Genomic DNA, 144,179 nt, shown 5'->3' with positions numbered 1-144,179 from the left:
GGTGGATTAGCGTAAGGATATAGGGGTTAAGGTGAGCAGTGGACATGAGTCTGTTAGTTGAATTGAAGAGGATAATGGAGGGAGGGAAGAGTCTGGAAAGTGTCATTAGGGAGATTATAGTAGTAAAGTGAGGTTTGGGATGAGTCAAAGGATGGACACATGAGGTAAGAATTTAGAAAGGATTGTTTGGGAGATCATAGTAGTAAAGGAGGCTTGGGTGAGCCAGGAGGATAGAGCAGGGAAGAGTCTAGAAAGGGATATTTTGGAGACCATAGTAGTAGAATGAGGTTTGGGATGAGTTAGAGAGTTGAGTTAGAGGATATATTGAGAGAGGAATAGGGTCAGACACCAGTGCATTGAAGATTATGAACTTTTCCCCCCTTTTTTCTTTCATCTTCAGTAGGAGCAGAGTGATACATTTTTAGATACATGACTACACAGAAAGCGTATACAGGTATAAGGAAGATAATATGTTGATATTTAAAGTTGTATAAACTCATACTTTCAAGTTTTGCTGTACTTGAAGCTAATTTATTCTGTACTTTTTTATAACTCTTTTATTTTAGCTTTTTTAAATATTTCAATACCTCAGCACTTGTAGATAAAATAGTTATGATAATATATACATATGTACATAACACAGAGACCCATGAGCATCTAATCAAGTCACTTGAATCAAAACTATGCAGTGACCTATAAACATGTTGAGCATAACACAAAAAATATTATATAAATATATATATATATAGATATGAAGCAAAAAATCTTGGTCCGCACTGCTTCCAACGGGACTACCCAGGTGCGGACCACAGCACACAGAAGAAATGCGGCAACTCCAAAGCCTCTGTTTCAGGTGCAGCAATTTATTTCATAGCATAAAAACTCTAATATAGCTCAGGCATAGTGCCTGCCATGACGCATTTCGATCGCAAACTGCGATCTTGATCACATGACTAGCCACATGACAAATGCACTATCAGATGTTGAAAATAGCCCAAATGGTTTGTGAACAATAAAAAAGAATTGGTGTACGTGGGCAGCACTAAACATCCAGTCCACGTGCGCATTCTCCAGCACCTAAGGGCTATAGTACATTCAGATCAGTCTTACCCTGTGGCACGCCATTTTGAGACCACGCATAACAAGAACCTATCACATTTGAAATACTTCGTGATAGATGCGGTTACACAAACTAAGAGAGGTGGCGATATGGACAAGAGTCTCAGACAGTTAGAATCCAAATACATTATGACACTTAACAGCAAGGCACCTGGGGGCCTTAACATGGGTGAGGAGCTCCATAACTTTTTGTAAATGACACTCCAGGCTTGGAGTGTAGAATCATAGTATATGGTGATCCCTGCAAATTTTCCCACTATGAATTTGTAGCGCGCGCTGCATCGCATTTTGCGATGCAGTGGGCGCTACAATATTAGTTTTATTTATTAAATTGTTTACTTACCTGCAATTTTCCATATTCCGTTGTTTACCACCCCCCACCCTGCCCCTCCCCCGCACCGCCTCCCTGCCCCACCAAAATCCCTCCACGGGGCGCAGCTGGGGGGGTCTTCTGGCAATCAGTAACCAAAGTAGGGCCCTCGAGGCAGGGGAAATGTGGGCTTGTGGCTTTATGTGTAGGATTACTCTGGCAGCAGAGTTCTGAATCTGTTGTAGACTTTTTATAGTTGTTAAAGATGATCCGTGGTGGAGGCTATTGTCATAATCCAGTTTGGACAGTACAAGAGTGATAGTAGCTTGCACCTTGTGTGGAAATCCCAGGTGGAGGAAGGTGCGTCGCAAAGTGTTCATGGTGATGAAGCTTGATCTTGCTAATTTGTCCTCCTGGGCATTCATTGAAAGCTTGGAGTCCATGGTATTTCCAAGGTTTCTAACTTCCTTAGATTTTAGGAGGTGGTCCAAGATCATCAGGCCAGGTGGCAAGCGGGTCATAATTTGTCCAGTCGCCGCATGTGAGTATTTCAGTTTTGGAAGCATTTAATTCGAGATGTCTCCACGTCATCCACTGATCAACGGCTCTGAGGCAACTGAAGATTTTTGAGTTACCAATGTCTTTGGAGCTTTCCAGTTTAAGGAATATTTTTGTGTCATCTGCGTTGTTATAGCAGGTGAGCTGAAATTCATTGATCACTGCCGGTAATGACTTCATGTAGATATTAAAAAGCATGGGTGGGATGATAGAGCCTTGAGGGACCCCTGCTTTTGTGAAGTACGGTTTGGAAGAGAAAGGGGGAGTATGGATGAGGTTTTTTCTGTTTTGAAATTAGGATCTGATCCAGTCGAGAGCCGTCCCCTCTATGCCGGCTTCGTAGAGTCTTTGTATTAGTGTGTCATGGTCAACTGCGTCGAAGGCAGCTGAGAGGTCAAAGAAAAGTAGTGCAGCAACCCCGTTCTGGTCGACTGTGTTTTTAAGGTCATCCCAGATGGTGATGAGGGTAGATTCTGTGCCTCTTCTGGGCAGAATCCTGTTTGGAAGTCTGACAGTATTGAGTTATCTTCACTGAATTGTGACGTCTGGGTGAATACTGGTCTTTCTATCAGTTTGCCCGTGAAAGGTCCATTTGTAATTCGTCTGTAGTTGGGGTCATGCAGGTCCGGTTAGTTTTCTTTAATAATGGGCGCATGTATGCAGTTTTTAGGTCTTCTGGAAAGATTCCCATAGTTAAAGACTTATTGATGATTCTTCTTGCAGGTGTGGCAGCAGAGGTAGATAAAAGAATGTTCTAGAAAAATTGTGGTGGACAAAGGTCAGAAGGGCGGCCGGGAGGTCTGCTTGCTGTGACCAGATCCATAAATTCACTTTATGATACTTGTTCAAAAGAATGCAGAGGCTGGGTTAGCCTACTCATGTAGGGGGTGTTTGGAAATGGGTTCTGTTGGTGGTTTTCCTTTGTTTTAAGTAGGAGCCCAACATGTCTGCTTTGGTTGTGTAATGATTTGCCAGTTTGTCCATGAAAACTTGAGTAATGGGATGGATTCCTTCTGTGCATTTAGGTATACGGAATTCGGTGAGAATTTTACAAAATTCTTTATTTCCACATTTAGCATTTTTAATTCTGTCTGAATAGTACCTAGGGAGGGTCACTTAAGAGGATAGAGGGGCACAGAGGTAGAGAAAACACAGGGCATAGAAAACTCTGTCACTAGAGTTTAGAGAGGGTGACTTAAGAGCATAGAGAGGCACGGGGTTGAGATACCCCAGGATATAGAGAATACTACAGGAAGAGTCTAGGGAGGGTCATGTAAGAGATTAGACGGGCATGGAGCTATAGATACTGTATGGCGAAGAGAGAGCTGTATGTAGAGTATATGGCGGGTCATTTAAGAGGGTAGAGGGGCACTGAGTTATAGACATCACAGGGTGTAGAGAGCACTGCAGGTAGAGTCTACGGAGGGTTACTTAAGAGAGCAGAGGGACCCAGATTTAGAGACACTTTAGGCGAAAGAGAGCGCTGCATGTAGAGTCTAGGGAGGGCCTCTTAAGAGGTTAGAGGGGCACGGAGGTACAGATTCTGCATAGGGTAGAAAGCGCTGTAGGTAGATTCTGGGGATGGTCCTTTAGGAAGGTAGCGGGACATAGAAGTAGAGATACAGCAGGCGGTAGAGAACACTGCAGGTAGTGTCTAGGGAGTGTCTCTTAAGAGGGTAGAGGAACACAGAGGTAGAGATACTGCAGGGTAGAGAGAGCACTTTGGGTAGAGTCTAGGGAGGCCATTCAAGAGGGTAGAGGGGCACGGAGTTAGAGGTTTCTCAGGGCGTAGACCTCACTGCAGGTAGAATCTAGGGTGGGTCACTTAAGAGGGTAGAGGGGCACGGAGGTACAGATTCTGTGTGGGGTAGAAAGCGCTGTAGGTAGAGTCTGGGGATGGTCCTTTAGGAGGGTAGCGGGCATAGAAGTAGAGATACAGCAGGCGGTAGAGAACACTGCAAGTAGAGTCTAGGGAGGGTCCATTAAGAGGGTACAGCGGCTCGGAGGTAGAGATACTACGGGGCAGAGAGAGCACTTTGGGTAGAGTCTAGGGAGGCCATTCAAGAGGGTAGAGGGGCACGGAGTTAGAGGTTTCTCAGGGCGTAGACCTCACTGCAGGTAGAATCTAGGGTGGGTCACTTAAGAGGGTAGAGGGACACGGAGGTACAGATTCTGTGTGGGGTAGAAAGCGCTGTAGGTAGAGTCTGGGGATGGTCCTTTAGGAGGGTAGCGGGCATAGAAGTAGAGATACAGCAGGCGGTAGAGAACACTGCAAGTAGAGTCTAGGGAGGGTCTATTAAGAGGGTACAGCGGCTTGGAGGTAGAGATACTACGGGGCAGAGAGAGCACTTTGGGTAGAGTCTAGGGAGGCCATTCAAGAGGGTAGAGGGGCACGGAGTTAAAAGGTTTCTCAGGGCGTAGACCTCACTGCAGGTAGAATCTAGGGTGGGTCACTTAAGAGGGTAGAGGGGCACGGAGGTACAGATTCTGTGTGGGGTAGAAAGCGCTGTAGGTAGAGTCTGGGGATGGTCCTTTAGGAGGGTAGCGGGCATAGAAGTAGAGATACAGCAGGCGGTAGAGAACACTGCAAGTAGAGTCTAGGGAGGGTCTATTAAGAGGGTACAGCGGCTCGGAGGTAGAGATACTGCAGGGCAGAGAGAGCACTTTGGGTGGGGTCTAGGGAGGGCCATTCAAGAGGGTAGAGGGGCACGGAGTTAGAGGTTTCTCAGGGCGTAGACAGCACTGCAGGTAGAATCTAGGGTGGGTCACTTGAGAGGGCAGAGGGACATGAAGGTAGAGATATTGCATGACGTAAAGCAGGCGGAGCTGCAAGGAAGTAGTCAGGTGGGACACTGCAGAGCAGAAGGGACATGGAGCGCAGGGAGGGATCCTTATACTGTAAGGAGGTTGGACTGATATGCACTACAGCAGTGTCCACCAAACTGTGGATCGTGAACCACATTTTGGTGTGTCGCGAAAGTCCAAGTAATAAATATGTATTTATCTTTTCACATTTGCTGCACCTCAAAGACGGAGGTCAAAAGTCTGGCCATGACTTGTGACAAAGTGTGCTTGTGTTTTCTAACACAGGGATTGGTGTTTACAAATTCCTATCACTTTGTAGTCAGAGACAGAAAACTAAAATGAATTATGTGACAATCTTGCTGGGGTACAGGTAGTGCGAAAGGCAAGGCTGCAATTTTTGGTAACATGCACCGAAATGTAAATACCTGTATATGATCTGTACACATTCAGCAATTAGGAAAGCTAATATAAAGTATATTTTGCTGTAATTCTGAAGTGTGATAGAACTAAAGATATTACCAGGATCAAAACATTTCAAGCCATTTTACTTGGTGATGCACAAATGATACATGTTTAATGGAACACGATTTCCACAATTTATCATATGAGTGCAATATAGCTTTATCAGTAAAACTGTGTCTGTGCAAAGGTAGTGGCCATGTCAATGATACATGAGCTGCCTGTAAATGACAGTGCACTGCCACACCATACTTTAGTTAAATAAAAAAACAGCTCACCATGTGTCCGTTAAAGCTAGGTGGGTCATGAACGTTTATTGTTCCAGAAATTGGGTCTTGGTTCTAAAACTTTTGGGAAGCACTGTACGGGAGGGATTAGCCATGCGCTGCAGGGAGGTGTTAAAGGGACATGCACTGCAGAGGGTTGGTGAGGGATTAGCCATGCGCTGTAGGGAGGTGTTAAAGGGACATGCACTGCAGAGGGTTGGTGTGGGATTAGCCATACACTGCAGGGAGGTGTTAAAGGGACACGCACTGCAGAGAGTTGGTGTGGGATTAGCCATGCGCTGCAGGGAGGTGTTAAAAGGGACATGAACTGCAGAGAGTTGGTGTGGGATTAGCCATACACCGCAGGGAGGTGTTGAAGGGACAGGCACTGCAGAGAGTTGGTGTGGGATTAGCCATGCGCTGCAGGGAGGTGTTAAAAGGGACATGAACTGCAGAGAGTTGGTTTGGAATTAGCCATGCACTGCAGCGAGGTGTTAAAGGGACATGCACTGTAGAGAGTTGGTGTGAGATTAGCCATGCACTGTAGGGAGGTGTTAAAGGGACATGCACTGCAGAGGGTTGATGTGGGATTAGCCATGCACTGTAGGGAGGTGTTAAACGGGACATGCACTGCAGAGGGTTCGGGAGGGATTAGCCATGCACTGTAGGGAGGTGTTAAAAGGGACATGCACTGCAGAGAGTTGGTGTGGGATTAGCCATGCACTGTAGGGAGGTGTTAAAGGGACCTGCACGGCAGAGAGTTGGTGTGCGATTAGCCATGCACTGTAGGGAGGTGTTAAAGGGACATGCACTGCAGAGGGTTGATGTGGGATTAGCCATGCGCTGCAGGGAGGTGTTAAACGGGACATGCACTGCAGAGGGTTGGTGAGGGATTAGCCATGCACTGTAGGGAGGTGTTAAAAGGAACATTCACTGCAGAGAGTTGGTGTGAGCTTAGCCATGCACTGCAGGGAGGTGTTAAACGGGACATGCACTGCAGAGGGTTGGTGAGGGATTAGCCATGCACTGTAGGGAGGTGTTAAAAGGGACATTCACTGCAGAGAGTTGGTTTGGAATTAGCCATGCACTGTAGGGAGGTGTTAAAGGGACATGCACTGCAGAGAGTTGGTGTGGCATTAGCCATGCACTGTAGGGAGGTGTTAAAAGGGACATTCACTGCAGAGAGTTGGTGTGAGCTTAGCCATGCACTGCAGGGAGGTGTTAAAATGGACATGCACTGCTGAGAGTTGGTTTGGAATTAGCCATGCACTGTAGGGAGGTGTTAAAAGGGACATGCACTGCAGAGAGTTGGTGTGAGATTAGCCATGCACTGTAGGGAGGTGTTAAAAGCGACATGCACTGCAGAGGGTCGGTGTGGGATTAGCCATGCACTGTAGGGAGGTGTTAAAAGGGACATGCACTGCAGAGAGTTGGTGTGAGATTAGCCATGCACTGTAGGGAGGTGTTGAAGGGACATGCACTGCAGAGAGTTGGTGTGGGATTAGCCATGCACTGTAGGGAGGTGCTAAAAGGGACATGTACTGCAGAGAGTTGGTGTGGGATTAGCCATGCAATGTAGGGAGGTGTTAAAAGGGACATGCACTGCAGAGAGTTGGTGTGGGATTAGCCATGCACTGCAGGGAGGTGTTAAAAGGGACATGCACTGCAGAGAGTTGGTGTGGGATTAGCCATGCACTGCAGGGAGGTGTTAAAAGGGACATGCACTGCAGAGAGTTGGTGTGGGATTGATTAGCCATGCACTGTAGGGAGGTGTTAAAGGGACATGCACTGCAGAGAGTTGGCGTGGGATTAGCCATGCACTGCAGGGAGGTGTTAAAATGGACATGCACTGCTGAGAGTTGGTTTGGAATTAGCCATGCACTGTAGGGAGGTGTTAAAATGGACATGCACTGCAGAGAGTTGGTGTTGCATTAGCCATGCACTGTAGGGAGGTGTTAAAAGGGACATGCACTGCAGAGAGTTGGTGTTGCATTAGCCATGCACTGTAGGGAGGTGTTAAAAGGGACATGCACTGCAGTGTTGGTGTGGGATTAGCCATGCTCTGCAGGGAGGTGTTAAAAGGGACATGCACTGCAGAGAGTTGGTGTGAGATTAGCCATGCACTGCAGGGAGGTGTTAAAATTGACATGCACTGCAGTGTTGGTGTGGGATTAACCATGCACTGTAGGGAGGTGTTAAAGGGACATGCACTGCAGAGAGTTGGTGTGGGATTAGCCATGCACTGCAGGGAGGTGTTAAAAGGGACATGCACTGCAGAGAGTTGGTGTGGGCTTAGCCATGCACTGCAGGGAGGTGTTAAAAGGGACATGCACTGCAGAGAGTTGGTGTGGGATTAAGCATGCACTGCAGGGAGGTGTTGAAAGGGACATGCACTGCAGAGAGTTGGTGTGGGATAAGCCATGCACTGCAGGGAGGTGTTAAAAGGGACATGCACTGCAGAGAGTTGGTGTGGGATTAGCCATGCACTGCAGGGAGGTGTTAAAAGAGACATGCACTGCAGAGAGTTGGTGTGGGATTAGCCATGCACTGCAGGGAGGTGTTAAAAGGGACATGAACTGCAGAGAGTTGGTGTGGAATTAGCCATGCACTGTAGGGAGGTGTTAAAAGGGACATGCACTGCAGAGAGTTGGTGTGGGATTACCCATGCGCTGTAGGGAGGTGTTAAAGGGACATGCACTGCAGAGAGTTGGTGTGGGATAAGCCATGCACTGCAGGGAGGTGTTAAAAGGGACATGCACTGCAGAGAGTGGTGTGGGATTAGCCATGCACTGCAGGGAGGTGTTAAAAGGGACATGCACTGCAGAGAGTTGGTGTGGGATTAGCCATGCATTGCAGGGAGGTGTTAAAAGGGACATGAACTGCAGAGAGTTGGTGTGGGATTAGCCATGCTCTGTAGGGAGGTGTTAGAAGGGACATGCACTGCAGAGAGTTGGTGTGGGATTAGCCATGCACTGTAGGGAGGTGTTGAAGGGACATGCACTGCAGAGAGTTGGTGTGGGATTAGCCATGCACTGCAGGGAGGTGTTAAAAGGGACATGCACTGCAGAGAGTTGGTGTGGGATTAGCCATGCTCTGTAGTGAGGTGTTAGAAGGGACATGCACTGCAGAGAGTTGGTGTGGGATTAGCCATGCACTGTAGGGAGGTGTTGAAGGGACATGCACTGCAGAGAGTTGGTGTGGGATTAGCCATGCACTGCAGGGAGTTGTTAAAAGGGACATGCACTGCAGAGAGTTGGTGTGGGATTAGCCATGCACTGTAGGGAGGTGTTGAAGGGACATGCACTGCAGAGAGTTGGTGTGGGATTAGCCATGCACTGCAGGGAGGTGTTAAAGGGACATGCACTGCAGAGAGTTGGTGTGAGATTAGCCATGCACTGCAGGGAGGTGTTAAAAGGGACATGCACTGCTGAGAGTTGGTTTGGAATTAGCCATGCACTGTAGGGAGGTGTTGAAGGGACATGCACTGCAGAGAGTTGGTGTGGGATTAGCCATGCACTGTAGGGAGGTGTTAAAAGGGACATGCACTGCAGAGAGTTGGTGTTGCATTAGCCATGCACTGTAGGGAGGTGTTAAAAGGGACATGCACTGCAGTGTTGGTGTGGGATTAGCCATGCTCTGCAGGGAGGTGTTAAAAGGTGCATACCCTCAGAGAGTTGGTGTGGAATTAGCCATGCACTGTATGGAAATGTTAAAAGGGACATGCACTGCAGTGTTGGTGTGGGATTAACCATGCACTGTAGGGAGGTGTTAAAGGGACATGCACTGCAGAGAGTTGGTGTGGGATTAGCTATGCACTGCAGGGAGGTGTTAAAAGGGACATGAACTGCAGAGAGTTGGTGTGGGATTAACCATGCGCTGTAGGGAGGTGTTAAAAGGGACATGCACTGCAGAGAGTTGGTGTGGGATTAGCCATGCACTGCAGGGAGGTGTTAAAAGGGACATGCACTGCAGAGAGTTGGTGAGGGAGTAGCCATGCACTGCAGGGAGGAGTTAAAAGGGACATGCACTGCAGAGAGTTGGTGTGGGATTAAGCATGCACTGCAGGGAGGTGTTAAAAGGGACATGCACTGCAGAGAGTTGGTGTGGGATTAGCCATGCACTGCAGGGAGGTGTTAAAAGGGACATTCACTGCAGAGAGTTGGTGTGGGATTAGCCATGCACTGCAGGGAGGTGTTGAAGGGACATGCACTGCAGAGAGGTGGTGTGGGATTAGCCATGCACTGCAGGGAGGTGTTAAAAGGGACATGCACTGCAGAGAGTTGGTGTGGGATTAGCCATGCACCGTAGGGAGGTGTTAAAAGGGACATGCACTGCAGAGAGTTGGTGTGGGATTACCCATGCGCTGTAGGGAGGTGTTAAAGGGACATGCACTGCAGAGAGTTGGTGTGGGATTAGCCATGCACTGCAGGGAGGTGGTAAAAGGGACATGCACTGCAGAGAGTGGTGTGGGATTAGCCATGCACTGCAGGGAGGTGTTAAAAGGGACATGCACTGCAGAGAGTTGGTGTGGGATTAGCCATGCAGTGTAGGAAGGTGGTAAAAGGGACATGCACTGCAGAGAGTTGGTGTGGGATTAGCCATGCAGTGTAGGAAGGTGTTAAAAGGGACATGCACTGCAGAGAGTTGGTGTGAGATTAGCCATGCACTGCAGGGAGGTGTTAAAATGGACATGCACTGCTGAGAGTTGGTTTGGAATTAGCCATGCACTGTAGGGAGGTGTTAAAATGGACATGCACTGCAGAGAGTTGGTGTTGCATTAGCCATGCACTGTAGGGAGGTGTTAAAAGGGACATGCACTGCAGAGAGTTGGTGTTGCATTAGCCATGCACTGTAGGGAGGTGTTAAAAGGGACATGCACTGCAGTGTTGGTGTGGGATTAGCCATGCTCTGCAGGGAGGTGTTAAAAGGGACTTGCACTGCAGACAGTTGGTGTGAGATTAGCCATGCACTGCAGGGAGGTGTTAAAATTGACATGCACTGCAGTGTTGGTGTGGGATTAACCATGCACTGTAGGGAGGTGTTAAAGGGACATGCACTGCAGAGAGTTGGTGTGGGATTAGCCATGCACTGCAGGGAGGTGTTAAAAGGGACATGAACTGCAGAGAGTTGGTGTGGGATTAACCATGCGCTGTAGGGAGGTGTTAAAAGGGACATGCACTGCAGAGAGTTGGTGTGGGATTAGCCATGCACTGCAGGGAGGTGTTAAAAGGGACATGCACTGCAGAGAGTTGGTGTGGGCTTAGCCATGCACTGCAGGGAGGTGTTAAAAGGGACATGCACTGCAGAGAGTTGGTGTGAGATTAAGCATGCACTGCAGGGAGGTGTTGAAAGGGACATGCACTGCAGAGAGTTGGTGTGGGATAAGCCATGCACTGCAGGGAGGTGTTAAAAGGGACATGCACTGCAGAGAGTTGGTGTGGGATTAGCCATGCACTGCAGGGAGGTGTTAAAAGAGACATGCACTGCAGAGAGTTGGTGTGGGATTAGCCATGCACTGCAGGGAGGTGTTAAAAGGGACATGAACTGCAGAGAGTTGGTGTGGGATTAGCCATGCACTGCAGGGAGGTGTTAAAAGGGACATGCACTGCAGAGAGTTGGTGTGGGATTAGCCATGCGCTGCAGGGAGGTGTTAAAAGGGACATGCACTGCAGAGAGTTGGTGTGGGATTAGCCATGCGCTGTAGGGAGGTGTTAAAAGGGACATGCACTGCAGAGAGTTGGTGTGGGATTACCCATGCGCTGTAGGGAGGTGTTAAAGGGACATGCACTGCAGAGAGTTGGCGTGGGATAAGCCATGCACTGCAGGGAGGTGTTAAAAGGGACATGCACTGCAGAGAGTGGTGTGGGATTAGCAATGCACTGCAGGGAGGTGTTAAAAGGGACATGCACAGCAGAGAGTTGGTGTGGGATTAGCCATGCACTGCAGGGATGTGTTAAAAGGGACATGCACTGGAGAGAGTTGGTGTGGGATTAGCCATGCTCTGTAGGGAGGTGTTAGAAGGGACATGCACTGCAGAGAGTTGGTGTGGGATTAGCCATGCACTGTAGGGAGGTGTTGAAGGGACATGCACTGCAGAGAGTTGGTGTGGGATTAGCCATGCACTGCAGGGAGGTGTTAAAAGGGACATGCACTGCAGAGAGTTGGTGTGGGATTAGCCATGCTCTGTAGGGAGGTGTTAGAAGGGACATGCACTGCAGAGAGTTGGTGTGGGATTAGCCATGCACTGTAGGGAGGTGTTGAAGGGACATGCACTGCAGAGAGTTGGTGTGGGATTAGCCATGCACTGCAGGGAGGTGTTAAAAGGGACATGCACTGCAGAGAGTTGGTGTGGGATTAGCCATGCACTGTAGGGAGGTGTTGAAGGGACATGCACTGCAGAGAGTTGGTGTGGGATTAGCCATGCACTGCAGGGAGGTGTTAAAGGGACATGCACTGCAGAGAGTTGGTGTGAGATTAGCCATGCACTGCAGGGAGGTGTTAAAAGGGACATGCACTGCTGAGAGTTGGTTTGGAATTAGCCATGCACTGTAGGGAGGTGTTGAAGGGACATGCACTGCAGAGAGTTGGTGTGGGATTAGCCATGCACTGTAGGGAGGTGTTAAAAGGGACATGCACTGCAGAGAGTTGGTGTTGCATTAGCCATGCACTGTAGGGAGGTGTTAAAAGGGACATGCACTGCAGTGTTGGTGTGGGATTAGCCATGCTCTGCAGGGAGGTGTGAAAAGGTGCATACCCTCAGAGAGTTGGTGTGGAATTAGCCATGCACTGTATGGAAGTGTTAAAAGGGACATGCACTGCAGTGTTGGTGTGGGATTAACCATGCACTGTAGGGAGGTGTTAAAGGGACATGCACTGCAGAGAGTTGGTGTGGGATTAGCTATGCACTGCAGGGAGGTGTTAAAAGGGACATGAACTGCAGAGAGTTGGTGTGGGATTAACCATGCGCTGTAGGGAGGTGTTAAAAGGGACATGCACTGCAGAGAGTTGGTGTGGGATTAGCCATGCGCTGCAGGGAGGTGTTAAAAGGGACATGCACTGCAGAGAGTTGGTGTGGGATTAGCCATGCACTGCAGGGAGGTGTTGAAGGGACATGCACTGCAGAGAGTTGGTGTGGGATTAGCCATGCACTGCAGGGAGGTGTTAAAAGGGACATGCACTGCAGAGAGTTGGTGTGGGATTAGCCATGCACCGTAGGGAGGTGTTAAAAGGGACATGCACTGCAGAGAGTTGGTGTGGGATTACCCATGCGCTGTAGGGAGGTGTTAAAGGGACATGCACTGCAGAGAGTTGGTGTGAGATTAGCCATGCACTGCAGGGAGGTGTTAAAAGGGACATGCACTGCTGAGAGTTGGTTTGGAATTAGCCATGCACTGTAGGGAGGTGTTGAAGGGACATGCACTGCAGAGAGTTGGTGTGGGATTAGCCATGCACTGTAGGGAGGTGTTAAAAGGGACATGCACTGCAGAGAGTTGGTGTTGCATTAGCCATGCACTGTAGGGAGGTGTTAAAAGGGACATGCACTGCAGTGTTGGTGTGGGATTAGCCATGCTCTGCAGGGAGGTGTGAAAAGGTGCATACCCTCAGAGAGTTGGTGTGGAATTAGCCATGCACTGTATGGAAGTGTTAAAAGGGACATGCACTGCAGTGTTGGTGTGGGATTAACCATGCACTGTAGGGAGGTGTTAAAGGGACATGCACTGCAGAGAGTTGGTGTGGGATTAGCTATGCACTGCAGGGAGGTGTTAAAAGGGACATGAACTGCAGAGAGTTGGTGTGGGATTAACCATGCGCTGTAGGGAGGTGTTAAAAGGGACATGCACTGCAGAGAGTTGGTGTGGGATTAGCCATGCGCTGCAGGGAGGTGTTAAAAGGGACATGCACTGCAGAGAGTTGGTGTGGGATTAGCCATGCACTGCAGGGAGGTGTTGAAGGGACATGCACTGCAGAGAGTTGGTGTGGGATTAGCCATGCACTGCAGGGAGGTGTTAAAAGGGACATGCACTGCAGAGAGTTGGTGTGGGATTAGCCATGCACCGTAGGGAGGTGTTAAAAGGGACATGCACTGCAGAGAGTTGGTGTGGGATTACCCATGCGCTGTAGGGAGGTGTTAAAGGGACATGCACTCCAGAGAGTTGGTGTGGGATTAGCCATGCACTGCAGGGAGGTGGTAAAAGGGACATGCACTGCAGAGAGTGGTGTGGGATTAGCCATGCACTGCAGGGAGGTGTTGAAAGGGACATGCACTGCAGAGAGTTGGTGTGGGATTAGCCATGCACTGCAGGGAGGTGTTAAAAGGGACATGCGCTGCAGAGAGTTGGTGTGGGATTAGCCATGCACTGCAGGGAGGTGTTAAAAGGGACATTCACTGCAGAGAGTTGGTGTGGGATTAGCCATGCACTGCAGGGAGGTGTTGAAGGGACATGCACTGCAGAGAGTGGGTGTGGGATTAGCCATGCACTGCAGGGAGGTGTTAAAAGGGACATGCGCTGCAGAGAGTTGGTGTGGGATTAGCCATGCACTGCAGGGAGGTGTTAAAAGGGACATGCACTGCAGAGAGGTGGTGTGGGATTAGCCATGCACTGCAGGGAGGTTGTAAAAGGGACATGCACTGCAGAGAGTGGTGTGGGATTAGCCATGCACTGCAGGGAGGTGTTGAAAGGGACATGCACTGCAGAGAGTTGTTGTGGGATTAGCCATGCACTGCAGGGAGGTGTTAAAAGGGACATGAACTGCAGAGAGTTGGTGTGGGATTAGCCATGCTCTGTAGGGAGGTGTTAAAGTGACATGCACTGCAGAGAGTTGCTGTGGGATTAGCCATGCACTGCAGAGAGGTGTTAAAAGGAACATGCAATGCAGAGAGTTGGTGTGGCATTAGCCATGCACTGCAGGGAGGTGTTAAAAGGGACACGCACTGCAGAGAGTTGGTGTGCGATTAGCCATGCACTGTAGGGAGGTGTTAAAAGGGACATGCACTGCAGAGAGTTGGTGTGGGATTAGCCATGAACTGCAGGGAGGTGTTAAAAAGGACATGTACTGCAGTGTTGGTGTGGGATTAGCCATGCACTGTACGGAGGTGTTAAAAAGGACATGTACTGCAGTGTTGGTGTGGGATTAGCCATGCACTGCAGGGAGGTGTTAAACGGGACATGCACTGCAGAGAGTTGGTGTGGCAGTCGCCATGCACTGCAGGGAGGTGTTAAAAGGAACATGCACTGCAGAGAGTTGGTGTGGGATTAGCCATGCACTGCAGGGAGGTGTTAAAAGGGACATGTACTGCAGTGTTGGTGTAGCTTTAGCCATGCACTGTACGGAGGTGTTAAAAGGGACATGTACTGCAGTGTTGGTGTGGGATTAGTCATGCACTGCAGGGAGGTGTTAAACTGGACATGCACTGCAGAGGGTTGGTGAGGTATTAGCCATGCACTGTAGGGAGGTGTTAAAAGGGACATGCACTGCAGAGTTTGTGTGGGATTAGCCATGCGCTGTAGGGAGGTGTTAAAAGGGACATGCACTGCAGAGAGTTGGTGTGGGATTAGCCATACACTGCAGGGAGGTGTTAAAGGGACACGCACTGCAGAGAGTTGGTGTGGGATTAGCCATGCACTGTAGGGAGGTGTTAAAGGGACATGCACTGCCGAGAGTTGGTGTGGGATTAGCCATACACTGCAGGGAGGTGTTAAAGGGACACGCACTGCAGAGAGTTGGTGTGGGATTAGCCATACACTGCAGGGAGGTGGTAAATGGACACGTACTGCAGAGAGTTGGTGTGGCATTAGCCATGCACTGTAGGGAGTTGTTAAAAGGGACATGCACTGCAGAGAGTTGGTGTGGGATTAGCCATACACTGCAGGGAGTTGTTAAAGGGACACGTACTGCAGAGAGTTGGTGTGGCATTAGTCATGTACTGTAGGGAGTTGTTAAAAGGGACATGCACTGCAGAGAGTTGGTGTGGGATTAGCCATACACTGCAGGGAGGTGTTAAAGGGACATGCACTGCAGAGAGTTGGTGTGGGATTAGCCATACACTGTAGGGAGGTGTTAAAAGGGACATGCACTGCAGAGAGTTGGTGTGGGATTAGCCATGCGCTGTAGGGAGGTGTTAAAGGGACATGCACTGCAGAGGGTTGGTGTGGGATTAGCCATGCACTGTAGGGAGGTGTTAAAAGGGACATGCACTGCAGAGAGTTTGTGTGGCATTAGCCATGCACTGCAGGGAGGCGTTAAAAGGGACATGCACTGCAGAGAGTTGGTGTGGGATTAGCCATGCACTGTAGGGAGGTGTTAAAAGGGACATGCACTGCAGAGTTGGTGTGGGATTAGCCATGCGCTGTAGGGAGGTGTTAAAAGGGACATGCACTGCAGAGAGTTGGTGTGGGATTAGCCATACACTGCAGGGAGGTGTTAAAGGGACACGCACTGCAGAGAGTTGGTGTGGGATTTGCCATGCACTGTAGGGAGGTGTTAAAGGGACATGCACTGCCGAGAGTTGGTGTGGGATTAGCCATACACTGCAGGGAGGTGTTAAAGGGACACGCACTGCAGAGAGTTGGTGTGGGATTAGCCATACACTGCAGGGAGGTGTTAAATGGACACGTACTGCAGAGAGTTGGTGTGGCATTAGCCATGCACTGTAGGGATTTGTTAAAAGGGACATGCACTGCAAAGAGTTGGTGTGGGATTAGCCATACACTGCAGGGAGGTGTTAAAGGGACACGTACTGCAGAGAGTTGGTGTGGCATTAGTCATGTACTGTAGGGAGTTGTTAAAAGGGACATGCACTGCAGAGAGTTGGTGTGGGATTAGCCATACACTGCACGGAGGTGTTAAAGGGACATGCACTGCAGAGAGTTGGTGTGGGATTAGCCATGCACTGTAGGGAGGTGTTTAAGGGACGTGCACTGCAAAGGGTTGGTGTGGGATTAGCCATGCACTGCTGGGAGGTGTTAAAAGGAACATGCACTGCAGAGAGTTGGTGTGCGATTAGCCATGCGCTGCAGGGAGGTGTTAAAGGGACATGCACTGCAGAGAGTTGGTGTGGGATAAACCATGCACTGCAGGGAGGTGTTAAAAGGGACATGCACTGCAGAGAGTGGTGTGGGATTACCCATGCGCTGTAGGGAGGTGTTAAAGGGACATGCACTGCAGAGAGTTGGTGTGGGATAAACCATGCACTGCAGGGAGGTGTTAAAAGGGACATGCACTGCAGAGAGTTGGTGTGGGATAAGCCATGCACTGCAGGGAGGTGTTAAAAGGGACATGCACTGCAGAGAGTTGGTGTGGGATTACCCATGCGCTGTAGGGAGGTGTTAAAGGGACATGCACTGCAGAGAGTTGGTGTGGGATAAGCCATGCACTGCAGGGAGGTGTTAAAAGGGACATGCACTGCAGAGAGTGGTGTGGGATTAGCCATAAACTGCAGGGAGGTGTTAAAAGGGACATGCACTGCAGAGAGTTGGTGTGGGATTAGCCATGCACTGCAGGGAGGTGTTAAAAGGGACATGCACTGCAGAGAGTTGGTGTGGGATTAGCCATGCACTGCAGGGAGGTGTTAAAAGGGACATGCACTGCAGAGAGTTGGTGTGGGATTAGCCATGCACTGTAGGTAGGTGTTGAAGGGAATTGCACTGCAGAGAGTTGGTTGGGATTAGCCATGCACTGCAGGGAGGTGTTAAAGGGACATGCACTGCAGAGAGTTGGTGTGGGATTAGCCATGCACTGTAGGGAGGTGTTGAAGGGACATGCACTGCAGAGAGTTGGTGTGGGATTAGCCATGCACTGCAGGGAGGTGTTAAAGGGACATGCACTGCAGAGAGTTGGTGTGGCATTAGCCATGCGCTGTAGGGAGGTGTTAAAGGGACATGCACTGCAGAGAGTTGGTGTGGGATTACCCATGCGCTGTAGGGAGGTGTTAAAGGGACATGCACTGCAGAGAGTTGGTGTGGGATAAGCCATGCACTGCAGGGAGGTGTTAAAAGGGACATGCACTGCAGAGAGTGGTGTGGGATTAGCCATAAACTGCAGGGAGGTGTTAAAAGGGACATGCACTGCAGAGAGTTGGTGTGGGATTAGCCATGCACTGCAGGGAGGTGTTAAAAGGGACATGCACTGCAGAGAGTTGGTGTGGGATTAGCCATGCACTGCAGGGAGGTGTTAAAAGGGACATGTACTGCAGAGTTGGTGTGGGATTAGCCATGCACTGCAGGGAGGTGTTAAAAGGGACATGCACTGCAGAGAGTTGGTGTTGCATTAGCCATGCACTGTAGGGAGGTGTTAAAAGGGACATGCACTGCTGAGAGTTGGTTTGGAATTAGCCATGCGCTGTAGGGAGGTGTTGAAGGGACATGCACTGCAGAGAGTCGGTGTGGGATTAACCATGCACTGCAGGGAGGTGTTAAAAGGGACATGCACTGCAGAGAGTTGGTGTGGGTTTAGCCATGCACTGCAGGAAGGTGTTAAAAGGGACATGTACTGCAGAGTTGGTGTGGGTTTAGCCATGCACTGCAGGAAGGTGTTAAAAGGGACATGTACTGCAGAGTTGGTGTGGGATTAGCCATGCACTGTAGGGAGGTGTTGAAGGGACATGCACTGCAGAGAGTTGGTGTGGGATTACCCATGCACTGTAGGGAGGTGTTAAAAGGGACATGCACTGCAGAGAGTTGGTGTGAGATTAGCCATGCACTGCAAGGAGGTGTTAAAAGGGACATGCGCTGCTGAGAGTTGGTGTGGGATTAGCCATGCACTGCAGGGAGGTGTTAAAAGGGACATGCACTGCAGAGAGTTGGTGTTGCATTAGCCATGCACTGTAGGGAGGTGTTAAAAGGGACATGCACTGCTGAGAGTTGGTGTGGGATTAGCCATGCACTTTAGGGAGGTGTTGAAGGGACATTCACTGCAGAGAGTTGGTGTGCGATTAGCCATGCACTGTAGTGAGGTGTTAAAAGGGACATGCACTGCAGAGAGTTGGTGTGCGATTAGCCATGCACTGCAGGGAGGTGTTAAAAGGGACATGCACTGCTGAGAGTTGGTGTGGGATTAGCCATGCACTTTAGGGAGGTGTTGAAGGGACATTCACTGCAGAGAGTTGGTGTGCGATTAGCCATGCACTCTAGTGAGGTGTTAAAAGGGACATGCACTGCAGAGAGTTGGTGTGGGATTAGCCATGCACTGTAGGGAGGTGTTAAAAGGGACATGCACTGCAGAGAGTTGGTGTGGCATTAGCCATGCACTGTAGGGAGGTGTTAAAAGGGACATGCACTGCAGAGAGTTGGTGTTGCATTAGCCATGCACTGCAGGGAGGTGTTAAAAGGGACATGTACTGCAGAGTTGGTGTGGGATTAGCCATGCACTGCAGGGAGGTGTTAAAAGGGACATGCACTGCAGAGAGTTGGTAAGGGATTAGCCATGCACTGCAGTGAGGTGTTAAAGGGACATGCACTGCAGAGAGTTGGTGTTGCATTAGCCATGCTCTGCAGGGAGGTGTTAAAAGGGACATGAAATGAAATGAAAAAATTATTTATAAAGCGCGATGGCTACCTAGGGGCGTCCCAGCGCTACAGAGGTTGGGCTAAAGCGGAGTACGCTGGATTTAGACAGAGTTTTCAAGATGGTTAATTAAAAGGATGATTTATTAAAAAGCCAGGTTTTAAGGAGTTTACGGAAGGTAAGTAGTTTAGGCTCAGATCTGATTGAGAGGGGGGGAGTGTTCCACTGCAGAGAGTTGGTAAGGGATTAACCATGCACTGTAGGGAGGTGTAAAAGGGACATGCACTGCGGGGAGTTGGTGTGAGATTAGCCATGCACTGCAGGGAGGTGTTAAAAGGGACATGCACTGCAGAGAGTTGGTGTGGGATTAACATGCTCTGCAGCGAGTTGTTAAAAGGGACATGCACTGCAGAGAGTTGGTGTGAGATTAGCCATGCACTGCAGGGAGGTGTTAAAAGGGACATGCACTGCATTGTTGGTGTGGGATTAGCCATGCACTGTACGGAGGTGTTAAAGGGACATGCACTGCATTGTTGGTGTGGGATTAGCCATGCACTGTACGGAGGTGTTAAAGGGACATGCACTGCGGGGAGTTGGTGTGAGATTAGCCATGCACTGTAGGGAGGTGGTAACAGGGACATGCACTGCTGAGAGTTGGTTTGGAATTAGCCATGCACTGTAGGGAGGTGTTGAAGGGACATGCACTGCAGAGAGTTGGTGTGGGATTAGCCATGCGCTGTAGGGAGGTGTTAAAAGGGACATGCGCTGCAGAGGGTTCGGGAGGGATTAGCCATGCACTGCAGGGAGGTGTTAAATGGACATGCACTGCAGAGAGTTGGTGTGGGATTAGCCATGCTCTGCAGCGAGGTGTTAAAAGGGACATGCACTGCAGAGAGTTGGTGTGGGATTAGCCATGCTCTGCAGCGAGGTGTTAAAAGGGACATGCGCTGCAGAGGGTTCGGGAGGGATTAGCCATGCACTGCAGGGAGGTGTTAAAAGGGACATGCGCTGCAGAGGGTTCGGGAGGGATTAGCCATGCACTGCAGGGAGGTGTTAAAAGGGACATGCGCTGCAGAGGGTTCGGGAGGGATTAGCCATGCTCTGCAGCGAGGTGTTAAAAGGGACATGCACTGCAGAGAGTTCATGTGGGATTAGCCATGCTCTGCAGCAAGGTTTTAAAGGGACTTGCACTGCAGAGAGTTGGTGTGGGATTAGCCATGCACTGTATGGAGGTGTTAAAGGGACACGCTCTGCAGAGAGTTGGTGTGAGATTAGCCATGCACTGCAACGAGGTGTTAAAAGGGACATGCACTACAGAGAGTTGCTTTGGAATTAGCCATGCGCTGCAGGGAGGTGTTGAAGGGACATGCACTGCTGAGAGTTGGTGTGGGATTAGCCATGCACTGCACGGAGGTGTTAAAGGGACATGCACTGCAGCGAGTTGGTTTGGAATTAGCCATGCACTGCACGGAGGTGTTAAAGGGACATGCACTGCAGAGAGTTGGTTTGGAATTAGCCATGCACTGCACGGAGGTGTTAAAGGGACATGCACTGCAGCGAGTTGGTTTGGAATTAGCCATGCACTGCACGGAGGTGTTAAAGGGACATGCACTGCAGAGAGTTGGTTTGGAATTAGCCATGCGCTGCAGGGAGGTGTTAAAGGGACATGCACTGCAGAGAGTTGGTGTGGCATTAGCCATGCACTGCAGGGAGGTGTTAAAAGGGACATGCACTGCAGAGAGTTGGTGTGGCATTAGCCAGGCACTGCAGGGAGGTGTTAAAAGGGACATGCACTGCTGAGAGTTGGTGTTGCATTAGCCATGCACTGTAGGGAAGTGTTAAAAGGGACATGCACTGCAGAGAGTTGGTGTGGGATTAGCCATGCGCTGCAGGAGGTGTTAAAGGGACATGCACTGCAGAGAGTTGGTGTGGCATTAGCCATGCACTGCAGGGAGCTGTTAAAGGGACATGCACTGCAGAGAGTTGGTGTTGCATTAGCCATGCACTGTAGGGAAGTGTTAAAAGGGACATGCACTGCTGAGAGTTGGTGTGGGATTATCCATGCACTGCAGGGAGGTGTTAAAAGGGACATGTACTGCAGTGTTGGTGTGGGATTAGCCATGCACTGTAGGGAGGTGTTAAACGGGACATGCACTGCAGAGAGTTGGTGTGGGATTAGCCATGCACTGCAGGGTGGGGTGAGTGATACATGCACTGCAGAGATTTGGTGTGGGATTAGCCATGCACTGCAGGGAGGTGTTAAAAGGGACATGTACTGCAGAGAGTTGGTGTGGGATTAGCCATGCTCAGCAGGGAGGTGTTAAAAGGGACATGCACTGCAGAGAGTTGGTGTGAGATTAGCCATGCACTGCAGGGTGGGGTGAGTGAAACATGCACTGCAGAGGGTTGGTATGGGATTAGCCATGCACTGTACGGAGGTGTTAAAGGGACATGCTCTGCAGAGAGTTGGTGTGGGATTAGCCATGCGCTGCAGGGAGGTGTTAAACGGGACATGCACTGCAGAGAGTTGGTGTGGGATTAGCCATGCACTGCAGGGTGGGGTGAGTGAAACATGCACTGCAGAGATTTGGTGTGGGATTAGCCATGCACTGCAGGGAGGTGTTAAAAGGGACATGTACTGCAGAGAGTTGGTGTGGGATTAGCCATGCTCTGCAGGGAGGTGTTAAAAGGGACATGCACTGCAGAGAGTTGGTGTGGGATTAGCCATGCACTGCAGGGTGGGGTGATTGAAACATGCACTGCAGAGAGTTGGTGTGGGATTAGCCATGCGCTGTAGGGAGGTGTTAAAGGGACATGCACTGCAGAGAGTTGGTGTAGGATTAGCCATGCGCTGCAGGGAGGTGTTAAACGGGACATGCACTGCAGAGAGCTGGTGTGGGATTAGCCACGCACTGCAGGGAGGTGTTAAAATGGACATGTACTGCAGAGAGTTGGTGAGAGATTAGACATGCACTGTAGGGAGGTGTTAAAGGGACATGCTCTGCAGAGAGTTGGTGTGGGATTAGCCATGCACTGCAGGGTGGGGTGAGTGAAACATGCACTGCAGAGAGTTGGTGTGGGATTAGCCATGCACTGCAGGGAGGTGTTAAAAGGGACATGCACTGCAGTGTTGGTGTGGGATTAGCCATGCACTGTACGGAGGTGTTAAAGGGACATGCACTGCGGGGAGTTGGTGTGAGATTAGCCATGCACTGCAGGGAGGTGTTAAAAGGGACATGCACTGCAGTGTTGGTGTGGGATTAGCCATGCACTGTAGGGAGGTGTTAAAGGGACATGCACTGCAGAGGGTTGGTGAGGGATTAGCCATGCACTGTAGGGAGGTGGTAACAGGGACATGCACTGCAGAGAGTTGGTGTGGGAGTAGCCATGCGCTGTAGGGAGGTGTTAAAAGGGACATGCGCTGCAGAGGGTTCGGGAGGGATTAGCCATGCACTGCAGGGAGGTGTTAAAGGGACATGCACTGCAGAGAGTTGGTGTGGGATTAGCCATGCACTGCAGGGAGGTGTTAAAGGGACATGCACTGCAGAGAGTTGGTGTGGGATTAGCCATGCTCTGCAGCGAGGTGTTAAAAGGGACATGCACTGCAGAGAGTTGGTGTGGGATTAGCCATGCTCTGCAGCGAGGTGTTAAAAGGGACATGAGCTGCAGAGGGTTCGGGAGGGATTAGCAATGCACTGCAGGGAGGTGTTAAAAGGGACATGCACTGCAGAGAGTTGGTGAGAGATTAGACATGCACTGTAGGGAGGTGTTAAAGGGACATGCACTGCAGAGAGTTCGTGTGGGATTAGCCATGCTCTGCAGCAAGGTTTTAAAGGGACTTGCACTGCAGAGAGTTGGTGTGGGATTAGCCATGCACTGTATGGAGGTGTTAAAGGGACACGCTCTGCAGAGAGTTGGTGTGAGATTAGCCATGCACTGCAACGAGGTGTTAAAAGGGACATGCACTGCAGAGAGTTGCTTTGGAATTAGCCATGCGCTGCAGGGAGGTATTAAAGGGACATGCACTGCTGAGAGTTGGTGTTGCATTAGCCATGCACTGTAGGGAGGTGTTAAAAGGGACATTCACTGCAAAGAGTTGGTGTGGGATTAGCCTTGCACTGCACGGAGGTGTTAAAGGGACATGCACTGCAGCGAGTTGGTTTGGAATTAGCCATGCACTGCACGGAGGTGTTAAAGGGACATGCACTGCAGAGAGTTGGTTTGGAATTAGCCATGCACTGCACGGAGGTGTTAAAGGGACATGCACTGCAGCGAGTTGGTTTGGAATTAACCATGCACTGCACGGAGGTGTTAAAGGGACATGCACTGCAGAGAGTTGGTTTGGAATTAGCCATGCGCTGCAGGGAGGTGTTAAAGGGACATGCACTGCAGAGAGTTGGTGTGGCATTAGCCATGCACTGCAGGGAGGTGTTAAAAGGGACATGCACTGCAGAGAGTTGGTGTGGCATTAGCCATGCACTGCAGGGAGGTGTTAAAAGGGACATGCACTGCTGAGAGTTGGTGTTGCATTAGCCATGCACTGTAGGGAGGTGTTAAAAGGGACATTCACTGCAAAGAGTTGGTTTGGAATTAGCCATGCGCTGCAGGGAGGTGTTAAAGGGACATGCACTGCAGAGAGTTGGTGTGGCATTAGCCATGCACTGCAGGGAGGTGTTAAAAGGGACATGTACTGCAGAGTTGGTGTGGGATTAGCCATGCACTGCAGGGAGGTGTTAAAATGGACATGCACTGCAGAGAGTTGGTGTTGCATTAGCCATGCACTGTAGGGAGGTGTTAAAAGGGACATGCACTGCTGAGAGTTGGTTTGGAATTAGCCATGCGCTGTAGGGAGGTGTTGAAGGGACATGCACTGCAGAGAGTCGGTGTGGGATTAACCATGCACTGCAGGGAGGTGTTAAAAGGGACATGCACTGCAGAGAGTTGGTGTGAGATTAGCCATGCACTGCAGGGAGGTGTTAAAAGGGTCATGCACTGCAGAGAGTTGGTGTGGGTTTAGCCATGCACTGCAGGAAGGTGTTAAAAGGGACATGTACTGCAGAGTTGGTATGGGATTAGCCATGCACTGTAGGGAGGTGTTGAAGGGACATGCACTGCAGAGAGTTGGTGTGGGATTACCCATGCACTGTAGGGAGGTGTTAAAAGGGACATGCACTGCAGAGAGTTGGTGTGAGATTAGCCATGCACTGCAAGGAGGTGTTAAAAGGGACATGCGCTGCTGAGAGTTGGTGTGGGATTAGCCATGCACTGCAGGGAGGTGTTAAAAGGGACATGCACTGCTGAGAGTTGGTGTGGGATTAGCCATGCACTTTAGGGAGGTGTTGAAGGGACATTCACTGCAGAGAGTTGGTGTGCGATTAGCCATGCACTGCAGGGAGGTGTTAAAAGGGACATGCACTGCTGAGAGTTGGTTTGGAATTAGCCATGCACTGTAGGGAGGTGTAAAACGGACACGCACTGCAGAGAGTTGGTGTGAGATTAGCCATGCACTGCAGCGAGGTGTTAAAAGGGACATGCACTGCAGAGAGTTGGTGTGCGATTAGCCATGCACTGCAGCGAGATGTTAAAAGGGACATGCACTGCAGAGAGTTGGTGTGGCATTAGCCATGCACTGTAGGGAGGTGTTAAAGGGACATGCACTGCAGAGAATTGGTGTGGGATTAGCCATGCACTGCAGGGAGGTGTTAAAGGGACATGCACTGCAGAGAATTGGTGTGGGATTAGCCATGCACTGTAGGGAGGTGTTAAAGGGACATGCACTGCAGAGAGTTGGTGTTGCATTAGCCATGCACTGCAGGGAGGTGTTAAAAGGGACATGTACTGCAGAGTTGGTGTGGGATTAGCCATGCACTGCAGGGAGGTGTTAAAAGGGACATGCACTGCAGAGAGTTGGTAAGGGATTAGCCATGCACTGTAGGGAGGTGTTAAAAGGGACATGCACTGCAGAGAGTTGGTGTGCGATTAGCCATGCACTGCAGTGAGGTGTTAAAGGGACATGCACTGCAGAGAGTTGGTGTTGCATTAGCCATGCTCTGCAGGGAGGTGTTAAAAGGGACATGAAATGAAATGAAAAAATTATTTATAAAGCGCGATGGCTACCCAGGGGCGTCCCAGCGCTACAGAGGTTGGGCTAAAGCGGAGTACGCTGGATTTAGACAGAGTTTTCAAGATGGTTAATTAAAAGGATGATTTATTAAAAAGCCAGGTTTTAAGGAGTTTACGGAAGGTAAGTAGTTTAGGCTCAGATCTGATTGAGAGGGGGGGAGTGTTTCACTGCAGAGAGTTGGTAAGGGATTAACCATGCACTGTAGGGAGGTGTAAAAGGGACATGCACTGCGGGGAGTTGGTGTGAGATTAGCCATGCACTGCAGGGAGGTGTTAAAAGGGACATGCACTGCAGAGAGTTGGTGTGGGATTAACATGCTCTGCAGCGAGTTGTTAAAAGGGACATGCACTGCAGAGAGTTGGTGTGAGATTAGCCATGCACTGCAGGGAGGTGTTAAAAGGGACATGCACTGCATTGTTGGTGTGGGATTAGCCATGCACTGTACGGAGGTGTTAAAGGGACATGCACTGCATTGTTGGTGTGGGATTAGCCATGCACTGTACGGAGGTGTTAAAGGGACATGCACTGCGGGGAGTTGGTGTGAGATTAGCCATGCACTGTAGGGAGGTGGTAACAGGGACATGCACTGCTGAGAGTTGGTTTGGAATTAGCCATGCACTGTAGGGAGGTGTTGAAGGGACATGCACTGCAGAGAGTTGGTGTGGGATTAGCCATGCGCTGTAGGGAGGTGTTAAAAGGGACATGCGCTGCAGAGGGTTCGGGAGGGATTAGCCATGCACTGCAGGGAGGTGTTAAATGGACATGCACTGCAGAGAGTTGGTGTGGGATTAGCCATGCTCTGCAGCGAGGTGTTAAAAGGGACATGCACTGCAGAGAGTTGGTGTGGGATTAGCCATGCTCTGCAGCGAGGTGTTAAAAGGGACATGCGCGGCAGAGGGTTCGGGAGGGATTAGCCATGCACTGCAGGGAGGTGTTAAAAGGGACATGCACTGCAGAGAGTTGGTGAGAGATTAGACATGCACTGTAGGGAGGTGTTAAAGGGACATGCACTGCAGAGAGTTCATGTGGGATTAGCCATGCTCTGCAGCAAGGTTTTAAAGGGACTCGCACTGCAGAGAGTTGGTGTGGGATTAGCCATGCACTGTATGGAGGTGTTAAAGGGACACGCTCTGCAGAGAGTTGGTGTGAGATTAGCCATGCACTGCAACGAGGTGTTAAAAGGGACATGCACTACAGAGAGTTGCTTTGGAATTAGCCATGCGCTGCAGGGAGGTGTTGAAGGGACATGCACTGCTGAGAGTTGGTGTGGGATTAGCCATGCACTGCACGGAGGTGTTAAAGGGACATGCACTGCAGCGAGTTGGTTTGGAATTAGCCATGCACTGCACGGAGGTGTTAAAGGGACATGCACTGCAGAGAGTTGGTTTGGAATTAGCCATGCACTGCACGGAGGTGTTAAAGGGACATGCACTGCAGCGAGTTGGTTTGGAATTAGCCATGCACTGCACGGAGGTGTTAAAGGGACATGCACTGCAGAGAGTTGGTTTGGAATTAGCCATGCGCTGCAGGGAGGTGTTAAAGGGACATGCACTGCAGAGAGTTGGTGTGGGATTAAGCATGCACTGCAGGGAGGTGTTAAAAGGGACATGCACTGCAGAGAGTTGGTGTGGCATTAGCCAGGCACTGCAGGGAGGTGTTAAAAGGGACATGCACTGCTGAGAGTTGGTGTTGCATTAGCCATGCACTGTAGGGAGGTGTTAAAAGGGGCATTCACTGCAAAGAGTTGGTTTGGAATTAGCCATGCGCTGCAGGGAGGTGTTAAAGGGACATGCACTGCAGAGAGTTGGTGTGGCATTAGCCATGCACTGCAGGGAGGTGTTAAAAGGGACATGCACTGCAGAGAGTTGGTGTTGCATTAGCATGCACTGTAGGGAAGTGTTAAAAGGGACATGCACTGCAGAGAGTTGGTGTGGGATTAGCCATGTGCTGCAGGGAGGTGTTAAAAGGGACATGCACTGCAGAGAGTTGGTGTTGCATTAGCATGCACTGTAGGGAAGTGTTAAAAGGGACATGCACTGCAGAGAGTTGGTGTGGGATTAGCCATGCGCTGCAGGGAGGTGTTAAAGGGACATGCACTGCAGAGAGTTGGTGTGGCATTAGCCATGCACTGCAGGGAGCTGTTAAAGGGACATGCACTGCAGAGAGTTGGTGTTGCATTAGCCATGCACTGTAGGGAAGTGTTAAAAGGGACATGCACTGCTGAGAGTTGGTGTGGGATTAGCCATGCGCTGCAGGGAGGTGTTAAAGGGACATGCACTGCAGAGAGTTGGTGTGGCATTAGCCATGCACTGCAGGGAGCTGTTAAAGGGACATGCACTGCAGAGAGTTGGTGTTGCATTAGCCATGCACTGTAGGGAAGTGTTAAAAGGGACATGCACTGCTGAGAGTTGGTGTGGGATTATCCATGCACTGCAGGGAGGTGTTAAAAGGGACATGTACTGCAGTGTTGGTGTGGGATTAGCCATGCACTGTACGGAGGTGTTAAAGGGACATGCTCTGCAGAGAGTTGGTGTGGGATTAGCCATGCGCTGCAGGGAGGTGTTAAACGGGACATGCACTGCAGAGAGTTGGTGTGGGATTAGCCATGCACTGCAGGGTGGGGTGAGTGAAACATGCACTGCAGAGATATGGTGTGGGATTAGCCATGCACTGCAGGGAGGTGTTAAAAGGGACATGTACTGCAGAGAGTTGGTGTGGGATTAGCCATGCTCTGCAGGGAGGTGTTAAAAGGGACATGCACTGCAGAGAGTTGGTGTGGGATTAGCCATGCACTGCAGGGTGGGGTGAGTGAAACATGCACTGCAGAGAGTTGGTGTGGGATTAGCCATGCGCTGTAGGGAGGTGTTAAAGGGACATGCACTGCAGAGAGTTGGTGTAGGATTAGCCATGCGCTGCAGGGAGGTGTTAAACGGGACATGCACTGCAGAGAGCTGGTGTGGGATTAGCCACGCACTGCAGGGAGGTGTTAAAATGGACATGTACTGCAGAGAGTTGGTGAGAGATTAGACATGCACTGTAGGGAGGTGTTAAAGGGACATGCTCTGCAGAGAGTTGGTGTGGGATTAGCCATGCACTGCAGGGTGGGGTGAGTGAAACATGCACTGCAGAGAGTTGGTGTGGGATTAGCCATGCACTGCAGGGAGGTGTTAAAAGGGACATGCACTGCAGTGTTGGTGTGGGATTAGCCATGCACTGTACGGAGGTGTTAAAGGGACATGCACTGCGGGGAGTTGGTGTGAGATTAGCCATGCACTGTAGGGAGGTGTTAAAGGGACATGCACTGCAGAGAGTTGGTTTGGAATTAACCATGCACTGCAGGGAGGTGTTAAAGGGACATGCACTGCAGAGAGTTGGTGTGAGATTAGCCATGCACTGTAGGGAGGTGTTAAAAGGGACATGCGCTGCAGAGGGTTCGGGAGGGATTAGCCATGCACTGCAGGGAGGTGTTAAAGGGACATGCACTGCAGAGAGTTGGTGTGGGATTAGCCATGCACTGCAGGGAGGTGTTAAAGGGACATGCACTGCAGAGAGTTGGTGTGGGATTAGCCATGCTCTGCAGCGAGGTGTTAAAAGGGACATGCACTGCAGAGAGTTGGTGTGGGATTATCCATGCTCTGCAGCGAGGTGTTAAAAGGGACATGAGCTGCAGAGGGTTCGGGAGGGATTAGCCATGCACTGCAGGGAGGTGTTAAAAGGGACATGCACTGCAGAGAGTTGGTGAGAGATTAGACATGCACTGTAGGGAGGTGTTAAAGGGACATGCACTGCAGAGAGTTCGTGTGGGATTAGCCATGCTCTGCAGCAAGGTTTTAAAGGGACTTGCACTGCAGAGAGTTCGTGTGGGATTAGCCATGCACTGTATGGAGGTGTTAAAGGGACACGCTCTGCAGAGAGTTGGTGTGAGATTAGCCATGCACTGCAACGAGGTGTTAAAAGGGACATGCACTGCAGAGAGTTGCTTTGGAATTAGCCATGCGCTGCAGGGAGGTGTTAAAGGGACATGCACTGCTGAGAGTTGGTGTTGCATTAGCCATGCACTGTAGGGAGGTGTTAAAAGGGACATTCACTGCAAAGAGTTGGTGTGGGATTAGCCTTGCACTGCACGGAGGTGTTAAAGGGACATGCACTGCAGCGAGTTGGTTTGGAATTAGCCATGCACTGCACGGAGGTGTTAAAGGGACATGCACTGCAGAGAGTTGGTTTGGAATTAGCCATGCACTGCACGGAGGTGTTAAAGGGACATGCACTGCAGCGAGTTGGTTTGGAATTAACCATGCACTGCACGGAGGTGTTAAAGGGACATGCACTGCAGAGAGTTGGTTTGGAATTAGCCATGCGCTGCAGGGAGGTGTTAAAGGGACATGCACTGCAGAGAGTTGGTGTGGCATTAGCCATGCACTGCAGGGAGGTGTTAAAAGGGACATGCACTGCAGAGAGTTGGTGTGGCATTAGCCATGCACTGCAGGGAGGTGTTAAAGGGACATGCACTGCAGAGAGTTGGTGTGGCATTAGCCATGCACTGCAGGGAGGTGTTAAAAGGGACATGCACTGCAGAGAGTTGGTGTTGCATTAGCCATGCACTGTAGGGAAGTGTTAAAAGGGACATGCACTGCAGAGAGTTGGTGTGGGATTAGCCATGCAGTGTAGGGAGGTGTTAAAAGGGACATGCGCTGCAGAGAGTTGGTGTGGGATTATCCATGCGCTGCAGGGAGGTGTTAAAGGGACATGCACTGCAGAGAGTTGGTGTGGCATTAGCCATGCACTGCAGGGAGCTGTTAAAGGGACATGCACTGCAGTGAGTTGGTGGTGCATTAGCCATGCACTGTAGGGAAGTGTTAAAAGGGACATGCACTGCTGAGTGTTGGTGTGGGATTATCCATGCACTACAGGGAGGTGTTAAAAGGGACATGTACTGCAGTGTTGGTGTGGGATTAGCCATGCACTGTAGGGAGGTGTTAAACGGGACATGCACTGCAGGGAGTTGGTGTGGGATTAGCCATGCACTGCAGGGTGGGGTGAGTGAAACATGCACTGCAGAGATTTGGTGTGGGATTAGCCATGCACTGCAGGGAGGTGTTAAAAGGGACCTGTACTGCAGAGAGTTGGTGTGGGATTAGCCATGCTCTGCAGGGAGCTGTTAAAAGGGACATGCACTGCAGAGAGTTGGTGTGGGATTAGCCATGCACTGCAGGGTGGGGAGAGTGAAACATGCACTGCAGAGGGTTGGTATGGGATTTGCCATGCACTGTACGGAGGTGTTAAAGGGACATGCTCTGCAGAGAGTTGGTGTGGGATTAGCCATGCGCTGCAGGGAGGTGTTAAACGGGACATGCACTGCAGAGAGTTGGTGTGGGATTAGCCATGCACTGCAGGGTGGGGTGAGTGAAACCTGCACTGCAGAGATTTGGTGTGGGATTAGCCATGCACTGCAGGGAGGTGTTAAAAGGGACATGTACTGCAGAGAGTTGGTGTGGGATTAGCCATGCTCTGCAGGGAGGTGTTAAAAGGGACATGCACTGCAGAGAGTTGGTGTGGGATTAGCCATGCACTGCAGGGTGGGGTGAGTGAAACATGCACTGCAGAGAGTTGGTGTGGGATTAGCCATGCGCTGTAGGGAGGTGTTAAAGGGACATGCACTGCAGAGAGTTGGTGTAGGATTAGCCATGCGCTGCAGGGAGGTGTTAAACGGGACATGCACTGCAGAGAGCTGGTGTGGGATTAGCCACGTACTGCAGGGAGGTGTTAAAATGGACATGCACTGCAGAGAGTTGGTGTGGGATTAGCCATGCACTGCAGGGTGGGGTGAGTGAAACATGCACTGCAGAGAGTTGGTGTGGGATTAGCCATGCACTGCAGGGAGGTGTTAAAAGGGACATGCACTGCAGTGTTGGTGTGGGATTAGCCATGCACTGTACGGAGGTGTTAAAGGGACATGCACTGCGGGGAGTTGGTGTGAGATTAGCCATGCACTGTAGGGAGGTGTTAAAGGGACATGCACTGCAGAGAGTTGGTGAGGGATTAGCCATGCACTGTAGGGAGGTGTTAAAGGGACATGCTCTGCAGAGAGTTGGTGTGGGATTAGCCATGCACTGCAGGGTGGGGTGAGTGAAACATGCACTGCAGAGAGTTGGTGTGGGATTAGCCATGCACTGCAGGGAGGTGTTAAAAGGGACATGCACTGCAGTGTTGGTGTGGGATTAGCCATGCACTGTACGGAGGTGTTAAAGGGACATGCACTGCGGGGAGTTGGTGTGAGATTAGCCATGCACTGTAGGGAGGTGTTAAAGGGACATGCACTGCAGAGAGTTGGTGAGGGATTAGCCATGCACTGTAGGGAGGTGGTAACAGGGACGTGCACTGCAGAGAGTTGGTGTGGGAGTAGCCATGCGCTGTAGGGAGGTGTTAAAAGGGACATGCGCTGCAGAGGGTTCGGGAGGGATTAGCCATGCACTGTAGGGAGGTGTTAAAGGGACATGCACTGCAGAGAGTTGGTGTGGGATTAGCCATGCACTGCAGGGAGGTGTTAAAGGGACATGCACTGCAGAGAGTTGGTGTGGGATTAGCCATGCTCTGCAGCGAGGTGTTAAAAGGGACATGCACTGCAGAGAGTTGGTGTGGGATTAGCCATGCTCTGCAGCAAGGTGTTAAAAGGGACATGCGCTGCAGAGGGTTCGGGAGGGATTAGCCATGCACTGCAGGGAGGTGTTAAAAGGGACATGCACTGCAGAGAGTTGGTGAGAGATTAGACATGCACTGTAGGGAGGTGTTAAAGGGACATGCACTGCAGAGAGTTCGTGTGGGATTAGCCATGCTCTGCAGCAAGGTTTTAAAGGGACTTGCACTGCAGAGAGTTGGTGTGGGATTAGCCATGCACTGTATGGAGGTGTTAAAGGGACACGCTCTGCAGAGAGTTGGTGTGAGATTAGCCATGCACTGCAACGAGGTGTTAAAAGGGACATGCACTGCAGAGAGTTGCTTTGGAATTAGCCGTGCGCTGCAGGGAGGTGTTAAAGGGACATGCACTGCTGAGAGTTGGTGTTGCATTAGCCATGCACTGTAGGGAGGTGTTAAAAGGGACATTCACTGCAAAGAGTTGGTGTGGGATTAGCCTTGCACTGCACGGAGGTGTTAAAGGGACATGCACTGCAGGGAGTTGGTTTGGAATTAGCCATGCACTGCACGGAGGTGTTAAAGGGACATGCACTGCAGAGAGTTGGTTTGGAATTAGCCATGCACTGCACGGAGGTGTTAAAGGGACATGCACTGCAGCGAGTTGGTTTGGAATTAGCCATGCACTGCACGTAAGTGTTAAAGGGACATGCACTGCAGAGAGTTGGTTTGGAATTAGCCATGCACTGCAGGGAGGTGTTAAAGGGACATGCACTGCAGAGAGTTGGTGTGGCATTAGCCATGCACTGCAGGGAGGTGTTAAAAGGGACATGCACTGCAGAGAGTTGGTGTGGCATTAGCCATGCACTGCAGGGAGGTGTTAAAAGGGACATGCACTGCTGAGAGTTGGTGTTGCATTAGCCATGCACTGTAGGGAGGTGTTAAAAGGGACATTCACTGCAAAGAGTTGGTTTGGAATTAGCCATGCGCTGCAGGGAGGTGTTAAAGGGACATGCACTGCAGAGAGTTGGTGTGGCATTAGCCATGCACTGCAGGGAGGTGTTAAAAGGGACATGCACTGCAGAGAGTTGGTGTTGCATTAGCCATGCACTGTAGGGAAGTGTTAAAAGGGACATGCACTGCAGAGAGTTGGTGTGGGATTAGCCATGCGCTGCAGGGAGGTGTTAAAGGGACATGCACTGCAGAGAGGTGGTGTGGCATTAGTCATGCACTGCAGGGAGGTGTTAAAGGGACATGCACTGCAGAGAGTTGGTGTGGCATTAGCCATGCACTGCAGGGAGGTGTTAAAAGGGACATGCACTGCAGAGAGTTGGTGTTGCATTAGCCATGCACTGTAGGGAAGTGTTAAAAGGGACATGCACTGCAGAGAGTTGGTGTGGGATTAGCCATGCGCTGCAGGGAGGTGTTAAAGGGACATGCACTGCAGAGAGTTGGTGTGGCATTAGTCATACACTGCAGGGAGCTGTTAAAGGGACATGCACTGCAGAGTGTTGGTGTTGCATTAGCCATGCACTGTAGGGAAGTGTTAAAAGGGACATGCGCTGCTGAGAGTTGGTGTGGGATTAGCCATGCACTGTAGGGAGGTGTTAAAAGGGACATGCGCTGCAGAGGGTTGGTATGGGATTAGCCATGCACTGTACGGAGGTGTTAAAGGGACATGCTCTGCAGAGAGTTGGTGTGGGATTAGCCATGCACTGCAGGGTGGGGTGAGTGAAACATGCACTGCAGAGAGTTGGTGTGGGATTAGCCATGCACGGCAGGGAGGTGTTAAAAGGGACATGCACTGCAGTGTTGGTGTGGGATTAGCCATGCACTGTACGGAGGTGTTAAAGGGACATGCACTGCGGGGAGTTGGTGTGAGATTAGCCATGCACTGTAGGGAGGTGTTAAAGGGACATGCACTGCAGAGAGTTGGTGAGGGATTAGCCATGCACTGTAGGGAGGTTGTAACAGGGACATGCACTGCAGAGAGTTGGTGTGGGATTAGCCATGCGCTGTAGGGAGGTGTTAAAAGGGACATGCGCTGCAGAGGGTTCGGGAGGGATTAGCCATGCACTGCAGGGAGGTGTTAAAAGGGACATGCACTGCAGAGAGTTGGTGTGGGATTAGCCATGCACTGCAGGGAGGTGTTAAAGGGACATGCACTGCAGAGAGTTGGTGTGGGATTAGCCATGCACTGCAGGGAGGTGTTAAAGGGACATGCACTGCAGAGAGTTGGTGTGGGATTAGCCATGCACTGCAGGGAGGTGTTAAAGGGACATGCACTGCAGAGAGTTGGTGTGGGATTAGCCATGCACTGCAGGGAGGTGTTAAAGGGACATGCACTGCAGAGAGTTGGTGTGGGATTAGCCATGCACTGCAGGGAGGTGTTAAAGGGACATGCACTGCAGAGAGTTGGTGTGGGATTAGCCACGCACTGCAGCGAGGTGTTAAAAGGGACATGCACTGCAGAGAGTTGGTGTGGGATTAGCCATGCTCTGCAGCGAGGTGTTAAAAGGGACATGCACTGGAGAGGGTTCGGGAGGGATTAGCCATGCACTGCAGGGAGGTGTTAAAAGGGACATGCACTGCAGAGAGTTGATGAGAGATTAGACATGCACTGTAGGGAGGTGTTAAAGGGACATGCACTGCAGAGAGTTCGTGTGGGATTAGCCATGCTCTGCAGCGAGGTGTTAAAAGGGACATGCACTGGAGAGGGTTCGGGAGGGATTAGCCATGCACTGCAGGGAGGTGTTAAAAGGGACATGCACTGCAGAGAGTTGATGAGAGATTAGACATGCACTGTAGGGAGGTGTTAAAGGGACATGCACTGCAGAGAGTTCGTGTGGGATTAGCCATGCTCTGCAGCAAGGTTTTAAAGGGACTTGCACTGCAGAGAGTTGGTGTGGGATTAGCCATGCACTGCAACGAGGTGTTAAAAGGGACATGCACTGCAGAGAGTTGCTTTGGAATTAGCCATGCGCTGCAGGGAGGTGTTAAAGGGACATGCACTGCTGAGAGTTGGTGTTGCATTAGCCATGCACTGTAGGGAGGTGTTAAAAGGGACATTCACTGCAAAGAGTTGGTGTGGGATTAGCCTTGCACTGCACGGAGGTGTTAAAGGGACATGCACTGCAGCGAGTTGGTTTGGAATTAGCCATGCACTGCACGGAGGTGTTAAAGGGACATGCACTGCAGAGAGTTGGTTTGGAATTAGCCATGCACTGCACGGAGGTGTTAAAGGGACATGCACTGCAGCGAGTTGGTTTGGAATTAGCCATGCACTGCAGGGAGGTGTTAAAGGGACATGCACTGCAGAGAGTTGGTGTGGCATTAGCCATGCACTGCAGGGAGGTGTTAAAAGGGACATGCACTGCAGAGAGTTGGTGTGGCATTAGCCATGCACTGCAGGGAGGTGTTAAAAGGGACATGCACTGCTGATAGTTGGTGTTGCATTAGCCATGCACTGTAGGGAGGTGTTAAAAGGGACATTCACTGCAAAGAGTTGGTTTGGAATTAGTCATGCGCTGCAGGGAGGTGTTAAAGGGACATGCACTGCAGAGAGTTGGTGTGGCATTAGCCATGCACTGCAGGGAGGTGCTAAAAGGGACATGCACTGCAGAGAGTTGGTGTTGCATTAGCCATGCACTGTAGGGAAGTGTTAAAAGGGACATGCACTGCAGAGAGTTGGTGTGGGATTAGCCATGCGCTGCAGGGAGGTGTTAAAGGGACATGCACTGCAGAGAGTTGGTGTGGGATTAGCCATACACTGCAGGGAGCTGTTAAAGGGACATGCACTGCAGAGAGTTGGTGTTGCATTAGCCATGCACTGTAGGGAAGTGTTAAAAGGGACATGCACTGCAGAGAGTTGGTGTGGGATTAGCCATGCACTGTAGGGAGGTGTTAAAGGGACATGCACTGCAGAGGGTTCGGGAGGGATTAGCCATGCACTGCAGGGAGGTGTTAAAGGGACATGCGCTGCTGAGAGTTGGTGTGGGATTATCCATGCACTGCAGGGAGGTGTTAAAAGGGACATGTACTGCAGTGTTGGTGTGGGATTAGCCATGCACTGTAGGGAGGTGTTAAAAGGGACATGCGCTGCAGAGGGTTGGTATGGGATTAGCCATGCACTGTACGGAGGTGTTAAAGGGACATGCTCTGCAGAGAGTTGGTGTGGGATTAGCCATGCACTGCAGGGTGGGGTGAGTGAAACATGCACTGCAGAGATTTGGTGTGGGATTAGCCATGCACTGCAGGGAGGTGTTAAAAGGGACATGTACTGCAGAGAGTTGGTGTGGGATTAGCCATGCTCTGCAGGGAGGTGTTAAAAGGGACATGCACTGCAGAGAGTTGGTGTGGGATTAGCCATGCACTGCAGGGTGGGGTGAGTGAAACATGCACTGCAGAGAGTTGGTGTGGGATTAGCCATGCGCTGTAGGGAGGTGTTAAAGGGACATGCACTGCAGAGAGTTGGTGTAGGATTAGCCATGCGCTGCAGGGAGGTGTTAAACGGGACATGCACTGCAGAGAGCTGGTGTGGGATTAGCCACGCACTGCAGGGAGGTGTTAAAATGGACATGTACTGCAGAGAGTTGGTGAGAGATTAGACATGCACTGTAGGGAGGTGTTAAAGGGACATGCTCTGCAGAGAGTTGGTGTGGGATTAGCCATGCGCTGTAGGGAGGTGTTAAAGGGACATGCACTGCAGAGAGTTGGTGTGGGATTACCCATGCGCTGTAGGGAGGTGTTAAAGGGACTTGCACTGCAGAGAGTTGGTGTGGGATTAGCCATGCACTGCAACGAGGTGTTAAAAGGGACATGCACTGCAGAGAGTTGCTTTGGAATTAGCCATGCGCTGCAGGGAGGTGTTAAAGGGACATGCACTGCTGAGAGTTGGTGTTGCATTAGCCATGCACTGTAGGGAGGTGTTAAAAGGGACATTCACTGCAAAGAGTTGGTGTGGGATTAGCCTTGCACTGCACGGAGGTGTTAAAGGGACATGCACTGCAGCGAGTTGGTTTGGAATTAGCCATGCACTGCACGGAGGTGTTAAAGGGACATGCACTGCAGAGAGTTGGTTTGGAATTAGCCATGCACTGCACGGAGGTGTTAAAGGGACATGCACTGCAGCGAGTTGGTTTGGAATTAGCCATGCACTGCAGGGAGGTGTTAAAGGGACATGCACTGCAGAGAGTTGGTGTGGCATTAGCCATGCACTGCAGGGAGGTGTTAAAAGGGACATGCACTGCAGAGAGTTGGTGTGGCATTAGCCATGCACTGCAGGGAGGTGTTAAAAGGGACATGCACTGCTGATAGTTGGTGTTGCATTAGCCATGCACTGTAGGGAGGTGTTAAAAGGGACATTCACTGCAAAGAGTTGGTTTGGAATTAGTCATGCGCTGCAGGGAGGTGTTAAAGGGACATGCACTGCAGAGAGTTGGTGTGGCATTAGCCATGCACTGCAGGGAGGTGCTAAAAGGGACATGCACTGCAGAGAGTTGGTGTTGCATTAGCCATGCACTGTAGGGAAGTGTTAAAAGGGACATGCACTGCAGAGAGTTGGTGTGGGATTAGCCATGCGCTGCAGGGAGGTGTTAAAGGGACATGCACTGCAGAGAGTTGGTGTGGGATTAGCCATACACTGCAGGGAGCTGTTAAAGGGACATGCACTGCAGAGAGTTGGTGTTGCATTAGCCATGCACTGTAGGGAAGTGTTAAAAGGGACATGCACTGCAGAGAGTTGGTGTGGGATTAGCCATGCACTGTAGGGAGGTGTTAAAGGGACATGCACTGCAGAGGGTTCGGGAGGGATTAGCCATGCACTGCAGGGAGGTGTTAAAGGGACATGCGCTGCTGAGAGTTGGTGTGGGATTATCCATGCACTGCAGGGAGGTGTTAAAAGGGACATGTACTGCAGTGTTGGTGTGGGATTAGCCATGCACTGTAGGGAGGTGTTAAAAGGGACATGCGCTGCAGAGGGTTGGTATGGGATTAGCCATGCACTGTACGGAGGTGTTAAAGGGACATGCTCTGCAGAGAGTTGGTGTGGGATTAGCCATGCACTGCAGGGTGGGGTGAGTGAAACATGCACTGCAGAGATTTGGTGTGGGATTAGCCATGCACTGCAGGGAGGTGTTAAAAGGGACATGTACTGCAGAGAGTTGGTGTGGGATTAGCCATGCTCTGCAGGGAGGTGTTAAAAGGGACATGCACTGCAGAGAGTTGGTGTGGGATTAGCCATGCACTGCAGGGTGGGGTGAGTGAAACATGCACTGCAGAGAGTTGGTGTGGGATTAGCCATGCGCTGTAGGGAGGTGTTAAAGGGACATGCACTGCAGAGAGTTGGTGTAGGATTAGCCATGCGCTGCAGGGAGGTGTTAAACGGGACATGCACTGCAGAGAGCTGGTGTGGGATTAGCCACGCACTGCAGGGAGGTGTTAAAATGGACATGTACTGCAGAGAGTTGGTGAGAGATTAGACATGCACTGTAGGGAGGTGTTAAAGGGACATGCTCTGCAGAGAGTTGGTGTGGGATTAGCCATGCACTGCAGGGTGGGGTGAGTGAAACATGCACTGCAGAGAGTTGGTGTGGGATTAGCCATGCACTGCAGGGAGGTGTTAAAAGGGACATGCACTGCAGTGTTGGTGTGGGATTAGCCATGCACTGTACGGAGGTGTTAAAGGGACATGCACTGCGGGGAGTTGGTTTGGAATTAACCATGCACTGCAGGGAGGTGTTAAAGGGACATGCACTGCAGAGAGTTGGTGTGGCATTAGCCATGCACTGCAGGGAGGTGTTAAAAGGGACATGCACTGCAGAGAGTTGGTGTGAGATTAGCCATGCGCTGTAGGGAGGTGTTAAAAGGGACATGCGCTGCAGAGGGCTCGGGAGGGATTAGCCATGCACTGCAGGGAGGTGTTAAAAGGGACATGCGCTGCAGAGGGTTCGGGAGGGATTAGCCATGCACTGCAGGGAGGTGTTAAAGGGACATGCACTGCAGAGAGTTGGTGTGGGATTAGCCATGCACTGCAGGGAGGTGTTAAAGGGACATGCACTGCAGAGAGTTGGTGTGGGATTAGCCATGCTCTGCAGCGAGGTGTTAAAAGGGACATGCACTGCAGAGAGTTGGTGTGGGATTAGCCATGCTCTGCAGCGAGGTGTTAAAAGGGACATGAGCTGCAGAGGGTTCGGGAGGGATTAGCCATGCACTGCAGGGAGGTGTTAAAAGGGACATGCACTGCAGAGAGTTGGTGAGAGATTAGACATGCACTGTAGGGAGGTGTTAAAGGGACATGCACTGCAGAGAGTTCGTGTGGGATTAGCCATGCTCTGCAGCAAGGTTTTAAAGGGACTTGCACTGCAGAGAGTTGGTGTGGGATTAGCCATGCACTGTATGGAGGTGTTAAAGGGACACGCTCTGCAGAGAGTTGGTGTGAGATTAGCCATGCACTGCAACGAGGTGTTAAAAGGGACATGCACTGCAGAGAGTTGCTTTGGAATTAGCCATGCGCTGCAGGGAGGTGTTAAAGGGACATGCACTGCTGAGAGTTGGTGTTGCATTAGCCATGCACTGTAGGGAGGTGTTAAAAGGGACATTCACTGCAAAGAGTTGGTGTGGGATTAGCCTTGCACTGCACGGAGGTGTTAAAGGGACATGCACTGCAGCGAGTTGGTTTGGAATTAGCCATGCACTGCACGGAGGTGTTAAAGGGACATGCACTGCAGAGAGTTGGTTTGGAATTAGCCATGCACTGCACGGAGGTGTTAAAGGGACATGCACTGCAGCGAGTTGGTTTGGAATTAACCATGCACTGCACGGAGGTGTTAAAGGGACATGCACTGCAGAGAGTTGGTTTGGAATTAGCCATGCGCTGCAGGGAGGTGTTAAAGGGACATGCACTGCAGAGAGTTGGTGTGGCATTAGCCATGCACTGCAGGGAGGTGTTAAAAGGGACATGCACTGCAGAGAGTTGGTGTGGCATTAGCCATGCACTGCAGGGAGGTGTTAAAAGGGACATGCACTGCTGAGAGTTGGTGTTGCATTAGCCATGCACTGTAGGGAGGTGTTAAAAGGGACATTCACTGCAAAGAGTTGGTTTGGAATTAGCCATGCGCTGCAGGGAGGTGTTAAAGGGACATGCACTGCAGAGAGTTGGTGTGGCATTAGCCATGCACTGCAGGGAGGTGTTAAAAGGGACATGCACTGCAGAGAGTTGGTGTTGCATTAGCCATGCACTGTAGGGAAGTGTTAAAAGGGACATGCACTGCAGTGAGTTGGTGTGGGATTAGCCATGCAGTGTAGGGAGGTGTTAAAAGGGACATGCGCTGCAGAGAGTTGGTGTGGGATTATCCATGCGCTGCAGGGAGGTGTTAAAGGGACATGCACTGCAGAGAGTTGGTGTGGCATTAGCCATGCACTGCAGGGAGCTGTTAAAGGGACATGCACTGCAGTGAGTTGGTGGTGCATTAGCCATGCACTGTAGGGAAGTGTTAAAAGGGACATGCACTGCTGAGTGTTGGTGTGGGATTATCCATGCACTACAGGGAGGTGTTAAAAGGGACATGTACTGCAGTGTTGGTGTGGGATTAGCCATGCACTGTAGGGAGGTGTTAAACGGGACATGCACTGCAGGGAGTTGGTGTGGGATTAGCCATGCACTGCAGGGTGGGGTGAGTGAAACATGCACTGCAGAGATTTGGTGTGGGATTAGCCATGCACTGCAGGGAGGTGTTAAAAGGGACCTGTACTGCAGAGAGTTGGTGTGGGATTAGCCATGCTCTGCAGGGAGGTGTTAAAAGGGACATGCACTGCAGAGAGTTGGTGTGGGATTAGCCATGCACTGCAGGGTGGGGAGAGTGAAACATGCACTGCAGAGGGTTGGTATGGGATTTGCCATGCACTGTACGGAGGTGTTAAAGGGACATGCTCTGCAGAGAGTTGGTGTGGGATTAGCCATGCGCTGCAGGGAGGTGTTAAACGGGACATGCACTGCAGAGAGTTGGTGTGGGATTAGCCATGCACTGCAGGGTGGGGTGAGTGAAACCTGCACTGCAGAGATTTGGTGTGGGATTAGCCATGCACTGCAGGGAGGTGTTAAAAGGGACATGTACTGCAGAGAGTTGGTGTGGGATTAGCCATGCTCTGCAGGGAGGTGTTAAAAGGGACATGCACTGCAGAGAGTTGGTGTGGGATTAGCCATGCACTGCAGGGTGGGGTGAGTGAAACATGCACTGCAGAGAGTTGGTGTGGGATTAGCCATGCGCTGTAGGGAGGTGTTAAAGGGACATGCACTGCAGAGAGTTGGTGTAGGATTAGCCATGCGCTGCAGGGAGGTGTTAAACGGGACATGCACTGCAGAGAGCTGGTGTGGGATTAGCCACGTACTGCAGGGAGGTGTTAAAATGGACATGCACTGCAGAGAGTTGGTGTGGGATTAGCCATGCACTGCAGGGTGGGGTGAGTGAAACATGCACTGCAGAGAGTTGGTGTGGGATTAGCCATGCACTGCAGGGAGGTGTTAAAAGGGACATGCACTGCAGTGTTGGTGTGGGATTAGCCATGCACTGTACGGAGGTGTTAAAGGGACATGCACTGCGGGGAGTTGGTGTGAGATTAGCCATGCACTGTAGGGAGGTGTTAAAGGGACATGCACTGCAGAGAGTTGGTGAGGGATTAGCCATGCACTGTAGGGAGGTGTTAAAGGGACATGCTCTGCAGAGAGTTGGTGTGGGATTAGCCATGCACTGCAGGGTGGGGTGAGTGAAACATGCACTGCAGAGAGTTGGTGTGGGATTAGCCATGCACTGCAGGGAGGTGTTAAAAGGGACATGCACTGCAGTGTTGGTGTGGGATTAGCCATGCACTGTACGGAGGTGTTAAAGGGACATGCACTGCGGGGAGTTGGTGTGAGATTAGCCATGCACTGTAGGGAGGTGTTAAAGGGACATGCACTGCAGAGAGTTGGTGAGGGATTAGCCATGCACTGTAGGGAGGTGGTAACAGGGACGTGCACTGCAGAGAGTTGGTGTGGGAGTAGCCATGCGCTGTAGGGAGGTGTTAAAAGGGACATGCGCTGCAGAGGGTTCGGGAGGGATTAGCCATGCACTGCAGGGAGGTGTTAAAAGGGACATGCGCTGCAGAGGGTTCTGGAGGGATTAGCCATGCACTGTAGGGAGGTGTTAAAGGGACATGCACTGCAGAGAGTTGGTGTGGGATTAGCCATGCACTGCAGGGAGGTGTTAAAGGGACATGCACTGCAGAGAGTTGGTGTGGGATTAGCCATGCTCTGCAGCGAGGTGTTAAAAGGGACATGCACTGCAGAGAGTTGGTGTGGGATTAGCCATGCTCTGCAGCAAGGTGTTAAAAGGGACATGCGCTGCAGAGGGTTCGGGAGGGATTAGCCATGCACTGCAGGGAGGTGTTAAAAGGGACATGCACTGCAGAGAGTTGGTGAGAGATTAGACATGCACTGTAGGGAGGTGTTAAAGGGACATGCACTGCAGAGAGTTCGTGTGGGATTAGCCATGCTCTGCAGCAAGGTTTTAAAGGGACTTGCACTGCAGAGAGTTGGTGTGGGATTATCCATGCACTGTATGGAGGTGTTAAAGGGACACGCTCTGCAGAGAGTTGGTGTGGGATTAGCCGTGCGCTGCAGGGAGGTGTTAAAAGGGACATGCACTGCAGAGAGTTGCTTTGGAATTAGCCGTGCGCTGCAGGGAGGTGTTAAAGGGACATGCACTGCTGAGAGTTGGTGTTGCATTAGCCATGCACTGTAGGGAGGTGTTAAAAGGGACATTCACTGCAAAGAGTTGGTGTGGGATTAGCCTTGCACTGCACGGAGGTGTTAAAGGGACATGCACTGCAGGGAGTTGGTTTGGAATTAGCCATGCACTGCACGGAGGTGTTAAAGGGACATGCACTGCAGAGAGTTGGTTTGGAATTAGCCATGCACTGCACGGAGGTGTTAAAGGGACATGCACTGCAGCGAGTTGGTTTGGAATTAGCCATGCACTGCACGTAAGTGTTAAAGGGACATGCACTGCAGAGAGTTGGTTTGGAATTAGCCATGCACTGCAGGGAGGTGTTAAAGGGACATGCACTGCAGAGAGTTGGTGTGGCATTAGCCATGCACTGCAGGGAGGTGTTAAAAGGGACATGCACTGCAGAGAGTTGGTGTGGCATTAGCCATGCACTGCAGGGAGGTGTTAAAAGGGACATGCACTGCTGAGAGTTGGTGTTGCATTAGCCATGCACTGTAGGGAGGTGTTAAAAGGGACATTCACTGCAAAGAGTTGGTTTGGAATTAGCCATGCGCTGCAGGGAGGTGTTAAAGGGACATGCACTGCAGAGAGTTGGTGTGGCATTAGCCATGCACTGCAGGGAGGTGTTAAAAGGGACATGCACTGCAGAGAGTTGGTGTTGCATTAGCCATGCACTGTAGGGAAGTGTTAAAAGGGACATGCACTGCAGAGAGTTGGTGTGGGATTAGCCATGCGCTGCAGGGAGGTGTTAAAGGGACATGCACTGCAGAGAGGTGGTGTGGCATTAGTCATGCACTGCAGGGAGGTGTTAAAGGGACATGCACTGCAGAGAGTTGGTGTGGCATTAGCCATGCACTGCAGGGAGGTGTTAAAAGGGACATGCACTGCAGAGAGTTGGTGTTGCATTAGCCATGCACTGTAGGGAAGTGTTAAAAGGGACATGCACTGCAGAGAGTTGGTGTGGGATTAGCCATGCGCTGCAGGGAGGTGTTAAAGGGACATGCACTGCAGAGAGTTGGTGTGGCATTAGCCATGCACTGTAGGGAAGTGTTAAACGGGACATGCGCTGCAGAGGGTTGGTATGGGATTAGCCATGCACTGTACGGAGGTGTTAAAGGGACATGCTCTGCAGAGAGTTGGTGTGGGATTAGCCATGCACTGCAGGGTGGGGTGAGTGAAACATGCACTGCAGAGAGTTGGTGTGGGATTAGCCATGCACGGCAGGGAGGTGTTAAAAGGGACATGCACTGCAGTGTTGGTGTGGGATTAGCCATGCACTGTACGGAGGTGTTAAAGGGACATGCACTGCGGGGAGTTGGTGTGAGATTAGCCATGCACTGTAGGGAGGTGTTAAAGGGACATGCACTGCAGAGAGTTGGTGAGGGATTAGCCATGCACTGTAGGGAGGTGGTAACAGGGACATGCACTGCAGAGAGTTGGTGTGGGATTAGCCATGCGCTGTAGGGAGGTGTTAAAAGGGACATGCGCTGCAGAGGGTTCGGGAGGGATTAGCCATGCACTGCAGGGAGGTGTTAAAGGGACATGCACTGCAGAGAGTTGGTGTGGGATTAGCCATGCACTGCAGGGAGGTGTTAAAGGGACATGCACTGCAGAGAGTTGGTGTGGGATTAGCCATGCTCTGCAGCGAGGTGTTAAAAGGGACATGCACTGCAGAGAGTTGGTGTGGGATTAGCCATGCTCTGCAGCGAGGTGTTAAAAGGGACATGCACTGGAGAGGGTTCGGGAGGGATTAGCCATGCACTGCAGGGAGGTGTTAAAAGGGACATGCACTGCAGAGAGTTGATGAGAGATTAGACATGCACTGTAGGGAGGTGTTAAAGGGACATGCACTGCAGAGAGTTCGTGTGGGATTAGCCATGCTCTGCAGCAAGGTTTTAAAGGGACTTGCACTGCAGAGAGTTGGTGTGGGATTAGCCATGCACTGCAACGAGGTGTTAAAAGGGACATGCACTGCAGAGAGTTGCTTTGGAATTAGCCATGCGCTGCAGGGAGGTGTTAAAGGGACATGCACTGCTGAGAGTTGGTGTTGCATTAGCCATGCACTGTAGGGAGGTGTTAAAAGGGACATTCACTGCAAAGAGTTGGTGTGGGATTAGCCTTGCACTGCACGGAGGTGTTAAAGGGACATGCACTGCAGCGAGTTGGTTTGGAATTAGCCATGCACTGCACGGAGGTGTTAAAGGGACATGCACTGCAGAGAGTTGGTTTGGAATTAGCCATGCACTGCACGGAGGTGTTAAAGGGACATGCACTGCAGCGAGTTGGTTTGGAATTAGCCATGCACTGCAGGGAGGTGTTAAAGGGACATGCACTGCAGAGAGTTGGTGTGGCATTAGCCATGCACTGCAGGGAGGTGTTAAAAGGGACATGCACTGCAGAGAGTTGGTGTGGCATTAGCCATGCACTGCAGGGAGGTGTTAAAAGGGACATGCACTGCTGATAGTTGGTGTTGCATTAGCCATGCACTGTAGGGAGGTGTTAAAAGGGACATGCACTGCAGAGAGTTGGTGTGGCATTAGCCATGCACTGCAGGGAGGTGTTAAAAGGGACATGCACTGCTGATAGTTGGTGTTGCATTAGCCATGCACTGTAGGGAAGTGTTAAAAGGGACATGCACTGCAGAGAGTTGGTGTGGGATTAGCCATGCGCTGCAGGGAGGTGTTAAAGGGACATGCACTGCAGAGAGTTGGTGTGGGATTAGCCATACACTGCAGGGAGCTGTTAAAGGGACATGCACTGCAGAGAGTTGGTGTTGCATTAGCCATGCACTGTAGGGAAGTGTTAAAAGGGACATGCGCTGCTGAGAGTTGGTGTGGGATTAGCCATGCACTGCAGGGTGGGGTGAGTGAAACATGCACTGCAGAGATTTGGTGTGGGATTAGCCATGCACTGCAGGGAGGTGTTAAAAGGGACATGTACTGCAGAGAGTTGGTGTGGGATTAGCCATGCTCTGCAGGGAGGTGTTAAAAGGGACATGCACTGCAGAGAGTTGGTGTGGGATTAGCCATGCACTGCAGGGTGGGGTGAGTGAAACATGCACTGCAGAGAGTTGGTGTGGGATTAGCCATGCGCTGTAGGGAGGTGTTAAAGGGACATGCACTGCAGAGAGTTGGTGTAGGATTAGCCATGCGCTGCAGGGAGGTGTTAAACGGGACATGCACTGCAGAGAGTTGGTGTGGGATTAGCCACGCACTGCAGGGAGGTGTTAAAAGGGACATGCACTGCTGAGAGTTGGTTTGGGATTAGCCATGCACTGTACGGAGGTGTTAAAGGGACATGCTCTGCAGAGAGTTGGTGTGGGATTAGCCATGCACTGCAGGGTGGGGTGAGTGAAACATGCACTGCAGAGATTTGGTGTGGGATTAGCCATGCACTGCAGGGAGGTGTTAAAAGGGACATGTACTGCAGAGAGTTGGTGTGGGATTAGCCATGCTCTGCAGGGAGGTGTTAAAAGGGACATGCACTGCAGAGAGTTGGTGTGGGATTAGCCATGCACTGCAGGGTGGGGTGAGTGAAACATGCACTGCAGAGAGTTGGTGTGGGATTAGCCATGCGCTGTAGGGAGGTGTTAAAGGGACATGCACTGCAGAGAGTTGGTGTAGGATTAGCCATGCGCTGCAGGGAGGTGTTAAACGGGACATGCACTGCAGAGAGTTGGTGTGGGATTAGCCACGCACTGCAGGGAGGTGTTAAAAGGGACATGCACTGCTGAGAGTTGGTTTGGAATTAGCCATGCACTGCACGGAGGTGTTAAAGGGACATGCACTGCAGAGAGTTGGTTTGGAATTAGCCGTGCACTGTACGGAGGTGTTAAAGGGACATGCACTGCAGCGAGTTGGTTTGGAATTAGCCATGCACTGCAGGGAGGTGTTAAAGGGACATGCACTGCAGAGAGTTGGTTTGGAATTAGCCATGCGCTGCAGGGAGGTGTTAAAGGGACGTGCACTGCAGAGAGTTGGTGTGGCATTAGCCATGCACTGCAGGGAGGTATTAAAAGGGACATGCATTGCAGAGAGTTGGTGTGGGATTAGCCATGCGCTGCAGGGAGGTGTTAAAGTGACATGCACTGCAGAGAGTTGGTGTGGCATTAGTCATGCACTGTAGGGAGGTGTTAAAAGCGACATTTCACTACTAAGCTGCTCTTAGAGCTACATCAGGATGTCATGAATCCCGGAGGGGCAGAAGAACAGGACAATGTGGGTGGGGATGCTCCTGAAGAGGGGCACCAGGAGATCCCGCTAGTGACCACAATTCAGAGTATGGCCAAGAGGAATCTGGTGCCTCCACGCTGGCAAATTCTGATCCCGCAGGGAGAAGTGCAGATGGCACAGATGGCGTCCCCTTTATTCCTACTGGGAGGCTTCAGAGTAGGCAGAGGAGGTCTAGGCCCCCCTCTGTCGAATCCAATGCTTCTGATAATTCCATTGGGACCTCCATATCTAGCACGAGGGAGGACTCCTTGGAGAGGGAATACCACCTGATCAAACTTGAGAGAGTAAGACCCAGGCAAGACCAGTTGGCCCTTGACAAAAGACCCCGGAGACCTAGGAAGAAAGAGTCCCATGGTGGCAGCAATAGTGTCCCTAGAATCAGGGAAACATCATTTGACACTAGGAACCTGAGCAGGATAGCCCCTCCTTACCAGGAGGGGGATGATATCCATACACGGATCACTGCTTTGGAGAGGGCCTGTAAAGTTCAGAAAGTCCCTCAAGGGCAGTGGGCAGCTATCCTGTGGCTCTTCTTTGCTAACAAAGGTAGAGATACGCTCCTCACTGTTAGAGAGTTCTGAAGAGTGCACTCATAGATGGGTTTGGCTTAACCATTGAGCAATACAGGATTAAGTTCAGATACACCCAGAAGGCACACACCCAGGAGTGGGTAGATTTGATTGACAGTGATATTAAGGCTCTGGCTTAGTGGAGGCAAGATACAGGACTATGAAGGATTGTACAATTTGATAACGAGGTAGCACATCCTAAATAACTGTCAGAACCAACTACTGCACCAGTACTGGTGGACTCTGATCTGACCTATCCCCAAGAATTGGGAAAGAAGACAGACAAATGGGTCTGATCCAGGGTTAAGCAGAAAAACCATGGTGGTGGAGGTGACCAGAAGAAGCAAGATTCTTCTAAACCCCAGGAGAAGAGTGGGGAGAAGGGCCAAGACAAAAAGTAGTCTTTTCAAGGTCCTTAAAAACCTGCCTCTCAACAGCTAAGACAGCAAGCAGCAGCTGAGGGAGCAGGAAATGTCTGTGGGTCCCATAGGATCTATTGGGGAGATGGGCTCCTGTATTCCGAAGGTAGAGACACCAAGCCTGGTGCTACCAGGAGATTGGTAATACCCCAGGAGTTCAGAGGTTTTCTTCTCTCTCTGGCACATGACATTCCCCTTGCAGGACACCTTGGGCAAAGTGGGACTTGGGAGAGGATTGTCCCTCACTTTCACTGGCCTCATATGTCAGAAGACACCAAGGAGTTTTGTCACTCCTGTATCACTTGCTAAGACAGTGGCAAGTCAGATGGCACTACAAAGGCCCCCTTAATTCACTCCCAGTGGTAGGGGTTCCACAGTGCAATGGGCTTGTTGAAAGGTTCAATAAGACCCTAAAGGGTATGATCATGAGACTCCCAGAAAAGCTCAGGCGAAACTGGGATGCCTTACTACCCTGCCATCTCTTTGCCTACAGGGAGGTTCCTCAGAAGGGGGTTGGTTACAGCCAGTGCTTAGTTTGTAAAATATGAAGTGCAGGGGCTCAAATCTTTGTCGGAGGCCACACCTACTTTTCTCTGGCTTCACCCACTTCCTCCATTGGCTCCACCCACTTCCTCTATCAGGTCCATAATGTATTTTTTTGCGCTATTGCATAGTTTGTGTAATATGGGCACATCAGTCAAACACATGCCACGTTTTAGCAGGCAGTGTAATTGTAGCACAAGAAGAGAGTGTACAGGTGGCCATGGTCAGCACTGGAAATAACAGTGCTGGGCTTTCTGGCCTCTTCTCTTTTGTGAAACCATAAATCCACACTTCTGTGAGTTTCAGGCTGGCTCTTCATGTCACCCCCAGACCCCATCTGATTGAACCTGGCTGGGGTTTGGGCTATTGCAGATGATTCACAGGAAGGGTTTCCACCTGGCCAACTTTTAAAGCATTTGTTTTATTGTCTCAGGCGTTACAAAAATTAGGAAAATACCTTAAAGCTGGTATTTTTACCTTTCATTATTAAAGCCTTAAAACTGTAACTATGAGAAGAAAGCACTTTAAAACGTGTTCTACGGCTTCTTGAACATCCCAGAATGATAGTTAAAGTAAACAAAGACAGGCCACATTAAAACTGAATAGGAAATCATTGACTGTTTTTCAGTGAAATTTCTTCTGTCTACTTTTGAAAATTACAAATATTCCTTAAAAATCGTACCAACTACTAGAACGTAATTACTTACCTGTCTTAGGTAGAGACCCCAGTACTGAACCTAGGAGTCCAGTCCTGGATTACAAAAGTAATGAGAACCTACTTTACCTGTGACTTGAATTTCCTACCATAGGATAACAGTTCTAGTTTTTCACTGAAAAGTTTCTGTCAACTTTTAAAATACCTTTTTATTCTTTAAAAAGCATCGCAATAACCAAAACGTTTTTACTAAACTGTTTTCAGCTTAGACCCAAGGACTGAATCTAGGATCCAGCTCTGGAGTTACAAAAGTAATCTATAAAGTAATCAACTGCATTTATGTAGAAAAACCCATTGAGCTCAATGTGAAATTGTATTTAGAATTGTGTTGCCTACTGCAACCACTATACCTATTGTGTTTACAAAGTTTATTGCCTTTCTGAAAAGTACTTATCTGAGGTCACTCATATTGAGAAAAGTATATTTTGATACCTGTTGGTTCTAAAAATAAAACAACTATATCTTTTGATATAAAAACAATTGGCCTAGAGTTCAGTTCTTGAGTGTGTGAAACCTGTTGCTGACTGAGTGTGTACAACAAATGCTTTACACTGTTCTCTGGTACTGCCTTACTGCTCGACCAAGCTACCACTTTAGAGGGTAAGGTCAGACCTGACTTTAGCCTCTATTTTACCTCTGGGGATTGTGGATTCTATACACACTGTACCTTACTTTGGTCCAGTATATATAGAGCCACTTTCTCACAAGGCCCTGGAACCACTGAGGTGAAGAAAGGTGCTCACTGGAGTAGCAAAGGTATGCAGTGTAATTGCTTTACGATGTAACTTGCCAATGGAGAGGTTACCAGGATGGCAAGCAGTAGTACCTGTAGCAGAGGTACGGTTCACAGGGAGGCAGGGCAGAGGGTCTGGAGGGGTAGGGAACTGATGGAACAAAACAACAAAGGTGCGAGTACGGAATGCTGATGGATGAATTGCACACATCGAAGAGCCAAAACAACTGGGAAATGTTGGAAAGCACTGACTGAGTTCCTGCTCTGAGTTTATATTGTCACTGCCTCCCAGAAGCCCCCCTGCCCATCATCCAAAGGTATCCATCAAGTTAAACGTCAAGATCCCATGCGCCATATACGCCAATCCTGACATTTAAATGTGTCTGAAGGCATGATGCCTGCATGGCTGAGTGTTGGCCTTTCATTGGCTAGATCTTTACCTCCTGCCAGCAAAAAGCATTACTCCTTTGGAGTTTACCTCTCAGAGTTAGTTTCTTGGGGTACTGCTGGAGAAATGTAATAACCTGTCGGGAGTGCATAAAAGAGGCTTGCTCCCAGGATTTTTTTAGAGGCATCATATCTATATGTGTGCAAAATTAACATAATTATGCAAAATTAGAAGGATGCGTTTTGCATTAATAAAAGTGCAAACAATTAAAAGCACATAAACACCAGCCACTCATGTTCTGTTCTTCTAGGGCACTTGAGGCAAACCGAGCGTTCGCTGTAAATGTTTACAGTGAATGGCACCGGGTTGGTTCTGATGGGGTTGCCGTTGCTCACACACACTGTGGCTTCGACGGTGATACTCAGTCTGACTCTGACCAGGGCCGGCCTTAGGCATGTGCAAGCTGTGCACCTGCACAGGGCCGCCAAACCCCAGGGGCCGCCACGCCAATATATATCCTTAATATAATAATCCTCTGAGGATGGATACATATTTGCGTTTCGGCCCCAGTGGCAGGGATTTGGCGGCCTCCGGGTCTGTTCCACTTCCAAACGCCCTGACCCCCCCCCCCTTCACTGGCCTCCGCGCCTCTTCTGGGGCCTCCTATTCCGGGGCCCTCTTCTGGGGCCCCCTACGTACGCTCCCTGCCCAGAGCCACCATGAGCCTAGAGCCGCCCCTACTCTGACCCCTGGGTCTCTAGCACTCTCTGCCTGAGGCTGCGAGGCACCAGTTGTGTGAATGTGTCCCTCCCTCTTCCTCCGCTCCCCTCCCCCCACCAAGTGTTGCACACAGTCACACTGCTGCCTTAGTGATGCTGCATGCCCCCCACCTACTACCGGGGCCGGGCACACACACACTGCATCTGCAGCCTCAGTGTGGTGATGTGATGTCCCCCTGCCCTCTGAGAGTGTTGCCCGGGCCAGGGTTACTACTCAGAGCCGTTTATTAACGACAACGCCACGCCATCACACCCAAGTGTGACCTGAGAAAGTGAAACCACCGGGATCGGCTAAGCGCACCAGCCGCCATGTTTGGGCAAGTCAGCGAGCGGCTGGGCGAGTAGGCTAGGGCAGCAGGGCCTAGCCCTAGTTTGACATATTCCCGCAGCCTGCGCAGGCCAGTACAGTACTGCGGCGCCAGCACGATTATACCGCTACGGCCGGTGGGCCTTCAGCGAATCTGATTCTCTGAATGAATGAAAACATGGATGCACTGAATGCATGCATTGCAGCATTTGCATCCCAGTATTCCTAATAATCAGTATTATATTATCGTATCTTATGGAGCTGCCTTCCCCCCATATTGTGAACTGCGTCAAGCACAGCACTCTCGTGAGGCACCTCTGAACTCACCTCCACAATGCACTGAGACAGTCACTCTCGTCTTTGTTGTCTAACATCACCCACTGACATCCCCCATCGAGAGGTTCACAGCATGCCAGCACTGCACACAATGCTTAATTTGTAAAAGTGCAGGTGCTCGCAACTTTGTCGGAGGCCACACCTACTTTTCTCTGGCTCCACCCACTTCCTCCATTGGCGCCACCCACTTCCTCTATTAGCTCCATAATGTATTTTGTTTTTGCACTATTGCATACTTTATGTAATATGGCCACATCAGGTGCCCATGGTCAGCGCTGGAAATAACCTTGCTGGGCTTTCTGGCCTCTTCTCTTTTGTGAAACCATAAATCCACACTTCTGTGAATTTCAGGCTGGCTCTTCATGTCCCCCCCAGACCCCAGCTGTTTGACCCTGGCTGGGGTTTGGGCTATTGCAGATGATTCACAGGAAGGGTTTCCACCTGGCCACCTTTTATAGCATTTGTTTTATTGTCCCAGGCGTTACAAAAATAAGGAAAATACCTTAAAGCTGGAATGTTTACCTTTCATCATTAAAGCCTTAAAACTGTAACTATGAGAAGAAAGCACTTTAAAATGTGTTCTACAGCTCCTTGAACATCCCAGAGTGATAGTTAAAGTTAACAAAGACAGGCCACATTAAAACTGAATACAGGTGAATTTCCATAAAGTTGTTTTTAAGTATCATGTCCTGGCCCTGGCAGACTCTTAAAAAGTAAACAAAATACTAGTATTTTTCTGTGGGAAAGGTGGCTACCCTCTTCACAGGGCTGCTCCATGTGTGGGTTTCTCCCACTCTCCTCCTTCCTTGTCAGGGCTCAAGCAGTGCTCTCTGTTATCAGTTTATTAAGTGATATATTTTGTAGTTTGATACAGCATGTTTCAGACCTGGTACGGACATGTTACAATAAGGTGAGAGAGGGTAAAAAAACAAATACAAGAGCGGAATGTATGCACACACCACTAAGACCTGAAAGGTGGGAAATGATAAAGTGTAATGAACAAGTCAGATGATATTATACTAAGTAAATTAGCAATGGGAGTCAACACAAACAAGTCATCCGGATGCTGTTAGCTGCGTTCGTTAGCGTGATCTAAGGCATCACCTTGAATGGTGCTGGTAGGTTTGTGACGAGAATCCTGTGCACACGTTAAGCGAGGTGTATACATGTATCATGCTTAATCAAAAGAACACAATAGGTAGTAAATGAAACAAAGTAGACACAATAGAAAGTCTTTTTGTTCTTCAAAGGATTGTATTTGACCTTCCTTTGTTGAAAGGTAACTTCAACAAAGGACCCCACAATCTGGTGCTGGTAGGTTTGTTGGAGGAGTCAGAGGGATCAGTGCTGTTGAAATAGAAGGTTCTTCAACCCACTTTGAAATACATCTGTAACAAAGCATGCAATCTGTAGCGTATGTTACACAAACCGCACCATAAAACTTGCCTCACTTTTGCCGATGATACATTGTGGCCAGCCACTGTTCTACCCAGAATCAGGCCTAGAGCTAAATAGTCAAGGACAGGCCCTGGAACCGCTGAGGTGAAGAAAGGTGCTCACTGGAGTAGCAAAGGTATGCAGTGTAATTGCTTTACGATGTAACTTGCCAATGGAGAGGTTACCAGGATGGCAAGCAGTAGTACCTGTAGCAGAGGTACGGTTCACAGGGAGGCAGGGCAGAGGGTCTGGAGGGGTAGGGAACTGATGGAACAAAACAACAAAGGTGCGAGTACGGAATGCTGATGGATGAATTGCACACATCGAAGAGCCAAAACAACTGGGAAATGTTGGAAAGCACTGACTGAGTTCCTGCTCTGAGTTTATATTGTCACTGCCTCCCAGAAGCCCCCCTGCCCATCATCCAAAGGTATCCATCAAGTTAAACGTCATGATTCCATGCGCCATATACGCCAATCCTGACATTTAAATATGACTGAAGGCACGATGCCTGCATGGCTGAGTGTTGGCCTTTCATTGGCTAGATCTTTACCTCCTGCCAGCAAAAAGCATTACTCCTTTGGAGTTTACCTCTCAGAGTTAGTTTCTTGGGGTACTGCTGGAGAAATGTAATAACCTGTCGGGCGTGCATAAAAGAGGCTTGCTCCCAGGATTTTTTTTAGAGGCATCATAACTATATGTGTGCAAAATTAACATAATTATGCAAAATTAGAAGGATACGTTTTGCATTAATAAAAGTGCAAACAATTAAAAGCACATAAACACCAGCCACTCATGTTCTGTTCTTCTAGGGCACTTGAGGCAATCAGAGCGTTCGCTGTAAATGTTTACAGTGAATGGCACCGGGTTGGTTCTGATGGGGTTGCCGTTGCTCACACACACTGTGGCTTCGACGGTGATACTCAGTCTGACTCTGACCAGGGCCGGCCTTAGGCATGTGCAAGCTGTGCACCTGCACAGGGCCGCCAAACCCCAGGGGCCGCCACGCCAATATATATCCTTAATATAATAATCCTATGAGGATGGATACATATTTGCGTTTCGGCCCCAGTGGCAGGGATTTGGCGGCCTCCGGGTCTGTTCCACTTCCAAACGCCCTGACCCCCCCCTCTTCACTGGCCTCCGCGCCTCTTCTGGGGCCTCCTATTCCGGGGCCCTCTTCTGGGGCCCCCTACGTACGCTCCCTGCCCAGAGCCACCATGAGCCTAGAGCCGCCCCTACTCTGATCCCTGAGTCTCTAGCACTCTCTGCCTGAGGCTGCGAGGCACCAGTTGTGTGAATGTGTCCCTCCCTCTTCCCCCGCTCCCCTCCCCCCACCAAGTGTTGCACACAGTCACACTGCTGCCTTAGTGATGCTGCATGCCCCCCACCTACTACCGGGGCCGGGCACACACACACTGCATCTGCAGCCTCAGTGTGGTGATGTGATGTCCCCCTGCCCTCTGAGAGTGTTGCCCGGGCCAGGGTTACTACTCAGAGCCGTTTATTAACGACAACGCCACGCCATCACACCCAAGTGTGACCTGAGAAAGTGAAACCACCGGGATCGGCTAAGCGCACCAGCCGCCATGTTTGGGCAAGTCAGCGAGCGGCTGGGCGAGTAGGCTAGGGCAGCAGGGCCTAGCCCTAGTTTGACATATTCCCGCAGCCTGCGCAGGCCAGTACAGTACTGCGGCGCCAGCACGATTATACCGCTACGGCCGGTGGGCCTTCAGCGAATCTGATTCTCTGAATGAATAAAAACATGGATGCACTGAATGCATGCATTGCAGCATTTGCATCCCACTATTCCTAATAATCAGTATTATATGATCGTATCTTATGGAGCTGCCTCCCCCCCTATTGTGAACTGCGCCGTGCACAGCACTCTCGTGAGGCACCTCTGAACTCACCTCCACAATGCACTGAGACAGTCACTCTCGTCTTTGTTATCTAACATCACCCACTGACATCCCCCATCGAGAGGTTCACAGCATGCCAGCACTATTACAGTGCTTAATTTGTAAAATATGAAGTGCAGGTGCTCAAATCTTTGTCTGAAGCCACACCAAGGTGGGCCAGGTCCACATATGGCTCCACCCACTTCCTTCATTGGCTCCACCCACTTCCTCTATTAGCTCCATAATGTATTTTTTTTTGCACTATTGCATAGTTCATGTAATATGGCCACATCAGGTGTCCATGGTCAGCACACACACACTGACCTCCACCGACTACATCCTCCTCGGAGACCTGAACTAACATCTGAAGAACAACAACGACAGCAACTCCTCCACCCTGACAGACAACCTCGCCAACCTCGGACTGGATCAGCTCGTCACGACGCCGACCCACATCGTCGGACACATGCTCGACGCCATCTTCTACTCAAGCCCCTACATCTCCTTCAGCCACGTCTCCGAACCCACCTAAGACCGACCACCACTGCATCCGCTTCACCTTCCGGAAACCCGTCGCACATCACCGCACCCTACAGATCCCACTCTCGTCTCTGTTGTCTAACATTACCCACTGACATCCCCCATCGAGAAGATCACAGCATGCCAGCACTATACAGTGCTTAATTTGTAAAATATGAAGTGCAGGTGCTCAAATCTTTGTCGGAGGCCACACCTACTTTTCTCTGGCTCCACCCACTTCCTCCATTGGCTCCACCCACTTCCTCTATTAGCTCCATAATGTATTTTTTTGTGCTATTGCATAGTTTATGTAATATGGCCACATCAGTCAAACACATGCCACGTTTTAGCAGGCAGTGAATTGTAGCACAAGAAGAGAGTGTACAGGTGTCCATGGTCAGTACTGGAAATAACAGTGCTGGGCTTTCTGGCCTCTTCTCTTTTGTGAAACCATAAATCCACACTTCTGTGAATTTCAGGCTGGCTCTCCATGTCACCCGAAGACCCCATCTGATTGAACCTGGCTGGGGTTGGGCTATTGCAGATGATTCACAGGAAGGGTTTCCACCTGGCCACCTTTTATAGCATTTGTTTTTAGTGTCCCAGGCGTTACAAAAATAAGGAAAATACCTTAAAGCTGGTATTTTTACCTTTTATCATTAAAGCCTTAAAACTGTAACTATGAGAAGAAAGCACTTTAAAATGTGTTCTACAGCTCCTTGAACATCCCAGAGTGATAGTTAAAGTAAGCAAAGACAAGCCACATTAAAACTGAATACAGGTGAATTTCCATAAAGTTGTTTTTAAGTATCATGTCCTGGCCCTGGCAGACTCTTAAAAAGTAAACACATGACTAGTAGTTTTCTGTGGGAAATGTGGCTACCCTCTTCACAGGGCTGCTCCATGTGTGGGTTTCTCCCACTCTCCTCCTTCCTTGTCAGGGCTCAAGCACTGCTCCCTTGAATCAGTTTATTAAGTGACAAGCAGCCCGTCCCGACGTTGTCCGGGGAATAAAGAGAATGTGTGCAATGGTGTTTTGTAAAGACGAGGCGCAGACAGGAAATGGTAGTCGAAGATTTATTGTAAGAAAGAGAGCCGTCCAGCTTGAGGGAAAGAAGAGCAGCTGCAACTGCCACACAGAGAATACAGGAGTGGAATACTCTGAGCATGGAAGCCCCACAGGTGACATCACAGGGGTCAGTAATGGAATCACAACAAGCAGTAGACAATGCAGATCACCACACACCTCCCCCCTTTTTAAAGAAAAAAAACAAAAGAAGAAGAAAAAAAAAACAATCCTGAGAGCAAAATGACAATGAAAAACAAATTAGATGTAATCACGAAATTTGTTAGGTCTAACCGTTGCTCTAGAACTTTTCCTTAAACTATTCCCAACATTGACAATTTTAGGAGAAGGAGCAGTTGCACGGGAAGGATCTTTAGCAACACGAGAAGTGCTCCACCAATTACCATTAGACAATTTGACAGCATTTTTGCGAACTTCCACAACCTGTTGAGAGTCAAGAAATTTTGAGAAACCTTTTTTGACAGTGACAGGATTCTTAATTCTAACCCAATCACCTGTACGAATACTGGGAAAAGACTTTTTGCATAGTTGTTCATTATTGGGCAGAGAACTTGAAGATTTTTTGTTAGCACATTGCCAAACCTCTTCTAAATCACAGCCCCGGTGGAAACTTTTGGCCATCCAAAAAGGGAAAGCTTGGGAGCAAGCTTTCCTTCCTCTCATGAGTTCGAAGGGAGAAAAGCCAGTGGTAACATGAGGAGAAATGCGATAAAACCAAATAAGATCTCTTACAGCTTGAAAAATACAATTATTAGACCTGAAAGCAGCTTGCACACATTCAACAATGACTCTATTGAATCTTTCGGTCTTGCCGTTGCTCTGGGGATGATACAAGGGAGTTCTGGTGTGTTTAATACAGCAATTTTTCAAGAAAACACCAATTTCCTTGGAAATAAACTGTACACCGTTGTCGGTGAGAATTTCTTCCGGACAACCCTCCCTCAAAAATATTTTACTCAAGCAATCAATGACACTTTTAGAGTTGGGAACATTGATGGGTTCAACTTCAACCCATCTGGAAAGATGATCAACAAGAACCAAGAAATATTTGGAAGTGTTGGGAAGGACATGAAATGGACCTAGAAAATCCAGACCAATTTTCTGCCAGGCTCTGATAGGAGGAGGAACAACAGAATTACTAACACCTTCTAAGACAAGGACCTTGTCACTGGTGTTGCATCGTGTACAAACTTTAATAGCTTCAACAATTTGATTGTCCATTTTAGGCCACCAAAAATTCGATCTGACATTTCTCTTGGTAATGGTGGCTCCTAGGTGTCCAGAATGGGCATCAGCAATTATTTTCTCCCGATAAACAGAAGGAGGAATGAATTTATTGCCTCTAACAACTTTACCATTTTCTAAGGAAAGTTCTGAATTAATTTTCCAATAAATCTGAAGTTCGGGAGAAAGAGATTTTTCTTTGGGCCAACCCTTTTGAATGAAAGAAGTCACATCTTTAAGTACAACATCATTTTCAACTGCTTCGATCCAATCACTTTCAGCAAAAGAAATGGAATCTTCGGAAATGTTGGCCACAAAGCATTCTTCGATCTCAGTTTCCCAATCGTTTTCATCAGGATCTTGTATGGGCAACCGGGACAAACAATCTGCCCGTTTGTTTTTGCCACCTGGGATATAAATAACTTTACAATTGAACTCCAATAATTTAGTAGAAAGTCTAGCCAATCGTGCAGTAGTACGTTTGATATTTCTTCCTGACAAAATATCGACAAGAGGTCGATGGTCGGTCTGAAGAACAAACGGTCTGCCCCATAAGTAAGACTTGAATTTCTCAACACTCCAAGCGCAAGCTAGGAGCTCTTTTTCTATGACTGAATATTTTCTCTCAACAGGACGAAGGGTCCTGGAGGCAAACCCCACTGTAAATTCCTTTCCATAAGCCAATTGTGAAAGAACAGGTCCTAAGCCATATTCACAGGCGTCAACGGTGACCACAGTTTCTCTATCACCATTGAAGGGCTGAAGAGCAGGGGCTTTAGTAATGTGCTCTTTAATAAGCAGAAAGCCTTTTTCACACTCATCAGACCAGCTGAAGGTAGCACCTTTTTTAAGTAGAAGTCTAAAACATTCAGTAGTCTTGGCATAGTCTCTCATGAATTTTGAGTAAAATTCACAAAGACCAAGAAAGGACAAAAGTTGTTCTTTGTTAGAGGGAGGGGGAGCTTCAATAATGCTTTTGACTAAACCTGGTCTGGGTTTGATGCCACTTTCAGAAATGATATGACCAAGATATTCTACCTCTCTGGTTTTGAATACACACTTACTCTTCTGTAAAGTTACACCTCTTTGTTCTAGAATATTGAAAACTTGGTCAATGGCTTTCTCATGTTCAGTCTCAGTTTGAGTAAAAATGAGAATGTCATCTTGGAAAACGACTACATTAGAGAGTTCCTCAAACATTTCAGACATGATTCGCTGAAAAACAGCAGCGGCAGAAGCTAGGCCAAAAGGGAGACGACGAAATTGGAAAACACCATCAGGCGTTACAAAAGCAGTGAGATGTCGTGAGAGGGGATGCAATTCAATCTGGTGGTAAGCTGCCTTAAGATCAAGTTTGGAAAACCAAGTAGATGAGCCCACCTTAGCTATTAAATCTTCAATACGGGGAAGGGGAAAACCATCGACCCAGATGGCCTCATTAAGACTGCGTAAATCCACACACATCCTAAGGTCACCAGACCTTTTCCTGGCAAGAACAATGGGAGAAAGCCATAACGTGGATTCTACTTTCTCAATGATTTCTTGTTCACATAGTGACTTAAGATGTTTAGATAAATCATCTCTAATGCTAAGTGGGACATTTCTGAGTTTGTGTTTGATTGGAGTAATGTTGTCTTTGACCTTAATGAAATGCTGAAAATTGGTAATTTTACCAAGGCGATCTTCAAAAATGTTCTCATATTTACTTTCCCACCATTTACCATTTAAAATGTTGCATACAGGCACAGAAGGTGAAGGTATGGAACAAGGAGAATTACACCCTTCAATAAATACAGGATTAGGTAATCCAGGTTTGATGGTAATACCGAATTCAGCCTGATGTAGAAGACCAAGGACATTAATGCCTCGCTTGGCAACATAAACCTTCCCTTTAATATGTTTATTAAAAATTGAGATTTCAGCCCAGAAGTATCCTAAAAGATTAATTCTGCTCCCTTCAAAAGCTACAGTCAGAACATCAGGAGGAAGTAAACACTTGTCTCGCCAAAAATGAGAGTATTTGTCATGAGAAACGATAGTGATACGAGCCCCAGTGTCTACAAGTAACTGAACATGATGATTATCAATGATGGTATCGACTTCGGGATCAGGAACATGAAATGTATGGCTGAGGTTGTCACTATCTTTCACCACAACTACATACTCTTGAGTAGTTACATCACAATCAGAATATTCAGTAGAAAGCATTGGGGAATTTAAATCCGAAGCAGGATCATTCTCATTCATGACACATCGCACATTGCCTCTTCTACCTCTCATGCAAACTCTTGAGAAATTACCATTTTTGCCACATTGGCTGCATTGTTGGTTAACAGCAGGGCAATTTTTGAAGTTAGAAACATGGTAAGAAGAACCACATCTGAAACAAAAAGTACTTTGACTGAATTGTCTATTAGGCATAAAAGGTCTTCTTGTACTAGTAGTTCCCATTCGTCTAAAATAACCACGTGTGTCACGAGGAATAAAGTTAGGTGTCTTGGTAGAAACAGGCATTTTGGTGGAGACTGCACTTGAAATAGAAGTATTAGAAAGAGAAACTTCTAATTGTTTAGAATCCTCCAAAGATGTCTCTATACTTTTAGCTATATCAATAGCCTTATCCAGGGAAGGGTCTTTGCAAGATAATAATTTCCCTTGAATTTGTTTGGAAGAGCAACGGGCAACTAGTTGATCCCTAATAAGTTGTGAAGTGAAATGATCAAATTCACATTTGGAAGCGAGGATTTTCAAGGCAGTAACAAAGGTGTCAATGCTTTCTTCAGGTTTTTGAGCCCTGGTGAAAAATGTGTAACGATGTACAACCATGTTTTTGGTTTTGACAAAATATTTGTCTAATTTGGCTATAGCTATGTCGAATTCATCTGGAGCTTCACCAGGAGGCGGAGCATAAGGGGGTAAATGGTCAAAAACATTTTGGCCTTCTACACCAAGATGATAATACATAAGATTTTTTTTTCTGCACGATTTCTAAGACCATCAATAGCACCTAAATAAGCCATGAAAGATCTCAACCAGAGTTTCCATTCAAGAGGAGGATCGCCAGGAGTCTGGAGAAATGGAGCTAGAGGAGAAACGTTTTGCATTGTAAAATCTTCTATTTTCTTTTATTAAATGAAACGAAAAAGAAAACAGATATGTAGAAGTTTTGACGTGTAGAAAAGCTGTGCACACCAGCGTGTAGATATCACTTTAGAAAGTAAAGGCTGTGTGCATTTTAGTAAGTAGATGTCACTTTAGAAAGTAAAGGCTTGTATACATTAGCGTGAACACGTAGTTGTTTTTTTTTTTTAAATGATGAATATATATAAATATATATATATAGCTGTGCACATCAGCGTAACAGAACAAGAACCATAAAAAAAAAATTATTTTTGCTGTGTGCGCAAGGTGTGCACATCAGCGTGATGAGGCTCTTTTCAGCAGAAAAGGATTGTACATGTATGCATCAATATGTACACCAGAGCTGTGTACATCAGCGTGTGAATGAAGAGTTGCTGTGTGCATCAGCGAAGATGTAGAATTTCTGGCTGGTTGGCTGTGCACGAAAGGAACAATGAAAGCTTGAAGGCAGCAGGTGGAGCCTTTGTGACGACAGAAACAATGAAGGCTTGAAGGCAGTAGATGAAGCTTCAGTGACGAGTGAAAGCTTTGTGACGTTTAACAGCTGAGGGACAGCAGAAACGTCGTGCAGCAAGAGCGTGGTTGTGACGTGGTAGCCGAATGACAAGCAGCATGGACGTCTTGAAGAGAGGAGATCGTTATGGCAACCAGCAAGCGTGAGGCGTGATGACGTTAGGTTGATGTTCGTTGGGAATTCTAAAACGTCATAAAAACAAAGCGCAGCTCGAAGGGGAAGGAACAGGCAAAAGGGTTCAGTAATGGAATCACAACAAGCAGTAGACAATGCAGATCACCACATGTTTGTTATTAAAAACTGTATAATGAGGTAGAGGCGTTGTTCAACAAAGATATTGCACGTCGTCTTTTACCTTTGTACTTGTGGACTGTCCGCTTGTGCAGCAGTGAGTGGCAGGAACCGGCCGAGTGATAAGCGCCGACTGCGTTGTCCGAGAATTTTCCCCGAAGGATGGGAAACGTTACCCAACGCTACCCCCCACCCCCCTCTACAAGGAAGCAGACGAAGGACTGGAAACGTTGCCCAATGCTACCCCCCCCACCCACCCTCCACGCTTTACAATGAAGCAGGTGAAGGATGGGAAACGTTACCCAACGCTACCCCCCCACCCCCCTCTACAATGAAGCAGACGAAGGATGGGAAACGTTACCCAACGCTACCCCCCCCCCACCCACCCTCCACGCTTTACAATGAAGCAGGTGAAGGATGGGAAACGTTACCCAACGCTACCCCCCACCCCCCTCCACGCTTTACAATGAAGCAGACGAAGGATGGGAAACGTTACCCAACGCTACCCCCCCACCCCCATCCACGCTTTACAATGAAGCAGACGACGAATGGGAAACGTTACCCAATGCTACCCCCCCACCTCCCTCCACGCTTTGCAATGAAGCAGGCAAAGGATGGGAAACGTTACCCAACGCTACCCCCCACCCCCCTCCACGCTTTACAATGAAGCAGGCGAAGGATGGGAAACGTTACCCAATGCTACCCCCCACCCCCCCTCCACGCTTACAATGAAGCAGGTGAAGGATGGGAAACGTTACCCAACGCTACCCCCACACCCTCCTCCACGTTTTACAATGAAGCAGGCGAAGGATGGGAAACGTTACCGAACGCTACCCCCCTCCGTGCTTTACAATGAATTAGGCGTCTAACAATGCACACACCCACACACAACAATGCTGTAGAGCACGCAGACGTCACCACGTGCACGAACGCTAATCTCATCACAGTGAGATTAGCGTTAGTGCACGTTGCGAGGTGTGCGTGCTGTTCAGAGTTGTTGTGTGTGGGCGTGTGCATTGTGGGATCTGAACATACGCCCACCCACATGCCCACCTAAATCTTTTTTACCCAGGCAACGTTCTGAGGCTGCATGCGTCTCTGAACCCACACACCCACCCACACGCCCACCTTTTTTCTACGCGGACAACGTTGTCAGGCTGCATGCGTCTCTCAAGGCGCACGGCCACCCACACGCCCCCGACACGCCCACGCCCATAAGGGACTACTTTACCTCTAATGTTGTTTTGACCTTTGTAATGTATATGGTGGCCAGATGTATAGCCTATGTCCATCTCCTGAAACTCCCCTTTCCAACGCTGTATTGGGTGTTCTGATTGGTGCTGTACTTCTGGAGTTTACCCGCCTCAAAGGTTCCCAGTTCTCTCTTTATAATAGTAGTATAGATATATTCTGTAGTTTGATGCAGCATGTTTCAGACCTGGTACGGACATGTTACAATAAGGCGAGAGAGGGTAAAAAAACAAATACAAGAGCGGAATGTATGCACACACCACTAAGACCTGATAGATGGGAAATGATAAAGTGTAATGAACAAGTCAGATGATATTATACTAAGTAAATTAGCAATAGGAGTCAACACAAACAAGTCATCCGGATGCTGTTAGCTGCGTTCGTTCGTGTGTTCTGAGGCATCACCTTGAATGGTGCTGGTAGGTTTGTTGGAGGAGTCAGAGGGATCAGTGCTGTTGAAATAGAAGGTTCTTCAACCCACTTTGAAATACATCTGTAACAAAACATGCAATCTATAGCGTATGTTACACAAACAGCACCATAAAACTTGCCTCACTTTTGCCGATGATAGATTGTGGCCAGCCACTGTTCTACCCAGAATCAGACCTAGAGCTAAATAGCCACGGACAGGCCCTGGAACCGCTGAGGTGAAGAAAGGTGGCTCACTGGAGCAGTAAAGTTATGCAATGTAATTGCTCTATGATGTAACTTGCCAATGAAGAGGTTACCAGGACGGTGAGCAGTAGTACCTGTAGCTGAGGTATGCATCACAAGGAGGCAGGGTAGAGGGTCTGGAGGGGTAGGGAACTGATGGAACAAAACAACAAAGGTGAGAGTACGGAATGCTGATGGATGAATTGCACACTTCGAAGAGCCAAAACAACTGGGAAATGTTGGAAAGCACTGACTGAGTTCCTGTGCCGAGTTTATATAGTCACTGCCTCCCAGAAGCCCTGCCCATAATCCAAAGGTAAGTGCGGAAAACAATTCCTAGGCAACTCAAACAATTAATCATACAATGATATACGGAGAATGTTGCAGAAATAATAAACTAGATGTTTAAAGAGAAATGGTTAAATTTATTGAATACATGTCATATTTCCTATTAAAAAGCTATTGCTCCAATAAAATTTTAAAATGTCTTTATATTGATATAGGGATAATGGTATATACGTTGATATGATGGATGGTTGTTTCTTAGAGTCAGACCTCTTTGTTTAAGCTTCAATTAATAATGGAATTGACGCCTCCTCTTCCGTCCCAGTGACGTCAGACACCAGAAGCGGTCGAACTCACGGAAGACATTACAAAACATTCATCTTTGAATGCAGGTGATCAGCTCCATCAACACTGACGCTATTGAATTTAAATACCGAAATCTCTTCGGCCGACAATCGTAGGACTATCTTCTGTTTAGCCTCATCCCGAAGCGAATTTACATCTCTTTTTAAACTTTATGATACATCAACTATATGGTATTAACCGTAATTTTTTAAGTGAGGAGGCGTCAATTCCATTATTACTTGAAGTTTAAACAAAGAGGACTGACTCTAAGAAACAACTGTCCATCATATCAACGTATACAGCATTATCCCTATATCAATATAAAGAATTTTTTTAATTTTATCACGTAGAGAAAATAGGTTATCCGTTCAAGTTTTTTCATGCTAATCTACAGACGATTAAGTAATTTCCTGAAGAAGGCGTGTGAAACGCCGAAACGCGCGTAGATAATTACTACAAAAAGGAATTTTTTAACATTGTGTAACACTTTTTTATTTCTGTAAATTGTGAATTATATGTATAAAGTTATAATTTTGTTTGATTTATATGTTTTGCCTATGTTATGAATTCAAATAATGTGTTGGAGCAATAGCTTTTTAAAAGAAAATATGACATGTATTCAATAAATGTAACCATTTCTCTTTAAACATCTAGTTTATTATTTCTGCAACATTCTCCGTATATCAGTGTATGATTAATTGTTTGAGTTGCCTAGGAATTGTTTTCCGCACTTGTTTTTCCCTGTCCTAGGAACTGTATCACATTAAGTTCAGGGGGTCCTTGATAACTTCCAATAACATAATCCAAAGGTATCCATCAAGTTAGAAGAGATTGTGATACTGACTGCATTATGTTTCTTCAATCGGGTTTGTTCATACCATACATTTGTTTGTTCTTTTGCACATGGATATCTTTGCCTTCTTTTAGAAACAGCCTCAGCCAGAACAACAGAGTTCGATCCTAAACGTTTTCTAATTTATTTTGAGTATGTTTAGCCACCATTATTGTTTGTAACAGAGACTCTTTTGCTCCTTCAAGCACACGGAATTTTGTCTTCTCTTAGGAACGCCCTCATTGTTGTTATGTCACTCTTATTTCGCCATGTATGCCATTTTAATGCACTTTATCACCACACGTGATTTCGGTTTGTATGTATTCTGTAAATTGTCACATCATTATGTTTTCTTTTACACCATAGGGTTTCCACCAAGTATGGGTGTCTTTTCCCGCGAATTTACACCGTTAGGTTTTTTAGATTCAGATCATTCAGCCTTCTCCCAATTTCTGTTACACACCATTATTTTTCTCTACCAGTATTTTGTTTCATTTACCATCATTGCTTATTGTTTTCAAATTTTATGTCCTTCTCAGCCCTGAAGAGTCATATCTTCACACGATGTGACGAAACACGTGTCGGCTTGCTTTATTTTCGAATGTACTGATCAAGACTGAACTATAAATCACTCCTCATGCACTGCTGGATCTCGACTTTTTATTACACTCTTCCAATGAATGTACCTAACTGTTTGGTTTTTACCCATCACCCTAAACGTGTGCACAGGACCTATGTTTGTATCCATCAAGTTAAACATCAAGATCCCATGCGCCATATACGCCAATCCTGACATTTAAATGTGTCTGAAGGCATGATGCGTGCATGGCTGATTATTGGCCTTTCATTGGCTAGATCTTTACCTCCTGCCAGAAAAAATCATAATCCTTTGGAGTTTACCTCTCAGAGTTAGTTTCTTGGGGTACTGCTGGAGAAGTGTAATAACCTGTCGGCCTTGCATAAAGAGGCTTGCTCCCAGGATTTTTTTTTAGAGGCATCATAACTATATGTGTGCAAAATTAACGTAATTATGCAAAATTAGAAGGATGTGTTTTGCATCAATAAAAATGCAAACAGTCAAAAGCACATAAACTCCAGCCTCCCCCCCCCCCCCCCCCCCCCGCCCCCTCGAGCCCGTTGCCGCCCCCTCCCGGAGGCGGACTCTTCTCTCTCTTAGAGGAGCACCTCCCGGGCGGTGGTGCAATGCAATCTTTGGTTCTCTGACAGCAGCAGCAGCAGCTCTCGTCTTCCTCCTCTGGCTCCATCATCATCCCCACGGCCGCCATGGATGAAGAGTATGACGTCATAGTGCTGGGCACCGGCCTGACGGTGAGTGAACCCCCCTCCCCCCATCTTAGCGGAGCCCCCCGACTATTGTACTTTGTACGCCTTTGTTACTTGCACACGTCACTTTTTCCTCCTGTAATGTACCGTTTGCTACCTCTTGTATTTTGTTTGCTCACAGTTGTCACTTTTGTCTCATGTAACTTAACGTTTGCTTTTGTAATTTGTTCACTTGTAGTTTACTCCTCATGTATCATTACTGTTCCTATTGTGAAGCGCTCTGACACCTTAGGGTAAAGTCCGCCCTATATAAAAACGCCTAAAATAAAATAAATACAATTAAAAAATTTTTTTAAAAATGGCATAATCATGGCATCTTTGTCCCTCCTGGTTTGTTCATGCCCCCACCCCCGATGAATCATTGCAGGTTCATGCCCTTAAACAGCTGTGGGTATACTTTCATGATCTATCTACCCACCCGCCCATGTGTTGATGGAATATCTGTGCATAGAATGTTCACATCTGCCCCCAGGGACATGGTTTGAGCCCCTTAAGTCCTGATTGCACCCATGCCTCCCTGACATGCTGAATGCCCCCATTTTGGTGTGTCTCTCTGTGTGACTCCAGTGTGTGGATCTATTTGAGGCGGTATACTTGTGTTTGTATGTGGTGTCTCAGGCTGTCTGACTCCAGTGTGTGGATCTATTTGAGGTTGTATACATGTGTGTGTGGTGTCTCAGTCTGTGTGACTCCAGTGTGTGGATCTATTTGAGGTTGTATACATGTGTGTGTGGTGTCTCAGGCTGTCTGACTCCAGTGTGTGGATCTATTTGAGGTTGTATACATGTGTGTGTGGTGTCTCAGTCTGTGTGACTCCAGTGTGTGGATCTATTTGAGGTTGTATACATGTGTGTGTGGTGTCTCAGGCTGTCTGACTCCAGTGTGTGGATCTATTTGAGGTTGTTGTATACATGTGTGTGTGGTGTCTCAGTCTGTGTGACTCCAGTGTGTGGATCTATTTGAGGTTGTTTACATGTGTGTGTGGTGTCTCAGTCTGTGTGACTCCAGTGTGTAGATCTATTTGAGGCTGTATACATGTGTGTGTGGTGTCTCAGTCTGTGTGACTCCAGTGTGTGGATCTATTTGAGGTTGTATACATGTGTGTGTGGTGTCTCAGGCTGTCTGACTCCAGTGTGTGGATCTATTTGAGGTTGTATACATGTGTGTGTGGTGTCTCAGTCTGTGTGACTCAAGTGTGTGGATCTATTTGAGGTTGTGTACATGTGTGTGTGGTGTCTCAGTCTGTGTGACTCCAGTGTGTGGATCTATTTGAGGTTGTGTACATGTGTGTGTGGTGTCTCAGTCTGTGTGACTCCAGTGTGTGGATCTATTTAAGGCTGTATACATGTGTGTGGTGTCTCAGTCTGTCTGACTCCAGTGTGTGGATCTATTTGAGGTTGTACACATGTGTGTGTGGTGTCTCAGTCTGTCTGACTCCAGTGTGTGGATCTATTTGAGGCTGTATACTTGTGTTTGTGTGTGGTGTCTGTCTGTGTGACTCCAGTGTGGGTGTATTTGAGTTTTTTACATGTGTGTGTGGTGTTTCAGTCTGTCTGACCCCAGTGTGTATCTATTTGAGGTTGTTTACATGTGTGTGTGGTGTTTCAGTCTGTCTGACCCCAGTGTGTATCTATTTGAGGTTGTTTACATGTGTGTGTGGTGTTTCAGTCTGTCTGACCCCAGTTTGTATCTATTTGCGGTTGTTTACATGCATGTGTGGTGTCTCAGTCTTTGTGACTCCAGTGTGTGGATCTATTTAAGGCTGTATACATGTGTGTGTGGTGTCTCAGTCTGTGTGACTCAAGTGTGTGAATCTATTTGAGGTTGTTTACATGTGTGTGTGGTGTCTCAGTCTGTGTGACTCCAGTGTGTGGATCTATTTGAGGCTGTACACATGTGTGTGGTGTCTCAGTCTGTGTGACTCCAGTGTGTGGATCTATTTGAGGCTGTACACATGTGTGTGGTGTCTCAGTCTGTGTGACTCCAGTGTGTTGATCTATTTGAGGCTGTACACATGTGTGTGGTGTCTCAGTCTGTGTGACTCCAGTGTGTGGATCTATTTGAGGCTGTACACATGTGTGTGGTGTCTCAGTCTGTGTGACTCCAGTGTGTGGATCTATTTGAGGCTGTACACATGTGTGTGGTGTCTCAGTCTGTGTGACTCCAGTGTGTTGATCTATTTGAGGCTGTATACATGTGTGTGTGGTGTCTCAGTCTGTGTGACTCCGGTGTGTGGATCTATTTGAGGCTGTATACATGTGTGTGTGGTGTCTCAGTCTTTGTGACTCCCGTGTGTGGATCTATATGAGGTTGTTTACATGTGTGTGTGGTGTCTCAGTCTGTGTGACTCCAGTGTGTGGATCTATTTGAGGTTGTATACATGTGTGTGTGGTGTCTCAGTCTGTGTGACTCCAGTGTGTGGATCTATTTAAGGCTGTATACATGTGTGTGGTGTCTCAGTCCGTGCTGTGTGACTCCAGTGTGTGGATCCATTTGAGGCTGTATACTTGTGTTTGTGTGCGGTGTCTCAGCCTGTGTGACTCCAGTATGTGGATCTATTTGAGGTTGTTTACATGTGTGTGTGGTGTCTCAGTCTGTGTGACTCCAGTGTGTGGATCTATTTGAGGTTGTATACATGTGTGTGTGGTGTCTCAGTCTGTGTGACTCCAGTGTGTGGATCTATTTGGGGCTGTATACATGTGTGTGTGGTGTCTCAGTCTGTGTGACTCAAGTGTGTGAATCTATTTGAAGTTTTGTACATGTGTGTGTTGTGTCTCAGTCTGTGTGACTCCAGTGTGTGGATCTATTTAAGGCTGTATACATGTGTGTGGTGTCTCAGTCCGTGCTATGTGACTCCAGTGTGTGGATCTATTTAAGGCTGTATACATGTGTGTGGTGTCTCAGCCTGTGTGACTCCAGTGTGTGGATCTATTTGAGGTTGTTTACATGTGTGTGTGGTGTCTCAGTCTGTGTGACTCCAGTGTGTGGATCTATTTGAGGTTGTTTACATGTGTGTGTGGTGTCTCAGTCTGTGTGACTCCAGTGTGTGGATCTATTTGAGGTTGTATGCATGTGTGTGTGGTGTCTCAGTCTGTGTGACTCCAGTATGTGGATCTATTTGAGGTTGTTTACATGTGTGTGTGGTGTCTCAGTCTGTGTGACTCCAGTGTGTGGATCTATTTGAGGTTGTATACATGTGTGTGTGGTGTCTCAGTCTGTGTGACTCAAGTGTGTGAATCTATTTGAAGTTTTGTACATGTGTGTGTTGTGTCTCAGTCTGTGTGACTCCAGTGTGTGAATCTATTTGAGGTTGTTTACATGTGTGTATGGTGTCTCAGTCTGTGTGACTCCAGTGTGTGGATCTATTTGAGGCTGTACACATGTGTGTGGTGTCTCAGTCTGTGTGACTCCAGTGTGTGAATCTATTTGAAGTTTTGTACATGTGTGTGTTGTGTCACAGTCTGTGTGACTCCAGTGTGTGGATCTATTTGAGGTTGTTTACATGTGTGTGTGGTGTCTCAGTCTGTGTGACTCCAGTGTGTGGATCTATTTAAGGCTGTATACATGTGTGTGTGGTGTCTCAGTCTGTGTGACTCCAGTGTGTGAATCTATTTGAAGTTTTGTACATGTGTGTGTTGTGTCACAGTCTGTGTGACTCCAGTGTGTGGATCTATTTGAGGTTGTATACATGTGTGTGTGGTGTCTCAGTCTGTGTGACTCAAGTGTGTGAATCTATTTGAGGCTGTATACATGTGTGTGTGGTGTCTCAGTCTGTGTGACTCCAGTGTGGATCTATTTGAGGTTGTATACATGTGTGTGTGGTGTCTCCGTCTGTGTGACTCCAGTGTGTGGATCTATTTGAGGTTGTTTACATGTGTGTGTGGTGTCTCCGTCTGTGTGACTCCAGTGTGTGGATCTATTTGAGGTTGTTTACATGTGTGTGTGGTGTCTCAGTCTGTGTGACTCCAGTGTGTAGATCTATTTGAGGCTGTATACATGTGTGTGTGGTGTCTGTCTGTGTGACTCCAGTGTGTGGATCTATTTGAGGCTGTATACATGTGTGTGTGGTGTCTCAGTCTGTGTGACTCCAGTGTGGATCTATTTGAGGTTGTATACATGTGTGTGTGGTGTCTCCGTCTGTGTGACTCCAGTGTGTGGATCTATTTGAGGTTGTTTACATGTGTGTGTGGTGTCTCAGTCTGTGTGACTCCAGTGTGTGGATCTATTTGAGGTTGTTTACATGTGTGTGTGGTGTCTCAGTCTGTGTGACTCCAGTGTGTGGATCTATTTGAGGCTGTATACATGTGTGTGTGGTGTCTCCGTCTGTGTGACTCCAGTGTGTGGATCTATTTGAGGTTGTTTACATGTGTGTGTGGTGTCTCAGTCTGTGTGACTCCAGTGTGTGGATCTATTTGAGGCTGTATACATGTGTGTGTGGTGTCTCAGTCTGTGTGACTCCAGTGTGTGGATCTATTTGAGGTTGTATACATGTGTGTGTGGTGTCTCAGTCTGTGTGACTCCAGTGTGTGGATCTATTTGAGGTTGTATACATGTGTGTGTGTGGTGTCTCCGTCTGTGTGACTCCAGTGTGTGGATCTATTTGAGGTTGTTTACATGTGTGTGTGGTGTCTCAGTCTGTGTGACTCCAGTGTGTAGATCTATTAGAGGCTGTATTCTTGTGTTTTTGTGTGGTGTCTTAGTCTGTATGACTCCAGTGAAGGCGGGAGCCGCTTAACATGGTTAGTATTTGCTCATGTACGAGTGCGCATTGCTGCTGATTATCTTGTTTCCTTTCCTGCATGTTTTGAAGAGAATTGGGCTTGGAGTTGTGGCCTGCTGAGGGTGATTGTGGTTGGTGGATATAGTTGTATGTGTGGGTGCATGCGTTGACTTCAGCGAGGTTGAGCAGTATAGACACAGGGGGGCAGATTAACAAGCCCATTGCGCCTCTTTTGCGCCGCCGTTGTGTCACTTTTGTGACGCAGCGGTGGCGCAAAAGATGCACCATGGTTCGATGTATTAACATCGTGCCACATCTGGGAGATGCGGCACGTTGTAAAGCCCTGCGTTGTAAGGAGGCGTTCATGCACAGGGAGGGGTTTGGGGGGGTGGAGGGGGGGGCGTTCCTGCGCAGAAACGCCCCCCAAAAGTGGCTGAGTGAACTCTACAAGATTTCACTCAGTCACTTTTAGCCCAATACTGCGTCAAAACCCTGCGCCTGCTTTAAGCAGGCGTAAGGCTTGAGGCAGCAGTGAAAGAGTAGGACCTCCCCCCCCCCCCCCCAGAGCATTGCTGGAGCAGCTCCAGCAATGCACCACCTTTACGGCACAGATGCGTGACGCATCTGTGCCGTTTTGGCCCCAAGGTGCGCCGCATTGTAAATGAAGCGCATCGTGGGTGACAGAGCTGCGGCGCACAATTACTGGCGCATCCCTGCTAATTTGCATGGATGCGCCTGTAATTTGTAAATCTGCCCCAGGATATTTTTGCATCTCTCAACCTCTGTGACACTGAAAGCCTGATATGTTCCTCCTTCCACCTGCTACATTTCCAGGGATGGTCCATTCAACATCTGGTCCACAGAAGGCCCCTCCACAGTAAAAATAAATAAAACGCCTCTCTTTCATTGTTAGCTGATAAATAATTTCTACATTCATTGCTGGCTCCTAACTCATCTCTCTTAGAGACTCACATGACTGCCATCCATACAGCATGGAGAATGCCTGACTGGCCAATGTCTATAAAAAGTAAGGTGGCCTTTTGTTTACTTCTCGGTCAACCTTGCCAGCATCGTCATGATAGTGTCACATGCTTACTGATGCTGGGCTGTGGTTTGTGTTTACTGACTTTGGCCATGAATTTGTGCAGAATACCAGCCTGTTCTTGCTGGCATCAGCCAGTATGTCTGGTGTGATGCCAGTGTGCACTTGCTGCTGTTGCTCTATCATAATGGATGGATTTCCATGCTGTTGTACCTGATGTTGATCTGGGTATGGTTAGATGGAAAACCTGCTCTTTGCTGGCACCAGTCTGTGGCTTTGGTTATAATTGGATACAAGTGAAATTTTAGCTTTCACATAATTCGTAATACAGCATTACTTGAAATTGGAACATTATTAAATTTGTCAAGTTGTGCCTCTAGAAAAATTATCCTGCAGAAATGTATTTTACAAGAAACGTCTTTCACAAAATGTAGCAAGTTTAAAAAAAATCCTAATGATTGTTCACTCATTTTGTGGAGGGATAAATCTTGAAAACTCCCTTTCGCTGGGTAAAGTAGACTACAAAATGCTGCCTTGCCATATCTTATACTGTCAAAATAAGCAGAGAAAGGTATGGATTTTTGACCCCGTTGGCTGAGAAAATAAAATTGCCAAAATGTATTGTGCTGCATTATCTTCCAACAAAAATATGAAAACTCCGATGTACGCTATGTAGGGGATTCCATTTATTATTCAGTTGTAGAACAACGTAAACAAATTATTTTATCTTTCAAATGCAATCTGGTTGTTTTTTCTTCTCAGAAAGTTGAAAATCATCCATTTTTTATAGTATTTTCAAAAATGTTAAAATCTTATCCCAACTTTAAGACAAAGTTGAAAACCCTGTAAAATAACAAGGAATAACACGCTGAGAACCAGTTTATGATTTTCGACATAATCGTTTGGAGAAAAAAACCTCTTGTAAAATAGTTGTTTTTTCTCTTCACTGACAGTACTTGGGTGGGAAAAAAATCCTCCATCAAAAATATGCCTTCATTTTTTAAGTATTAAAGGTAGCAAAATAGAGACCTCTGAAATTTGAAACTGATATCTGCCATTTTGGACACTAAGAAAGTATTCATTGAGTATAATGAGGCAAATGGCAATAGACAACTTTACTAAAATAGCACATAAAGCCTTGATATTGAACCTATAGCAAAAGTTGCATCAGTTTACTGACCAATCAAATTTCAAAATTAAAAGGTGCAGGTCCAAGTAATTTAGAAATGCATGATACTACTGGTGACTTTTAACATAGGTAGTGGCGAAACTATGAAAACAACTTCTGCGGGACCATTCCAAAATATTTGATATCTCACAGACAGCACCAGGGAACCCCAGAAATGCAAAATAAAGGCCTTTTTCAAAGGATTGCTATATTATTTCATTGAAAACCCTGCAAAACTCCATGGAACAATTCTGCAGAAAGTGCCACTGAGCGTCACCTCATAAAAAGCCATATCCTTGCATTGGGATTTAAATGTTATGGGTCCAAAAGTTTGTGGAAAAAAGTGAACTAACGTTGCTAATTGATGTACAATTATGTACCAGATTTCAGGTATATAGATGCATTTCCTAAGAATATTAATCTGGTGACTATAAAACAATGAAAATATTTAAGATTTTTTAAGCACACATTTTGTTACATTTGCAGACGTCAAAGTGCCCAGTTTAATAAACCCCTCTTTAGAATGACATGCTGCTCTTGGCTGCATCTGAGTTGGACTGGAATGTCATTTATTGTTCGATAATGAGTTTTGTTTGAATCCTCCTATGTTCTTGTCGTGATCGGCTATTATTGCAATAAAGGTGCTGTATGTTAGAGTCATCCCGTTCTTGTTCACGTTGGAGATTTGGTTGGACTGCTCGTACTTTTAATGTTAGCGTTGGCTGGAGAGTAGGGTTTTAACGTCTCTCTGTTTTGCTGTCATTGATGAGTTTTGTCTGAATCCTCCTATGTTCTTGTCAGTGATCGACTATTATTGCAATAAGGGGATGTATGTTGGAGTCATCCGGTTCTTGTTCACCTTGGAGAGTGGGTTGGACTGCTCGTACTTTTAATGTTAGCGTTGTCTGGAGAGTAGGGTTTGAACGTCGCTCTGTTTTGCTATCATTGATGAGTTTTGTCTGAATCCTCCTATGTTCTTGTCGTGATCGGCTATTATTGCAATAAAGGTGCTGTATGTTAGAGTCATCCCTTTATTGTTCACCTTGGAGAGTGGGTTGGACTGCTCGTACTTTTAATGTTAGCGTTGGCTAGAGAGTAGGGTTTTAACGTCTCTCTGTTTTGCTGTCATTGATGAGTTTTGTCTGAATCCTCCTATGTTCTTGTCAGTGATCGACTATTATTGCAATAAGGGGATGTATGTTGGAGTCACCCGGTTCTTGTTCACCTTGGAGAGTTGGTTGGACTGCTCGTACTTTTAATGTTAGCGTTGTCTGGAGAGTAGGGTTTGAACGTCGCTCTGTTTTGCTATCATTGATGAGTTTTGTCTGAACCCTCCTATGTTCTTGTCGTGATCGGCTTTTATTGCAATAAAGGTGCTGTATGTTAGAGTCATCCCTTTATTGTTCACCTTGGAGAGTGGGTTGGACTGCTCGTACTTTTAATGTTAGCGTTGGCTAGAGAGTAGGGTTTTAACGTCTCTCTGTTTTGCTGTCATTGATGAGTTTTGTCTGAATCCTCCTATGTTCTTGTCAGTGATCGACTATTATTGCAATAAGGGGATGTATGTTGGAGTCACCCGGTTCTTGTTCACCTTGGAGAGTTGGTTGGACTGCTCGTACTTTTAATGTTAGCGTTGTCTGGAGAGTAGGGTTTGAACGTCGCTCTGTTTTGCTATCATTGATGAGTTTTGTCTGAATCCTCCTATGTTCTTGTCGTGATCGGCTTTTATTGCAATAAGGGTGCTGTATGTTAGAGTCATCCCTTTCTTGTTCACCTTGGAGAGTGGGTTGGACTGCTCGTACTTTTAATGTTAGCGTGGGCTGGAGAGTAGGGTTTTAACGTCTCTCTGTTTTGCTGTCATTGATGAGTTTTGTCTGAATTCTCCTATGTTCTTGTCAGTAATCGACTAGTATTGCAATAAGGGGATGTATGTTGGAGTCACCCGGTTCTTGTTCACCTTGGAGAGTTGGTTGGACTGCTCGTACTTTTAATGTTAGCGTTGTCTGGAGAGTAGGGTTTGAACGTCGCTCTGTTTTGCTGTCATTGATGAGTTTTGTCTGAACCCTACCATGTTCCTGCGAGTGTTGGTCAATGGATATCATTAGATTGCTGAATGTTCTTCCTGCTGTTGGGCACCTCTGGTTGGCATGCCATCCTGTTCTTGTAAACATTGTCCATTGTTTGAATGCCTGATCTTCTCTTGTTATGTTGGTCAGAGAGTAGGGTTTAAATGGCAGACTGGTTCTGTTGGTTCTAAGCCCTTAATATCATTTAAAAATCTATCTGTCTTTTCATGCTGATGCCAGTCAGTCAACTCACTGTGGCACCTACCGCCGATACTGGAAAACCCTCGGCTTCTCGGTTGATCTTCATTGGACCTTCGAACCCCGCTCGTCCTTTCATTGCCTGCACGTATCTAAGCGCTGTGGCAAAAACCCTGTAAAAGGCTTAGCCTTTGCGGTTGGACATCTTGGTTGGAATGATTTTCTGTGGGTGGTAGAGGTGGGTTTGTGTTTCCAACAGTGTGGGACATCGAGGCGTGCACTGCCACAGATCTCCTTCCGTACTCGACTCATCACAAACCCTAACTTCGTCCTCTGCTTTCTCTCTTTCCGTCAGGAATGCATCTTGTCGGGCATCTTGTCTATGAATGGGAAGAAGGTACTTACCATGGACAGGAATCCTCACTACGGTGGCGAGAGCTCGTCCATCACCCCTCTGGAGAAGGTAAGAGCATAACCTGTACACAGCAGGGACTGCGTGTTGCGCAACGAGACATCGCTAGAAGAGCCTTCCTTGTGGACACCACAGCTGGGAGAGTGCGGTGCACAGCGAGGAGGGCTTGATATCTCAAGGAGACCCTTCCTTGTGGACACCACAGCGGAGAGAACACGGTTCTGGGGCTAAGAAGGGTTGACCACCACTGTACGACAGGGAGAGTGTGTGGCTGCGCATTAATATGCGTTAATGGCAGGAATAGCACTAGAAGAGCCTTGTCTTTACGACAGGGAGAGTGTGATGTCATTTTCCTCTTAACAATAAAGCAGACTAAATGATGATCTACATTTGCTGTGGTTTAATACTATTGCACTGAATTCACTCTGAAAGGTGGGTCAAGGCTTTAATTTTAGATTTTTTGGGAGCCAACTCGTTGCCTATTGCCAATCCTAGCCATAAACCTTTTCACCAAGTACTGACTGCTGGCGATATTCTGAAGGCAACATGTGTGTATGTATGTATACCTGTGGTATTTGTGTCGCAGGAACCGGGCATAAAAGAAGCAAAGCGCTGTCGAGGGGTAAAATCAAGGATACAGTCAACGAGCGGTGTGTAGATCCTGTCTTCCTTGTAACGACAGGACCTGGTGAGTGCCATTGACAGACAAGACACTCACCCGATCTTACACAGTTTGGTAACCGTATCATGAAACTAACTACTTTGTGGTGAGATTGTCCTCTGTTGGTAAATGTTGCTCCCCTCTTCTTATATTTGACTTCCATGGTTCCACCTTGTTTGTGCTGCAGCTGCAGCGCATCCAAGGGTAGGTTGATTCAATTCTACCCTCAGTAATGATTTTCTGGTTTAGGCACCATCTATGGTGGTGTTTCACCATCACTTACACCTTGCTACCGCCCCTCTGCAAGCTATCAATCCATCACTATATTAGAACAAATCTCCTGTGATTAAAGCACAAGGGACTGAGTTCATAAGACCAGAGGTACAAGTAGCTGTATATTCTACTTCAGCGAAAGGGTTAGGAGTTGCTGATCAAGGTAACACCTCGCAAGGAACGGAAAGAGCGAGTATATATCTTAATACCGAAACAAGACTAAATACTACAACCGATTCTGCACTTGAGTTAAAAGTGTATCCGGAATCATCGATTCCAGATGACATGTTCCTTTATTGGCAAGAGGAGGGTACTTGGTGACATTAGACCTCCTGATGTCTACTTTCAGATTACAGTTCACTCACAATTCAGAGAATTGACTTTCTGGATAAAGTCTGCTCAAAGATTGTTTACTAAGTCTTTAGTGGCAGGAACCATGCATCGAAGGTGACCAAGCATTCCGTTGCAACGGGCTTTTCAAAGGAAACTTATTTCAATAATGCTGAGCCAGCATGTATCCGACTGATATATTTGTTGCAATTCACAGTCAACATGAAGACATCAACCCTTCACTCTATCCCAGCGAGAACCATTATTGGCGCATAGTTGACCACAAATACAGCTATGGCTGTATCAACCTAACAGAACACTGGCATTTCATAACAAGTACCGATGTCTCAGCCTAGGAGGACGAACTGTGATGAAATGTTGGGAGTGACGGCGTCTGCAAACATCTGACTTGACCTGTACTAGTGGTCTCAATACTGGAGACGCGAGGAGGCTCGTGGTTGTACAAACCAGGATGCAAAGAAAAGTATGGTGGTGAACACAAGAAAACACAACATTGAGCAAATTGTTCACATACCCGGTCCCCCCGTCACCATAACATAGTACCATCATGGCAACACTCCCCACCCCCAAGCACATAGCATGCATGCAAATAAATACACACCACACAGATTTTGTTATTGGGAAAAACTGCTGCAGTTTTATTACATACAATGTTATGTAATATGGTGGGTTATCTTACGGGCGATCCAAGGGCAGGCAGCATACTCGCCACCTGCCCGCCGGATGAGCTAAGCAGCCCTGGGGCGAAGCCCATCTGTGCTGCCCCTTCTGGTGATCCTCTTCCCGGATCACGTGACACCTGGTCCTTTATTACTCACAGCCCTTTCAGGGCGGAGCGTAGCAAGGCAAGCCCCCGGTTGTTCAGGCCCACAACCGCCCGAAGGACTAGCGGTGCGCCGACACGGTTTCCAGGAACCTCCCATGAGGCTCCTGGGCTCTACCTCTGGCACCCCTATGTGCCGTGAAGAGGTACCCTTCTGTACCCATTTGCTTCCAGGTTGCCCTGTAACTCCACCTGCAACGAAAAAAGTACAAGATTACAACATTCTCACCATACTTCCTACCACCATCCACGCCGGGTAAGCAGTAGGGTGGGAGACGGGGTGTCCCGCGAGGCAGCAGCTGCGGCGTGTCCGGTGCGACGGCAAATAGGTCGTCAGCGTGGTGAGGGGGACCTATATACCCCTCACCCCACCTCGTGCACCGGATGACGCGGCACCGCCCATGCCCAAGAGGGGGACTCCACCAGAGTCCCTGCCCCCTCAGGAGGAGGGGGGGGTGGGGTGCCCGATGCCACTAGAGGGCCGCCTTCTTGAGTGGCCTCCTGCGGTGGGGTCGGGCAGCCGCAGATACATCACTCACGGTATGAGGTGCACGTATGAGCCAACTATAAGTCGGAGGAAATTGGTATAAGCTGATGTGATCAAGCACATACATGCCTTAGAATTAGACACTGTGTTGATAGCAGCAACAGCTTTCCAAAGCCAATACAGGGGAAAGTTACAGAATGCAAATAGACACTACCACGCGGACGTTGTGCACAAACAAGCAAGACTGTCTCGAGGCATTTGGCAAGGGCCATTCAACATCACATTTCACTGGCGGCACATCAATTGCCTGGAGCACACAATTCAGAGGCAGATGCTCTGAGCAAACACGACATTCTGGCAGGTTTTACAAGTGGGAAATAGGTGGTACACCAGCCAGTCTTAGAAATGTATTGTTATGATGAATTAAATCCTCAACAATACAACAACGCCCATCAAATGTATATACAAATAAAAGGTACATTATGATCGTTACAAAAAATACATCTCAATGAGACAACAATGCTTTGCCATAATTCTCTTTCACTGCCCCCTTCGACAAGAGTTGAACATTTTTATTTATTATCTTGGAATATGGGACTGTCTGGTCCCAAAGCTGTTTTTGTGGGTGTTTGTTAAGGGCGATCACTTCCTTTCTTACCCTCATCAAGGAGAAATTCCTCCACAAACACCTAAACTCTAGATTAGTTCATCACTGTTGTAGGAGGACCCTAGGGGGAAAGATTCTTAAAGTGCTAATGTTACTGCTTGTCTGTATTCTAAGTCTGACTCAGACATCCATACTAATATAATAAAGAGAGAGCCCAAACCTTTGAGGCGGGTAATCTCAGGAACCACAGCACCAATCACAACACCCAATACAGCGTTGGAAAGGGCAGTTGCAGCAGAAGGACATAGGCTATACAGACGCCCACCATATACATTTAAAAGGTAAAAGAACCGTGCCAGCAAAGTGGTCCCTTGTGGACGTGTCTGCGTTGTGCTGTGGGCGTGTGCTGGGGGCGTGACAAATGCTGGGGGCGTGTGGTATGTTCCGCCCTTCATGCCATGTCTCCTATCGTGTGCTGTGGGCATGTGCTGGGGGCGTGGGCGTGTGCGGGGCGCGGGATTACGGAAAAAAGCGAGCGTTGTGCCCAATATTTCATTGTTTTTTCTTCCCAGGTTCTGTACATTCCAGCTCCGGGTGTCCATCCTGCTCCCTTTAAATACCCCTGCACCCCATAATCATAACCCACCCTTACTCCTTAAAATACCCCAACACCCTTAAACACTAAACCATCTTAACCCTATAAATATACCCTGTACCCCAAAACCCAAACCTATCCCTAAACCCTAAAAATACCCATGTACCCCAAAACCCAAACCTAGCCCTGAACCCTATAAATACCCCTGTACCTCAAAACCCAATCCTACCCCTGAACCCTAAAAATACCCCTGTACCCCAAAACCCAAACCTAGCCCTGAACCCTAAAAATACCTCTGTACCCCAAACCCCAAACCTACCCCTGAACCCTAAAATACCCCTGTACACCAAAACCCAAACCTAGCCCTGAACCCTTAAAATACCCCTGTACCCCAAAACCCAAACCTACTCCTGAACCCTAAAAATACCCCTGTACCCCAAAACCCAAACCTAGCCCTGAACCATAAAAATAACCCTGTACCCCAAAACCCAAACCTGCCCCATAACCCTAAAATACCCCTGTACACCAAAAGCCAAACCTAGCCCTGAACCCTAAAAATACCCCTGTACCCCAAAATCCAAATCTAGCCCTGAACCCTTAAAATACCACTGTACCCCAAAACCCAAACCTAGCCCTGAACCCTAAAAATACCCCTGTACTCCAAAACCCATACCTATCCCTAAACCCTAAAACTACCCCTGTACCCCATAACTCAAAACTATCTCTGAACCCTTAAAATACCCAAACACCCCAAAACATATATCTCAGTACCCCAAAACATATACCCCTATACCCATACTTACCTTATACAAACATTTTTTTAAAAAACATGCTTTTATCATTCATGCATTTACAACGAATTTCGTTGTAAATGTATGCATGGTAAAAGCATATAAAATGTAATGCCATGTGTTATAATGGCATTGCGGAGTCATGGTACTTTCGTAATGAAAGTATGCGAAGTGATGGTATGCGGAAAGAAAGTTGCGGAATAATGGGTGTTTACCCTCCCCCGGTAAGTACATTGGTGGCACGGCGGCCCACATCTCCAGCAACATACTCATATTTTTTCACCACCGATTTGAAAAATGCACAGGTCTCTCTCATTGATGGCCAGCACCGACATACACTTTTAGACACACCTCCCGCCACAAGTTCTAGAATTGCGAACTTTAGAGCTGGGGAGCTACGTTCGAATCTCGGCATCAGCTCAACATCCTGTGATTCCAGGCAAATCGCTTTGTCTCCCTGTGCCTACCACAAATGAATGTGTTCTTCTGTAATGTAAATTGTGCTCATGCCATGTTGTCGAGTTCGCGCTATATAATATTGCAAGGAAAAATAAAGGAGGGAAACTCGAGTTCACACACTACTGAACGCGCAATCTTAGGTGCATCAGCAGTGCACTGTGAATCGGAGCGTTTCACAGGCCTGTCACAGATAAGAAATGCTATAAAAACGAAATCCTACAAAACAATATAGTACTGGCCGGCAGCAATTCATACCCGACAACGTCGGGACAGGCTGCTAGTAACAAATATAAATGTACAACTTCTACCGAAAGAACATTAGAATTCGGAAAGATTTAACACTTTTTAGAAATCCAAGTCAGGATGTGTTGAGATCCAGGAAGGTGAACCCAAGCTGAAATTGTACCTTTTGTAAGATCACTCCATCAGGTCCCTGTTCTCTCTCTGATATCTATAAGTTCTCCAATCTGTAGTTTTTTTCATTTTTACGCAGTTTCTTGCAGATAAATGTCAAGAGCTGCATTGTCCCTCTCGAGCTTTAATTCAATGACAAAAGAATCAACCAAAAGGAACATGGAAACTGAAACAAGGCGCAATCTAAGACATTCATATATATAGTCAATCAGGGACATGGAAATCTTCCATTTACGCGTGCTTTTGTGGGGCAGGCAACATGTCTAGAACTCTATGTCCATCTTGTTGAAATTCTAGTCAAGACCTATCGTATCATAGATCTGTTTGATTCAAGAGAAAACGCGAAATGCCAAAACATCGCTTTTTGCGTGGACCTTTCCACTGCTACCAGCAAGTCGAAGGATGATCAGGTGAAGAGTCACATGTATGACCATGCATGACACTACTTTCATCACAGTGGGTCTCACAAACATGTTACTCAGCTCTTATAGCAATGTTACCACAGATCACGTGCCGGCTTAGGCTTCTTCCACATAGACTGACGATGGGAAGCAGAAGGATTTATCACCCAAGAGTTTGGATTTAGTTTCTTGAGCCCAGAAGTCTAGGATTAAATTCCCACACATGAATCTGCCACAAAGAGATGTTTAGGTGATAAAATAGGCAAGAAAACCAGCATCAGAAGTGCAGCTCAGGAAAGTGGACGCATTTTGCTCTCTGGTGTAAAAACAATGGGTCTCATCCACAAACAACATTGAAAATGAAGGTCGTTCAAAGCCCCTTGTATCTACTAGACAATAAACACCTGGCATCCATCAGTCAAACCTCATTCAGTTGCAGAAGACTGGGGCAGTGAAATCAAGCCAGCCATTTGAACATTTGCAAGGGGGAGAAGACGTCTCCTTCACTTACAGTCCCAACGCCAACTTGGAACTTGTGTATCGTGTTTTTGGGGGTCTCGTGAAGTCTCCATTTGTACCAATGTGAAAAGCGACCTTGAAACACTTGACTAGAAAGACAGCACTTGTTATCGCTATTACTACTTTATATTGGTGGAGTGACATTGACTCCCAAATAATACAAGGACATTATCTAGAATTGCAAGAAGTTGAGGTAGCTTTGAAAACAAATGTAAAATGCATTCTCAAGGTATTGTAATTGCATTTGTATAGCGCTTACTACCCCTGATGAGGTGTCGTAGCGCTTTTCGGCGAGAAGCACGCTACTCCGGGACCCATAGAGGATTAGTGTTGAATAAGTATAGTGAAACATGCAAGTACATTTTAAGTGGTGGATAGGTTAGTCAGTTATTTGGATTCGGAAGGATAGCAGAAGGATAGAAGAGGAAACATTTTTGTATTTATACAGTGCTTCTTACCCATGATGGGGTGTTTTAGCGCTTCTTTTTTTTGAGTAGCACGCTACTCCGAAAACCCATAAAGGATTACTGGTAAATATTAGTAAGTTATTTGGAGTCAGAAGGATAGCGGAGGAATAGAAGGGAAGGAAAGGTTCGCATTTATATAGTGCTTGTTACCCCTGATGGGTGTTGAAGCGCTTTTCTGGCGAGTAGCAGGCTACTTCGGAACCCATAAAGGATCAGTGTTGAAAATAGGTATAGTGAAATATGAAGTAGTTTGAGTGGTGGATATGTTAGTCAGTTATTTAGATTGAGAAGGGTTGAGGAGGGGTAAAAAAGGGAAAAAGGTTTGCAGTTTGTAACCCTGAGATATTGAAATGTTTTGTTGGCCAAAGAGATAACAAATTGAATCACCCAGCGAGGATATGTTTGTCAGAAGGGGAGGCGGCCAAGGGTATCTGTTCCTGGTGCAGCAAGATGGAAGGGCACCTGGACAAGGTGTATAACTGACCAGGAGCAGGACCAGACCAGGAGAGCGTCACCAGGGATAAACTGGGTTAACAAGAATATATCAAGATCTGCTGAGCATAATCAAGGTAAGTCCCTATTTACTATTTTTTAATTTCACATTTAACTACACCATGCTTACCTTGCTTACCTTATTCAGCTGATGTAGTGGATTCCGTATTTGTGTCCTACGTTATAATGCATGCCTTGTAGAGCGAAAATACCGCTGAAATCCATGTCCACATGGCACATCAGAAGTGTGTTTGTGCTCAATGCAGGATACTAAACCAGTGAGAACCCACAACAATGCTCTCTGGATCACACTCCCCTCAAAGAAAGGGAACACCATTCTCCATGAAAACAATTAAACTGTGCCACTCCTTAGCAGGGAAAGCATCTGAGATGAAGCTAAAGTTACCTTCCACAAGGAAGGAAGGGGCAGTGTTCACATGTATGGTGGCTCCTCCATTAGGTGGAGAAGTGTGGCTCACTGGTTAGAGGCGGCAGACCCGTAAGCAGAGAACGGCCCGGGACCAGGGTTCGATTCCCGACGCGGCAGGGTCGTGGACCAGGGTCAGCGGACTCGATAATTCTCGCCTCGGTGCCTACTCTAGTCAGAAACCACACTCGGCAACTCTGGGCATCAGCTTGCCTCATCTTCACAACGGCCCCCCTAGACCGCCGGGGATGCTTGGTCGCACCTTAGAGATACCCATCAGGGACCATCTCTCAGGGTGAGCCAGGACGGGTTTCCCAGCGGTCGAAGCGTGGAGATACTCCTCCGGGAGTCGATTCCTAGCGCTATATAAACCCGCAATTAAATTAAATTAAATTAAATTAAATTAAATTAAATTAAATTAATGACATTTGAGAGCAGCAACGTGGTGACGTAGACGCACAGGAACAGGACTCACAGTCTAACAGGGAAGCGCAGGTAGGGCAGAGGACACTACTTCTGCCTCACACCCTCCTCTACAAGGGACACTGCTACTACATAGTTCATGCAAATCAAGGAAATCCAGGATAGCTTCACACTGCAAAATAAATAAGTTATTCTCTTGTAACAATAGTTTTGGGTGTTTGAAATCTTCTAGATTCACATGAGACTCTTCCACTGCCCTGGCGAAGAGCCGCGCACAGGAAAATGGGCCATTTGTATCAAGCAAAATTGCATTTGCAAATGCCGAAATTCGCAGAATTTCGGCTTTTGCGATGCAATTTTGCCAAATGGTATGTATTAAGGCAAAATAAGGAATCGCAAAATTTGCGATTCCTTATTTTGCAATTGCATTTAAGGATTTGCAAATTTTGCGATTCCTTAAATGCAATGTAAGAAGCACCAAAAAAGTGCAATTTGGTCTTAAGGAATCGCAAATTACCACCAACTTCAAGTTGGTGGTAATGTGCGATTTCTTTCACAAATGCACTTTTTGGCACTTGTAAAGGTGCCAAGTGGCGCACATACATGCCTTCACGACATGTATGTGCGCCATATGCGCACACATGTCGAATTCAGGGGTGCAGCAGGGTGTCCTTAAGACACCTTTGAAATTATTCTCAATTTGCGATTCTCAAATTGCGAATCGCAAATTGAGAATAACTTCCCATTCATTCCTATGGGCCTCCTGGCCCATAGAAATGAATGGGAAAGTATTTCTTAATTGCGATTCGCAATTTGCTAATCGCAATTAAGGAATATTAAAAAATCGCAAAAAAATTGTGATTTTTTACATACATCCTTATTTGCAATTCTCCAATAGCGATTTCTAAAAAATTGCTATTTGAGAATCGCAAATAAGGAGGTGATACACATGGCCCAATAATCTTTAACAGAACAAAACCCTTAGTGTGTGTACTGTAGAGGTAAAAAAGAACCTGGATATTGAGGCTGTGTACGTGGGCATTGTGGGCTTGCGTTCGAGGTCTAATGAGTCTTACAGGTGCCACCTGTGGTTTGCACCCAGAATAAAACTTTGTTTGATCTGAAGAATATTTGTTGACCCAGTCACTTGAATGGTTGGAATATTAAGCCGCATGCACGTCAACTTGAAAGCTATTGTTTGGGTCAGTAACCGCTTTCTTTTCATAGACTCATTTCTACCTGTGCCTTACCGCATCCTGAGTCCAAGTGGTTCAGACCCCTCGCTTGTTCCTCTTGTTTTCACCTTGAAGGATGCACTACGCTGTCTCCTTCCAATCTCCCTCAAGTTGTCCAGGTGGCCTCATTTACAGACCACTTCAAGGATGTTTCTGCTTGTTACTAAATGGGTGTCTCTTGTAGGTTGTGTATAAACAGACGCAAACAAAGTTATTAAAGTTGTTACCATTTTTTATTGCCCAATCTTAGTATGAAGCTGGTGAAATGGTACATAAAGCAATATGGTTTTTACCATCAGAATTAGTGATTTGAAGGGCAGAACCCTCTTTGTTGCTACTCTGAAAGGACTCTCCCTGAGAGAATCTCATGTTGTATTGCGTCCTTCTACCATTCCTTGCTGGTAGAATCTTCAGATAAAGTTGAGGTGCTGCCACGAGACACACCTGGATGTTCATGGCCTCTAACGTAGATGTCAACTCCTTGGTGTGAGTGTCTTGGGGCTCAGGTCTGTATTTCCGGCTCAGCAGCCCTGCTTTTGCTCATCAGAAGGAACCTGTTCCTTGTCTGGGTAAACAGCAGAGTTCCACCCTCCAGGTGAACAAGCCGCCGGTGTGCACCCTCCACCTTCTTGCGTCTCCTGGACAGGGGATTGTGGTTCCATGCTCTCGTCCTGGACCTCATGTATGCTACCCTCCTAGCGGGGGCGTGCACTCGGAATGTGGACATGCGCAATCGATTACATGAACCCTTACTTACTCCCCTTTATATCACTATTCTCCATCGTATAGCCCATTCTCGTTCACTCAGGTTTCATAAATGAGCTGTTATGTGTGTACCTTTTGATTCAACGTCTATTATATTCCCCATGTTAGACTCATGTTTTGATTGGTTACCTTTCCCTCTAATTGTAAAGCGCTCTGATATCCTTCGGGATCAAGTTCGCGCTATATAAAACTTTATAAATAAAATAAAATAAATTACTTGTGCGGTCTCTTCAAGGTGAAAAGGATCTAGAACCACTCAGGTGAGTCCCAGCTAGACCTCTCCGCCTTTGTGAAACGTGTTGCCCCAACACACATCTCGGTGAGTGAGGGGCATGTTTGTGTGGGTGTGATCCCGTCCTACCATGCCCGAACATGCCCCTGTGTGTCTTTCCACTCATGGCCTTGATATCCAGAGTGTTTCATCGATTTCAGCTGTATTTCCACTCTACAAGGCATGCATTATAACGTAGGACACAAATACGGAATCCACTACATCAGCTGAACAGGGTAAGCATGGTAAGCATGGTGTAGTTAAATATGAAATTAAAAAATAGTAAATATTACCTTGATTATGCTCAGCAGATCTAGACATATTCGTGTTAACCCAGTTTATCCCTGGTGACGCTCTACTGGTCCGGTCCTGCTCCTGGTCAGTTATGCACCTTGTCGTGGTGTTCTTCCATCTTGCTGCACCAGGAACAGATACCCTCGGCCGCCTCCCCTTCTGACAAACATATCCTCGCTGGGTGATTCAATTTGTTATCTCTTTGGTTATGGCATCCGTGTCCTCTTCCCACCGCCCTCACTCTGTGCTGTGGTAACTAGCTGCTTTGCTGAGACATTGGATCGCAACACCGCACCCAACGCCAAACACAAGCAAAACCAAGATCATTGACTTTTCTTTGTCTACTGCACCTAAAAACATGAAATCCTCTCTCTTCTCAAAGCACCAGTCCATCTTTCGATTGCACTTGGCCTGTGGCCTCTCCGTTGTCTTCTGCAGCGATATGTGCTATACACCTTTGTCCTCTCCTCGGCCGCCTCAGTCCAATAACACAGGCCGACATCTTTCAAAGTCTGCAACCAATCCTCTTTTCACTCCACCAACACTTGAGCAATCCATGTGTGAGACTACCCAGCAGCCTCCCTCCTTCGCCATGCTGCCATCTCCAACTCAACCCTTATACGAGTCCTCAAAGCTCCAACCTACTTTCTTTGCAACCTTCTCCAGATTCCTTCCCTTACAAATACCAGGCCCCCTGCTTCCTAGTAGAAGCTTCTCATCTTTGAGTTCAAATCAGCCGACCCCTCGCCCCTTCTGGTCTAAACAAATCCTGTATCTGTGGACCCTGGTTCGGCCCCTTGTTCATAAACCCAACATGGCATCAACACGCCCGCTTCCTCCTCTGTGGGATCGGATCTCCTTCCGTTGATGACATCCACTGGGAGAGGCGCTCTCTGAACCCTCTAGCCATCACTACGTCAGGACGCCCCTCAAGCACCGGCTCCCTACACCCAAGGGATCCACCATCTCTACAGCCCCATGGATAACGCCCCTGGCACCGTGCATTGCATTAAGCGCAGCAGCCACCATGGTTTATTGTTCACTGTCAGGGTAGCCATCAACGTACAATCCTCCAGCTAGCATCCTAGCCCTCAAATACTAGCGATTGCTACAGTATCTTGTTATCCTGCCTCACTCCCCAAATTCTCTGCCTAACACTCACCTTCTGAAAACACCATGTGTTCAATTCTTATATGCTGTTTAATGTAACTTCTGTAAGCTTTACTGTTCGTTATGGTCAACAAATAAATACAAGCACAATGCAATCGTCCTTAGCCAGAGGCTAATTTGTTACCCACGATGGCTGCAGGTAAAGGCAATCTTTTTGCTGTGCCCAATGCGTTCAGCAGACACCGGGCGCAGGATACAAGTTCTAAAGGCGTAGTTCGGCCTGATCAGGCCATTTTGAATAAATATTTTAATTTAATGTGAAGGGCTAGTGGCTACTACAAGACAAAAGAGGTGGGGCCGGGAGGAGGAAGGAGGGGAATTAAAAAATAAAAAACACTTACCTTTTCGCCGGCCACCAGCTCTCCTCCATCTTTTTCAGCTTTCTTCGTCCTGCAGTCCCGGCACCAGGAAGCACCTGGCATCCAGCCTCCCCACAGCCAATCACAACGCTACAATGCAGCGTTGTGAGTGGTCTGAGCGCCGACGGGGACTGGAAGGGTTTGCATGTTCCTCACCAGGCTGTGTAATGCAGCGGAAGATGCAGAGTGCCCATGACTGTTTGGCCGGCCCTAGTAATGCCCACTTATGGAGTGAAAGCAACACTTCTTCCCTGCTCTGCCCAGCCCCACCCAGAGACCCACTGAATTCAATAGGAAACATATGGTGATCATAACGGTACGTTATGATCATTGTACTTTTACTTGTGAGCAGTGGGGCCAAGCTCCTCCGCCATTGAGGAGGAGCCGCCTCCCCCTACAGAAAATCCATCCCTGAGAGTTTTCTTATGAGTGGGAAAGAAAGGGGGCTTGGGAGTAGACAAACACAGTACTCCCAGTAGTTAGGGCAGTAGTATCGCAGTTAAGTCCTGCCTTCGTTCACGGTGACCACAAATCTCCTTCCCTCTACCCCGTGGTATGTACACCCGCCGTACGAGGAGGAGGTCACCTGATCGGAGCTGACTTGTGGGTCACCGGACACCACATGACCTAAGCCCTCAATGTTCTGCTGAGGCCTGTGCTCTCTGGCCCTCCTTAGAAGATGAGGAGTCCTCTAGTTCGACTGGTTTCTGAACGTCACAGCTGAGCGTTCGCTTGAGGCATCAAAGAGTGGCGTTTCTTTTTTCTTTGTGTGTAGCAATTATTTTATTAGTAAAAACTGATAACTGAGCGATACAACAAATACAGTGGCTTGCAAGTCCAGCTTAATTCCATATTGAGTTACAGATGTTAATTGTGTGGTACATGCACCAATAACAAACTATATTTATTTACAGTATTTAAGAAAATATGGAAAAAGGGAGAAAGGGATGAAGAGAATAAGCTATAGAATGAAGTAGGTAAGGAGATGACAGGAAGAAGGAGAAAGAGAAGGGAGGAAAATATGGAACTACAAAATGGAAGACAAACCGGTTCTGCGAAGTCCAAGTTTAATAATCCAGGTGGGAGGAGAGAGGAGGCGCAGTAACACTGATGAGGAAGACTTCAGAAGCCATGCGAAGTGGAGTTTGTCTGTCTGACCTTCGAAAGATGACTGACTGCACAACAATGTGTGATGAATCCTGTGCGACGTAGATGCCTTTGACGCTCGGTGTGATCTTGGTCACCATTGTCATTGTGGTGACGCGGGTGCCTGTCAGGTGAGGAGCCTGCTCTTGTCACACGAGGGGGGTTGGTAGAGCTGAGGCAGCTGCTGCCTGGGACCCTGTGGAGTCCATCACAGCTTCTCCTCCTGTTTGAAGTCCTTCCTTGACCACCCTTGCTCCAGCTCCAGTAAATCAGCGTCAGTTCTGAGTTCCCCTTCCGTGTGCCAACACCCTGATTTGCACTAATATCTCAGGCTCTGCATCCTGCTTTCCTGCCCGAGCGTCCTGTCCCTGGACAGGATCCAACTTCTTCTGCTTAAAATTGGACGAGGCGGAAGTCATGATTATTTGTGCAAACAAAACTGAACGCTTTACCCAAAGCACGCGCTTTGACGCATACTTACACTCCTGGCGTGGCACCGCGTGCCTCAAGGCAGCGTGCCCTTAGACAAACCCAGTAAAGTCTTAACATCCAGCTCTAAACATCAGACTCTGCCCAGTGCTTTTGAACCAGTTGTTACATAAGCTGAAAATCTAGATTTGCATCCTTCTGACTTCTTGTACAATTCCTGGTTTGCTTTTCAGGTTCTGTGGAAGGTTTTACACAGGTGAGGGCCTAGAAATTATTTTGCTAGCAGTGTGTGCTAAACAAGCAAAGTAAATTATATTTGAGCCAAACTTCAAAATAATGTTTTGTAGTGAAGGATGATCAGGAATCCAGGTAGTTAATTAAATATATTTATTTAAGTTAAGACGGTACAGGGTAGTAGTACATTCATTAAGTAAAAGTAAAGGAAATAAAGACCCCACCAGGAGCAGGATGGTACCAGCTCAGCCCTAACTCTCAACTGAAATCCTAGAGCTCTGTAGCATTCTAATACAACATCATGATGTCAACATTCTACAGGGCTGAGCAGGAGATTATGGGGAAGGAAGATGAAGTGCAGACACTACATGTTTGTTTTGAAACCATCACTTGATCCGTTCAAAATGGAGGGCCCTTCAACAATGTGAATTGATTAGAAATGTAAATCTTTAAAAAGGTTCACGAGAACTGGCTAACTAAAGACGAATGCTGGACGATGCACACACTGTGGCGACCTGGTTACTAAAGAACAAGTTACTTACCTTCGGTACCACCTTATCTGGTAGAGACTATATCTAGCCGCAGAGCCCTTACCTTTGAATTTCCCAGGTGTCAGACTGGATCCGGAAGATTTGTCGAGCAGTACCCTTGTGTGCCGGTAGGTGGCATCGTTCGGCTCTGCATGCGTCATCCTTGCCAGAGTGATGTCGCAATACCTTTATAGGTGCCACTTAGGTGCGCTGACGTCAGTTCTTTTCTCAAGCCATAAGACCTCAGATAGAAGGGATCGCAGAAACAAGATGCACTGAGGAGCATGAGCGGCACACAGTGGTCTAGCTGTGCCTGAGTCAGAAGGGGCAGAGTTGCCGTTTGTGAATGCTGGCATGAACGCGTTGGAAATACATGGGACAGCAGCTAATTTTAAAGTCTTTATGATCACGTATGAGGAGTTCCTGTGATGTGTGAGAGGCCCTCTAGCTACTGATGACTTGCGCTGCATTTACAACCCTTCGTGGTGTCTTGACAGGTATGTTCCAAAACCTTGCCTCGTGTGTTTCCACGTTGTCCATCCTGCACACGCAGCCAGTGTCCGTCTCCCTGACCCTTTGCGTCTATTCCCCTTAGGTCTATAAAAAGTTTGACATCCCCGATGGACCCCCAGAGGGCATGGGCAAAGGCCTCGACTGGAACGTGGACCTGATCCCCAAATTGCTGATGGCAAATGGTGGGTATCATTTTCTCCATACCCCCACACTGCTGCCCTGTAGTCCCCTAACCTAGCTTCCCCCCTCGTCTGAGCTGCACACCGTGCTCCCAGAGGGCTGTCATCGGTGTGTACTGCAGCTGCAGAGGGTTGTGTGTGCTCTGTGTAGTGCTCTTGCAATGATGTTTAGGGTGCGTAGTTTAACAGCCGGGCTTATGACACTGTGTACCGTGTGTGTCGTCGTGTGTCTTGTGCACCGTGGCTCATGTGCATGTCTCGTGTGGCTAGAATGCTTCGTGTGCTGCACTGGTTGACTCCAGAGGGTGTTTGTGTAGATTTGCAACAGAGAGCTGTGTATGTGCTGTTGATCTTTCTTATTTGTCATTCTTACTCTTTTCTACCAACTCTAAACTTCTCTCTCTCCTCTCGCTTCTCCATTTGTCCTTCACTTAATTTTTCTGCTTTTATGGATGTCCTCCCTGGCTCCCTGTTTACCTCTGTCTCGTTCTTTCTCTCTTCACTTCTTACCTGCCATACTCGACACCCCTATTTCATTCCCCTTGTTGGCTAATATCCTTCCTTCTCCTTTCTTGCTTCTGTTCCTTGGCCTCTTCCACTTTCCTTCCATGCTCCTCACTTGTGGTCCTTGTTTCTAACCCTCTCGTTGGTTACCCACTTTCCTTTCTTATTCCCTTGATTTGCGCCCATTCGTTCCTCCCATTTCTTGCTTCGTCTCATGGTTGTCCCCGTGTCGTTTCCATTCCAGGCCAGCTGGTGAAGATGATGCTGCACGCCGAGTTGACTCGTTACCTAGAATTCAAGGTTGTGGAGGGCAGCTTTGTCTACAAGGGAGGAAAGATCTACAAAGTGCCTTCCACTGAGACCGAGGCCTTGGCTTCCAGTGAGTACCATCTTGCATGTTGTATCTCAGTCTTGTACACTGATCCTGCACACTCACCATTTTACCTCTTCCTGATTGGTCATACTCTCTTGTCCAGGCTTGTCCTCTCTAGAAGTGTTGCAATTGTTACAGTGAAGACTTTCAAGTGCATAATAATTACCTTCTTGTTTCATTGCATGTATTGTATACAAGTACCCTGAAAACTTCTAATATAAAATGTAATACTTTCATATATACACCCGTTTTTGTCTGTTCTATACACCTTTTTGAGATTTACTCCATATGATTGTTCGCTCTTGAACGCAGTTGTACCCGTTTACAAGAAATTGCCTAAAAGAATTGACGAGCTGAAAGAAATCAATTAGCAAGCATATCTTCCATCTTGCTCCCAAATGTTATCTTAAAATAAACTAATCATTCAATTGAATAAATCCCTTGAAGGCACATTTACCCAACCCTCTCTTGTTGTAGGCCTCCCCTTTGTGCTCTCCGATTACACCTATACCTTGTCCTCCGCACCCCCATCTGGCTTGTACGATCATGCTTTTTCATTCTTCTTTGCCCCGCCCGTGTCCTAGTTCTGAGTGTTTGTCCTCCATCCCATGCTGCACTCATGTTCTGGGCCCTAAGCCCTCACATACTCTTATTTACCCTGCATTATCATCACACACCTCCCCGGGCTTCAACTACACAGAGTAGGTGCAGTCGAGAGCCAACTCTACACGCGGAGACAAAACAAGTACAGCCCAAGTAACTGTACAACCCGAGAGAGAGAGAGAGAGACACACACACACACACACACACACACACCCCCCCACCCTCCCCCACCCCACCCCCCCTCCCCAGTGCGGCAAGCTTCGCTCGCACAAAAGCAAGGACCGCAAAGGTAGCAGTGGAGCAAGCTTCACTCGCTCACAGAAGAGGTTCAGCAAAGGTTGCCGTGCAGCAAACTTCGCTCGCACAAAAGCAGGTACAGCAAAGGTAGTAGTGGATAAGGTATAGGGACTGTTTCTAAGAACTCTGTTTGTTGTGCGAAACACAAGAATTTGTTTAAAACATGTTTTTCTTCTGGTGTTTTCTGGTCATTCGAGACACTTTGCACTTGATTTAATTTAGTGTATGTAAAAAAATTGTAGGTGCTATTTGCTATGTTTGATTATGATAAATATTGTTTGAAATCATTATGGTGGTCAGGATTATGACTATACGATTACAGCCTTGATTGCAGTTGACAATCTAACCATCTACATGATTTATTAATGGCTTAAGCAATACCTACGAGGGCCATTGTTTCAATTTAGCATTTACACTCAGGTCTCCTAGGTTTATGGATAGCTCTTGTAGCGCAGTAAGACGAGAGCAGGAGAAAGGTGGTAAAAGGAGAAATAACCACTCTGTAATGGCACGCCATCACCCTGTAGGCTATTTGGTGGCGCATCCCTTCTGTCAGCCATTGCTCCTGTTGGGAAGTCGAACAGGAAGTTGCAGGAACTCCTGTGCCAGATGTGCACCCATGCGTATTTTTCTATTTCTGAATGCTCATCTTCTTCAATTAGGAAACTGGTCTTGCACAGTGTGTGTTGTTTTAGGCATTTAGCTCCATCTCGCGCAGGTCGTCTGAGGCATGTGCACCTTCCTCACCCTGGGGCAGGCACGCAAGCGAGGGGTTCAGCATAGGCAGATAAGAAATGGGATGGGAGTGTCCTTGCATGGAGCAATGGAACTTCAACAAAGTGGCAGTTTTTAGTTACTGTTGGGTCCAAGTTTGGTGTACTACTCTGGAATGATTGTTTGTATGCTTCCTTTCTTCCCCTCCATGGCCGTAAACACTATACTCCTTCTCTACGCAGATCTGATGGGCATAATCGAGAAGCAACGGTTCCGCAAGTTCCTTATCTTCATCGCCAACTTTGACGAGAATGACCCTAAGACCTTCGAAGGCGTGGATCCCAAGGACACCACCATGAGAGATGTCTACAAAAAGTTTGGTCTTGGCCAGGATGTGATGGACTTCACAGGGCATGCACTCGCCCTGTACAGGACTGACGAGTAAGTATCCGACGGCTGGAGTATCTCACTCCGCATATTTGTACTGATAGTGAGCACAAATAACAACTCTCTCTCGCACTTCTTTATCTATGTCACTGCTACACACTGCGTCCCCAACTCGATTACCAACCCTCGGCGGCCATCACCCACAACATGAAAACACTTCCACGCAGGACCAAATCAAAGACAATTAGTAGAGGGAATGAGGAAAAGTTCTATAACTACTACCCTGTAGAATAATTTCCAATGAATACATTGTATTGCATTATATTGCAACATTTATATACTCCTATGTGGGGCTCAGAAGCACTTTCCTACATGGTTAGCATGCCACACTGCATAGGATGTGTTTTTGGAAGGCTGATGTCTTTGTTTTGTTTATTTTATGGGTCGTAGCATTAAGCAGTGGGTTGTCCTGGCTGATATATTTTATTAAACGTTTTATGGTCCTGCATATTCATACGTTACAGGGAGTTATGGTGGGGAGATCTGCTGGTGTGAACTTTATTACTAACATCCCATACATGATTCATTTTGAGATGTCAAGAAGTGGTCATAGTACATAGCTAGCTGGGGCCCAAAGTGGTGGATTAAATTAGAGTACTCTTGCATCGCAGTGTTTGACTCGTGGTATCAAGGTCTCAATCCATGGTTGTCTCCAGACTTCTTACCGCTCTTGATGTTGTTAGAGGGGCTTCAAGCTCCTTCGGCCTATGCCCGTAGGCTGGTGTTTTGAAATTGTCCATCGGTCATGACCACTGTCTTTGCGATGTTGAGCTTTAGGTAGTTACTCATCATCTGTGCACGTAAGTCACAAAGGCAGTTGTCAGTTCTCAAGTTGTAGAGGTTTTCCGGGTCATCCATTGTTAGAATGGTTTGTGTATCATCTGCGTAGTTGTATCAGGCGAGTTAGTGGAACAAGTGGTTACAAAGGCTGATTGTGTGCCTCTACCTGACCTGATTCCAGATTGTTAGTCTGACATCAAGTCATTTTCCTCCACAAACTTTAAAAGTTGAGTAAACACTTCTTTTTCTAATATTTTACCTTGGAAAAAGCCATTAGACATTGGTCTGTAGTTTTCTCAGGGCGCGTGGGTCAAGCTTTTTCTTTTTGATGATGGTTTTCAGCTATAGTAGGAATTAACCTATTTCTAAGGACTTGGTGAGTAATCTTATAGATACCTTTTCCTGTTTACGTTGTGCCAAGGATATCGTTAAATATTTTTAAAGATGCTAGGTCCAAACAAGATCCTGATGCTCTTCTTGTGATGACAATGTCGTGGAACTCTTTTTACGAGATGGTATTGAAAATATTAAGTGGTGGAAGAATACTTTTGACCTCATTTTTGGTGGTTGAGTCATATGTCGGGACACTGCCAGTTGTGTTCCCCGTAAAGTAATATTGTAACTTTTTAATGTTGGAGATCAATTTCATGGAGATTTTGTTACAAAAAGCCTGCAGTTGTGATTTTTCTTTGTTTTGGCGCTTTGGACTGCAGAATATTGCAAGAATCACCAGCAGTGGCGTAGCTAGACCTTTAGCCGCCTGTTGCGATCCCTGCATTTGCCGCCCTGCAACGGCAGCAGGGAGGAGCGAGGGGGGTGGATGGTGCTGGCAATCCCTGTATTTGCTGCCCCACAACGGCTGCAGGTAAGTAAGACCGCGACGGCCGCAGGTAAGTAAAACTCGTGCCCCTCCCCTTGCTACGCCACTGATCTTCAGGGTTTCCCTACAAGGGCGCCATAATACAGTGGGCGTATTAAATAATCTGGTATGCCAATCATAATTAGCTAATGTTAACAGGTTTAAAGAGACCAAGTACGTGTACTGGAATCAATCTCCCATTACCCAGAATCAAAGTTACCACAAATCGAGTTCAGAAAATGGGAGGACCAAGCAAATAGAAGGAAGTTTTCATGGGAACAATATTCCATGTGACACAATGTCAATTTGTTAACTATGTTTACTTATTTTAAGATATATTATCACTGCCTTTTGAGTAAATATTTAATGTTTTTACAACCTTAAAAACACTTTTTAATGTAGTCCTTGATTGAATGAATGTTTTTTTTACATCTTCCCACTGGGTGTGTTTTTTGTATCTTGGGTCAGATGCTGTTTATCAATTTCCACTCAAATGATTAGTTTTGTTCCAATAATGGGAGAAGCTCCAATGAATTAATTTCATGTAAAGGTATGCAGACCAATTGTGTGAGTCACTATTTTTGCCTCTCCAATTTTTGCAATTGAGACAAGATTGTATTTAGACTCCATCTAAGTGTCTGCCCAAAGGGAGTGCTGATCTTTCATATAGATCAGTCACATCAACGTTTTTGTGATCTGGCATCCTATTGGTCACTTGGTGTGCTTTCCTGATGCAAAGAGGGTTTTATAGCAATAGGTAGAGGGCATCAAGGATATGCCGTTGATAAAGTAGATGCTACTTATGTTTTGTCATCAGCACTTGGTAAGGTAGTGTCATGTTCAGGAATTTCTTGGTGGACGTCCACATTTGTTAGGGTTTTGCTATCAAATGGCTAATGTTGCTTTTACTTGCAAGCTCTAAGCTTATTGGATTCACCGGGCACCTGTAATTATAGCTAGGACTTAGGTGTGGGCTGACATTAGATACAATTTTATGGAGGCGGGAATTTATAGTAAAGTCAGGGGGCCCGATTCAAAGAACTAACTTAAGACAAAATCCTAAACTTACTACCATTTTGGTATTCACAGAAGGCACTTACTCATTTCGGTATTCACAGAAGTTAGGAGTTCTAACTTTAGGACTCCTAAATGCCTTCTGTGACTACCGAAAGTCTTAAAGTTAGGATTTTTCTCAGTTTATGAGTAGTAAAGTTAGGAGTCCTAACTTTACTACTCCTAAACTGAGAAAAATCCTAACTTTAAGACTTTCGGTATTCACAGAAGGCATTTAGGAGTCCTAAAGTAAGGAGTCCTAACTTTACTACTCCTAATCTGAGAAAAATACTAACTTTAAGACTTTTGGTATTCACAGAAGGCTTTTAGGAGTCCTAAAGTTAGGACTCCTAACTTCTGTGAATACCGAAATGAGTAAGTGCCTTCTGTGAATACCAAAATGAGTAAGTGCCTTCTGTGAATACCAAAATGGTAGTAAGTTTAGGATTTTGTCTTAAGTTAGTTCATTTTTTTTTTTAAACAAATAGGTCTGCCAATTCCTGGTCATGGACCTGGCACCCCTAGCAATGAGGACAGGACTTTCCTGTATAGTTCCTGGAGTTCCGGCCAGGTCACCAGACTATTTGCCGAGTTAAAGAGCATTCTGATCTGTTCATTGGCTGAAAGTTCAGGTGACTTTCCACCACATCACAAAGTGCTGTTCCTCTGGCAACAGGAGCCCAGTTCACCATTTTGTGAAGAGATCTGAACGGGTGCCGCTATTATTCAGAGGTACAGTAGGAAGCTGCAACGGCTCTTGGACCCACCGTCGACACCCCTGATCTGGAGTGCTTTGAAGTGGTGAACCATGTAAGGAGTGAGGACTGTTTTTATTTTTGCTACTGCTGCTGATGCTGCTAGGGTGACACTCATCCCAGGATATTTGGCATAGGTCATGGAAATTTCCAAAGCAGCTTTATTTGATGAGTTTTGGTCAAGGTGCAGGTCTCTTCCCTTCAGTTGAAGCTCCTTTGCATTTATTTATTTTATTTATTTATAAAGTTTTATATAGTTCGAACTTGATTCCGAAGGATATCAGAGCGCTTTACAAATTGAGGGAATGTAGTAACATCAATACGAAAGTCAAATAGGGAATATACATAGGCAATGCTAAAATTGTGCACAAGAGAAGACCAATATAGGCCTTGGCTAGGTGTGTAACGTGCTAGGCATTGAAAACCTAACGGCAAGGGGAGCAGATACAATAGAAAAATAACAGAGTGATATCCATTCTCGAGGTATGTCGGAAGCGCTAAGAGCTGACAATCGCCTAGGGTAGCACCAGTGCAGCACCTTATGAAAAGCTGGACATTGGCTTTTCTGCTTTGACATGTCTTCCATGTACAGTGTCTTTCCACGCACTCCCCTGGCTGCCTCCTAATGCTGATCCTGAACGCGCGGTCCCTTGAATTGACGATATAGGCTGATCCTTTGTCCCATTGTGAACCCACAGCTACCTGGACGAACCCTGCCTGGAGACGATCAACCGCATCACGCTGTACCGTGATTCCCTGTCCCAGTTCGGCAAGAGCCCTTACCTCTACCCAATATATGGACTCGGCGAGCTGCCCCAGGGCTTCGTTAGGTAAGGAATCCCTGGACGGTCTTTGCTATACCCACCCATATCACTCTCATACCTTAACCATCAAGGGAGGAGGGAGTGCATGCATGCACAGCATGAACTGTAGCAAAGTGTCCACTGCAAAATCTCTGAGAAGCCTATTTTGAAGAATAAAAGAAGGAATGGTGAATGTGTGAGCTGCCTCATACCCAGCAATATGGTGTTGCTTTCTGCTCCTCTGAAATATTTTGAAATGGAGGGTTTGTGTTTGGGTTTGTGGCCAGAGGCATGAATTGAATTTTAGGTTAATCTTTTCTGGTTTATTACCCACAGGAATGTGTATTTCATGTCCAGCCTGCCAATCGAGTCCCTTCCCCAAAAGTGGAGCTACGCCAAAGCCTCACGCTTTAGAATATTTGTACATTTAAGAACCGCCCGGTTGATACCCTGTTTTCTCTCTCTCTCTTGTGCAGGCTGGGTACTACCTATGGAGGAACCTACATGCTCAACAAGCCAGTGGATGAGATTGTGGTGGAAAATGGCAAGGTGGTGGGTGTCAAGTCAAAAGGGGAGGTAGGTAATGCTTCAGCTGGTGCTTGTGTCCTGGCATGCATGGCCCAGTCTGTGTTGGCAGTGGTAGAGGAAACAGTTGTAGCTGGAACTTGTGTCCACTGTTCCTAGCCTGCTCTGCATCTTCAGCAGGTTCTCTTGACCTCGCCTACAATCAATCAATCAATCAATCAAAGCATTTGTATAGCGCGCTACTCACCCGGAGGGTCTCAAGGCGCTTGGGGGAGGGGGGTCCTCTACTGTTCGAACAGCCAGGTCTTGAGTTGCTTCCTGAAGGAGAGATGATCCTGGGTCAGCCGGAGGTGGATGGGGAGGGAGTTCTACGTCTTGGCAGCCAGGTAGGAGAAGGATCTGCCTCCCGTAGTGGCTCTTCGGATGCGGGGGACGGCGGCGAGGGCGTGGGTGGTCGATCGTAGCTGGCGGGTGGGAGTGTAGAAGGTCAGGCAGTCGTTGAGGTATCTGGGGCCTTGGCTGTGGAGAGCTTTGTGTGCGTGGGTGAGGAGTCTGAACGTGATTCTCTTGCTGATGGGGAGCCAGTGCAGGTCTCTCAGGTGTCCGGCGATGTGGCTGTGTCGGGGGATGTCCAGGATGAGCCGTGCTGAGGCGTTCTGGATGCGCTACATAGCTCACTTTGCATCTGAGGCAGATGTAAGAAGGGCTTCTGGCCACACTCAGTCCTTAGGCAGATGCCCCACTCTGCGTTTGTTGTCTGCAAAAGGGGTAGGGTGTGGATTTGTCTTGCCCTTGGGTGCATTGTTAGTAGTGGTGTTAGTGAAAAGATTTAGTAGTCGGAGGCTTGATTGACAATCTAGGCTGGGAACATTTGACTCCAAGTGGGCAGAGTTTACAGGGCTTTTAATTGTCCACAGTATGCACTTGTTTCGTGAAGAAAGTGGAGATAATTGTATGCTTGGGTCTCTGAATGCCTTCACCTTTGTAAAGGGAGCAGCTGATAAGGCGATCGATATGCATCGCCTTGATGGACAGGTCAAGGACGGTTATGTTAGCATTACTGAGATTTACAAATGGTGAAGACATATGAAGGGAATTTGATGACTTTGTGCTCTCGGATGGGAGAGAATTAGTAAGGCCGCCAACATGTTATGCCTTTTTACCATCAGTCCTGTTGATGGGTAGGTCAGCGGGACCAGTGTTTGCCCTGTAAGTATTGTTCAAGTTTCAGAAGAAGGACAATGACATAAGGTTGTCACAGATGTTAGGTTGGCTAGGTGATGCGAGCCCCCCTCCAGACTACAAATTACCCGGATACGACAGAACGGACCTCGAGACGTGCTGCAACTACATCACAGATCCAACACCGTAAGGGACGGACCCGTCCTTTACAATCGTTTGTCTTTACCCTGAGACGTGCAGAGATAGTCAATATATATCTCCCGATCTTTACCAGGATCGCTCGTTTCTTCACAGACTACCCGTTTGGAATAATTTTCACCAAATTTATTGCCACATACACACAACCTACGGCCCTGAAGAGTCACAATTGTAACACGTTGTGACGAAACACATGTCGTCTGGTTGAATTTACTCTGTATTGATCTGGATTGACTTATAAATCCATCTACTGAAACCTTTCAAGATATCAACCTTCATTATTTCTACAAGTTCATTGTGTTAGAATTTTTGTTTTTTACACTAAAACCCATTACATACAAACGTGTGCACAGAACTCTTGTTCATTTGTACGTGTGGACTCACATCCACACTTGTGCAGGGGTTGTTTTAACTTGGGTTTGTTCTCCCCTGAACTGTTTGCACCGTGTACTTAGTTGCCACAGTTACAACTCATACATGCACAAGCGAGAGCGCCATCGCTTCCTGTGAATAATCTAAACCCATCACCGATATAGTAGGAATAGCTCTTTGTTGGAGTTCCCAGTTTCTAAGATGCAGGCTGGGAAGTGAGTCGGTTTGATCCAGAGGTGAGTTCTCGTGTACTCACGGTGGTACCCCACTATTGTATGCGGTCTGCAGTGGGTTAAAACTTTGGCCACTGTCTTTCGGGTGCTCTGCCCATGTGTGTCATGAAGTAGAGTTCATCTGTAGAGCACATGTTGCCCTTCTAAGAGGTGTTTTTTTTGTTGTTGTTGAGGTTTGAGGACCAACCTTTTCCAGACTGCACAAGTCTCACTTCTTGAGCGGAGGAGGCAGATTAATTTATTTTTGCTGCTAGGAGCACTTATTGTGGGTAGGGGTGGGTGGAATTTGCGTAATCACGTTAAGCAAATCTCTGCAAAATGGTAAAAAAATCTCCGCGAACACGCAGAAATTCCGCAAACACACAGAATTGCTTGTTCACAATGCTTTTTTCCTGTTCGCAATCGCTGTTTGCGTGCTCGGGGGGAAATATCTAGTGTACACGCATTTTGAGTACGCGGACAAGCAAAAAATTTCACGAAGTCGCGGAACGCAGAATTTTGGGCAATTTCGCGTTCTCTGCAGAACGCGAAATTACCAAAATTCTGCAAATTCCGCAAGCGGAACCGAAATTACCACCCAGGCCTAATTGTGGGGTTCAGGCTGAATGTTGTGTGTTCGGGATTCTCAGTTAGCAGTTCAGCTTGTATGTAAATCTTTTTTTTTGTAGCAAATATTGAACTGGCATAAATTAAGTAACAAAAGAGAAATGTCAACAAATGCAATGACATGCAAGTCCAGCATAAATCCATATTAAGATACAAATGCTGTTTGCAATACATGTACCAATACCAAACGTTACTAACATATAAGAAAGGAAGAAAAGAGATAGAAAAGAGTGAGAAAATGAGCTATAGATGGAGCGAAGAAAAAAAATTAAAGGAGGAAAAAGAAGGGAGGGAAGACTAAACTACGAAAGCAGGGAAGAGAGGGCAGTGAAATGGATCATTCAGGCAGAGCCCAAGTATAGTAATGCTGGGGGGGTGGGGGAGGCAGTTACAATGACGAGGCAGAATCAAGAGTCATGGCAAATGTGGGGGGGTGGTAGGGTGTGGCATCCCTCAGCAGGGGAGACCATGTGAGAAGAAAAATATCTGCTTTGTCCATTATGTTGTAAATGACCTTTTCATAAGACGCGGTCTTGTACATGTCCGCGAGCCATTCCTCATGTGACGGTAGTTGTGGAGAATGCCAATGTCGTAGAATACAGATCTTGATGAGGGCATTGTCATAGTGTTACGCGATCATTAATAAAGTATTTTGAGAGAATTATGAGGACAGATTAGGGCATTAGCATAGTTCTATGAGGGTTATTATGAGGACTAATGAGGGCATTATGAGGTCTTTGATTAGAGTACTATCAGAAGGGAGTCGGTGTCAGTGATGGAAGGTACTGATTATGGAGAATAGAAGGTTGAGGCTGTGCCTTGCGCCATGGGTTTACTTTTCTCCTCATTGGCCAAAGTGTAGATTGTCCAAGTCCTCAAAACTCTTGGGGCGCCAGCGTTGAAGGATCATCGGTCTCAATATATAGGGTGCCTATGTTCCTAGCACTTCTCAAGGTCGAACTGAAGGGGTCATCGACCCAGATAATCAGGTTGTCCATTAACGAAACCATGTTTCGAAACGCTGGGGCACATCTTGGGCGAGATTGAGGATGTCTTTAGGAAATAAATTGTGAAGTTGCTAGTGTGGGTGGCAGACCAACATGCACTACGATGTCCAGGGTTAAGGTGCCTTTGATTAGTAGATATTAGAAGGCTTCAACTCTTGAAGATGTTATTTCTTTTGGGTGAGACAGGATCTGAGCAAAGGAAGGGTACTCGTCTGCTTCAACTTTGTGCTTTTTTGATGGTCATGATGTTACGGTGCACTGGCAGCAGGTCAGGAATAGCTGAGCTGGAGGCGATGATGAACCAGGTCTCACTGAGGGCCATGAGTTTGAGGGATTTACCCCCTGATGCGATGACTCTTAATAGTTCTCACTACCAGTGGAACGTGTCTCAAGGCATGTTTGATAGCAGACTGTGCAAATACTAGGGCTCGCTTGCATGATTTTATCATTGGAACTCAGTGCTGAGTCAGGCGCGGCGGGGACCATGATGAGGAGAATTTGAATGAAGTTGGTGGGATTGTGCCTAGACAATGAAGGCAAGTGGGGCAGTGTGCAAACCCTCCTACCCCTTTCAGATTTCAGTAGGACTTTGGAGCACCTCTTCACTTTTTGGTGCACGTTTTTGAATTCTGGTAGTCGTAAAGGTTGGAATTGAGGCATATGCTGGGGAATTTGTAGTCTGATCTTCCCTGTCACAAGGACACACAGTGGTGATGCCATGTTCCTTAGGAGTCTAGATTGAGAGTTTATATGTTTGCCAACCAAAGAGAGAGCCCAATTTGAGTCTCGTTCGCTTTTACTTCAAACTTCTAGGTATCTTTCACCGCGACACAATATTGTCCAATGCGAGACGAGGACCAAGTCCCACACAAAGGTGTTACGGTGCTATGTCCGGCCTGCGGACTGGGCCATGATTCCCTCGAGTCTGTAATGAAATGAAGGCTGTGGACTAAGAGTACACACGTCTTATGCTTTCTTTTGTTCCGCTTCTGCAGGTGGCGCGCTGCAAACAGCTGATCTGTGACCCAAGCTACATTAAGGATCGTGTTCGCAAGGCTGGTCAGGTCATCCGCGTCTTCTGCATCCTGAGCCACCCAATCAAAGACACCAACGATGCCAACTCCTGTCAAATCATCATCCCCCAAAACCAGGTCAACAGGAAGTCAGGTGAGAGAGCAGAGGGTGCACTGGGCTACTCAGTGCTCGTCACGGCTACATGTCGAGGATGGGAACAGTATGGATATTGGTGGACTACCAAGTATAAAGAGGATGCTTGCCTTTGGTAATGGCCGGAGCGTATGTGGTCCATGCACTTGTTCAGAGAAGGCATGCTGACTCACCAGCAATTGTGTTGGGTTGAGAAGATAGAGCAGTTGCTGGATAACTTACACAAGAGGGTGATCTGGTTTCTGTTGTGCTGTAGCTGAAGAGAATCGTTAATCAGTAATGGTCTCCGATAGGTAAAGGATAGTTGCAAATTGAGTTGCAAATTGGAGGCTGAGCAGATACAGGCAGCAGCACACTACTGGTGGCCACTGGCATTGTTCATCTGCTGATGCTGTGTGCTGCGGTACAAAAGGGGGTGGTGATGGACGGAGCATCTGAACCAATCAAAAACTCACACCCAGTCAAAAGATCTGGGTTGAATCCATCACCGTTCTTTAGCCCACTCTGCCACCCCAGTTCAGACATGGCCATATGCAAATCAGTCTGACCCTGTGCCTCATGGGAACAGTCCAGCCCGAACTGCCAAGCCATGCCTTCCCTGGACCGGAAACAAGCTTCCGAGGACCGGTTTCTGGCATTACAGCCGTCTTCAGCCCGGCTTGCTTGAATCCAGTGGCAAAGTGTGCAAGGGACTCACGTCTGAGCATACCCTGCCACACTTATGGCGAACAGAGCGGTACAAAAGGGGGCGGTGATGGACGGAGCATCTGAACCAATCAAACACTCACACCCAGTCAAAAGATCTGGGTATAATCCATCACCGTTCTTTAGTCCACTCTGCCACCCCAGTTCAGACATGGCCATATGCAAATCAGTCTGACCCTGTGCCTCATGGGAACAGTCCAGCCCGAACTGCCAAAACAAGCTTCCGAGGACCGGTTTCTGGCATTACAGCCGTCGTCAGCCCGGCTTGCTTGAATCCAGCGTCCTTATTGAGAGGCTGCCTAGGCTGCCACACAGCAGACATGTTGCTGGGCCCCTGGGTATAGAGCCATCTGCTCTCGTGGGCCTGCAACAATGCATATCCTGGGGCGAGGTGCTAGGTCTCCTCCCCCAGGATGGGCAGGGGAAGCATCAAAGGTATGCCGCCTTTATGAGCTTTTCCAGGCCACTTGCTGTACTCAGCAACTGGCCCCCACGGGTTCAGACCCCCACTCTGGCGGGAAGACAGGCGGCAAAAGCTAAGTGAGGAAAGGGGGTGTGCCAGCCTCTGCCAACCCCACCGATGGGGGAGGCGAGGTAAAGCACAACTCCGGGCTCTTGGCATTTTGAGAATGGGGAGCCCTACCCAATCAGAGCTAGGCTCCTGCCCCCTTCCCACTGGAGAGTGGTAGGATAGGGGGTGTACCCATTGGTCCCTGTCCTTGCCCTACCTGTAACGCCCCTACATTTAGTATTTGGGGGCACCCGGAACCTTCCTTCCTCAGATCCCGATTCCCAAACTACAAAGAAGAACAAGAAGACCTGCTGTGCAGCTGCTAACAAGAGGACGACATAAACTGACATGGCCCCAGCCCTACCGGCCTGTCGACCCTCAAACCTGCTCCTGCTAAACCCGCTGCATCTCCTGTGGTCAGTAACCTCGAAAACACCGGAGGACCTTACTGCCTTGCTCATCCAAAGACTGGGACTCCAACGAGCAGTGGTTCTACTCAAAGATCTAAAACCCCAGGTGCCAGCCAGGAACTGCGAATCCAGCACACTCTGCATACGCCGAGCCCGGCCTGTGCCTGTGCCTGAGGGAACAAACACCATGAGGACGTCCCCCCCGCGACTGTGACCCAAGGACCCTCCTCGTCACTCCTGATGACACCTGCAGCCTCACAACAAGGGACCCCTCCAACCGCGACCAGCTGAGGGTAAGATTTCCCGACACCAAAAGACACCCCTGTATCCGGCGCCCCACGGCCCCCTGTGCCCAAATCCTGGGTGTCTACCCATCCTACAGCTTCCCAACTTACCTCTCGAAGTGGTGGTCGTACCTGAAGAATCTCCGTCCCTGAGTTTGCAGCCTTTGTTCGTCTTGCAGCTTTCTCATTGAAATACATTGGGCGCCCAACGGCCCAACAGCAGCCTGCACCCAGCGGCCCAAGTGCCACTGGAAGTGCAGCAACTATCCTATTCTACTTCCCCACTTGCCCTGTGTAAGGGACCAGGAGCTCAGCTCCCACAGCCGCGTGGCCTGCCTGCTATCAGCCACCAACCAAAGGCCCCCTACCCGCCATAGGCTAACATTTGGCCTACTCTCAATGCACCCGGCTTCCCCTGTACCGCTGAGGGTGCAACTACTGTACCTACCTGAACCTGGGAGACCCCTGAGTCTATCCCCCGAACCTTAACTCTGACAGTAGAGTACTTACCTGAAAGCTGATAACCTACATTTTCTCTATAGGGTAACATTGACTGGTTTTCACTTGGAAATTCTTCTGTGTCGAGTTTTGAAACTTTGAAATATTCACTAAAAATCACCCGATCAACAAAAACGAAATTACTCACCTGTTATCAGGAAAGATCCCAGTGCTGGATCTTTGTGCCCAGCACTGGCCCTAAAAATTAATTACAACTGTGATTTTCCAATAACTTGATTTTCCTCCATAGGATAACATTGGCTGGTTTTTGCCAGAAGTGTCAATTTTTGGAACATACAAATATTCCTTAAAAATCGCCTGTGTAACAGAAACGATTTCTTTCAACTGTTTACGGGAGATGCACCACGGCTGGATCCAGGATTCAGCCCTGAGTAAGAGAAACATACGTAAAGTAACCAATATTGATTGCATTTTACTTAAAATTCCCATTGAGCTCAATGTTATAATTGTGTTTAATTTGTGTTGCATATTGCAACAACTGTATCTATTGCATTTAAAAGTCTATTGCTCATTGAAAGTATTCAACTGTAGCATCTCATGCTGAGAAACTATTTTTATACCTACTTGTAGTTCTAAAATAAAATAAAACAACAATATATATTTATATACAAAACAATTGGCCTAGAGTTCACTTCTTGAGTGTGTGAGACCATTTGCTGACTGAGTGTGTACATCAAATGCTTTACATTGTCCTATGATACTGCCTTACTGCTCGACCAAGCTACCACTTTAGGTTATATCTAACTTTAATCTCTGCCAAACCTCTGGGGACTGTGGACTCTGTGCACACTGTACCTTACTTTGGTGCAGTGTATACAGAGCCACTTTCTTACAGTTGGGTAGAGCAAATGGTTAGTAAAACAAGGGTAGTCAAGCAGAACAGATTTCTCCTGGGGTTGGGAAGAACGAGTAGTTAGTAAAAGATGGATAGTCAAGCAGAACTGATTTATCAGCGGGTAAGGCAGAGCAATGGGTTGGTAAATTGTGTAGTCAAGCACAACAGGTCTCTGCTTGGGTAGAGCGAATAGTTGGAAAAAAGATGGGCAGTAAAGCAGCACTGGCCTCTGCCTGGTTGAGGTATCGAGTCTATGTGAAACCTGACACACAGACTAGTACTGAGCTCAATTATGCTGCACAGAGAATGAACAGTAAGTTATGGCAGCTCTTGCCTCCTTTGGGCTGTCCAAAAGGTTGTGGCCAGATTACTGGTAGAAGATGGGTGTGCGCTGGTTACCATGAACGGTTGGTTACTGACACTGGTTGTGGTGTGTCATTTTTGCAGAAGGGCACTGTGTGTTCAGGCATGATCTGTGTAGTGTGTTGGGCTGGCAGTGGGGGTGTGCTTTCTTTATATTTATGTGTACATCTTTCTCTTGCCAGACATCTATGTGTGTATGATCTCCAATGCCCATAAAGTCGCCGCCCAGGGGAAATACTTGGCCATCGTCAGCACGACTGTGGAGACCAGCGAGCCCGAGAAGGAAATTGCGCCTGCGCTGGAGCTTTTAGACCCCGTCGACCAGAAGTAAGAATGGAAGAGGCTGTCGGGGCGTTTCTTGCTTCTTTGAGGCTATTTAATAGTGAGGCTGATGATTCTACTCATAGAGATGACGCGAGGCGTATACACGAACTCTCTCACTCGCTCATCACTGTGCTTACAGAATACAGGGAGAAAGAGGGGGGGAGTTTAAACGATTAGACTCCCAGAGTCATCAGACACACCACATGCTGAACATATTGTACAAGGTGCTTCCCACTGACTCACCATTGTTCCGTTGTAGTTTTAATTCACCGTTGTGTTTCTGTAATTAAACGGCCAAGAGTCCAAGCAGGTGAGCCTTAGCTAGTCTCCGTAAATTAAGGATTTACGCCAGAAGAAACCTAGACCCATTGTTCACTAAGGCGCCACCCCTTATCCTTGAGGTGAGTTGAACCGGTGAGGGTACTGCCCATGGTTTATGGACCCGCAGGAGCAAGGCCTGCGGTCTTAAGCTACAGGACTGTTATAGACTGCCTTGGATGGCTTGATGTAGGCCATTCCTGAGAGGTGTTGTACTTCACAGAGCAGAAGTCTGCAAAGTGCTTTCTGCATTCCCTGGTGTACATGAGGTCTGCTGTTGTCATTGAACGTAATTCTTGTCACTGGATATCTGGTTCTTCTCAGCCAGGCTCACAGCAGGGGGTTGATTGTCACCGATATGCCTAAAGCTACTCCTATTACCATCCTAGGCTTCCCATCGGACAGATGAAATCCAGATTCTGACCCGCTGGTCACTACTGGGCATGTTACAGTTCACATACTGGAACGCCAAGGCTCCAAGACATGTATGGAGTTCACAGGGTGCCTCCGGCCTGTTCTTCCCATAGGTGACTAATTTAATTAAATGGTGCACACAAAGTTCTAAATCTCCTGGTATATACGACCACACCATCCAGACTAAGGAAATCAGTTGCTCGATTCTTTTAGGTAGCGTTCCAAGCATGCAAAGGTGGCCTGTGCTCTGGTGGGGTCTAGGACTGCCATTCTGCCCACCTGTCTTTCTCTCTTACCTTCCATATTTATTTGTTTTTGTTTTTCAAGCCTACAAACCATGGTAAATTTTCCAAATGCATTGTCTTGTCATTGCAGGTTCATCGCAATCAGCGACCTTTTTGAATCAACGGATGACGGCTCCAAAAGCCAGGTAAATATCTCGGTGTTAAAGGGTATTCTTCCAACCTTATAGGGTCCGCACTGTCTGAGTGGGCAGCATAGTGGAGAGACTAGGTGTGTCTTTTGCATTTCATCCATCCTCTGATCCTTTATTTCAATTCTTCTAAATCCATCAGGCACACACCCATGATAGTAGGTGTGCGGTAAGAGTGATTTCAAAGCCCACGCTCTTGGGCGCCCCAGTGTTGTGCATCACGGCACCATGTGTGAGCGGAGAGAGCAGTCTGCCTATGCATGAGTCCAGAAGAGAAGTGGCACCTTAGCTGCAAGAAACCCTTTCTATTACACCCTTCATCACTTTTCATTGCTTATGGACAGTGACATTCAATAGACATAAAGAGCTGAGGAACTCTTTCTGCAACTGGGCCAATGTTGTCACCCTAGCAGGCAGCAGGATCAGCAGGCCACCATTCTCCACTTTACAAGACCTACTGGATGACACTACATACCTTTCCAGTGGTATTCATTACAACTGGTAGCAAATGATTGTCAGCGGATAAACAGCTCTGTCTCGCCTCATGCCATCCAGAGCAGCCCTCCTGTGTCCAGACAACTGTTTCTATTTTCTCCAGCCAACATATTAGAAATCTGTCAGAACTCCAGCCTATGCTTCAGACAGTACAATTCCACATATATGCTGAACAGAAATAATTCATTGTTAATGGAAGTTGTGCAAACGTTATTGCAAAATTCAGTAGAAGACCCTGGGAGGGACCATTCTTGAGTTTCCCTAGGGGTGTCTGTAGATGATTCTGCCTGGCATGTCCTCAAGCCAGCACGCTGATAAAATGGTGCTCAGGAAACACTGCGCAATCGCCCCTTCGACGGGAAGCAGTAATGACTCTTCCTGTGGTGGCATGCACTTCTAGGCCACTGTGAGCCCCATAGGACAGATGTGGAGCAGACACTTATGGAATGTCAACTTTTCTTATCCCTCGCAGGACCTCATGCAAGGCAAGCGAAGTATGAGGCGTCCCTCAAACGGGACTCACCTGGAGAGATAACATAGGGGCCCATTACGATGGCTGGAAATCCGCGACCGCCGGCCCGGCAGTGAGGACCGCCGACCCGGCGGTCGCGGATTTCCCGCCATCACCCTGAATATTCCCACTGCCAAATTAGGATGGTGATGGGAATGGGAAAGGTACCGCGGCGGACGGAAAGACCATCCGCCGTGGTCCCGCAAGGCGGTCCCTTTCCGCCCCCCATGCGGGACCCGGTACTATGGGGCTATGGAGGCGTTGCAGTGCAGGCACCGCTGTGGGCATTATGATGCCTGTCTTCTGCGGCGGAGTTCCCGCCGCAAAAAGACAGGTGGAAAATGCCTTTGGGGGCCCATTGCGGGCCCCCAGGTGGGTGACGGGGGTAGGGTGCTGCACCTGGGGGGTATTTGCATGTACAAGGCGGCAGGCACCGCACGGTGCCTGCCACGTTGTACATGCAAATGTAAAACATGTATTTTTACATTGTGGCGGGTGCTGCAACCCGCCACAATGTAGACATACAGGATGCGCCCGCCAGTGTGGCTGGCGCATCCTAATTTGTTTTGCGGGACCGCCGCACCTATGGCGGGCGATCCCTTTTCCAGCAGCGATGGCGGGCAGACTTTGTCCGCCCACCATCGTAATCTGCCCCATAGCTACCTTGATCTCTGCACTAGAGGATGGACATCCTGTGAAAGTGAAGCATCCTTCTCAAGGGCAAGATATTCTTATAGGGGAAGCAATTTGACCTGTGATGTAAATCAGGAATTTAAAACCTCACCCATCTGCAGTTAAGATGCTGTGCCATGCTTCATTGTTCATTACTGTGACAGTCATATAGTTTTCTTCAATGGTACTTTAATTAGACTTCTCAGCCAACAGAAACTGTTGTTTAAAGAGAAACTTACTGGGTGTTTGAAAAGGATGTTTCTTCCAAGATTTAAATGTCTCTGTATGTGAGATCAGTGTGATCAGCATTGAACAAACATATCCTGCTTTCAAGCTCATGTTCAAAGCTGACACACAGTTGGTTTCTTTGAAGGTAACTTTCTCTGTTGACATGACATTTGCTTGAAGAGTTAGTGAGATTCATGTTTTTGTTTGTGGACAAGCGTTGACCGGCTCCCACACAGATATGGTACACCAGAACTTACTCTCAAGAGATTGTTGGAATTTATTTAAAGCAGCATACTTCTTTGCCTGTTTTCTACCCATAAACACATATGACGTCAAGACAGCTCCATGGGACTGTCTTTAAAAGATAAAAACTTCAAATTTATAAAGCATAACTTTGTAGCAAATGCTTCTGCTACACATGGTTCAGCAATTCATTTTTTACTAATAACAAACAGGAAGTAGAAGAACTCCGATAATCGTATGAAACAAGAGTCCAGCAAAGAGCTAAATTGAAACCTGAAACCTCAAACGAGTCACAAATAAGTTACATTGATTTCAAATCAATAGATATAGATATCTCAAAATACATATAATGAAGAAGTTCATTCTATATTTTAACTTTAAAAGTACGGACAAGGACACAGCCAAAGCCTCAGACACTTGTGCCCTGAAGAAGTCCCAAAGTTTTGGTACGAAACGTGTTGGCTGTGACCAAGCTTTTGCTGCATCTTACATCGAAATGGAAATTACAATTAAAAAGATTTGTTTGGAAACATTTTAGTTGAAAGATAAACTTGATCTTCAATTATTCCCCCCTTCTATTCAAATGTCTATTTTTTTATAACATGTGTTAGAAATACCTGAAAACTGCACCTCAACTTCTACAACTATTTGATTGCATCCACATTCTAACACCAGCTTAACACATGCCAACACAAACCTTGTTCCCAACCCTAACCCTATTTATTACTCTGACTCTAGGCCTGACTGACCATAGACTCAGTGTTACCCTGTCCCTAACACTAGCCCATTCCTGTCCAAAGACCTGCCTTTTAATATTAGCCTAAACTCAGCCCCTTGCTCCAGCTTCATCCCTAGCCCTTTACTGTGACCTTACTTAATCTTTTCCTTTACATTCTTTAGTCTAGGCTTATTTCAGACTTTAACCATTGTCCTAAATCTACACCCAATCCACACCCTGTTTCTTACTCTTTCTTTGACTCTTGATTGGAGTATATTCACATTTTGATGAAATGCATTTCTTTGAATTGTTATTTCTCTGACTTTTGTTTATCTCATTTTTTTTCTTCCAGTTAAATACTCTCATTACATTAATTTTCTTTGTAAAGAATTGAGTATAAGTGGCAGGATTTCGTGAAATTGCAAAGGAGCAAGAATGTAGGCTTTTGGGATTCCTCACCTTGTTTTAAATGAATAGGGGTGCGGGAGGAGGTGTCTAAGGCAGTGCTTAATTTGTAAATAAAAGAAATATATATTTGTGCCGGGCCCTTGTCAGAAAGCCACTGTAGCCTGCACCACCCTTTGTCACTGCCCTGACTTCCAATACCATACCAACACAACTACTGAGTCTGACCATCACACTTCTACAAGTGTGACAATTCACACTACTCCTTGCCCAAAAGCTATCAGAATGCCCTGGGCTGCAGGTATTTGTCATTTTAATGTATATTTCATTAAAAAGCACATGTTGTGCTTTTCTTTAAATTAAGCAAACAGCTCCACCTTGTGGCTGACTGTCATAAGTGCCGGTCTTGACAATTAAGTGCAGGTGCCAAGCCCCGGAAACCACCACCTCAAATTAAGCACTAGCCTGAGGTGTCTATTTGGACATATCTGTAGTTTGTCAGGAATGTCGTGAACCAATAGAGGACTTCTTGGGTGATGCCAAGTTGGGAGGAAAAGAACATTATGTATGACTTTGTGAACAATGGTATGGAAAGCTGCAGAGGATAAAACAAGGACGTGGAGACAAGGTTCACCTTAGTTATTGATTTGGAGGCTGCCGGCAGGCTACAGCAGTCATTCTTACTTGGACCTTTAAGGGCTACTCTTCTATGTAGGCGTCCACTGCCAGAGCAGATACTGATGACTGGAAAGGTCTATGCTGTTGCGGATGTGTATGTCTGAGGTCATATGTACAGTAAACCTCGCTACAAAGCAACAGAGTGTTGTACAGTTTAGTTTCATTAGTTGTCCCATGTTTTGCTATTTTTCCTTTCCTGCATCGACAAGCAAAAGCAGTATGGGACCGATTCACAGAACTAACTTAAGACAAAATCCTAAACTTACTACTTTTTGTATTCAAAGAAGTTAGGATTTTGTCTTAAGTTTGTCTTAAGACAGACTTAAGACAGACTTAAGTTAAGATTTTGTCTTAAGTCTGTCTTAAGTCTGTCTTAAGTCTGTCTTAAGACAAACTTAAGACAAAATCCTAACTTCTGTGAATACAAAAAGTAGTAAGTTTAGGATTTTGTCTTAAGTTAGTTCTGTGAATCGGGCCCTATATCTGTTTTTACTCCATCTTAGACTTCAGGTGAGTATGCTTCCAGACTTGTGATGCCCAGCATCAACAGGGCGACATTGTAGGCGCCCAGAAGCATGTCCACCTGGCATTAGATTAATCTAGTAGCATGCTGATGTGAATAAAATGCTGATTGAGATCCAGCTATACAGGTGAGTAACATGTTCATCTAACTCAATCTTGCAAAGTCCTATCAAGGGGCTTTCCTCTAAGCACCATCTCCACCATGCTGCCCGCCTCCAACGCTTCTCTCTTTCTATGTCAACCTCCCCCACTCTGCAGGTCTTCTGCTCTCGCTCGTATGACGCCACCACCCACTTCGATACCACTTTTAACGACGTCAAGGACATCTACAAGCGAGTGACCGGCACAGACTACGTTGATTTTGAGAACATGCAGCGCAAATAGAATGTCGTCTTTGGGGAAGACGAGCAGTGAAGCAGGAGAGCGGGACCTCCTCCGGCCCCCGCTCTACCACCACCACCCACCTACTCAACCAGGATCTAGAGCTGCTGCTTCCCATAACTTATGATGACGACGTCTGTAATCCCTTAAACCCCTTTTATCCTCTCTTGGCCTGTCCTTTCTCATTCCAGACCACATAACCGTATACAAATATTTACTTATATACTCTCTACCACTTACAGAAAATAATCATTACACTCTGAGCTAACCTTCTACTGCTCCTCTCCTTTCTTCTTTGTGTTGCCTTCTCTCCTCCCCATTCACCCTTTCATCCTTCACTTCCTATATTTCATGTCATTGGAGGGGAGGGCGTGTCTTTTTTTTAACTTGTTAATTATGCTGTATTTCTTTCTTTTGTGCAAAAAAAAAAAATAATTAAAAGAAGGTTCTGTGCAGTGACTCATTTGGAATGAACTTCGCAATCACTCTCTAAAATACAAACTTTATGCACAACATACACACTGTGACAGAATCATACACCTCTTAAGTTAATCATCACATCCATTCTTACACCATCCATACAAATGCCCGCCCTGGGGTACCTCAACAAAAAAAAACCTTTTCTTTACTCGACGAGGCACACTCAATTAAATATTTTCATAAAAATACAGAACACAACTTGGAGTACAAGCCCGTCAGCTAGATTAAACAAAATTCAAATTTGACATCAAAGTCAATCAATTTCGATTGGCCTAAACAACACCATGGTCTATGCGTTTCGAATCCCCTATCATATGGGGATTCTCCTCAGGACCAAAGAATTCTTATCGAACAGTCAATGAAGATGTATCTATCTCTCAAATTTGATTTATAATGAGCTCATTGCATGGTCTCACAATAATCTCTCAGAATGTGTATTCCTGTATATGTCAAGTGATCTCGACCGAGAATAAATCGTCTCCGTTGTTCAGGACTTGGAATGGATGCAAGCCTGGTTTGCTCACGGGGGCTCCAAATTGGGTTTCAACGGGTGATGAATCCCCGATCCCTACATGCTGCAAAATCGCGAGGTGGTCAGGCTTTCTGAGATCGCAACAAGTGCTCAGACTGTTTTGACATTCTTGGCAGTGCGAAGGGTTGAATACTGTCAAAGTAGTTGCCGTGCTTTTTTTGAGTAGTTTGTTTCAATAAAATCATCATTGGGTTTTTTTTTATAGAGGTGGCGGGTTGTGATGATTGAGCAGGGACTCGTGGCAGTCTTGTGGGATAATTTTGGCTGATTCCTGTAGCACTAACATACTGGTACAGAGTACTTCCAGATCTTTTTCGTGCCCCTCCAAGAAGGCACAACTCACCAAAAGACACACAACAAATATCAGGTTGAACATTGATTGCAATGCGTATGGAAAATCATCAAAAGGTATGGCCGATTGGAAGTAGAATGCACCATAACATTCGCCATTGGATTCGGAAAAATTTAGTGATAGTCACTTCTTGAAAAAGGTATAGTCCTATGCATCGGTTTTACAAAAAATGCTCCATTGGTTTCTCTTGAAGTTGATAATCAAATAGATTTTTCAGGAAGGAGAATGCTCAGATACTAATTGTTCATAGAAGTGGAAAGTTCCAATGTTGTTCTCTCTTGGAAGGTAATTGAGCTAATATCAGTCATTCTTGTACAGAGATTGATCCCTCACCAGATGCTCTTGTAAAGAAAATCGTGTTAAATGTCACTCTTGGGTAAACTAAAGTGTATCCCCCGAAGTTGCTCTCTGCGGACAATACCCTAATTCGCTTTCAGGTGATAATACACCCATGAGTTTCCCTTGGTTTGAAAATGTTCCCACAAATCTCTCTTGGGTTGAGAGTAAATTTCTTTTATGCAGAAATATATCCCTAAAAAGTAAAACCCAGTACTGGGTGGAAGAGTTACTATAATGATAACAGAAGTCAATCTAGGGCGGAGAAGGTGCCCACACATTGTAATTGAGGGGATAATATTCTAATAACACTCTTGAAATTGCAGATTCTTATACTAATTGCTTCTGGGAAGGAAATGCTGTAATAACTGTCCTTTGAAACTAAAATATTGTCATACGTTGCTCCTAGAAGGCAATATCAGTGTTCCTCTTGGCTTTGAAATGCAAAAGTGGCTGTTGGAAGTGGAATGTAAGATTTGCTTCAGGTAGTGGAATGTACAAATTACTCTTGTAAGTTAAATGTGAGAGCTGCTCTTTGAAGACAATGTATGAGTTACTCTTGGAAATTAAGGGGCAGATGTATCAAGATTGTGTTTTGCGATTCTGTAATTGCGATATTTTGCGATCCGCAATTGCAGATTCGCAAAACGGGATGTATGTAGGTTTTTGCGATTATTCAGCAATTTCTTAAAAATTGCTAAAAATTCTCAGAATCCTTTGCGATTTCTTAAATTGCGAAATTCGCAAATTAAGAAATCGCAAAAAAACGGGAATCTGCAATGCAGGAGCAGGTTGATGATATCACAGCCAGGAAGAGGGAGTGATTACCTGCACCTGCTTGCTTGAGCCACACCCAGTGGCAGTTGGAAGACTGTTTGGAGGCTGAGCAGACTTGCTTGCTGTGAAATGGAGTCCCGGAGCACACAGGAGGGAATGGCTGGTGAGAAAAAAAAAGAAAACATAAGTTCTCAGAAAAGGAGCAGGAAATCCTAATTCAGGAGATGGTTTGCAGCCATGAGCTGCTTTTTGGCAAAACAGCATTAAAAGTGCCTGAATCCAGAAAAAGAAAGATCTGGCTGGATATACAGCAAAAAGTGAATGCAGTGGGAGTGACCAACCGTACCATAGATGAACTTAGGAAAAGATGGTACGACAGGCGCCAAAGATCAAAAGAAAGGGTGGCTGAAAGAATAAAGGAGGCACACAAGACTGGAGGTGGAACTTCCACAGCAGAGCAACCTTCACCACATGAAGAACTTGTGGAGGCCACTCTTCTTCCTGAGAGTGTGAGTGGAGTGGCTGATATAGACAGCTCTGACCCTACACAAAGTGCCCACGGTAAGATGCATGTAATGAATTCCAAAATGTGTGGGTAATGCATGTTCATAGGTCTGGTAGATGTACTCAGTGTAAGGAATTTGTAAGTCCAGGAACACTGCTTAACATACAGTAAGCAATGCATCATGGGAGTTGTAGTTTAATGTGAACATTTTTAATCTGACATCAAAGAAACACAGGCCCACATTGTGGTTTTGTTGGTAGACAGAAATAGAGTGTAAATAATGTCAGATTTTGAAATAAAAACACTTTATTTGTCTCAAGTTGCACAGCAAAACACAAACTCATATGTCTCACTCTACATCCACAGCACAATCAAGGGAAGCAAGGGATCACACAGAGGGCGATGAATCACCACTCCATGTTGTCTCCGGTGCAGAAGGAGGAAGTAGTGATGAGACTGTCTCTACTCCAATAGTGCGCAGAAAGCGCAGACATGTGGCCCCTCTACCTCCTTTGGAAGATGACCTTAACATTGAAGGGGGTACAAGAGACAGTGGCCTTGACATAGTGGTCCCTGTGGATAGCCAAGACCAACCCCAAACGCATAGAAGGCCACGTACATATAGTTTGGATAGATCCAGGAGCAGCAATGGTCATCCGGAAACACCCACAGTTTTTGCTGGTTTAGAGCAGGACATGCTTCATGTGCAGCGCCTGCAACATAAGGCCCTACGTTAAATTAATAGACAGCTTTCAAAATTGAACAACAGCCAACAAAGCATGGGTGAGGGCATGAAGTGTATGGCAGCCTCAATAGACAGAATGTCTTGACACTTGAGACATCTCAGAACAGGGCGACTCACCGTGCATATGGCAGAATGCATGGGTATACTAAAGCCATTAACCGGCTATGTACAGTTACATGTAACTTCACTAGACGCAGCTTAAACATGCAGAGGGAGATGAGTGAATGCACTCAAAACATTGCCAAAGGCCTGGACAAGGTTACATCTGCTGTTGAGATTTTACAAACTGCAAACTCTGGTGCCAGCGCCCTAATGGCTTCAGCAGACAGCTTGGACACCTCCAGCAGGAGTATCAACAACCCCACTCAATCTTCTCAACTGACGCAGCGCAGAAGTGGAAGACATGCTGCAACTACACCTGTGTTGGAGAGCATGGAATGTGAACACCGCCCTGCACCAAGCCGCCAGCGCAAAAAGTGAACATGTACATTGCAATAGTTTCTCCTTACTGCATTATCACATATGGCTTTCGTTTACATTTATGGTACATTAGCATGACTGCAGTAACATGTCATGTTTAAAACAGTAGTAAGGTTTTTTATTTGTGATTAAAAACATCACTTGCAAAAAAAAGATATGTTGTGAGAGTACTTGTCTTACCTAAAAGTAATTTAGTGTTATCTCAGACCGTCTTTGCTGGCCAGCCGCTGCTCCTACTGCTGCTGTTGCCCTTGCAGGGGGAGGTATGGCATCATCATCAAATGTGTATGAGTCACTCACTTCAATGTCTGTGCCTTTTCTCATAGCCATGTTATGTAGCATTGCTAGTTACAATCTTACAACATGTTTCAGGACTGTACTGCAATGCACCTCCCCTTTGGTCTTTTAAAAAGCCGTTTCCGGTGCATACACAAAATGTGCGTTCAATGACGCCGCGCGTTGACCAGTGTGCCCTATTGTATCTTCTCTCACTTGCATTTGATGGATCCAAATATGGCGTTAAGATGAAGTCTTTCACTGCAAAGGAACTATCACCTGCATGGAAGAAAAACAAGAGTGACTGTGTGTTCCAATTAAAAATTAACTAATGTATAGATGGATGGATGGATGAGGTTCATTTACCTAGCAGGTATCCCTCTCCAAACTGTCCAGCACTCAGACGTCTAAGAATTCCACTATGTCAGAAAATGAAGGAGTCATGTGTGCTGCCTGCGTACTTTGCCACATTATCATTGATGATGTATTTAGCATTGCACACAATCTGGATGTTGAGGGAATGGTAGCGTTTCCTATTTCTAAACACATATTCTGTGGCTGCTGGTGGAGTGATGGCAATATGGGTGCCATCAATGCAACCAATCACATGGGGAAAATGTGCAATTTGGTACAAATCCAGTTTTGTTTCTTGCATGCTTGTTGGGTGTTTGAAAAGTAGATGGGATGCTGAAGCCTGTTCAGCATTGCATCCAGAAAGGCATGGAAAAAGTGTGAAAGAGCACTCTGGGACACCCCACCAACCTCGGCAATGACGCTTTGAAAAGACCCTAAAGCCAAAAGGTGCAGTGAGCACAATGCCTGCACATGGATAGGAATTGATTGTGTCCTGCCTGTTGGATGCTCCAAAAAAGGTCTCAATTCATTAATGAGATCCAAAATAGTGTGTAGGTGAAGTCTGTATTTGTCATAGATGTCCTCTTCAGTCTGCTGGAACAGTGTGATGCGCAGCCTGAATATTCTCTCCTGTCTCTGTCTCCTCTGTGCAAGGGCTTGGATACGCAGCCTCCTGGCTATCAGGTAAAGTCCAGCCTTTTTGAAACATTTCATTGCATTGTGGGTTCCTTTTTATACTTTCAACCTGGTTACCACCTGCATGTAGTTGGTGTTAATTGCGATTTCTTAAAATGCGATTATAATGAATTCGCAATTTGCGAATCTTTCATACATCTCTTTGCGATTTCTTATTGTGCGATTTTTAGATTGCGAATTTCGCTAATAAAGAACCACGCAAAATAAGAAATCGCACAAAATTCGCAGAAAAGCTGTTCTCGCAACTTAATGAATCGTAAATATAGCAATTACTTAATTTGCAATGCGAATTCTTACATACATACCATTTTCTTATTTTTTAGTCGCAAACGCAGTTTTTTTGCGATTCGCAGCTTTTGCGACTAAAAAATTTGTTGATACATCTGCCCCCAAATGTGAGGGTTGCTTTTGCTTTTTGAAGATAGTGTAAAAGTTACTCTTGGAATTTAAATATGAGCGTTACTCTTTGAAGACAAGAGTTACTCTTGGAAGTTAAATGTGAGAGATGCTCTTGGAGGGGGAGTTTCCCCTGGAATGACAAGTAAGAGTCTTGGACATTAAAAGTGAGGGATGTTCTTTGAAGACAATGTAAGAGTTACTCTTGAAAACTAAATGTGAGCGTTGTTCTAGGAAGGGGGATTTCCCCTTGAATTAAATGTACGGTAAAAGTGAGACTTTCTCTTTGAAGATACTGTAAGAGTTACTCTTGGAAGTTAAATATGATTGTTGCTCTTTGAAAACAATGTAGGAATTACTCTTGGAAGTTAAATGTGAGAGTTGCTCTTTGATGACAACGTATAGGTTACTCTTGGAAGTTAAATGTGAGAGTTGCTTTTGCTTTTTGAAGATAGTGTAACAGTTACTCTTGGAATTTAAATATGAGTGTTACTCTTTGAAGACAATGCAAGAGTTACTCTTGGGTGTTGAATGTGAGAGATGCTCCTGGAGGGGGAGTTTCCCCTGGAGTTAGACGTAAGATTCTTGGACGTTAAAAGTGAGAGATGCTCTTTGAAGACAATGTAGGAGTTACTCTTGGAAGTTAAATGTGAGAGATGCTATCAGAGGGGGAGTTTCCCCTGGAATAAGATATAAGAGTCTTGGACATTAAAAGTTAGAGATGCTCTTTGAAGACAATGTAAGAGATGTAAGAGATTAAATGTGAGAGTTGTTCTAGGGAGGGGGATTTGTCCTTGAATGAAATGTACGGTACAAGTAAAACTTTCTCTTTGAAGATACTGTAAGAGTTACTCTTGGAAGTTAAATATGATTGTTGCTCTTAGAAGTTGAATTTGAGAGTTGTTCTTGGAAGGGGAGTCTCTCTTGAAATAAAATGTAAGTCTTGGAAGTTTAAAGTGAGACTGGCTCTTTGAAGACAATGTGAGAGTTGATCTTGGAAAGGGGTTTCTCTTGGAAACAAATGTAAGAGTCACTTTTTGAAATGGAAAATAAGAGTTGGAAGAGTGTAAGAGTTTCACTCTTGGAAGTAAAATGGAAGAGCTGCTCTTTGAACCCAAAGGTTGATTTATCAGAGAATCTAATATGAAAGTCGCTTTTGGGCATGGAATATAGAAGATGATCTTGAAAGAGAACTTTAGAGCTATTCGAGGAAATAAAAAGCGAGAATTGATATTTGAAATAAAGTGTAAGAGTTGCTCTGGGAGTCAAATGTAAAAGTAGCTCTTGGAGTGGAATGTAAGAGCAGTTCTTTGAAATTGAATGCATGATTTGGTGTTGGTAGGGAATGTAGGACTTGCTTTCTGAAGTGCAATGTGAGAGTTACTCCTGGAAGTGGAATATTAGATTTACTTTTGGAAGTGAAATGTAAGAGTTACTCTTGGAAGCGGAATATAAGAGTTACTCTTGGAAGTAGAATATAAGAGTTACTCTTGGAAGCGGAATATATAATTTACTTTTGGAAGTGAAATGTAAGAGTTACTCTTGGAAGCGGAATATAAGAGTTACTCTTGGAAGTAGAATATAAGAGTTACTCTTGGAAGCGGAATATAAGGTTTACTTTTGGAAGTGAAATGTAAGAGTTAATCTTGGAAGTGGACTATAAGAGTTACTTTTGGAAGTGGAATATAAGAGTTACTCTTGGAAGTGGAATATAAGAGTTACTTTTGGAAGTGTAATGTAAGAGTTACTATTGGAAGTGGAATATAAGAGTTACTTTTGGAAGTGTAATGTAAGAGTTACTCTTGGAAGTGGACTATAAGAGTTACTTTTGGAAGTGGAATATAAGAGTTACTCTTGGAAGTGGAATATAAGAGTTACTTTCTGAAGTGCAATGTGAGAGTTACTCTTGGAAGTGGAATATAAGAGTTACTTTTGGAAGTGTAATGTAAGGGTTTCTCTTGGAAGTGGAATATAAGAGTTGCCCTTAGCAGGGAATGTAAGAGTCGCTCTTGGAAGTGGAAGGCAAGAGTTGCTCCTGGCAGGGAATGTGAGACTCTCTTTAGGAAGTTATATGTAAGAGGTGCCGTCTCAGGATGTGTCAGACTCACTCTCGGAATTGAATGGAAGAGTGATCTTTTTTTTAATTATTATTTTTTGTTTTCAGTTGAACAAATAGCACAATACAATTCTTACAGAGAGCATCGTCGGTAAACAATCCCGTGTATATGAAATACATGGTCATCATGAACAGGGCCACTTCCTACCCCAGGAAGAGTGCTCTTGACAAGAAATGTAAAAGTCGCTCTTCTAGGGTAATGTAAGAGTCACTTCTAGAAGTGGAAGAAAATCGTAACTTGTGAAAGTAATGCAAGAGTTCTTTTGTAAGGAAATGTAAGACTATTCTGGGAGTGGAATGTTACTATATCTCTAGGAAGGGGGATTTTTCTGTAAACGTTGGTATTGGGAATTAAATTTGTCCATATCAGGAGCTCCTGGGAGTGGGATTTTCCTGTATTCGGTGCTCTTGGAAGTGGAATAACCCAATAAGTTGATTTTGGAACGTGTCTGTGGAATGTTACATCACCCAATAATAGCAAAACACACGATACCCTCCAGAGCATTCCTCACCTGTCACAGATTGGAACACTAAACTGGTGGGAGAGAGTGTCCCAGAAGTTGTATATACAGAGAAATTCCAAGGAAAAGAGGAGGCTGGAACAATTCTCCAAAAGGCGATTCACATTCACTCGTTACTGTCCATGAGATAAAACTCATGGCCTAAAAGATTCAAGTCAGTCAGTCCAAATACTTTTTGATTATACATCTGTAATCCCATTAGATGAAATCCCTCAAAACATACAATAATATTAAAACTTGTTAATATTGCGTGGTCGCGCAGCAGATTTTAAAGAAGACCATGAGCCTAGAAGAGATGTGGCGCAGAGGCTGGCGAGACCTGAGATGGACAATTCTAAGACCGTGACTTCCACTTCACGTGGAAGGAGTCGGTATCAACGTTACAGGCCTATGGCTGGCGTTTCCACAAAGGGCCAAGTAAATTACATGGTGGGCCCCTAAACAAAACAATTGATTTTGTCTGAGACTCAAGAAGTCCTTGCTCTGGAGCTGGGCTGTGGAAGATCCTATCACGCTAATTAGGAGCAAGGAACCAGGTAAGAAAAGTGGAGAAGACCCTTCAGGGAACTATCTAATCAGATGTGGATGGGAGTCAAGGATACATTTCTAAACTAGGTCATTAGCACAACTGCGCCATCCGCGAAGGATCAGGGCAGCGGCAGGCCAGATGTGAAATATAATGGCGGAGCAAAGACAGAAACAAATCCAAACCTATAACAGTCTCGAGCCACGCACGATGCAGGAGACAAACCACATGGAGGAAGTCCAGTCTCCAAGCAAGATGTTAGGCTTATCTATACGCAGGGCCTGTAACAAGGCAAGGATTTAACCAATGGCTGCAGACTCCTGCAGAGTATTAGCAGGGAAAAGACACCAGCCAAAGACACCAGTGAGGCTGCAAGTGAAGCACTGATGACATTTTTGGGAAAGAAGTATGGAATCCATTCCAAAGCATGCAATGGTGTTTAGTAAGGCGTAAATACTTTTGCCACGATGGAAGTGAGAGGGCACTTGTGTTTGTCATTGACGTTGCCACTACTCTGTGGCACACAACTCCAGAGGTTTTAGCCTCTTGAGAATTCAGTGCAAGTGCAGATGTGCTGTTGTGTACTTGCACAGAAGAAACTCGCTCTCCACCATAAGTGTTAGCGCTCAACGAGTGGTGGGCACTGTGCCTGCACCGGCGTGTTCCCAACAGTCATTACTTGCATGTAGTTGATTTGCTGCATTTGGTTTATTACAAACTATGCATTACTTCCTGCCACAAGTGGTTAGGACTGTTGGGGGGTGGGGGGGTGGTGTTATTAGTTTTTGAGAAGAAAATGGTGTACATATGGATGACCCAAGTTACATAGTCTGTGTATGAAACAGACATCAGTCGACTGGGACAATCACTCTGTTTTCTTGATTGATGTGTATTGGCAGATGACTCAAGACGTAGATACTTACCATATGTAATATAGTGGTGAAAATTGAAAATTGACTGTGATGACTATTTTTACTTGTATAAGAGCATTTTTTCTCTGCAGTCACTAATGAAGAGTTTAAATAAAAAAGTGGTTAGTACTGAAACTGTCACTTATAGGGCAAGCGAAGAATAGAGCATTCAAAATACAACATATAGATATATATAAATATATAATGTAACCAAAAGAAAGAAAATCAACAAACGTATATTACCAGTCCGGAACCAAATGGCAAAAAATATAATCTAACCTTGGTATGGTGAGAGGGGCCTCCGTAGCCTTGCATCATGCGGCGGCCTGCACTCGGACACTCCCATGTCCACTCCTAAAGATTTTTACTTCGATAAGAATAGGTAGTAGTTCCAACCACTAGTTGTGGGATAAATGCACATAATGTGAATCTGCAACACAACAAGTTGCAAATAGTTGGTTATAGGTAAGTTAACATTTTCTTTTTTTAATTAAGGCAGCAGGCAGGTTGCCAATAATTCAACAGAAAAAAATATTTCATCCGCATCTCTTTATTTTTCCAAAATGTCTTTCCGTTTTGTTGTTTGTGTTTTTCTTTTCATTTCTTACACAGTTTTGATTGGTAATTCCATTCACAACACTTAACTTTCACAAAGGTCTTCACAGGAAAGATGTTTTTATTAATCTAACAGTTAATAACATTTAATTGGTTTTCGGCCAATTCCCGCAGAAAAAAAAACTAATAGACAGTGGAATAAATTTTAAAAACTAGGTACAATAAAAATGTGCTCTTATTTTGGAAAATTGTCTGTCTGTCCTTAGCAAGGTAACTCTGTGAACACTGGAGTTGCATGTGTACGTAGATTTAAGAGATTTTGGGGGCTGTTTCGTTAGGATTGCCACACTGAGTTATAGTTCCCAAGCTGGGTCATGTGAAACTCACACTGGGGGGGTGGGGGGGACGACGACACTCTGTCCCAGCACCGGTGGATGTCAAACTAATATTCTATATTATCTCTTGGGGTTCTATACACCTTGTATACTGGAAATCTGCTCTGTACTTTGTCCTGTCCTGCCTTTGCCCCCTCTGATTTCTTGGTTTGTGTGTTGGCCCCTGCATTGTCCCCAGATGAAAGTAACAAGTGGATGTTGTCCATTTACTGTGTATTTAACCACAATAGTACAAATAAAAACATTGTGGAAAGAATACTGCAAGCTTTCATTTGTTGTGTCCGCCGCATGCTGAGTTTGTCCACCTTCCAAGTTAAAAACAGAAACATATGAATAATAATAGGTGAGTGAGGGTAAATGTGGAGGGTTGTATCTATGCCCCATTTTTAGGATAAACATAGATAATCATTGACAATATAAATAATTTCTATTTACATTAATGCTATTTGAATATTAGCAGATCAAATGTATCCATTACCCAGCCATCTTTTGTTGGGTTCTAATGGCCCGATTCACAGAACTAACTTAAGACAAAATCCTAAACTTACTACTTTTGGTATTCACAGAAGTTAGGATTTTATCTTAAGTCTGTCTTAAGACAAACTTAAGACAAAATCCTAACTTCTGTGAATACCAAAAGTAGTAAGTTTAGGATTTGTCTTAAGTTAATTCTGTGAATCGGGCCCTGAATATTTCAATTTGCTTACTCCAAAGATTTTTGCTTTTAGGAATGACCCATGATCACATACCCAAAACTCACAATGCTTTAGCACAAAGACTCCAATTTAGATTATTAATTTCCTGCAATTGAGTTGCTACCCAAATTGTGGTGATGCATCTTTGAAACTGTATTACAAAAAGAAAATCAACATTTTATTTGCTAGAAACAAATGCAGATGGTCCCAAACGGCTTTGAGGACCTATACTACACATCAGGCTTGGGAAAACACCAACTCGACGAGTGGACACTTTACAAATCCTGCATTCTCATCTTCCAGAGAGCATGAGAGTGACACTTTGGAGTGTAGGGGTTGAAAATACACCATTTTGATTCTGTTTTTAGTCAACTGAAGTAGGTGCAATCCAATTGGCATCAGGTTTGTAATCTGTGCTTTCCTTGAGATCACAATGAAGAAAGCTGATCAGCTTGTCAGCATGTTATGTGTAAATGAACTATAAGTAACTGTTGTGATCACAGGGGGGCTTACTCTGTTGCTACAGCGTCGGCTGAATTGGGTGACGTACCTAAGAGGAGCCGACACCACTGCACTAAGAAACACACCTTGGATAAACCCCAACAGAGAGATGTGGGCATCCTTAGATAGGTTTCTAGACCCGTACAAACCACCGTAGACAGCCGCGAGAAAAGCAAAACAGCGAAACCCATCCACAGTGTTCGATGGTCAATCCACAACCAGCTGCCAAAGGCTTGTATGTTATATGTTTTGCGTTATATGTTACAACTAGGTACAGGACCGAAAGACAAGAGGTCGATCCACAGCCATTCGATAACCATCTACCAAACACCTTTATGTAATGTATGAATGCCAAACGAAACAGCGAATTGTTCTAATTGTTATATGTATATGTGCATCTTGTGTCAAAGAAAAACAATAAAAATATATTTCAAAAAAGAAAAAAAAGAAAGTTGAAGATGGAATATCTTTCAGGGCATATGAGGACATTGATGTCAACAAGATCTCTTATGGTCCTAGAAGAGCACAAAGAAGCCCATTTTTTTTAAATATGGGCTCTGCACATGAACCGAGACTCGAACAAGACCACAGAGGCTCCATAGCAGCTTAAAAGAGCATTAGCAAAGTCAAGAAGTCTCACTTTTTGGATTTGCCAATTCAGAACTATTGGCTATCTATTTTTTTTGCTAATGCTATACAGCAGCAGCAAAAAGAAAAAAAAAGGCTTGTTTGCTGATGCTCAACAGCAATGAGACCCGAGACTATAGTATTATGATAATGGTGGCTAAATTGTGCCATGTTGCACAAAGTATGTGACACAATAGCAGTAACTTTTACTAAATATGACTCCATTTGTTTTAAGGATTTTAATGTGTGTGTGCAATTTCTTGAAACAATCTTTATGTTAGAAGCATTCTGCAAGCACTTTTTACACAAAAACCAATAAAAACAAACTTTCCTTTGCATGTTGTAAGGAGGAAACTTGATGCAAACGACTAACAAAGCCACAAAGGATAAATCTGAAAAAAGAAAATTCTAACATTTTGTAAGAATGAAAATGAGGACAGTCACTTCATCAATCCATCCTTGTCCTAACCCTCCTGCACAGCATTCTGGGACAATCCAATATGGCAACTTCAAATTGTCTGTCAAAAGAGCATCCCTGAGAACCTCCGCTACGAAACTTGATGACGCAGCTGCCTGACCCCTTCCCATGAAAACTACAAATGCAAGCCCCTCCTGTGTGTGTTAAAGAGGTCTGGCCCTTCTCTGTTGCAATGGGCCTGTGCTGCCCCTGCTCAGGTGTAGTGTGACAATCTAATAAACAGATGCAGATTTCCTCCCTCATCCCTTCCTTTCCCAGGATCTGGGTCAAGCACTGTCAATTGTGGGAAGGTCTTTGATCCATCTGCTGGGAAAAGAGTAATTAACTTGGCCGAGTAAGGGGGAGAAAGGCCAGGAATCTGATTCTGAGCTGAGCCAGGGAAATATGACAAATCTTAGTGTCATAATATGTGAGTTGTTTGGGACTCCACTTTCACACCTGGAGTGAATGTTTATCCTCAGATTGATACCTCGCTGGACAGTGCAGGCCGTAATAGTGCAAAACTGTAGGGCAGATTTTACCTAACGTTTTACACTATGGAAGCACCACAGACCTATAGTAAGCATTACAGGCCTACGCTATGGATAACAGCTCCCTTTATAAGGCCTACCCTAGGTCAGCACCAATCCCTGAAGAGTTCCTGCTGTGACAAGCTCCTTGTGTTCTTATAATGGGTTGCGCAAGATAGTAGTTTCACATCGTACTGGCGTGTGCATGTGTGTAAACAGTCCAGGGCCTATTACCCTGGCTGTGCAACATTAGCCTCATCTTAAAATGCGGACACTGGTGGTTAGCGTGCTCAGTCCAATTACCATGAATTTACCATAACTGAGACTAGGGTAGTGAGTCTCACACTAAAAGTCCAAAAAAGGGATAGTTCAAAGAGAAAACTCCTGGGAAACTAAATGGTTGGAACAGATTTACTACATTTGGACACTTCCACCTCTGGGTGCAGCCACCATTCGTGATCTGCCAGGGTCTGTCGGCTATGCTCATCTGCCCTGGCATTCAACGATCCCACCAGATGATTTACGATTAGGGAGATGCTCTGATGTTCCAACCACCTCCAAAGGTGTAGAGCCTTCTGCTTGTTGCGGTGCCTCATCGCAGTGGTATTATTTTTGTGTCCCTGTACCAGCCTCCCCTTGATGGACGGTAGGAAGGCTTTCAAGCCAGACGAATGGCCCGCAACTCCAACAGGTTGATATGGAGCTGGTTTTCTGCTGGAGATCAGAGCCCTCTGATCTACCCCTCTCCCAGATGGCCCCGCCCCCAAACCCAGCAGTCAATCTGTCACCACTGCCAGCTTTGGGTGGGGAAGAGAGATGAGCCTGCCGCTGTTTTGGTAGAGCAGCCACCACTGCAGATCTTGTGCAGTCTCCTCTGAGACCTGAATGAAATCGGGAAACAACCTTTACAACGCAACTTTTACAATGCACTACCATTACAACAAAACTTTTACAACGCAACATCCATTACATCGCATGCTATTACAACGCAACCATTACAACGCATGACACTACAACGCATACCACTACAACGCATGTCATTACAACGCAGTCATTACAACGCATACCATTACAACGCATACCATTACCATCCAACACTTACCCTACTGTTGCACCCCGTGGAGTTAGAATAGTAATTTTTACCCCTACACTATCCAACACTTACCCTACTTTTGCACCTCCTGGAGTTAGAATATTAATTTTTACCCCTACACTATTCAATACTTACCATACATGCAATGTAATGTTATGCGTTGTAATGGTATGCGTTTTAAAGGTAGTATGCGTTGTAATGAAATGCATTGTAAAGGTAGTTTTAAAAAATGTGTTGTAATGGCATGCGTTGTAATGGAATGCATTGTAATGGATGTTGCGTTGTAAAAAAAGCGTTGTAAAAAAGCGCTGTAAAAGTATGCGTTGTAAAAGTATGCGTTGTAACGTTATACATCCAAGGAAATCGGACCTGGTTCCTTGCTGCCGGGCCTACTGAGACTTCAGGGCCCACTGCAGGCCCTGCGTATGCCACCTGTTGACGTAGACAAGCAGGATGCATGTGCCAACAGGTCTGTAAGCCTCAAGGCTGCTCGCACCGAGGCTAAGACCAAAGCTGAAACATCAGAATCATATCCTAAATCTCCAGGACTCATAGTGATGGAGGAAGGGACCTTCACTGTACTGAGTCCAAGTCCACACGTATAAAAGGAAGTCTCTGAAAAGGAGTCACATGTGACTTTGGCTTATTGAATGAGACCTCCAACAATGTCTGGAGGTGTGCCATCATCTAGAGGTGGACTACGACTGACTGTGGCGAGCCCGCCTTCAAGAGCCAGTTACTGAAATAGGGGAAAACTAGTATTCTGAGCCTCTGAAGATGGCCAGCTACCGCCGCCACCATTTTAATAAACACCAGAGGGGCAGTGGTGATGCCAAAGGGGAGCACAACAAAGAAAAAATACTCATAGCCAACCTTGAAATGCAGGTAACGTCTGTGGGGATGCAGAACAAGCACGTGAAAGTATGCGTCCCACATGTCCAAGGCCACTATCCATTTACCTGCTTTGAGGCCAGACAGAAACTGCCCATTGTGAGCATTTTCAATATGTCCTTCTGCAGGAAGACATTCAGCGGGCGAAGATCCAAAACAGAATGAATCCCTCATCCTTTTTTGGGATGAGGAAATAGCTTGAATTACAACTGGTACCTAATTCTGAGTCTATAACCTTCTCAGTTACCTCTTTGGTCAGTAGAACTTATGATAGAGCGCGCGAGGCCACCCGACCAATAATTTTCGCCGTTTCCGGCTTCAGGGCCCATATACTTTCAAATCACCATATACATTGACCAGGTGACTTCACGAGCTCTACCAATTTGTGTGTGTTCCCTACTATTGTTTCTCAGTGCACCCGACTTACCATCCACCGATGCGGGTACCTAATGACCACAATGAATCAGGGAGCTAGCTGTAAAAGGAAAGGCAACCAAATACAAACCCCACCAATAACATTCAAATACTGTTGAAATGACCACGGACAACTGGAAGTTTTAAAATGTTTATCTAAAGTTCATTGTTTTCATGCATCAAGTGTACAAGAATAAAACATTCAATGACTAGTAAAATGTAAATGATATAACTATAGAGAAATAAAGACAAGGTAATCATTGAAAATTGCTATGGAATATAAATGAAGAATACTACAGAATCTCAAAAATCTTCAAGCATGGACAGACTATGCATGGGTAACTATAGGCAGGCCTATAAAGAGTAACACGCTAAGCTTAAAGTGAATGGGCCTTTGAATAGTCTAGGTAAGGAGGTTCTAGACCATATCAGAAAATGACAAACTGCAATGCAAAATATAATTTCTAACAGGTGAGATGACATGGGAACACGTTTGCGAGATAAATTGCAAATGACTTTCAATGGTTTGCGGAAAGCATGGAAAATAACATATGCCAAAGTATCGCTTTATTAAAGCAAAAGGTAGAAATATAGAAAGGTGCAAGTTTAAAGAACTTAGAACAGTATTTACCTAGACTGGTGTGGAAACCAAACCCTGGCCACGGGTCAGTTTAAGGACAGGAAACCCTCAAGGAAGGATACCCCTCAAAGGACAGCAGGTGCAGAATGGATACCCCGGACAGGACAGGATACCCTCGGATTGGGAATCAGGACAGGACCTCAGGACAGGACAGCAAACCCTCAGGACAGGACCGCTCAGGACAGGACCGGAACCCACAGTTCGGAAGCAACGCCTGCGCTCCACCCGCTCTGCAACTATCGATCAAGACCCCGATTGGGTCAGCGAACTCCCAGCAAAGTGCTTCGCCAGCACTTTAAGGTTCAGTAGAACCTTAGTCTATGGTCAATTTCGGACAGAGTGCTCTGCAGCTCTCTGTATCTTCAGTCACCTATTGAGTGCGATGGGTCAGTGACAGGTCAGCTAAACCAGACAAGTCGGACCATTCCCTAGGTGAACCCAGGGTAGATATACGTTTTGGGGCAGTGTACCACCCCCCAATGTTGCAAAGTGTCAGAATCCCTCAATTCGGATTGGTCCTAAGGTAGGATTTGGGTAACACACCAATCATAACACAACATTTCAAGCCTGTATTTGCATACTTGGGTACCGCCTAGAGAGATTGGGGTTCTCATGAGAAATTGCAGAGAAATACAGTAGGAATATTACAATGTTTCTGAATAAGGACATGTGACTCCGTTCAGCCGAGTTTCAGGTCGGTTCTCAGGAGCATCTTGCCCATCACTGCCAACTGGCTGTGTTCCATCAGTCAAGGTCCACTGTGCCGCAGAGAGTTGCGCAGGCGCAGAAGGGACCTCCAATATGGCTCTCCTCTCTCTCAGACCACCATTCCCCGCGGTACATGAAAAGTAAGCGAAAACAAATTAATACATAATAATGTCATCATGAAAGCACATCACAGGGTTTGTACTTCTAACTTATCATCAAGAAATATACTTATGCAGTCTATATGTTAGCTACATGGATACAATCACAAGAGCAGTGGCACGAGCAGTACCACATGATGGGCACAGCTATGTATTACGCATGCGCATAAATTTCCCTCCACTTCTGCAGACGCGTCAGGACACGTGAGTGTGGCTGACGCATGCGCAGTAACTAAAATACAAGCGGCGGCCATTTTTAAGTACACGGATTAAATGCATTAGAAATACACATAAGCAAGCTTCATAAACTTTTACTCAAACTTAATATAAATGTTAGTAAGACGTATACTTATTATCTTGTTACACATAAACGAGGTTCTTGAGTACAGCAAGTCCGCAAATATGCGAAGCTTTGCTTCATCAATTACACCTCCTTCAATAAACAGATAGGTGCTCCTCTGAGAGCCGCCATGTTGTGGGAGTATGCTGCGGCTGGGTGGAAAGCAACGGAAGGGCGTAGCCCTGCAGAATGATCTGAAGGACCCATCCGCCAGATGTGATGGATTGCAACCGTAGAAGGAAGTGTTGGATCCTGCCTCCCACAGCACAGTTGTCCACCGCTAGGTGTGAACTAAGCATGGGTTGAAAATTCGTTCCGCTCGCAAAATTTGCAGATTTTTGGCAATTTTGCGTTCCGCGAATCGCGCGTAATTGCCAAACAATCCGCAATTCAGCAACATTTTTTTGCTTGTTCGCGCTTCAAAAATACAATCTGCCGCACGCTGCGTTGACTTACCTTGATTCTGCGTTTGCCAAGTTGTTTTCCTCCCGCGAACAAGATAGTTGCGCCCAAAAACGACCGCATGGGTAAGTTCGCGGTAGCCGCGTTGAACAAAAACCTCGTGAACAGGCCAAAATAAAAAAATCCGCAAGTTCGCACAAATTCGCTGATTTCTTTGCTCATACTTAGTGTGAACTAAAGCGGCTTGGATGCTGATGTATCAAGGAATGGGGACTGGGAAGATCAATCCCCCTGATGACCTATGTGTTGCCTGCCTTATCCTCGGCCACAAAAGGACTGGAGTAACTGCAGTGGGGGTGGCAGGCCCTGGCATTTGCTCTACACCAACCCTCTGAAGTAGACGAGGAAGGGCCAAAAGTGATGGGAAACTGTCTGGCAGGGTTCGAGAGACCCGACTTTCCTCAAAGTGTTATAAGGCAGAGTCCGCTTTTTTCTCAAATAGGCAAGATCCACTGAAAGGCATATCCATGAGGGATGCCTGCACATCTAAAAAACCTGCAACTTGAATCCACGCTAGGCGATGGCTCACCACACTAGGGGGTCCACAGCTCAAACCATCTCAGATAATTTGAGCTAGGGAAGCCCTACATTGTTTTGTGACTCCTGGCAAGATCTTTCCCCAGAGGACACGGATAAGTCGCCCTAATAGGCAAACTGCATTGACCGACCTCAAGGCTAAGCTGGCCGAAGAGAACATTAATTTTCCGAAAACCTCAGTTCTTTTCTTTATACTAGTCTAGGCGGGTTGTGGGCAATAAATTAGGATTCACCTTTCTGGTGGAAGCTCGGACCACTAAACTGTCAGGAGTAGGATGCTACATAAGAAGATCAGGGTCACTGGGTGCCAGTCTGTGGCTTGCGGCCATCTGCCGGTTAACCAGTGGGCAAGATCAAGGCTTAGACCAAGAGCCCATCAGAGTTCAGGGCTCTGTTGAACAGAAGTAAGGGCTCAGAGGAAACAGGCCAGGTTGCAGGGCTTCTGGAAGGACATTTTTCTTCACTTCAACACAAGGCAGTCGTAAGTCCCAACACGACAAATTCCCTAAGCAAAGAAAGCACTCTCTTCCATTGGTGGCCCAAGAGGGGAGTCAACCCTGTATCATGGGATATGTCATGGCCACTGACCTCCGGCCAATCCATGTAAACACTGTCATCATCATGGGGAGGAAGGAGAGGGTGGGATTCATCCCATTGTAGGATATTGGATCATTATTTGGGGCGGGTGACCACCCACTTCAAGGAACAATCACAGTCCTGCTCCGGGTGGACCCTCAAAGTCACTAAACTAACCTGAACTCAACCCCCTGGTAGTACACAGCAGACAGGCTTAGCTTAGGGCAATGTATAAAGTTTTTATGCAGCACTAAAAACAGCAATAACATCAGAATGCAAAACAATACAAATCCCAAACAGAATTAGAAAAAAAGAGTAAAAGTTAATAAACAAAATGACACGAAAATGATAAAAATCCAATGAGAGGAACCGGATATATGATTTTTAAGGTATAAATAGCACCAAAAAAGCACAAAGTGCCAATGATAGTCAACGGCCATGGTGCACAGGACCTAGCAGCAATTTGAGGCTGACCGCAAAAGAGCGTGGGCCCGGTACGCTGTCACCCTGACAGAGTTCCTGTTTGCCAAATGTTTGGATGTCTTGCAGCCCAGTAGACATCTCGAGCACTAATAGAAACCCACAGTGTGATTTTGCTTTGGGAAATTTTCAAAAAATCATTGCCTCTCTTGCAGTGGTATTTTTCTCTCATGAAGCGAGGGCATTTTGTTGTTTTCATCGTCCCTTACCGCCATGTTTTACCTGGCGGTGATGGACTGTGAAAACTAGCCATGTGTTTGCCCACTCTAAATCAGGTGAGCAGACATGCGGCCAAAGCTCCGGCGGCCCTTAGTCTGTTGGACCATCAGAGGTTTATGTCGGTGGTGAAGACTGAGCAGTATCCACCTTTGAAATAGTCATGAAAGTCCACCCAACTCTAAATGAGCCAGACGCACCTTCAGTTTGGCAGAGAGGTACTCGCTGTGCTGCACATGTTGTTGCTGATCCCTTTTCAGCTGTCATTGTCAAGGAATATACGATCAAATCCCGCATTCTTAATCTCCGCGGGGAATCACAACGCGGTCGTTATCACAACCGCGTTGTGATTCCGCATACCATTACTCTGCAAGTCGTAACAACCACTTGCGGAGGGGGGGGCGCTGGAAGTTGGAATAGTATAATTTACTATTCCAACTCCAGTCTGTGCGGACACTAGGGAAGGTTTTGGATTTTAAATCCAACACCTCCCCCCCCCTCCGCAAGTCGTTGTTCCGACTTGCGGAGTAATGGTATGCGGAATCACAACGCGGTTGTGACAACGACCGCGTTGTGATTCCCCGCGGAGATAAAGTTTCGCTGTTACCATTGTTTACCTTGTCAAGCGCTGGCCTTGGTACAGTTGACACCATGTACTTCTCTTGTTGGGCTATCTGGGGCTGCCGGACAGTGCTGAAAGCTGATGGAGTTCAGGCCTGACTTGCCTTGGTCGGACCAGTTCAGCACTATGGCCAGGACGTCATGCATAGTTCTCTGGGTGCTGCTGCTTGCACTGCTGAGCTCAGAGGTTGCTGGGTACCTGGTGTGCTTATGGCCATGTCTGAATTGGGGTGGCGTGGTGAGCAAAATAACGATGGATTAAACCCAGATCTGTGACTGGGGGTGAATGTTTTGCCAATGTGCAACATTCCGTCCATCACCTTGTGTGTTTTGCTGTTCGCCCTATGTGGGAAGGGTATGCCCAGATGTGGGTCCCGTGCTCACTACGCCACTGGAGTCAAGCTATCCTGGCTGATGATGGCTGATAGCCAGAAACCGGTCCTAGGATGCTTGATTCCAGTCCAGGGAAGACATGGCTTGGCAGTTCGGGCTGGACTGTTGCCAAGAGGCACAGGGTCAAGACTGATTTGCATATGGCCATGTCTGAACTGGGGTGGCGTGGTGAGCAAAATAACGATGGATTAAACCCAGATCTGTGACTGGGGGTGAATGTTTTGCCAATGTGCAACATTCCGTCCATCACCTTGTGTGTTTTGCTGTTCGCCCTATGTGGGAAGGGTATGCCCAGATGTGGGTCCCGTGCTCACTACGCCACTGGAGTCAAGCTATCCTGGCTGATGATGGCTGATAGCCAGAAACCGGTCCTAGGATGCTTGATTCCAGTCCAGGGAAGACATGGCTTGGCAGTTCGGGCTGGACTGTTGCCAAGAGGCACAGGGTCAAGACTGATTTGCATATGGCCATGTCTGAACTGGGGTGGCGTGGTGAGCAAAATAACGATGGATTAAACCCAGATCTGTGACTGGGGGTGAATGTTTTGCCAATGTACAACATTCCGTCCATCATCTTGTGTGTTTTGGGGTACCTGCTATGCAGCACACACTTTAAACTTCAAGTCCAGGCCCGGGAGACAATATGGGACCCGTGATGCACAGACATGTGACAGATTGGGCTGTGGTATAGTCTGATCCAAGATCCCTGGTTGGGAGTCACATCCCGGGCTGCCAGGATGAGGACTTAGCAGAAGAAAACATCCTGTACTCTACAAGTGGGAAAAAAATGTGTCCACAACACTTTGTGGCCCTCTCACAGTAGACAGGGGGGGTCACAACAGGATATTGTATTGTATTGTAATTGCATTTATATAGCGCTTACTACCCCTGACGAGCCGTCAAATCGTTTTTTCGGCGAGTAGCATGCTACTCCGGGACCCATAGAGGATTAGTGTTGAATTAGTATAGTGAAACATGCACGTACATTTTAAGTGGTGGATAGGTTAGTCAGTTATTTGGATTCGGAAAGATAGCAGAAGGATAGAGGAGGACAAAGGTTTGGATTTATATAGCGCTTACTACCCCTGACGAGGCGTCGAAGCGCTTTTTCGGCGAGTGGCACGCTACTCCGGGACCCATAGAGGATTAGTGTTGAGTTAGTATAGTGAAACATGCACGTACATTTTAAGTGGTGGATAGGTTAGTCAGTTATTTGGATTTGGAATGATACAAAAGGATAGAAGAGGAAACAAGCATTGGAAATGCAATAGGGCTCGCATTAGGAAAGTTTGAGCTATTGGTCTTATAAATTCATTTTTTTTATTTATGTGTTATTTTTTTAAAATAGCTAAATTAATAGCTTTGTCATTTACAATGCCAATAGTTCTAACTTTCGCAAACACCTATAGCATTTGTAATGCAACATGTTTTGTATTTACGTGACTTAGATGTATTGATATTACAAATAACAATGGCTTTTAATTTTTTTAAATAATTAATACTTAAATAATTTATTTAATTTGTAATGGCAATAGCTTAAACTTTTGTAAATAACTTTTGTGAAGATTATGTTCAGTGTTTTTTATTGTGACGAAAATCCAAGAACAGAAGTGAAATATTAACATCTTTTTGTGATTTGTAATAAAGCAAGAAAGCTTGAAAACAGCTTGAAACATTGAAAGAACATATTTGAACCAGTGATGCTGTGGTTGCGCTGAGTGATGCTGTGGTTGCGCTGAGTGATGCTGTGGTTGCGCTGAGTGATGCAGTGGTTGCGCTGAGTGATGCTGTGGTTGCGCTGAGTGGTGTGTGCATCGGTGGAGCTTAGTTAGAGCATCGGTGGAGCTGTGTGGTGGGTGCATCGGTGGAGCTGTGTGGTGGGTGCCTCGGCGGAGCTGTGTGGTGGGTGCATCGGTGGTGGTGGGTGCATCTGTGGAGCTGTGTGGTGGGTGCATTGGTGGAGCTGTGTGGTGGGTGCTTCGGTGGAGCTGTGTGGTGGGTGCATCTGTGGAGCTGTGTGGTGGGTGCATCGGTGGAGCTGTGTGGTGGGTGCATCGGTGGAGCTGTGTGGTGGGTGCATCGGTGGAGCTGTGTGGTGGGTGCCTCGGTGGAGCTGTGTGGTGGGTGCATCGGTGGAGCTGTGTGGTGGGTGCATCGATGGATCTGTGTGGTGGGTGCCTCGGTGGAGCTGTATGGTGGGTGCCTCGGTGGAGCTGTGTGGTGGGTGCATCGGTGGAGCTGGGTGGTGGGTGCCTTGGTGGAGCTGTATGGTGGGTGCCTCAGTGGAGCTGTGTGGTGGGTGCATCGGTGGAGCTGTGTGGTGGGTGCATCGGTGGAGCTGTGTCGGTGGAGGTGGGTGCATCGGTGGAGCTGGGTGGTGGGTGCATCGGTGGAGCTGTGTCGGTGGAGCTGTGTGGTGGGTCGTTCGGTGGAGCTGTGTGGTGGGTGCCTCGGTGGAGCTGTGTGGTGGGTGCATCGGTGGAGCTGTGTGGTGGGTGCATTGGTGGAGCTGTGTAGGTGGAGCTGTGTGGTGGGTGCATCGGTGGAGCTGTGTGGTGGGTGCATCGGTGGAGCTGTGTGGTGGGTGCCTCGGTGGAGCTCTGTGATGGGTGCATCGGTGAAGCTGTGTGGTGGGTGCATCGGTGGAGCTTAGTGGGTGCATTGGTGGAGCTGTGTGGTGGGTGCATTGGTGGAGCTTAGTTGGAGCATCGGTGGAGCTGTGTGGTGGGTGCATCGGTGGAGCTGTGTGGTGGGTGCATCAGTGGAGCTGTGTGGTGGGTGCATCGGTGGAGCTGTGTTGTTGGAGCTGTGTGGTGGGTGCATCGGTGGAGCTGGGTGGTGGGTGCATCGGTGGAGCTGTGTGGTGGGTGCATCGGTGGAGCTGTGTAGGTGGAGCTGTGTGGTGGGTGCATCGGTGGAGCTGTGTGGTGGGTGCCTCGGTGGAGCTGTGTGGTGGGTGCATCGGTGGAGCTGTGTCGTGGGTGCCTCGGTGGAGCTGTGTGGTGGGTGCATCGGTGGAGCTGTGTCGTGGGTGCATCGGTGGAGCTGTATGGTGGGTGCCTCGGTGGAGCTGGATTCAATTGTCTTATTACGAGGAGGCCCTGGTGTCAGAACACTCATGTTGTAATAAAACAACGGATAGTACATTATCTGGAGATGTATTTCAAATCAACTTCAAGAAAGTTGTTTAGCAATATTAGAATCTGAGTGCTTACTCACTCAGCATCAGAGTGGTTAAACTGCTGACCATGGAATGACTAGTTTCGTTCGGTACAAATAAATCTGTTTCGTGGCGTTCATTTAATTTCTTCATGCATGTGGACATTCACCTGTAAACGTGACCGTACCTCGTTGTGTGCTTGTCGGCGAGTTTCCAACACTTGTCTTTTGGTAGGGAGTCACAAAATTTCGTCAAGAGGGGAAATTTACCGGCGAGAATATAGACACTTTACATCATCTTGGGCCAGAGAAATTGTGATGTTGGGCACGAAAAGTTTCTGAAATGCACATTTTTCTTCGAACCATTTAGGTTCTGAGGCACAATATTTATTTTCAGGAACTGGAGGAGGCCTCTTTGTTTAAAAGAAAAAAAAGTTTAACACGTTTGTCTTTACACCTGTACTTCCACCTATCAACGCTAAACGGTACTGTTGGCACAGTGAACACAGACTTAAATTACAATATGCCGTTGATGAGTTTCCAGCAAAAGCTAATATGTCATTCTCAAATGTCTCGGTCTGAAAATGCTGTTGAATTAACTCAGCAATAAAACTGAAAAATGTAGAGGAAGACAGGATGATATCTGCCAATATCCATTTGTGGGATGATGTCAGATTGATACATTGTCGGCTGGGAAGATAAATTGGGCGACGGATTGGAGATGTGTCGGACACCTGTGGGGAAGCATCCCTTTCCAGTTCTCCATTCCATTTTGAATTATATATGTTGGTTTCTGATCACTTAAGATATATGGTGGTCAGATTTTTTTAAAGCAAAAATCAGGCCATAACAGACATAAAATTAGGACTACAGTTTTGCCGCAGTCGGATGGTACGGAATGACCTAATTGACAGCACCTACCGTCATGGAAAACTGACGTCGATGAGGAACAAAGGTATCAAAGTTAGCTTTTTGTGGGTACTTTCCAGGGGAAGATTAAGTGCAACGTAGAAACACGGTATCTGTGTCACTTATATTGTTTTTTTGATGACTGCTGCAAACTTGTCCTGCACGAGTTCCGGAGAAGAGTTGCTTCCTTTTGTGCTTAAATCTCCCCTCTTTGAAATGTGAGACAAGTGGTGCATTTACCGAATTTTATCAGGACGGACTTTGAACGACAAAGACTGTCAGTGCAAATCAAGGGTGTGTTATAAATCAGACCTAAAATCCTCTCAAGCCGTATATTCCGTTTATCATGCATGGAAGTCTACAATCCCTAAATAAAACGCCTGTCTCTAATTTCTTTATACCTCAAAGAAACAAGTTAAACAAGTTTTAAAAGGAGACACGGCCTGCGGCCGTGAAACTGAAAGTACGGCCGGCCGGCCGTGAATAATTAGGGGGTGAGAAATGCTGCTGGGAGGGCTGCCTTTGATGTGGTAATGCGAGGCAGGCAGGCAGGCGGCTGGTGGCATTGTGCACGCGCTTTTTAGGGCTTGCGCTTGCGCAATGACCTAAAAAGCACATGCACTGCATGCAATCGCCAGTGAAATCGCCAGTGGTGGTTAACCTCTGTTTAAGCCACAATAGAGCTTCGCCAGCTATGCGCTGAAGCGCATCAGCAGGCGAGCCCTAAAAAAATTTTGCATTTATCTAGCTCTTGTTACCCCTGATGGAGTGTTGAAGCACGACATCATCCCCACATGAAAAGATGAGCCAACAGCTGGCCTCAGAGACAACTCTAAATGTGTTACTATGTAATTCCAGACATTAAAATAAACAATTTAGCCGGGGCCAGGCTGAGATTTAATTTCTATAGCAACCAAAGTCACCTTTCCCCAACCAGCTCATTACTTTTGCTTGGGGCAGTAAAGTCATAGCGCTAAATTTTCAGATTGCTTATGTGTAAAATTGCCATAGGTCAGTGTACTTATGAGTGACATTGCACTGTCAAAATAAGTGACAGTTTGCGACACACTTACACTGTCTTTAATTCAATTTTTAAATATTTATTTGTTTATTTATGCAATTTGTATAGCGCACAAATACCCGGAGGTGTCTCGGTGTCTTACATATTCACAGTGCCTTCCAGGATGCAGGCTGGAACATTGTAACACAATAAATACATTTGCAATTCCTCACTGCGCCAACTAGGATTCACTTCTATTTCTCTCACACAACCAAACCTCTGCAGTGATTTCATTAATCAAATTACTTTTTGTAATGTAATAGAGTGCATTTGTCACTAATTACTTTAACTAGCACGTATCTTTATTTGAGGTGCGTGTTTTTTTAAGGCAATGACCTTTGTGTATTACAAAAAAAAAATGCTAAGCACTGTTTTATTCTTTTTTTTAATGCTAACACTCGTTGCACCAGCCCATCTTATAGTGTTGTAATGCAATTTAAAATAATGGCTTTCATATTCGTGGTGCCTTCTCAGTTGTACACTGGGGCCTTGTAGCAAAATAAATATACAAGTGACTATCCCCCAGATTCATCATTGTAATGTTTTGCGAGTCCTTAATAGCGATTATTAAGACTCGCAAAACGGCATTCATGTAGAAATCGCAATATTATTTGCGATTTCTACAGCTTCCTTATTTGCGCTTAGCAAATTGCTAATCGCAAATAAGGATGCGATTTCAAGGGTGCCAGGGGTGTCCAAAGGACACCCTGTAGCACCCCTGAAATGTAAATGTAGACTGATGTTGCGCACACACATGTCCAAAGGACATGTGTGTGTGTAACATACAACTTAGAAAAATGCACTAAAGTGCATTTTTCTAAGTTTTCGCTATTTACCACAAAGTCGGTCTTCGCGGTAAATAGCGGCCAAAAATGTCGATTTCGCAATTCAAAAATGGTTCATGAATTGCATTTAAGGAATCTCAAATAGAGATTCCTTAAATGCAATTCCTCGCAATTTAGCGATTTCGCAATTTGCGATTTTTGCATTTGGGGTGATGAATCCCAAATGCAAAAATTGCGATCGCAAAGGGCCAGATTCTCAGAATCTGGCCCCTTGCGAGCCGAATTTACTTTGATGAATCTGGTAATATTCCACTCTGTGTTACCCAGGATTTCATTTTGTCTGTCTTTGGTTACACACAGAGACATGTGCAGTGATTACATTAACCAATTGAGGTTTTGGAACCTATAAGGAATTTCTCACGCTCCTTTAACATTTAAGCTGTGAGCACTATTTTATATGCAGTTACTTGAGAGTGAAAGGCCAACAAAATAGTTATAAAATATTTTGTCCTTTTTATCTACGTCTTTGACTTTGACTTCACTGCACGCAGCGCGTTAGTCGAATCCCTGATGCATGGTTCTTGTATAGCTAAGTTCCCCAGGTCCATATGTGATGTGCTGCTCCAGTCCAGTTTGTTGTCTTTGAAATCTGACTTGTAGCCATGTATCATAATGGAATATACAAAACTATCATCCCAGAATTCAAAGAAAACAAGCATTTGCAATGCAACAGGTCTTGCATTTACGAGCGTTTGATCTATTGGCTTAGTAAATGCCAGTAGCTCAAACTCTCTTAAATGCGAGACCTGTTGTAAATGACAATGCCAATAGGTTAAACTCTTGAACGTGCGAGTCCTATTGTATTTTTGAGAAAAGCGTCCCATGCCGCGCTTTCACGTTAATGGCGGCCACGCCTATTTCTTTAGACCCGACTCGTCTAAAGAAAGGGGCAGCGGCTAACATTAAAGTGAAATTGCGGTATGGGGCGCTTTTACAAAAAAAAACATCTGTTTGTCAAGTTGACTTTAATAAAGGTGCACCCCTTTCTTTAGACGAGCCGTGGCTATAAAAGGGGTGTGGCCAACATTAAAGTGAAAGCGCCGTATGGGGTGCTTGTATTAAATAAAAGGGAGAAAATTGTAAGAATGAAAAATAGGCGTTTGGGCCGCAAACAACAAACTAAAGGCACGGCCACCACTGTATCTGCATGACGTGCCCCAAAAAAAAGCATTTGTAGAGATTGTGTCCTGCCTGCTCAAAACCATTTAATCAAATAGTGCTTTGAGGCTGTGATTAAAGCTTACCGAGTAACAATACATGTAACAGGTGGTGTCCTGATGGGAGGTAACAAAATGAGACAAGGCGGTACTAAGGAGGGACTACTAAGCCTATTGGCCAATGAAAAGCCACAGTTCACTAAGACTATGACAAGACAATGAAAAATATGGGTGGAGAGTGGGCGGAGCCTCAAGTCCATACCAGAATACATCATGTCTCTCAGAGCAGCGCTTGCACTGTCCAGGCTCGACCTAAAAACCCTGGACTGGAGCAGCACATCACACCGGGACCTAGAAAACATGGCAGTACTGTTTGGCAGGGTCTGACTGCCAGTAATAACCACCACTGTGCTGCTCTGAGAGCTGCTGCAGCGCTTTGTGAGTCACCATGTGTTGGACTTGGCCTGTCCCCTGAAATTTTTCGCTTTTGCCCCCCTAATTTGGAATGTCTCCCCCATGGGATTAAACCTGTATAGGCCATGTGTGGTGTGAGACACCTTGTTAATATGGAATGTTATGTAATGGTGTGAGCACTTGTAAATTCCCCCCATTGTAAAATGCACCTGACTGAAATGTCCTATATTTAAAATGGATGCCATGGCCATGGGTTTTGCCACTGAACTGCCATAGGTCAGCGGTCTAGTTATTATTACCCAGCTACCCCTAGCTTTTGGAGGGAAAGCCTGGCACCCAGGGTGCTCAACCCCTCCCCTTGAGCCAGTTTAGGCCAGTTTTGCCAACATTCTAGAAGGCTCTGGCACTGCCTGGGAGGAGGGTATAAGTAAGGGGGATGTGCCACCAGAGAGTCAGTCAGCGCTGGGACAAGAAAGAGAGGGGACCTGCTGCGAGGAACTACCGCCACATGGGCCTGTGAGCTGGGCCCTGCACCCCTAAAACCCCCTACTCTACTGTCCCCTGGGCCCCTGACAAGGGAGGGCCCCTACCCAGGTCACTGACGCTGTTTGGACCTGGAACTGCGCCAGTGCAGCGCGACAGAAGCCCCAGAGGTGAGGAGTGTGCCCCTGGGCTGTCTGGAGGAACTGTTGCCCCTTGTGAGGTACGGCCTATCAAGCGCTGCAGTGGGAGTGTGCTGTTCAGGGACTGTCCGCCCCCCTTGGGAAGTTGTGACCCCTGTGGAAGCGCTGGGGCTGGTATGGCCCCCAAAGTGCTGTTGGCCCTGAAAGCTGTGTGGGCCGAGGGAAGAGCGGTGCGCTGTGAATAGCGCCATATTTATTTATTTATTTATTTTATTTAACACATTTGTAGAGCGCTCTGTTACCCGGGGGTGTCCTGGCGCTGTAATTAATTATTAATTAATTACAGCGCCAATTGTAATAATTAAATCGAAGGGTGCCTACCCCTTATTGTTGCCGTCGTCACCGCCGCGGCCCGGCGCCGCCAAGGAGACCCCCACCGTGTTCGGCATTGTCGCGGCGGCCCCCAGTGCAAGGAGAGCGCCGCTGATGTGAAGAGAAGGCAGCGCTAGGCCCTGAAGCCGGCCTGACCCGCATCACGTGGCTGGGGCGCCGGTGACGTCTTCCGCCACGCCCCCAGCCACGCCGCGCACGGATTGGCCCAGCGGCTGCACCCCCTGAAGGCCGCGCAGCGATTGGCTGCCGGCCGGGAGACCAGAGGAAGAAGCCGAGTCGAAGCCCCGGGTCCCCGTGAGGTAGGAGGGGGACCCGGGTGAAGAGCCGGTGCGGGGCCCCCGTGGTCGAGGGGGAGGCCCGAAGCGAGAGCGACCGGAGCGGGAGCCCACCCCGCCGGTCTGTGCCCCGGAGAGAGCAGCCGGTGGAAGAGGCGGGGCCGGGGCACACTGTCGGTGCCAGCCCCGCCGCCACAGAGGAAGTGCTGCTGCTGGTGGGGCTCTCCTGAGCTGAAGAGAGCCCCGCCTCCCCTAACGAGCCGGCCAGAGGAGCAGAGTGCCTGCGGGGCTCCCGTGAGGAC

The 144,179-nt window shown here is 46.8% G+C and overlaps 1 protein-coding gene across 1 annotated transcript; it reads left to right on the top strand.

Annotated features, from left to right (window-relative positions):
- Window positions 1-66,231: 66,231 nt before the first annotated feature.
- LOC144785008 (rab GDP dissociation inhibitor alpha-like) lies at window positions 66,232-114,087 on the top strand. Its single transcript, XM_078664127.1, has 11 exons — window positions 66,232-66,368; window positions 75,933-76,040; window positions 91,208-91,307; window positions 92,053-92,187; window positions 94,038-94,236; window positions 98,388-98,519; window positions 98,969-99,068; window positions 103,611-103,782; window positions 107,592-107,736; window positions 108,841-108,895; window positions 113,629-114,087. The coding sequence occupies exons 1-11, from the start codon at window positions 66,324-66,326 to the stop codon at window positions 113,752-113,754; spliced, it is 1,317 nt and encodes a 438-aa protein (XP_078520253.1). The 5' UTR covers window positions 66,232-66,323; the 3' UTR covers window positions 113,755-114,087.
- The last annotated feature ends 30,092 nt before the right edge of the window (window positions 114,088-144,179 follow it).

The sequence above is a fragment of the Lissotriton helveticus genome, chromosome 10 (assembly GCF_964261635.1).
Source record: "Lissotriton helveticus chromosome 10, aLisHel1.1, whole genome shotgun sequence".
Taxonomy (NCBI): Eukaryota; Metazoa; Chordata; class Amphibia; order Caudata; family Salamandridae; genus Lissotriton; species Lissotriton helveticus.
This window is presented reverse-complemented; position numbering and strand designations above follow the sequence as displayed.

Coding starts and splice junctions, on each gene's coding strand:
- LOC144785008 (XM_078664127.1), top strand. CDS start 66,324: ATGGATGAAGAGTATGACGTCATAGTGCTGGGCACCGGCCTGACG. Junction 66,369..75,932: donor TGCTGGGCACCGGCCTGACG/GTGAGTGAACCC, acceptor TCTTTCCGTCAG/GAATGCATCTTGTCGGGCAT. Junction 108,896..113,628: donor ATGACGGCTCCAAAAGCCAG/GTAAATATCTCG, acceptor CCCACTCTGCAG/GTCTTCTGCTCTCGCTCGTA.